Source organism: Eurosta solidaginis, chromosome 2 (assembly GCF_040869045.1).
Source record: "Eurosta solidaginis isolate ZX-2024a chromosome 2, ASM4086904v1, whole genome shotgun sequence".
Lineage (NCBI taxonomy): Eukaryota > Metazoa > Arthropoda > Insecta > Diptera > Tephritidae > Eurosta > Eurosta solidaginis.
Genome location: NC_090320.1, coordinates 7,772,391 through 7,894,286, shown reverse-complemented (window position 1 = coordinate 7,894,286; position 121,896 = coordinate 7,772,391). Strand labels below are relative to the sequence as shown.

Below are 121,896 nucleotides of genomic sequence, written 5' to 3'. Positions count from 1 at the left end.
TGAAAGACGACAATTGTAAGCCGATCATTGCTCGTTTTTAACGATTGTAATCACTATACGATGTTTATTGGACTGTGGGTACTCCATGGATTACTCTGATGTAATGCGGAGCTGGAGTATATGGTCCAGTCCTAGGACATCGCAATTTTAATTGGACCATATTTTTCGTATGAATTGTGGTTAATTTTGGAGCACTCGGATGACCGATTTTTGCCGGGTAAGCCATCATCCAGTGAATTTACTAGCTCCGTGTAACGCTCAATTCTCACGGAAACGCTCTGGATAATTAAGAGACTTGAGAAGGAGAGGTCGTGAGGTTTTTGTATTTATGAGTTGTGATGGCCAGATGTCGCTTTGTGTTTCATTTAAAGGCCAAGCAGCGACATCTATGTTTGAAAAAGGTAGGTTTATTAGAGGCAGCGTTGCCAAGCTAAAGACAAGAAATTAACAAATTTTCTGGCTCACAAATTGAACACGCATTTTATTTATCTGTCTCAGGATCTTTTACCATAATCTTTGCGATGGTATTATGGCTGTTGAGAATAATGCGCCAATTAATGGTGACTTATAACCATAAAACCATAACCAGATGAAACAGCTGATCAAACCTACCTTATGGAAATCAATGTAATCGATTAATGGTGCCATACCATAACGCTAACGCCAAAACCATACCATAGCCAACCAATTGGTTTTTGGTTTCTCGCCATATTCATAACCTAAAAATATTTGAGTTGGTGAATGTAACAACTTTTTGTAGATTTTATTCATTGGTTTGGATACATTATGACTAAGAGACTTATTGTTTGTGGAATATTTTTGTAATTTTTTGCGTTTTCTCCATTTTTATGAAATTTTCACGATTTTTAGGTTAAGGCACCATTAATCGATCAAATTGGAGATGGTTATGGATATGGGTATGGTTACGACTATGGCGTTAGGGTTAAGTAAGTTTAATTAGCCCTTAATCCCAGAAACCATGATAAAAACACCTACAAGGTATAACCGCATCTGGCATTACTGGCTTTTGCCTCCTTTTGACAATCGTTAGTCCAGTGATCAGCTGATGAGATGAGCCAACCATATACATAGTTGAGCCCCATAGACTAGATTCAGTAAATATGAATTTTGAAATTTACATTTTTCTTTCTATAAATTATACGAAGAAAAAGTGTATATCTTAAAACTCTCTGTTATTGAATCTACTCCCAGAAAAGAGATGGTTATACCTCGTAAGTGTTTTTATCATTCCAGCGCCATGCAACCCTGTGTGTGTGAAAATCAAATCGATTTTTTGGTTAATTTTTTCAACCTGTATTTACTACATTTTGCAGAAATTAATATACGCGTTCTTTAATATTTTTTTGGTCTATTAAAGTGTGGTTTAGCAAAAAAAACTCAAATCAAAGTGTGCAAGTTTATAAAGAAAGTGAAATATGTAATTGCATAGTATAAATAATCGTGAGCAATTCTAATGCAGAATAGTAAATTTTGTTTTCCACATACATACAGGAAAAAAATTCTTGTTGCAGTGCTTATATGTATCTACTTACAAAATACATACCATTAAGATTTATTATCTAAAATTGAAAAAATAATAGAAAATTTGGTATAAAAAAACGCCTATGTGTGCAATAAAATACCTCCTCTTGTTTGAGATACCCATCCATGGTCTCCATTAATTATTGTGACGGAGGTGTGTTTGCAGCAGCAAAGTGAACCCAAACAGTGTAGGTCGTGGAGGTTGACATTAGCGCTATACGATTAGAACGGCGAAATGTTCTCATCGCAGCATCATACCTCCTGTATAAGCAGCTGCGATGATGATGGCTATGATTTTACAAAAAGCAATAACGCAGGGCGCTGGAAAGGATTATTTATACCGTCCTTGAAAAAGGTATGTCTATTTATACTTATTTAATGCAAATACTTTCATACATATGTTTATTAGAAATAATACAATTAAATTATTTTTGTTTAATGTTGCAAAGGTGCTGGAGCAAGTACACCCACGTTTATCGGCCAAAGAAGATGCGCTTTTGTTTGTGGAAACACTTTGCTTACGCATTTTAGCGATGCTTTGCGCTAAACCCCTACCGCACACTGTCCAGGTAATATTAGTAAAAAAGAAACAAATTGGCAAGTTTTCTATTTTTTACATTGCGTTATTGCTTATGTTATTGGGATACGGGGCAGTACTGAACGAGATAACTGATCATGCTGTGAATACCCGCAACGCCTAGATCATATAGAAGGCTTTTGGAGTTGCTGTGATAAGAGATGAGCAAATGAGCTCTTTGTAACATATTCATATCGAGTAGGTTTAAGTGTTGTTATAAAGAACAATAATAGCAGGACAAAAAAACGTAAGAAAGGGGGACTTTCGACATACTCATATCGCGATTTGCCCCTATTAACATTAAACAGCTATATATACAGATAACACTCAAACTAACCTGAAATGCCTTAACTGAGGATGCCAGTACCTGAACATTATTGGTTTATACAGCAAAGGCAGAACGCCCGTATTCAAGGGGTTTATAATCCCAATACAAAGCTTTATAGCTTCACAATTCCCGGAACCCAATTGTCTACCGCGCCCACAACCTTTGGAGAATGTCTTTATACCTACAAGAAGAAGTCGTAGGCTGTCAACGCTCCCAACAATTTTATTTGTTGTTGTTACTGTAGTAATTCAAGTTGCTTAAACCCTCATTTGTCCTGGAGATGTGAAAAAAGTTGAATATAAATGATAATGTGTAAGCGGATAGTCAAGCAAGCAAATCAGAAAGATACAGTTCGAAGTTCTGCTACAGTTGTTCGGATTTCTATGAGCAGGATCCGTACCTTCTTTGCGCTAGGTTGAGAGTCAAACGCGGCATTCAGCGCAAGGTGGAAAGTAATTTAGACGCTAACTGTGAAATGCGGCAGGTATCTGTAACACCTTCAAAACGGTCATCGTACTGATCTAGCAAATTAACAAGTCGCATCAGTTATAAATGCTTCACAAATTCTTTCATGCTTATTGTACTTCTGATAGCTTTAAAGACACTCCCCGAAGGTTTTTGGGAGAATTATAAATGATAATGGCAGGCACCTTGTTGTTGGTGTTAGAGCTCAGCCGAACTCCATAGCGCTCAACTATGGCGTCGAGCTTTAGGCCGGGCGGCGTGATTTCGGTGACCCAGAACTGCCAGGCTGCTATGCGAACCGTGCCTTTTGAATGATTTGCAGCTAGAGGCTATTTTCGGATGACGGTGGCGGAGCGGTCTACTAGCCCGGACAAAGAACTATCGTGAGAATGGGAACAACTAGACAGGGAGCTTTAGATATCTAGCAGCGCTTGGTCCAGTGACTGACCAACCAACGATGAGAGAGATCGCTTGGCATGGGCCCGTGAGTCGATGGAAGAATGTCGAAGACAATTTACTGACGGAATCTTTGCTGCGAGCAATGCTCAACTTTGCAACCGCATCGAAAGGGAAGAAGCCCCGAGAGCCAAGAGGCAGCGATTGGCTGAACCTGACAAGCCTGCTTTTAAGAGGTAGAAGGAGGAAGGCAAACACCCTAGTCCCAGAACCAGGAGACAAACCAGCCGGAATGACGGCCCAAACCTCAAGATCTGTAAATCGGATCGAAAGGGGAAATATAAGTACTGAAAAGCCATGTACCTCAAAAGCTGTAATACAGGAAGAGGAAAGAAGCTAACGCTGAGACTCCGGTTTTCACCGAAAAAAGAATGAATGGAGTTTCGAAGCAGTCCCGAATGTGGTACTACTAGACTGCAGCTTCCCAGATGTCAACTGAAAGGTGGATATGCGTAGAGTGGGAGCTGATTAGTACCATGATCAAAATGGCATATGCCTAACAACTATCAGCTCTCTGGTGGATGAGGCACTTCGAAATGTACATGCCTGGGCATCTGGAGTCGGGTTCACCAACGCGGAGAAAACCGAACCAATACTATTAACAAGAAAATATAAGGTCCCCAATTGGACAAAGCCCAAGCTTGGAAGGGTAACCCTACAAGAAAAAAAATAACATAATAAAAGTATCTAGGAGTTATACTAGATAGTGTTGTCTTGAAAACTCGGTAGGGAAGAGAGAGCGAAGAAAGCCTTCGCGGCACTGTGTGCATGCAAGAGGATGTCAGGATGCACGTGGTGTCTATCACCCAAACTCTCTCATTGGGTATTTAATGCAATTGTGAAACCCATACTTTACTATGGGGTCCTTGTTTGGTGCACAGTCACACAACAAAGTACGTATACCAAAAACCTTGAGGGCATATGCAGAGTATCAATGACTAACATATTTACTTACTTAATTGGCGCTTAACCGTTTAATCGGTTATGGCCGTCCAACAAGGCGCTCCAATCGCTTCTTCGCTCTGCCAACTGGCGCAAATTGGACACACCACGGGAGTTTAAATCGTTTTCCACCTGGTCCTTCAAGCGGAGTGGGGACCGTTTTCCTCTGCTTCCATAGTCGGGTTCCGATAAAACAACTTAGTCGGAGCGTTATCTTTTAATCGCAGCCAGCGTAGCCGCTGCGCATTAATTCGCTGGACTATGTTGATGTCTGCGTACAGCTCTTACAGCTAATATTTAAATCTTCTTCGGTACTCGCCATCGCCAACGCTTAGAGGTCCATAAATCATTCGAAGAACTTCTCTCTCGAACACTCCCAGAGCAGGGATGATAAATGGATTTTTTTCATTTTGTACCAAACGAGGGAAAAAAATGTACCAAATCATCCAAAAATGTACCAAAATTCTTCGGATGTGAATTTGAACCATACTAGAGCGATATTCTCCTTCTTTATCCAAAAAATGTTTTTAGTCAGGAAACTTTCTGACACAAATTAAAGGTAGTATAACAGGGAAATATGATTTATAAAGAAATACCTTTCCAGCAGAAATAATAAAAGAAATTTATCGATTGAAGCGTACAATTATGTACATATTTAATTTCTTGTATTCCGGCCTTTTAGTTAATATATTCAAAGTATGTTTGAGGTCTAGGCCAATATATACATATGTTTATTAAAATACAGAAAATGTGTTTAAACAATGTATATTTATTTGTCGAATGGTTTGGATTTGCCAATATTTCGACTTCAATCTGAAGTCATCTTCAGGTCTGAAAAAACGAAAAACATTTATAGAGACATTGGTACATACATACATAATTATACAATTGTCGCAAGTGCCAACTTACACTTATGACTGCACCTGGTCGACTAACTTTATATTTTATATTTTAACAAACAAGGATAAAAGAAGACATTAAAAAATATAAACAATAAAATACAGTAATCGTAAACAAATTTTTATACAAACAACAATACATTAATTCTCCAACCGTAAGCGGCGCTCACATCAGCAGCAGGTGAACAATTGTGCAAACGAAGTCACACTCTTATTATAAGCCTTTTTTGTTGTTGTTGATAAGTTCTCTATAGGCGTAGGCGCAATGGTCTGTCTGATTTGAAATTTATGCGTTTGTCACTTGGTGTATTTATTATGTGTAAAATTTCAAGTATATAGCGTTTATTGCTGTTTCTCTCATGCTGCATTATTGTTACATTTTCCAAGTCGGGAGAGTGTCCAGTGGTTCTGAGTGCTGAGTTAAAGCTGTTGTTGTTGCAGTTGTAGCGATAAGGTTGCTCCCCGAAGGCTTTGGGGAGTGATCGATGTGATGGTCCTTTGCCGGATAAAGATCCGGTACGCTCCGGTACCACAGCACCATAAAGGTGCTAGCCCGACCATCTCGGGAACGATTTATGTGGCCACATTAAACCTTCAGGCCATTCCCCCTCCCCACCTCCAAGTTCCATGAGGAGCTTGTAGTCGCCAGAGCCTCGTCTGTTAGTGAAACAGGATTCGCCGCGGATAGGTGAGGTTGACAACTGGGTTCGGAGAAGCTATATATTGCGCTAGCAACCTGAAGGGTTGCACTACACAGCCCCGTGAATCTGGTATTTTAGTCGACTCTTACGACAGGCATACCTACCGCGGGTATATTCTGATCCCCTAACCCGCTGGGGCAGAAAGTTAAAGCTGTCTTATTGTCATTAGGGTTGTCACGATTTTTGATATTTGATTTATGTCCGGAATATATTATGTACATATATAAAAACATTTCTTTATTGAGTACCAGTAAGGAACATAAAATTAATATTGAAAAAAATAACAGCTGCATTCAATACAAAAACTTTTCATAAAAACATTTTAGGTACAAAAGATTTAGATTCAGGTATAAAAGTTGACAAATTGTCGCCCATATATATACTAATAACTCATGTTTCAATCACTACATTTACAGTTCTTCTTCTTTGAGTTCTTTAAATACCTCAGTTGACAAAAAGCTTTTTTTCGTATCTGTATTATGACAACAACTGTTAGCTGATTTCATCAAGTCTTTAGTTTTTATTAAGTTCGAAACTGTGTTTATTTGAAGTATATTTCTACACTTAGTTTTAATTAAATTTTGTATAGAAAATATCCTTTCTTTTTAAGGCTCTCATGCTCTGCTAAAGCTCTAAATTCAGAATTAATTTTCTCTATTTTATCAAATACAGATTTCGGAAACAAGTCCATAACTAAAGGCTCAATACAATTTGTTTCACCGCTTAAAATACTTTCTGGTGGAAGCTTTGCAGCCCACAACAAAGTTTTATCATTCAAATTTATTTTCTTTAATAAAGTACTTCAAAATTGTATATAAAATTGTTTAGCACAGCTCTTAAATACTTAAGTGTACGTCATCTTTTTCGAAAAGGTTGTTTGATAGAATAATATCCACATTAATACCACAGTAAACTTCATCTGGGGTTAAGTGATTTTCGTCTGAATCAATATTTAATATAGAAATAGAACTGGAGTCTAAATAAGATTTTTTTATAAAATTTTTAATTTGGTAATAAGTAAATGTATGCGAATATCTTCAGACTGCATGTCTATTATATTCACATTATTTATTTCATTTAAAATATAAGAAAGAAATGTAAAATATACTTTATAAATAGGACTTTGAAAATTTTCAGATATAAGATTAACATTGTGACGAATATGAGTGACACTAAGTGATACTCACATCCCTAGCCTGATGCTAAGTAAATAAAGTCACAACAACAATAAAGTAGACAGTCACTTGTATCTACATAAACGAGTCAATTTTATGTAAATTTATAAAAGGCAACCACGGTAGAGGCGCTGCAATCAGTTTTGATTAAGCACGCAATCTGTCGGGCAATAGTAGAGTTAGTTTGAGTAAAGCAAGTTATCAGTAAGCGTTGCAAATAAGAGGATTTGCAAGTAAATTCGTTACAATATTTTGATTACTGATTTTATTTCCAAATTCGTCAAGATTAAAATAATACTTGAGGGCATCCCATTCCTCAAGAATTCTATCTATGACTGCTTGTCTAGAAAGCCACCTTGTACCGAAATGTTCTTGAAAACTCTGAAAGTCTGCCCACCTAAGGGGGCTGTTACAAATATGATAGTTTACGTCTTTTACAAATTTATCAATTTTGTTGGGAAATACCTCACAAGCGGCCATTGAAGCTAATTTAAAATGTGACAAATACATCCAGTAACATGCAGATTTGGAACAACTTGCTTCAGCCTTGCTTGCACTCCGCTTTTTGCTCCCATCATAAACGAGCAATTGTCGGCAGTGAAACCAATAATTTTTCAAGTGGTATTGAATGGTCTTTCAAAGATTTAATAATGCCATTAAAAATACCCTACGTGCTACTATCGGTCAAAGGTATCAAATCTAAAAGTCTATCAATGCACTTTTTATCAAAAATTCGAATCGAAACTGCCAAATTTTTTGATATACATATATCAGTCGTTTCAACTATTATTAGAGAGTAATAATGACAAAATGCTATTATGGATTTATAATTTTCTGGCCCTGTGTTTTGAGTTATTATTTTCTGTGCTTTAGTTCCATTGATGCAAAATTTGTTCACAATTTTAGAATCAGTTATGCTATTTTTCATTAGCATATTTAAATGAACCATAATTGCAAATGGTAAATTGTGTTCGGCTACAAAACAACTTAATTATATATTTTCTACGAAAAATTTAAAACGGTTTTGTACATTCAGAGCTGCTTTGCAAATGACAAAAATGTATCAAAATGTTGTCAACCTCGCCTATCCGTGGCGAATCCTGTTTCACTAACAGCTGAGTCTCTGGCGACCCCAAGCTCCTCATGTTGTTGTTGTTGTTGTAGCAATGCTTCGCCCCACCTAACAGCCGCGACCGATCACACATTGTCATCAATATCCTCTAACGGGAGTCCAAGGAAACTTGCCGTTTCAACAGGGGTGGACCATAAGGAAAGGGGTGTTAGAGGCGTTGGTTCCACATTACAATTAAAGAGATGGTTCGTGTCATGTGGGGACACATTGCAAGCGGGGCATACATTTTGTATGTCGGGGTTGATTTTGGATAGGTAAGAGTTTAACCTGTTACAGTATCCAGAACGAAGTTGAGCAAGAGTGACACGCGTTTCCCTGGGGAGTATGCGTTCCTCTTTCGCGAGTTTTGGATACTTTTCTTTAAGAACTGGATTCACCGGGCAATTCCCGGCATAAAGGTCCGACGCCTGTTTTTGGAGTTCACCAAGGACCTGCTTGTGTTTTTTCGCTTCATACGTCTGGGTTCTCAGGTGCCGTATTTCCTCAAAATGCTTACGGAGATGACTCCATAAGCCCCTAGGCGGTGCTCAGGTTTCTGGGTATTCAACAGGAACTGTTTGGTCAGCATCTCATTTCTCTCGCTGATGGGGAGTATTCTCGCCTCATTATGCAGATGGTGTTCTGGGGACATAAGAAGACAGCCCGTGGCAATTCTGAGAGCAGTATTGTGGCAGGCCTGTAGCTTCTTCCAGTGGGTAGTTTTTAGGCTTGGCGACCATATGGGTGACGCGTAGCACGTAATCGGCTGGCTAATTGCTTTGTATGTAGTCATGAGCGTTTCTTTATCTTTTACCCAGGTACTGCCAGCAAGGGATTTGAGGATTTTGTTACGGCTCTGAATTCTCGGAACAATTTCGGCTGCGTGCTCACCAAAATGTAGATCCGGATCAAACGTCACACCTAAGATTTTGGGGTGTATGACAGTCGGTAGCGTAGTGCCATCGACGTGGATGTTCAAAATGGTCGACACTTGGGACGTCCATGTTGTAAATAAGGTCGCGGAAGATTTAGTCGGTGATAAAGCCAGGTTTCGCGAGGCGAAAAACTGGAGAGATCAGGGAGGTACCCGTTTATTTTATTGCATAGCTCATCGATCTTTGAGCCTGGGCCTGTGGCCATTATTATGCAGTCATCGGCGTAGGAAACGATTGTGACTCCTTCCGGTGGTGAAGGTAGCTTAGATATGTAGAAATTAAACAAAAGTGGGGATAGGACACCACCCTGTGGCACCCCTTGTTTAATTCTAGTTGGTTTTGATATTTCGTTTCTAAATTGCACCGATGCCTGCCGACCACCCAGATAATTTGCGGTCCACCTTTTAAGACATGTGGGAAGGGTAGACCCTTCCAGGTCTTGCAGTAACGAGCCATGGTTGACCGTATCAAAAGCTTTTTAATAGGTCTAGCGCTACGATTACTGTTCTATGGTGGGGGTATTGATTTAAACCGCAATTTATCTGGGTGCTAATGGCATTTAGCGCGGTGGTAGTGCTATGGAGTTTCTGAAGCCATGCTGATGAGAGGCTAGCTGCAAATTTGCTTGGAAATATGGGAGCAAAATGGCTTCAAGCGTCTTTGCTACTGGCGATAGGAGAGATATCGGACGATACGACTCTCCTATGTTAGCTGGTGTCCCAGGGGTACCCGGATGATTTGGGTTTGCGACCTGGCAACATGGCGCGATGAAACCCGTCGGGGGGTTGCCGTCGCGGAGACCAGAACATCTAGGAAAGTGGCACCACCCAAGGCAGGAGCTGCATTGGGCGGATGTCGCAAACATATATATTCTGTTCTGGCAAACGATGCAAACGGAGGTAGGGACTAAGAGTCTGTTTCCCTGACCTACACGATTGCTGTCGGAAAAGAGGGGGGGGGGGGGGGAAGACGGGGCAGGGGCTGATGCTCAGCATTGCTACCGGCTCTACTACGAAGGTAGTAGTTATGAGTGGTAGCAGCTGTTTGAGTTGTTGGCGCCGTGGGGCGCGAGCAGCAGCGGGTACTTGTTGTGGCTTGCTGAGCAGTGGGGCTGCTGGAGGGTAGCAGGGGGGCGCTTCGGCGTGAACAGCAAGGAGCCACAAAAGATTTATGAAAGTTACGTGGACGTCGGGTTTTGGAATCAAGCCCAGAACAACCTGTCCGATGCAACCACCCCCTACACGAGACACACTGAACAGCAAAACCATTTCTCAGGACCGGGGTCAGGAGACGGACCCGGATTAGATTCGATGCCTTCCCGGAGTAAGAGAATATGGAGCAGTCCTGCTGCAAGGAGCTGCAGGGAGGATGACAATTTGTGGGAGGGACGCAACAAATTAAATGGGGTCACACTGAAATGACAGTCCATGGTCGGGAAAAATCCCGAGTCGCTCCGGTACATAGAACCGACTGCCTTGGGAAGCGCCAAGCTCCTCATGGAACTTGGGGGTGGGGAGGGAGGGAACTTTGTAAGTAGGAATTGACAACTAATGTAACCGCGTTTATTTATTTATTTAAGCCAATTAAAAAGGAATCTTATAGGCTAATTATAATATATTATTCAATAAGCAACGATTTATAAGTCGGGATAGGATCCGAGAAGCGCAGACTGCGTAATGCAAAGTTTACGAATACTTTTTGGGAATCGTTCAATTCTTGGAGCATGGCAGGAATAATACGGAGACCAGATGAAACACGCGTACTCAATTTTGGATCGCACAAACGCCGAATATAAAAGCTTTAGCGTATACGGGTCACTGATATCCAAGCTATGAGGCTATGACAAAAGCTAGCATGGCATACGACTTAGCAATGCAAACATTAATATGACTTGAAAAAGTCACCCCAGCGGGTTAGGGGATCAGAATATACCCGCGGTAGGTATGCCTGTCGTAAGAGGCGACTAAAATACCAGATTGAAGGGGCTGTGTAGCGCAACCCTTCAGGTTGCCAGCGCAATATATAGCTTCTCCAAACCCAATTTTCAACCTCACCTATCCGCGGCGAATCCTGTTTCACTAACAGACGAGGCTCTGGCGACCCCAAGCTCCTCATGGAACTTGGGTGTGGGGAGGGAGGGAATGGCATGAAGGTTTAATGTGGCCACATAAATCGTTCCCGAGATGGTCGGGCTAGCACCTTAATGGTGCTATGGTACCGGAGCGTACCGGATCTGTATCCGGAAAAGGACCATCACATCGATAACACTCCCCAAAGCCTTCGGGGAGCAACCTTATCGCTACAACAACAACAACAACAACAACTTGAAAAAGAAAATTTACTCCCCAAATATTACTCCCAATTCCTTAATTTCACTAACCCGCAACAGGGGGACTTTGATATTTGATACACGGTATCAATCAAGTTGGCACGCTTTGAAAAAGTTATCTGGAAGCACTTTTTTAGGTTAAGTGATAACCGATTATTATTACACTAGTTACTAAGTTTATCCAAAGCTTCTTGCAACAATACCGCATCATGAAGGCTATGAATAGGGAAGTACATCTTAAGGCAATCTGCATACAGCAAGAATTTTACTTTAGAGAAGCAAGAGCGAATATCATTAATAAACATGAGAAAAAACAGTGGACCCAGGATACTACCTTGTGGAACAGCGTAGGAAACACCGAATGGATGTGACCTAACACCATCAACTACAACCATGCAACGACGATTAAATAAGTAGGATTCAATCCAACTCAAAAATACTGAGTGAAAGCCCAAACAGGCTAACTGTTTTATCAAAATAACATGGGAGATCCGATCAAATGCCTTGGAAAAGTCAGTATACACAGCGTCAAACTGATATCCTGTCTGAAAAGCTGCGAAGCAGTCATCCGAGAAAATAGTCAAATTAGACACAGTTGAACGTCCTGGAAAAAATCCATGCTACTCTAAACACACAAGATTCTTAACACATAAACGTAATTTATCTAGGATGATACATTCAAAGAGCTTTGCAATGGTGGAAAACTTTGAAATAGGCTTATAATTAGTAATATCATTTTTATTGCCGCTCTTCAAAATAGGTGTAATGAACGCTAATTTCCACGCATCAATAAAAGTACCTGCAGATAACGAATTATTAAAAATTAACAACAGTGGATAGACTAGAGAATCACATTGTTTAAACAAAATTGCAGACAAACCATCGATATCGGTACTCGTCGACTTCTTAAGCCGAATAAGCCCATTAAGAACATCTTCCTTAGACAGTACTACATTATAGCGTGTTAAAGTCAAACTGATTCATTCTTCCTCAGCTTGTGCTGCTTTTATACTCTCTGTTACCCTCACTAGGGTAGGCACCTTGTCGTTGGTGTGAGGGCTTAGTCGCGGCGGGATGTCGGGGACCAAGAACTGCCAACCCCCTTATCCAGGGTGTTATGCGGACCGTGCCTATTGGACGATTTGCAGCCAGGGGATAAATTCGGCTGTATTAGAACGGAGTCTTCCCGATACCGGGCCACCTCGGTAAGTATTTATGGCCTCACCACAGTAAGCGGCGCTGCTGTGCCGGACGGTTCTTTCCCCGTATATAATACTGTACCGCTGAGCCCACCTTGTCGGGCAGGTGGTCGTACGACCAAGATGAACGACTTATTATCTGATTGTAATAAGACGATGTATAGAGGAGGACTGAGTCGCAATCCAAGGACGACAAATACGAATTAAGCGATGCGTCGGACTCGGGGAGCGAGAGTAGTGCTGATTCAATGAACTCCTTGTTGGAGAAGCACACAAATGAAAACGGAGTAGAAGAGTGGAGAAGGGTAGGGATTCAAGGGGTTGTGTAGCGCAATATATAGCTTCTCCAACCCAATTGTCAACCTCACCTTCGAGCGGCGAATCCCGTTTCACTAACAGACGAGGCTCTGGCGACCCCACGCTCCTCATGGAACTTGGGGGTGGGGAGGGAGGGATGGCCTGAAGGTTTAATGTGGCCATATAAATCGTTCCCGAGATGGTCGGGCCAGCACCTTAATGGTGCTGTGTTACCGGAGCGTATCGGATCTGTATCCGACAAAGGACCATCACATCGATAACAATCCCCAAAGCCTTCGGGGAGTAACCTAATCGCTACAACAACAACAACAGTGGAGAAGGGTACGGAGCAGAGGAAGTAAAAGAGCTCTCTCGCAGTACCGTGCAGCACTAAGAATTGTACAACGCTTGGGAGCAGTGGTCGACCCAACAGAAGTGGAGATCGAGCGCTTGGAATGGGCCAATGAAGCGGTAGAAGTAGGTCGAAGGCAGTTCAAATGGTTTGCTGCGAGAAACCCTCGGTTCTGCAACCGGTACGAGGAAGCGTCGAATGGCAGAATGAAGAGGCAACGTTCGGCGGAAGGCGACAAGCCTGGTTTCAAGAGGCAGAAAGGACCCAGTCCTAGAGCCGCGAGGCAGAGAAGTCGCATAGACAAGACAAGTAGGCCCAAAGCTGTAAGACAGATGGGATCCAATAGCGAGGTTGCAAGTACCTCGAAAGCTGCGAGTCAGAGGGAAGTTCCAACTACGGAAGATAAGCCAAAGGGAGATAACGCTAAGACCCCGGCTTTCTCGGAGGTGCTAAAGGGAGTTAAGGCTAAGACTCCGGCATTTTCGGAGGTGCCAAAGGGAGATAGCACTAAGACTCCGGCTTTTCCCGAGAAGATGAGTGATGTGGCAAAGCAGTCACTGGCTGTGGCGCTGGTTAAGGTATGAATACCATGCGTGATGAAGTCGGAGGATACACTGCGACTTCTGCAGAATCAGAATCGTAACATACCGACACAGGATTTGGAGGTACTTACTGTATCTCGGCCTACCGAGGATGGTCAGTTCTACATCTTCCAAATAAACAAGCAGGCGGAGGATATTTTGTACACGCAGCTGGCAAAATGTCCTTTGGCACTGTCAAAATTTACATGCGACTCAGGAAAAGAATTCCCGAGGATAAAAACCCTAACACGCTAGAGGTGGGCGAAGTAGAAAAGGACCTCAAAAGCCTAAGGGAAAAAGACAGGTGGAGGTCCCCGACGTCACCACGAAGGTGTTAGAAGAGGACCAACCGCCAAATGGTGCTGTGACTGGCACAGAGGAACACCCGGCACAACAGTCACGAGAGGCTGAAGGGGGCCTCGAATACTCTAAACCAAAAGGGCAAGGGGAGAAGCACGACGTCAAGACGAAGACAGCCCAATGGTGCTGCGAGTCCTACAGATAAAACTCCAACACAGTAAAGTGGCGTCGAGCTAACTCCTCCTAACCCTTGAGGAGGGTTCGTTTGACGTGGCGCTGATCCAGGAGCCGTGGCTCTCATTGGGAGGAAAGGTTTCTGGACTTAGCGTGCGCGTGTTTGGCGTTTACTACGCACAAACCGAAGGACGGGTGCGAGCTGTAGTAATGGTAAGGAAACAGCTGCATTCATATATGCTGCCTAATTACACCACTGAGGACCTCTTAGCGGTGGCCGTTGAGCAAAAGAGTAAGCAGGCATTTATCCTGGCGTCCTGCTACATGGCCCATGTTGCGGAGGTTCCACCGATGGAGTGCAAAAGGCTAGTACAGGAGGAAGGGCGCAGAGGGCGGTTGGTCATAGGCGCAGATGCAAATGCGCACCACAATGCGTGGGGAGGAGCAGATACGACCGAGAGAGTCGAATCTCTATTTTGTTATTTGCAGATAGCCAACAGGGAAAGTGTCCCTACATACATTGGTCCACACATCCTGCAATGTTCTGAACATTACATTGAGCTCCGAGCGTGATATATCAAGGTATGGTTGGATGGTTCTTGATAGACCATCCTTCTCCGACCATGCGTATATCAGCTTCAGCATCCCCCTAAAGAGGGTAGAGAATGGAGCAACCTTTAGAAACCCTAGGTCAACGAACTGGACTAAATTCCAGAAGCATGTAGAAACAAAACTGGGACAACCCAAAGAGGTTGCCAATGTAGAGGATCTGGAGTAGTCGAATGAATTCCTAACAAGGACGCTTATGACTGCGTATAACAAAGCTTGCCCTCTAAGAAGATTCAGAGGAAAAGCAAATGGTGGAGAAATGAGCTGAGTCTTCTAAGAAGACAGGTAAAAGAAATGTTTAAGCTCGCAAAGACCGCGGAAAGCGAAGCGTGTCGGGACGAGTACAGGGATCTACTAAGGATCTACAGGCGTGAAATTACCAGGGCGAAGAGAAACTCATGGAAAAGCCTCTGTACGGACATAGAGAGCTCCAGCGAAACAGCCCGGTTGAAAAAAGTCCTAGCAAAGGGAAACATAGTCCAGGGACTAATAAAGAAAGAGAACGGGGAATGGTCACGTAATAGTGAGGAATCCCTTGAGGTGCTTCTCGACACACATTTCCCATCGGGAGACGGTTTAGACAGAACCTGTAACCTCATCGTACCACGCCATAAATATCTCTCATAATCAAGGACGTTCTTTGTTAGTACTATCAAAGTATGGAACTCTTTACCTAATTTTATTAAAAATGAGCCCAATGCATCGCGCTTTAAATTGGCTTTGTCTGAATTTTTTGATATACGAAAAACACTATTCTAGCTATTTTCTCGAATCTACATTGTCTATTTCTGTTATTTCTTTTATATTAATATAAATATTGTTATACTCACATTATTATATTGTACACATATCCAAATATCGATGTACTTTAAGAGACAATAGTCTCACTTGTACAAATGTGTTAAATAAATTGAATTGAATTGAGTTGAAGAGCCAGCAGACATCACTAACACTTCGATCACGGAGCTAGTAGTGCCGGGCTTGGTGACCGATACCAAGATAGAATGGGCAGTGAAAACGTTTTCTAAGTTTAAATCGCCGGGCCCAGACGGTATATTCCCGGCCATGCTACAAGTTTCAAGTATGGCGGTCGTGGAATGACTTAAAATAATATTCGATGAATGCATACGGCTGAATCATGTACTGCACTCTTGGAGAACTGCTCGTGTAGCTTTCCTACCAAAGGCGGGGAAGATCGGTCACGTGTATCCCAAAGACTATAGACCCATTAGCTTAACATCATTCCTGCTCAAAACATTTGAGAGGCTGATAGATGTGTACATAAAGTCCAACGTGGATGAAAAGCTGCTCTCCACAACACAGCATGCGTACACCAAAGGCACGTCGGTAGACTCCGCATTGCATAGGGTGGTAATAAGCATAGAGAAATCCCTGGAATATAAGGAGTATGCTCTAGGAGTCTTCTTGGACATTGGCGGGGCTTTCAATAATGTTGCAAATGCGATTATGGATGGTCTTAATTACATAAAAGTACATCCTGCCTTAATAAGATGGATCGGCTGCATGTTAAATTGCAGAAAGATTACGTCACAATGGGGATTGTACGAGACCACGAAATTAGTGGACAGGGGCACACCGCATGGAGGGGTGTTATCACCTCTGCTGTGGACGCTGGTCATCAACCAACTGCTCAGGCGATTCGATGAGGGACCCGTAAAACTTATAGCTTACGCAGATGACGTTGCAATTGTCATAAGTGGAAAGTGCCTTCCAACAATTAGTTCTTTGATGGATCGGGCGCTTCGGGATATTCATTGGGCATCTAATGTCGGGTTGAAAGTCAATGCGGAGGAGACGGATATGGTCTTGTTTACAAAGAGGTACAAGGTCCCAAATTGGAACAGGCCTAAGTTAGGAGGGGTGACCTTAAAGCAGGCATGCTTAACCAACGAACCGATATCATTTCGTTACAATAATTAACGAAATGATTTTGTTTCGTTTTCTGCCATATCAAAACGAAGTCAAATCGTTTATGTTGATTATTAATTTCAAACTATGCTGACAAAGCTGATTGATGGCGGAGTCGTTAAAGGTGAAAGCATTAGCCAAGCTGATTGCAACTTTCCTCATGAATTTTGACAGTACAAACATTTCTCAGAGTATTTTTGACATTACCACCAACGAATGACACAAACAAATTACATGGAGTTTGTGTGTATGTCCGCTCGCTGTTACCACCTTACGACTTCACCGTGGCTATAGCATTGCCAGCACAATTCAAACATAAAGTATCACGTTTTTGTTAACGTTTTTAACGTTAACGAAAGCTTTTCGTTTCGGTTAAAAACGAGATACAATTTATCTTGATAATTTCTTTATCGATAATATTTCGAAGTGTTTCAACGGAAACGGTTGACAGTTTTTGATAAACGATTAGCTTAACGTTAAGGTGCATCCCTGCCTTAAAGGAGAAACCTTGCACAAAATATCTAGGAATCATCCTAGACAGTAGGCTGTCATGGAAGCTCAACGTGGAGGAGAGGGTCAAGAAGGCTTCAACGGCACTCTATGCATGTAAAAGAATGCTGGGGTGTACGTGTGGCTTATCGCCCTCTCTTTCTCATTGGGTTTTTACAGCGATTGTAAGCCCTATTCTATACTATGGAGTTCTTGTTTGGTGGAAATCCACACAAAAAACAACCTACCGCAAAAAATTACAGGGGTATGCAGACTATCAATGCTTAGCATTACGGGAGCCCTGAAAACAACCCCGACGGCTGCACTGTATGCCATTCTGCACATTCCACCTGTAGACCTGGTAGCAAAGCACAAAGCATTAACAACCGCAACCAGGCTCGGTGCCTCGGGGCAGCTTGAGCGCCGACCATATGGCCATAGTAGTATAGCGTCATCAATCACAAGACGAACAGACTACCTGATTCCCTATCTGCGCTTCGAGGGAGATCTTAAGGCCACAATAGAGGTGGACGGTTGGCGCAAGGATGCGCAAATGGCGGACGAGGCGATACACAGATGGTTCCAAAGTAGTGGAAGGAGTAGGGTCTGCGGTATACTGTGCTGATCCGGAAATAAGTAGATCCTACAGGCTGCCGGATTACTGTAGCGTTTTCCAAGCGGAAATATTAGCCGTAACCATTGCAGTAGAAACCCTGGAAGAGAATAGCTTAAGCTGCAACCGTGTTAACTTTTATATTGACAGTCAAGCAGCAATTAAGGCAATAATCTCGCATAGCGCAGTATCTAAATGAGTGTTAGAGTGTAAGCAGTATCTGGAGAGAATCGGGACAGGGAGAAGCATACATCTATATTGGGTCCCAGGGCATATGGGAAAGGGCGCATCCCTTGAAGCTTGCTCCGTAGACGTCCCAATTAGACTGGGCGAGATTAAGCGAAGTCGAGAGGTGCACATGATCGACCAAGCTGGAAAGGCGTGGGTTCAAGCGCGGGGCTGTGAAGTGTCGAAGATTATGTGTAGGTCTTACAACCTTAGACTAACAAAGATGCTTCTATCATTAAAAAGAGAGGACTGTAGACCCATGATGGGTATTCTGACTGGACACTGCCTTCTGGCGTCACATGCCTTTAAATTAGGCTTGGTCAGTGATAGCAGATGTAGGAAGTGTGGGTTGGAAGAGGAAACGATCGAGCACGTTCTGTGCTCGTGCCCTGCACCTGCCAGGCTTAGACTCCAGCTATTAGGAGTGATACAGCTATGAGATCTAGAAGCAGCACGTGGCTTAAGTCCTAGGAAGCTTCTAGTATTTGCCAAGAGGACGGAGTTATTTTATAACATACGTCCTGGTTTTTGATAGTTTTTTTCAGTTTGGTCGTTAAAACAAACTTCTGGTAACACTACGGACTCAATCAGTCTATGTGAGGCCCTCATGGACCTCAACCTAACCTAACCTACCTAGTTCGCCTATTTATGTGTGAGTAATAACTTCTGCGCTTTTATATGTAGTTTACATGTATGTGTAATAATGTCTCAGCTCTTATGCCCTCTCCCTGTTACCTTCTATGCATATGTGTCCATATGACTGAGTTTGGCTAGGTTGAACTGGCCGGTCAATGAGGATCTCACATAGACTGAACGAGTCCGCAGTGTTAACCGAAGTTTGTTTAATGACCGAACTGAAAAACCCAGGACCTATGTTATAAAATAACTCCGTCCTGTTGGCAAATACTAAACACTTTTTCTCTCTCTCTGCCACTTGCTGCTTCTAGATCTGATAGCTGTATCACTCCTAATAGCTGGAGTCTTAGCCTGGCAAGCGTAGGGCACGGCCACAAACGTCTTCGATCGTTTCTCCTTCAAACCGCACTTCCTACATCTACTATTACTGACCAAGCCTAATTTAAAGGCAGTATCACGTCTGAATACCCGTCAGTGACTCTACTGTACTCTCTTTTTAATGATAGGGGCAACTTTGTTAGTCTAAGGTTGTAAGACCTACGTATAATCTTCGAAACGTTAAAGCCCCGTGCTTGTACCCCTTTCCCGCTTCGTCGATCATGTGCACCTCTCGACCAATCTAATTGGGACGTCTGTGGAGCAAGCTTGAAGGGATGCGCACTTTTTAGCTAGTTCAGTTTATAAATCTTTTAGAAATAAGCCGGTGATCCTTGCCAAAACGGTTTCGGTTTTATGCCATCTTCAGTCCAGTTTTTCGTACTCATATTGCCGCTTTTCCTTCACCAATCGTAAGTTTTCTGCAATATAAAAGGTGTTAATACACATTGTGATAAAATAGGAAATGTAGGCAAATATATGATTTTAAAAAGTATTTCTAATAATTATTCTTTACCTTTCAGGATGTGGAAGAAAAAGTGAATAAATCATTTCCATCACCAATAGATCAATGGGCTTTAAATGAAGCTAAGGAAACGGTATCCTCCAAAAAGAAAAAGTGTGTGCTGCCAACGGATAGAGTTCACAGCATGTTACAGAAGGTATTTATTCACGTACAACTTAGGTTTTTGATACTTACACGAGTTGGTAACGAGCTGAGCCGTGGTCGAATAGTACATTATTGCTGTTTAGATATAAGACTAGACTTTGTTTAAAAAAGCAAAATATTTAGGACGATTTGAATTACATTCCAGATAAAAAAAATTGAGAAGAGGCGAGGGAGCCATAAGGGGACATAACTATGTTAAAAAACGGGCTGTAAACCGGTTTTAACCAAACCTGTTTATAAACCCAACAGTTTTACTATAAAATACAAAAAACATTAGCAAAAACCGTCCAGTAAAGGGATTCTTACTTACTTACTTAATTGGCGCTTAACCGTCTAAACGGTTATGGCCGTCCAACAAGGCGCGCCAGTCGCTCCTTCGCTCCACCAACCGGCGCCAATTGGTCACACCAAGGGAGTTTAAATCGTTTTCCACCTGGTCCTTCCAATGGAGTGGGGGCCGCCCTCTACCTCTGCTTCCATAGGCGGGTTCCGATAGAAACACTTTCTTGGCCGGAGCATCATCTTTCATTCGCATAACATGGCCTAGCCAGCGCAGCCGCTGCGCTTTAATTCGCTGGACTATGTTGATGTCTGCGTATAGCTCGTACAGCTCATCATTAAATCTTCTTCGGTACTCGCCATCGCCAACGCGTAGAGGTCCATAAATCTTTCGAAGAACTTTTCTCTCGAACACTCCCAAAGCCGCTTCATCTGCTGTTGTCATGGTCCATGCTTCTGCCCCATATAGCAGGACGGGTACGATAAGTGACTTGTAGAGTACGATTTTCGTTCGCCGAGAGAGGACTTTACTTTTCAATTTCCTACCTAGTCCAAAGTAGCATTTATTGGCAAGATTTATTCTTCGCTGGATTTCAGTGCTGATGTTGTTGCTAGTGTTGATGCTGGTTCCCAAATAAACGAAGTCTTTTACTATTTCGAAATTATGGCTGCCAACAGTAGCGTGGTTGCCAAGGCGCATATGCGCTGACTCTTTGCTCGATGACGGCAGGTACTTCGTTTTGTCCTCATTCACCATCAAACCCATCTTTACCGTAAAGGGATTCAGCTCAGTTTAAAATATTGTGACGAATATTAGCATCACTAAGCTGATACTAAGTAAATAAAGGCACAACAACAATAAAGCAAGCTGCCACTCTAAACAAATCAATCATCATTTACACATATACATACAAGGCAACGAAGAGATACTCACAAACACATGTAATCATCAGCCGAAGTAGTACTCACATATGCACACGCATATGGCTACAAACTACGAATATACATGTATATGGCTGGTAACCAAGCATGAAGTTCGCGAAATTACTAAACCTTATGAGAAATGGGTGAACGAGGAAACCGAGAGTATAAAAGAAGCGCAAGCTAAGGCATGACTAGTAAGTTTGATTTAAACACGCTATCATTTCCCAATCCCAACGTAGTCTAATAAGGACCATTTTGCTATACAGAATATTGGAGTGATTTATTCAACAGTTTAGCGATTCGAACGTTAGCAGAAGGTTTGGAATAAGAGGAATTTCCCTAAATTCGTTACAATATTATTTCACTTCATTTTTATTTATAAAGTGAAATATTCAACCTCTTACAATTTTCAAGATTTTTTGTAACTATATACATAAACGGCGTGTTTAAAAAAAATAGCGCAATAATAGGATCAATATACTTTATAACCATACATGAATTTAACCTTAAAAACATTCATTTATTCGTAGGCACCAACTAACATTAATCTCATTGGTAATTTCTCGTGCTGTTGGTACCAGTTCATATTAAAAGGTTGAAACACTCAAATCGAACCAGTTCTGGGGTAAGCAGGAACCGGTTGATGAGCCCGTACAACTTTTGCTAAAGTGGTTCCAAAATCGAAGCGGTTCCGTTCAGGTTTTCGATGGTTTACATGACCCAGCGGGCTGGGTGCTTAGAATATACCCGCGGCAGGGATTCTTCCTTGACTAGCTCATTATTTAAGAAACTTCTTTCCGGGAAATGGACCGGTATCCAAGCTATTTTAATCATATATATTATTTCTAATTGCTGTTGTTATGTGCGGGTCCCTTTTTCGCTCTTATTTGGAATCTAAATCTATAAATAAAGTTTTGGTTGTAAAGATGAGGATTCGGGCTATTAGCGAGCTTTGGGCAATTTTGGTCGTAATGCTTTTGTTTAGCTATATTTTATTAAAGTAATTTGTTAAAAATAACGGTCGTGAGCACACAAAGAAATCTATTTGTACTATGGCACTATTGTGAATATTTGCACTGCAAATTGTACGCTAGATGGCAGCGCAATAATTGATGGACGGCAATTGCTATTATACGCTAGATGGCAGCGGAAGCTGTAAGTTAATAGAACAGCTGATTTCTGTTGATATTTGATAAGAGACTTTTATATTGGTTGCGCAAGATGCGCACGGGTCAGGCTCGTAAATCTTATTTATGGTGCGATTTGCTTCAAATTTACTATAGTTAGCCTATAAATTCATAACTAAAGTCGTATGAATCAATTTTAAAAATTATAGATTCCTTTTTCTTGTTGTAGCAGTGATTCGCCTCATCCAATAGGTAGCAGCACTCACAAATTTTCATCAATATCCTCTAACAAAGGAAACTTGCATCTTCAATTGCATCAGAGAGAGGAGTGTTAGAGGCGTTTTTTCCACATTGCAATTGAAAAGATGGTTCGTGACATGTTTGGGCACGCTGCAAGCAGGACATACATTATGTATGTAGGCGTTGATTCTGGATAGGTAAGAGTTTCACCTGTTACAGTTTCCAGATCGAAGTTGAGCCGGAGTGACGCGCATCTCCTTAGGTAGATTGCCTTTCTCTTTTGCGAGTTCGAGGCATAGAGGTTCGACGCTTTTTTGTGTACATCACTGACGACCTCTTTGTGCTTATTTTGTACATATGGCTGTATTCTAAGGTGCCGTGTTTCCTCATAATGCTTGCGGAGATGACTTCTTAAGCCCCTGGATGTGGGGCCTATTCAAACAGATGTCTGTTGGGATGCTCAGGATTTGTGTATTCAACAGAAACTGTTTATACACAGAATCTTGTAGGGACGTTACGGTAGACCATAGCGGATATGTTAATGACGGTTTTAACAAGGGGCGGTGGTTAAGAAGAATATGAGGAAAAGAAAAATTTATACGAAAAGCCATAGAAAGAAAAAGAGACAAAGGAAAATATGATATAGGTGTGATGTTTGGAGAGGTGGAGGAGAAAGATTGAGAAAGGGTGAAGGAGAGGAAAAAAATGGGATTAGGACATGGAGGTAAATATAGAGAGCGTTTACGGAAAGATAGAAGGGAGAGAAAGCAAGAGAAAGGAAGAAGATGAAGAAAAATTGAGGAATTTTAAGGCAAAGGAAAGTGAAAGAGGGAAGATGCGGAGGAGTGAAAGGAATCAAGCATGGATAGGAGAAGGAGGAGGCAAGAAGATACAATACAGCACAGGAAGTGGGAGTGGTAGTTGGGATGAGACAGAAAGGGGGCTGGTGGAATAAGGGGTGATCGAGAATAAGAAGAAAAATGGCTTAAAAATAAGTGGCTTATTTTGTTTTGTTGATTTTCCGATAAGGTGGATAAATGATGTATATTGGACCGATTTTTCGTCATCCCTTGCCAAATTTGATTTCGAGACAACCCGGTTTCAGCGTTGTGCGATCGTCAGTGTCGATTTTCGTTCTGATCTGTTGTTGTCGTTTGTCCTGTATTTATAGTTCGTAGCTACATGAACAGGTATTGTCAGAATTGATGCTTGTGTATTTTTAGTTATGTGGATGTGCTGTGTGCTCATTCAGAACCGAGGGTGGGTTTCACTGATCGATTCGTGCGGCTGACTGAGGCAGGTCCTGTTGGTCCTATGTAACTATGTTGGCATCCGCAGGTAAGCTTGTATACGCCGTGGCTTCTAAACGGATCCTCTGAGTAAGTGTTAGTTCTTAGTTTCCGCCGTAGATTGTTCGATGTTTTGAACGCTGTATTAATGTATTTTTAAAGAAGTTTGCCAATTTATATGTTGCTTTTCCAGTATATGTCATAGTCGTCCAGGTGTTACTATTTTCCTTTTCATTATTTCTTTTTGGTTCACCATGCGTCCTTCTGAGCTTATCTAATAGTGCTTTTTAATATCCGTTGTTTGCAGCATGTTATATATGACTTCAAGCTCTCTCTTGTATGCCTCTTGTGTAAGAGGTGTTCTTTCAAGTCTGTGTACCAAATACCTTAATGCTGCATTTTTATGCTGTTGGGTATGATTTGAGGTATTATGTATTATTGTGTCGGTGGCCGTTGGCTTTCTCTATATGTCATAGTTAAATCTTTTGGCAACTTTATCAATATTTATCGTGAGGTCTAGATGGTTGATTTCTCCGTTTTTTTCGGTTTCCATTGTAAATTTTATATTGCCGTGCTGCTTGTTGATGTACTCCATTACAAGCTCTTCGTTATTAGTAGTTAAAACGCAAATAATGTCATCCACGTATCTAACATAAAATGACACGCCTAATTTAGACTCCAGCTCTTGTATGTACTTTTCTTCCCGATTTTGCATGAACACTTCTATAAGAATGGCTGATGTGGGGCTTCCCATTCCAAGACCGTATGTTATATATTTTATTGTTGAATTGAAAATAGTTTTGACGTAAAGTGGTTTTTACCATATTTGTGATTTGCATACTTTTCACTTTGTTTTTTGTATTATGAACTATTGTCGAGCTAACTATGTCCAAAGTCTCCGATAGTGGTATTGATGGGTATAAATCTTTTATGTCAAAAGATAGCAATTTGCTGTTCTTTGTTAGTTCTACGGTCTCAAGTTTCTCTATTAGTTCTGTTGTGTTAGCTATTGCATATTCGTTCTTTAGCTCCAGAGTATCTTTCAATATCGTTTTTAAATATTTGGACTGTTTGTAACATGGTGCCGATTTAAAATTAATGATGGGCCTGATTGGCGTGTCCGGCTTGTGAATTTTTGGTAGCGCAATCAGTGGAGGAGCCGAAGGGTTTATAACAACTTTGATTTGTTTTTGGTATTCATCCGTGGGATCCTCTCCTATTCTACGACATTTCTTTTCCTCTATGAGTTCTTCGGTTTTCGGTTTTAAAAATAAGTATTTTTACGAATATTAGCAAAACTAAGGGGTGCTGCTATCTCTAAGCCGATGCTTAACAGTGATATCATGCACATCCATAGATCAATCATTATGTATCTACATAAACGAAACAATAATTGCGTCTACACATGTGTATGTACCATGTACGTATACGAGCAGCGGAGAATCAATGCACAAACACATGCATATAGCTGAGATACTCCTGAAAGTATGCAATGAGAAGATGCGAACGTTGAAATCAGAGAGTATAAAACGCAGCAAATGTAGAGGCGCTGGAATTCAGTTTGATTTGAGCTATCAAGCAGTTATTGATTAAGCACGCAATCTGTCGGGCAATAGTAGAGTTTCATTTGAGCTATCAATCAGTTTGGTTGTTAAGCAAGCTAGTTGCAAAGTATAAGTGTTATTGTGAAGTATTTTAATAAAGGCCATTTTTCCATTATTCAGTATTGGAGTTATTTATTCAACAGTTTAGTGATTCGAACTCAGCAGAAGGGCAAATAAGAGGATTTGCAAGTAGATTCGTTACAATTGGTGTCAGAAGAGGAATTGTTGAATAAATTCCAGAGGACAACAAGGACATGGCAAAGTTCAGTGAATTGAAGATCCAGCAACTAAAGAAGGAGTTGGAGAGCCGTGGTTTGAATACAAGCGGCGTTAAACTCGAACTACAGGCACGGCTACGAGAAGCAATGGAAGCAGAAGGAATTGATGTGGACGAGTATGTCTTTTATCCTGATGGGGACGAGACAACAACAAAAATTGAAGAGAAAAACGAAACATCGCAAACAGTTACGAGCACAGACTTGAACATGATTTTGGCTGCAATATCTGCTCAAACATCGACAATGTCATCTCAACTAAAAGAACAGAAAACGTATATGTCATCTCAACTAGAAGAACAGAAAACGTATATATGTCATCACAGATGGAATCCCAAGAGACACGAATAACATCGAAGATTGAAGCACAAGAAACGCGTATGTCAGAAATGTCGACACAGATTACATCCAAGATGGAAACTCAACTGGAAGCACAGAAGACATATATGGCATCCCAACTGGAACTGGAATCGCAGGAGACACGCATAACATCCAAGATGGAAGAACAAGAGGAGCGTTTATCATTGCAGGTGGCTCAAATGTCTTCACAGTTAGAAGCACAGGAAGCAAGGGTAACATCAAAGCTGGAAGCGCAGGATGCAAAAATCGCTCAATTTCAGGCAGAAGTCGATGATTTGAAGAGTCGTATGAAGCAGTTACAACTAAATCGCCCAGCTGTGCCAGCGAGCAATCCGAAGGTAAAAACACCATCTTTTGACGGCTCTGTTCCTTTCCAGGTGTTTAAGATTCAGTTTGAGAAGACCGCAGCAGTGAACAACTGGAATGCTGAAGATAAAGTAGCTGCACTCTTCGTAGCATTGAAAGGACCAGCTGCCGAAATCTTACAGACTATTCCAGTGTACGAACGGAACAGCTATGAAGAATTGATGGCCGCTGTCGAGAGACGTTATGGAAGCGAGCATAGAAAACAGATATTCCAAATTGAGTTGCAAAACCGTCACCAAAGAGCGAATGAGACTTTGCAGGAGTTTGCCTCGGATGTTGAAAGGTTGGCACATTTGGCAAATGCGGACGCACCCGTGGAGTACACCGAGAGGGTAAAAATCCAGAGTTTTATGAATGGCATACGGGACGTAGAAACGAAGCGAGCGACATATGCAAACCCAAAACCCACATTCGCAGAAACGGTATCCCATACACTGACTCAAGAAACAGCATTGCTTCTGTGTAAGCCAGTTTTCAAAGCACGCCGTGTGGAGGTAGAAAGGCCAGAGTGGGTAGACGTAATATTGGAGGCGCTGAAAGGATCGCAAAAGCGGAGTGAAAAAGTTATCAAATGTTTCAAATTCGGGAAGCCCGGTCACATTGCACGTCATTGCGATCTTGGTCCTGGTAGTTCCAACTTGGGTGGCCGTAAACGCAAAGCTGGAGGAGATGAGCAAGAGCGTGCCAAATGGAAAAATCGAGAGCTAGCTCCAGCTATTGAATGTCCTGTGATATCTATGTCGCAAATTTGAAGGAAATCAAGCAGTCTTACCGTCAGAGGGAATGTGGATGGCAAGGAGCGTGTACTGGCTGTAGATACGGGCGCATCTCATTCCTTGATTCGATCTGATTTAGTCAACACGAGAGTAAAACCGTTACCTGGAGCAAGGTTGCGTACGGTCAATGGCGAGTATAACCAAGTCCAGGGAGAAGTGATATGTGAAGTCTTGATTGGAAAGGTCACAGTTCTACACAAATTCGTTGTGGCGAAGGTCGTTGAAGAAGTCGTATTGGGAGTGGACTTCTTGGTTGACCACGACATCAAGATCGATATGCAGAGAAGGGTGATGCGTTATGAGAACCAGGATATACCACTTAACTTCAAGTTGGAGAAAGGGTTCAGTAGTAATCGAGTAATGGTGGAGAAGACTCGACAAAGGCCACGAAAGTCAAAAGAAAAGGTTGATGGATCGAATGGACCAAATAAAGCGAAATTAAAAGTACCTGCGAGAAAAAGACCGGCATCGACAAACCCTAATGGGCGCACTAAAATGACTGAAATAATTTTTCAGAAAGAATGCAAGGGTGGTTTCAAGCCAGCGCGCACTACTGTTGTGAAACGTCCAGACGATAATGATGATGCAAAGTCAATCCGTCAAGTGCAAGCTCTGCGAATAAGTTCATTGGCCAAACAACAGAGTGCGAGGGAACGATCACCCCCAGCGGGTTAGGGGATCAGAATATACCCGCGGTAGGTATGCCTGTCGTAAGAGGCGACTAAAATACCAGATTGAAGGGGTTGTGTAGCGCAACCCTTCAGGTTGCCAGCGCAATATATAGCTTCTCCAAACCCAATTGTCAACCTCACCTATCCGCGGCGAATCCTGTTTCACTAACAAACGAGGCTCTGGCGACCCCAAGCTCCTCATGGAACTTGGGGGTGGGAGGGATGGAATGGCATGAAGGTTTAAAGTGGCCACATAAATCGTTCCCGAGTTGGTCGGGCTAGCACCTTAATGGTGCTATGGTACCGGAGCGTACCGGATCTGTATCCGGAAAAAGGACCATCACATCGATAACACTCCCCAAAGCCTTCAGGGAGCAACCTTATCGCTACAACAACAACAAGAGGGAACGATCAAGACTAATGAGTAGTAAAATGAAACGCAGGTACAATGAGAACAAAAATTCGGAAGGTTTCTTGGAGGGAGATTTGGTACTGTTAAACAACCCTCACCGGGAAAGATGATCCAGCCGAATTTCGGTGTAGTTGGGAAGGCCCGTACAAAGTTGTGAAGAAGATCAGTGATACCATCTACCGCATACAAACCACTGGGAAACCACGGATTAGAAGAGTGGTACATTTGGAGATGCTAGCGGCGTTTAGATCGGGAGATTTGTCTAATCGGGACGATCAGACTTAGGTGGAGGGCAGTGTTACGAATATTAGTAAAACTAAGGGGTGCTGCTATCTCTAAGCCGATGCTAAACAGTGATATCATGCACATCCATAGATCAATCATTATGTATCTACATAAACGAAACAATAATTGCGTCTACACATATGTACCATGTACGTATACGAGCAGCGGAGAATCAATGCACATGCATATATCTGAGATACTCTTGAAAGTATGCAATGAGAGAAGCTATAAAATCGTGCAATTGTAGTTACAGCTGAGAAATTTGAGAGCTGATGGCAACTATTAGATTCTGGAAATGGAAGCGCCTAGAAGATGCGAACGTTGAAATCAGAGAGTATAAAAGGCAGCAAATGTAGAGGCGCTGGAATTCAGTCTGATTTGAGCTATCAAGCAGTTATTGATTAAGCTCGCAATCTGTCGGGCAATAGTAGAGTTTCATTTGAGCTATCAATCAGTTTAGTTGTTAAGCAAGCTAGTTGCCAAGTATAAGTGTTATTGTGAAGTACTTTAATTAAGGCCATTTTTCCATTATTCAATATTGGAGTTATTAATTCAACAGTTTAGTGATTCGAACTTAGCAGAAGGGCAAATAAGAGGATTTGCAAGTGAAATCGTTACAGTATTAATATTATTAGTTTTTTTTTTAATATAATAATTCAGTAGTATTTTAATTTCTAGGCTTAAAAAGCCGTAATAATAAATTAATATCACAACATATAAATTAAAAACAAAATCTTTTAGTCGTTTACATTATGTTTTTATTCAATACATATGTTTCGACACGCGCGTGGTGTCATTATCAGTTGTAGTTTTCAACTAAACATTGTCATAGGAGATAATCGTAAAGAACCTAACAAAAACGAAGTCAAACATTAAGAAGTTAATATAATGCAAACACAATGGAATTACAATTCAAATACAATTGAATAAGAAATACAGAAAAATAGTAATCAATAAATGATAAAGTATACCAACAATAAACAGAAACAAACGAAGTTTACTGAACAGCTGAGAACAAACTTGAATACAGTGGGCCAATATCGCGATATACGCAAACATTTTTATTTGCGTAGATGTGAAGGGATTCTAAAATGTTTAATCTGTTCACATTGGATTCGGATTTGGCACTTCACTTTTCTGGTTTGGCTTTCACTTATCGAGTGTTCATTCGATAGGGCATGTTCGTCAATTCCACTTCTAGGATCGATATTTTCAATATATTTTATGTGTTCCTTTAACCTGATGCCTACAGAGCGGGTCGTTTGACCAATGTACTTTGCGCCACATTCTTCTCCGTCCTTGTTTTTTTTGTGAACAGGTGATGGAGTATACCCCTGGTTTTTCTAGGCGTTCGCATTTGTCCTTTGTGGATTTTAAGAGGGATTTCAATTTATTTCCTCGAAGTTTTTGGAGCCAATCTTATATTTCCATGCTTGAACAGTTTTTTCAAGTCGTTGAAATAACGAGGATCGTACGTCATGCTACACCAGGTTTTAGTGTCTTCCACGCCCACCGTGTCAAAGAAAGAGCTACTCTCCCTTCGCTCTTTTTGTTCTGGTGTTTTTTTTCAGCTGATTGATAATGCTACAGCAGTACCCATTATTTTCTGCGATGTTCATTATTTGTAATTTTGTAATTTGTAATTTATTAACATGGTTATCCTGGCACAACAATTTAACAAAAAATTATTTTACAGTGTCAGTCGCTTATAAAATAAATACGTTTCCTTAGATTTATAAGTAGTTAATATAGTATTAGCAAGGAAAGAGAAGGGAAAGAGAAACAGATGAATGTAACAATGGGAAGAGGGAGTGGGAGTACAAGGGAGAGTTGAGTACAGTATTTAATAATAATAATAACAACAATATGAGAACACGATTACATAAGTCGTGGCAGGTTCGAGAAAAGTATATATAGCTAGGAGAGCTGTGATGCTTAACGAGTATGAAAAAGACTAGTCACCTTATTTTTAAATTGCAGTGTACTAGAGAGAAGTCTTAAACTAACTGGGAGTGAGTTCCAAAGACGTACCGCATTAATAAAGAATTGACGTTCAGATGTCCAAGTTCTGTGCCTAGTGTAAACAAGCTGAGCTGACCTTGATGATTGTAGGAACTGAAGCCTCTGGTATAAACAGTTAGGTTCCTTTGTATGAATAACTTTGTGTATAAGCAACAGTGTTCGGACTTTTAACAAATTATCGAAAGAAATATTTAGCAACTTTCCAGCAAACGCAGACACATGGTCAAGTCTTTTTAGCCCAGATACATATCTGGCAATGTTGTTATAAACAACAATAAGCTTGTTTTTACATACAGAGTCACAATTAGCATAAATCTCACAGCCATACAGTAGCGTAGGTATTAAGTACGCCTTTATCTTTTCTTTTTCTTACGTGGCTCTGCTTAGAGGAACATTCACTAGGCGATGAGCCATATAATTAAAGGCGGCTAATTTATGGGAATGATGATGGTTCGACTCAATCGGGGTAAATCTCTCAGTCGATGTCGGCTTTCGATAAATTCGAAAACTCCGTCATCATTATGCTTGAGTTTAAGATCCAAAAAGGGTAACTCGTTGCTGATTTCATTTTCGCATGTGAACTGAATACTATCGTTATATGAATTGAAAAAAATTCAGCGTTTTTGCAATTTTGTCTCTCTCAATAATAACAATGCAGTCATCAACGTATCGACAGTAGAAACGTGGGAAAAGCGAACTTTGAGTTAACTGGGTTTCGATTGTATTCATGAACAGATTACAGAGAAAAGGGCTTATACCTAAACCCAGTGGCAAACGATCAGTTTGTTCGTAGAAATCGCCTCTAAACTGAAAAAAAGGATTGATTTACACATAAAAAGGTTAAATCAAATAGAGCAGTGGCGATACACGGATTGATATTTTGTTTATCTAGCCAGATGCGTAGCGAATCTAAAGCACCATTTCTCGGTACATTTGAAAAATACGAAGTTATATCAAACGACGCAAAACAATCATTGGGATTTAACTTAACATTTTTAAACTTGTCAATTAATTCAAGGGAATTTTTGACTGAAAATTTTTCGAAACTTTTAAGTTCCCTGAGTTTGCAATGTGCGAAGTATATCCGGCGATAATAGGGCGGAATTTATTGTCCGGATTATGAGTTTTGTATAATCCATACAAACAAGGTACCCGTACAAAAGATTTATGCATTTTTATTGCCCAACGGCGCCCGAACAAGTCAGTGTACTTTTTCCGATATTCAGCTACTTGTCTTTTTAACTTTGGGAGAGGATTTTTCACTTTAGTGTAATTTCCCTCGTCAATTAGAGAATTCATACCGTTGTTGTAGTCTTCTTCATTTAATACAACTACACAGTTTCCCTTATCAGATTTCGTTATGTACAAATTTTTCTCATTTAGAGATTTTATCGAGCGATACAAACCGGTTGAATTATTAACCTTTTTTGAATTATATTTCGAAGTTAACACTTTTTTACATCATACCGCACATTTTCGGCTACTTCGGAATCCATTTTTCTAGGGCTAACTCCGAATCGACGATAATATCCTGCATTGGTGAGCATTTTTTTGGTAACGCGAAGTTCAGGCCTTTATTTAGAAGATATATTTCATTCTCTGCTAAAATTACATCGGATTTATTAATAATTAAATCAGGGATAAATTTACTCTTTAAGATCTTTGTACTTTTCTCAACCTTCTCAATTTTATTCTCTTTTTTGGATTAGCTGTCCATATAAACGGTAAAGTTTTGAATTTAGTTTTATCATGAAATGGTCCCAAACAACGGAAGAAAGTCCGTTGGCCAACGTTTTATGTAATTTATACACCAGTAACTCACAAGAAGATAAGTGAGCATGTTTTTGTTTTAGGGCGTGACTTAACCAATACACTTTTGCTTTATTTACCAACGCTTTTGCTACTGGACACTTGCTTTTTAGTTTAAAGGAAGAATTTATGAAATTTGGTATTATTTTTTGGGTTTTGCAACTTGATAACAACCACACGTCTGACTGTAACGAACACATTTTCTCCTTGGTTTTTTGAAACTGGAGTAAATAAAGCATTCCGGCTACTCTAGTATTGTATAAAATTACATGTTTTATAAATATCTTAATTATCACTTAACTTATATATGTCACATTATTATACATTTAACAGGATGTTCTTCAATATAAAATTGATAGTAATGTCTCAGTGTTCCTTGTTGCAATATTAGAGTATATATCAGCAGATATACTAAACTTGGCTGGTAACTATGTGCTGAAAATAAAACATTTGGAAATAACGAAAGAGGATATTGAAGTTGCTATGTGCGCTGATAAAGTACTAATGGATATGTTCTCACAAAACGATATGAAATCGAGTACCTTAGCAAATACGCTTCCTACTTTACCAGCACAACGTGCCAGTACCACATATGAGGAGGTGGTAAAAGATCTCATTAACGATGAAAAGCAGTATCAACGCGATTTACATATGATAATACGTGTATTTCGTGAAGAATTAGCAAAAATTGTACGCGATCCAAAAGATTTGGATCCAATATTTTCAAATATAATGGATATATATGAAGTAACAGTAACATTACTCGGTTCACTAGAAGATGTTATAGAGATGGCACAGGAGCAAAGTACTCCATGTGTGGGTAGTTGCTTTGAAGAATTAGCCGAGGGTGAGGAGTTGCATGTATATTCGAAATATGCTAATGAAGTAACTTCACAAAGATCGAAAGATGCGCTACAAACCCTGCTAACTAAACCGGATGTAAGTTTTTTTCTTAATAAAATAACACTTTAATTATATTAGAGTTTCTGATATTTGTCAATATTTTTTCGGTTGCACACAGGCAATGTCCTTAATGTCAGCTGGTCATGGTTTTCGTGATGCTGTAAAGTATTATCTTCCCAAATTGCTGTTAGTGCCGGTATCGCATGCTTTTGTTTACTTCGATTACATAAATGTATTACGAGAACTCAGTCGTTCAGAGGATGATATTGAAAGCTTCAAACAAGTTCAGGGTTTATTGTATCCTTTGCAAAGTGAGCTGGAAAACATATTAGGAAGTCTACCCAAGTAAGTGTGAAAGTATTTTTTTGTTACTTTTGTAAGCACGAAAAAAGCTACAAAGAGTTAAAGGTGTAAAGCGGCACATAAATAGGTACACCAGCACTGAATAGAAATATTTAAGGGTTTGACAATAGTAATACAAAGCTTAATAGCTTCACAGCTTCCAGAATCTCAACCTCGCCTACCCGAGGAGAATCCTGTTACAAATATGAATGCATCATACACATATAAAGTAGGCGAAGCTAGGGCGATCCCAAGTTCCTCATGGTACTAGGGGGCTGAATGGCCTAGAAGGTTCAATGTGGTCATATAAAATCGCTCCCTTAATGGTGCTTATTATCGGAGCATAGCGGCTCTTTACCTATCCGGCAAAGGAGCAGCATCATCATCGATAACTCTCCCCAAAACCTGCGGATAGTTTTGGTATCGCTACAACAACAACAATATCCCTTTGGAAAGAAGAAAAAACCTCTCGGGGCATTTACAGAGCAACCAATCTTGAGTCAAACCTTCTATGAAAAGTTTCCCTACTCAAAGGTATGTGGTTTGTGTACGCAAAATATCATATAGCAGTTTTAAATGAAAGTGGCTTTGCTAACTCTGAACTTAGTCGTGGATGGGACTTCCATGCCAATGGCAATAACAGAAAAAAAATATATGTCCATCCCTAGGAAATAACACAATAATACTTTCCGTACAATAAAAACACCCTGCACTTCATCTATCTTCCACCAAGTCTTAAACAATTTATACAATCGAAATTCGCTTTGTTTAGAAAATTAAGTTTAATGTTTTTTTTTTACTTTTCCAGAGAGACGCATGTGCCATTAAGTAGCCGTGCTCGTCGCCAACTGGCTATTGAACGCACGAGGGAGCTACAAAATAGTGTTGAGCATTGGGATAAAGATGTGGGACAAAATTGCAATGAATTTATAAGAGGTATGTTAAATGTTTATGCATTTAAAAAGTACTAATAATATAATTTCAAATCCCTTTAGATGATTGCCTTGGCAAGCTAGGCTCTGGCAAACGTATCGCTGAACGTAAAGTTTATCTATTCGATGGACTTATGGTTTTATGCAAAGCCAATACGAAACGTCAAGTAGCATCTAATGGTGCGCCTTCATTTGATTATCGTGTAAAGGAGAAATTTTTTATGCGCCGCGTTGAAATCAATGATCGCGCAGATACAGATGAATTGAAACATTCATTTGAAATAGCACCACGCGTACAACCACCAGTTATACTCACTGCACGTAATGCCCTACACAAAAATGATTGGATGGCTGACCTAATTATGGTTAATACAAAATCTATGTTAGATCGTATACTTGATAGTATATTGTTGGATATTGAAAAGAAGCATCCTTTACGTATGCCTAGTCCGGATATATATAAATTTGCTGAACCCGATAGTCCAAATAATATTGTGTTAGAGGAGCGTGAAAGTGCCGGTGTGCCACAAATAAAGGTATGTGAAGATCATTCTAATTTTTATGTTTTACTTTTCCCATTCAAAAGTATTCAAATTTCTTTTTTATTGTATCTTCTAGGGCGCCACATTGTACAAATTGATCGAAAGATTAACCTATCACATATATGCCGATCCAATGTTCGTGCGCACATTCCTCACAACATATCGCTATTTTTGCACACCTCAAAATTTGTTAACTTTGTTAATAGAACGTTTTAACATACCTGATCCGAGTTTGGTTTATCAGGATAGTGTACAGGGTACTGATAAAGATACATTGAGTTGTGATACTGATAAGTTGCATAAAAATTCGCAACGTGAGGATTGGAAGCGTTATCGCAAAGAGTATGTTCAGCCCGTGCAATTTCGTGTACTAAATGTGCTACGACATTGGGTAGATCATCACTTTTATGATTTTGAGAAGGATCCAACGTTACTGGAAGAATTGGAAACATTTTTGGGTCTTGTTAATGGAAAATCAATGCGCAAATGGGTGGATTCAGTTTTGAAAATCGTTCAACGGAAGGTAAGATTATGAAATAATATTTTGCAACAATGCAACAAACAAGAATGATAGACTTATACATAGCAAATACATAGATAAATCTTTTTATGTTCCTAGTTTCATTATTATAGTGATGTTTAATTCGATTTTTTTTATTATGGGGTGCTTAGAATAAATCGGCAGCAACCTCGAACGTCAATAATTAGATAATTAGGGTCAATAAAGTAATTACAGCGCTGACAAAATGTCCAGGAAATGCACTTTTAAGTTTATATCCTGAAGGAAAATTTAGTATTGTAAGGACCAAAGAGTACTTACGGGGGTGCCAAAAATTGCCATATCTCATTAACCAGTTCGGGTAATGCCTTATTTTATCAAGCGGTTAAAGAACGCAGTACTTAGTTGGGTTCTAGAACGCTTTTCCCTACCTCAGATAGAAAGATCTTTAATTTCAGATAAAGCGATGTAATAGTTTAAATAAGTAAGTGAACAATCTTTCTGTGTTCAAATAGAATTTATTCTTTATTCATAAAACACTGTCTTTTATACAAAATATTTCTACACTACTAATACATATATACACTAATACTTACAAACTAGATGTACATAAATTCATAGTACACAAATGCTAGTCAGGGTATTGTAATAACCCATTTATGTCCATATGTATAGGGTTCGACAGTCAATATGACTAATGGGCACATACGTCGGTCAGTGTGACTAATCGACATATGTGACGGATTGACAAATGTAAACAAACTCATGCTGAGTTCAAGTAATTATTTTTGGCCAGTAAAATTTGACTACTTGTGTGGTCTACATGGGTGTGTATATATTGTATCATTAAATGCTTTAAAAGTGAAACGCATTCCAAGTAACGCTACAGCGATGTTTAAACAAATTGAGAACATGCGAAAGATCACGCTCAGAAGTTTAGATGTCCTTTATTCTCTTTTCAAGCAATTACTTCAAATACTTGAGCCCATTTTGTATAGTGTATGTAGTAATTTACATCGAGCTCCATAAAGGCCAGTTCATTTAAGAACGAGATCGTTACAAAATCTTTAGCAATCCAACATAAGATTTGTATAATTTAAAGCTCAAGATTTCGACCGTACCGCTAATATTGTGTTCGGTATGATGGTTTACTCTTTCGTCTAGAGTATTTGCTATCCTTTCCGCATTGTTTCTAGCGAATATTGTCAGGACTTTTACGGAAATATGGTGGCCACCGTTGTGTGATGGTAGCGTGCTTCGCCTACCACACCGAAGATCCTGGGTTCACGCCCCGGCAAAAGCAACGTCAAAATTTTAGAAACAAGTTTTTTCAATTAGAAGAAAATTTTTCTAAACGGGGTCGCCCTCGCCAGTGTTTGGCAACCACTCAGAATGTATTTCTGCCATGAAAAGCTCGCAGCGAAAACTCATCTGCTTGTAGATGCCGTTCGGAATCGGCATAAAACAAGTAGGTCTAGTCCCGCCAATTTGTAGGAAAAATTAAAAAAGCAGTACTACGCAAATTGGAAGAGAAGTTCGGTCTAAAATCTCTTCGGAGGTTATCGCACCTTACATATATTTATTTTTTTTTTTTACGGAAATATATAGTGATCATTAGCGACTATATTGTGCCGAATTTTAGCATCACTAAGCTGTTACTAAATAAAGGCACAACAACAATAAAGCAAGCTGCCACTCTTGTGTACATGTATACATGAATTTAATCCATTTCAGTCGGAGTAGTTGCTCACACATACACACGCATATATGTAGCTCAATTACCAAGCAGGGGATACAGCAGTTCTGAAGGCGAAACGTCTAGACTTTAGTAGAAATATGCGAATGAAGCAACGAAGATTATAAAAGCAGCGCAAGCCGAGTAGTCAGCAAACAGTTTGTCTTAAACACGCTATTAGTTGCGAAGTGAAGTATAATTTTACTACTCTCAAAGTAGTCTAATAAAGACCATTTTGCAATACAGAATATTGGAGTGATTTATTCAACAGTTTAGCGATTCGAACGATAGCAGAAGGTTGCAAATAAGCAGAATTTCCCTAAATTCGTTACAATATCGCCGGCTTATATTCAATACACTTTATCAAAAAACCCAGTTTTTCAGGAGAGCAAAACAACTGTTTTGACGGCTCTATTGTAAATTGCTAATAATATGGTGAAAACCCCCAAACTTAGTTTTTTGTTCTAAACGTAACTAAATTGAGTGTAAAAGTCAGATGGAGCTTTTTGCTATTCGAATGACAATATTTTTTTATAAAAAATGAAAATTTTTTAATGTAGTGTTTATGTTGAACAAACGTTTTGAGAACACCTTTCAATTGCAAAAATGAACAAGGTTAAAAAGAGGGATTTAGATAAGTTATTTGTCGACAAAGTAAAAAGGACAAAAGTGAAGATAAAGACAATGTTCATGATAACAGTACTTTAAACGTGTTTTCGAAATTATACTTGAAAAAATCCAGATGTCAGCAAGGCTAAGGCCAAAGCTCGTAATGCGACCTCCCCAAGTATTGCATGTGGACACTAAAAATGCTTCATTTGCTGATTTCATGGATGCCGCTAGATTTTCTTTTAGCAGAGTTTGGAAGTTGGGAACTGGTGGTTTAATGGAAACCAACAACTAAATATTAAAGGCCGTTTCCAGTCTAAACAAATTGAGAATGTACGTCACCGTTATATAAAAGGGTATGTAACTTGTCACACCTGCCGTTCTATTGAAACTTTATAACAAAAGGACACCCGATTGTTCTTCGTTAAATCTGAATCTTGTAGATCTAGATGTTCTGTAGTAAGCATAAATCTCGAAAACTGCTAAAGTTCTGGATAAAAGACAGGTATTATCCAAAACGTTAGCCATCGACAGACGAACAAACAGCCCTGGCCAAATCAAAACATTTTTGGCACTGATAATCAGCCCAATTCTAAAAAAAATCATTGTGCGTCTTTTCACTTCTTCCTTTCCTCTTATTCTGAACAATGTTCGAAAAAGGGAAAACCGGTGAGTGGTATTATGAATGTGATTGAAAGGGAGATTTCTCTGCCATCTTTTAGCAGTTTTTTCACATGTTGAATTAAAGGTAATCCATGAAAATAGTTTAAGTTTACTGTTTCTTATACGAAAAATCACTAATATGTACAAATTTGTGCTCCAATACATTAACATTCTACCACAAAGCTTCTTGTTACAGTCCAAAATTATATAAATACGCAACGGAAGAGTTCTTAGCAAATTTGATGCAGTCCTCCAGAAATTGCGCAAGAAGGCTGCAATCGACTTTGATATATACGAAAGAGGAATTCAACTCGGCTTGATCGCCAGAATATTGTTTTGTTGAATGGAAGCAGTAAACTCCAGCGAATTCGTATACTCTTCTGTTGGTGTTGATATGACACCAATTCGTTACTCATATCAATCAGTACCATATTCTAACGAATTTAGGGAATTCCTGCTTATTTGCAACCTGCTGCTAACGTTCGTATCGCTAAGCTGTTGAATAAAACACTCCAATATTCAGTAATGCAAAATGGTCTTTATTATATTACTTTGGGAGTAGTACAATTATACTTCACAAATTATACTACTCATCTTGCTCTGTTTTTATGCTCTCGGTTTCCTCGTTCATCCATTTCTCCTAAGGTCTAGTAATTTCTCGAACTTCATGCTTGGTTACCACCCATTACATGTATACTTGTAGTTTGTAATCATATGCGTGTACTATTTCGGCTGATGACTACATGTGTTTGTGTGTATCTCTCCGTTGCCTTGCATGTATGTGAGTAAATGATGATTGATTTGATGTACACCCAAGTGTGCAGCTTACTTTATTGTTGTTGTGCCTTTATTTAATAACCTTAGTGATGTAGGTGTGACGAATATGAGTGACACCAGGTGATACTCACATCCCTAGTCTGATGCTAAGTAAATGAAGTCACAACAACAATAAAGCAGACAGTCACTTGTATCTACATAAACGAATAAAACATTATGTCTATACATATGTACGTACACGCAGCAGAGAGGAGATGCTCCCAAAAGTATGCAATTGTAATTGTAGAAGTGTCGCTCACAAATACACGCATATGAGAAGCTATATACGTGCATCTGTGGTTATAATTATATGGCGGCAACTAAGTAAATTCTGGAAGCGCCTAGAAGATGCCACGAGGAAATCAAAGAGTATAAAAGCACCAGCGGTAGAGGCGCTATAATCAGTTTCGATTAAGACGATATCTAGCGAGCAATAGCAGTATTATTTTGAAGTCAGTTTCATTTAAGCTATCAGTTTGGTTGTTAAGCCAGCTAATTGCAAAGTATAAGTGTTATTGTGAAGTACTTTAATAAAGGCCATTTTTCCATTATTCAATATTGGAGTTATTTATTCAACAGTTTAGTGATACGAACTTAGCAAAAAGGCAAATAAGAGGATTTGCAAGCAAATTCGTTACAATTGATGTCAGAAGAGGAATTGTTGAATAAATTCCAGAGGACAACAAGGACATGGCAAAGTTCAGTGAATTGAAGATCCAGCAACTAAAGAAGGAGTTGGAGAGCCGTGGTTTGAATACAAGCGGCGTTAAACTCGAACTACAGGCACGGCTACGAGAGGCAATGGAAGCAGAAGGAATTGATGTGGACGAGTATGTCTTTTATCCTGATGGGGACGAGACAACAACAAAAATTTAAGAGAAAAACGAAACATCGCAGACAGTTACGAGCACAGACTTGAACATGATTTTGGCTGCAATATCTGCTCAAACATCTACAATGTCATCTCAACTAGAGGAACAGAAAACGTATATGTCATCTCAACTAGAAGAACAGAAAACGTATATGTCATCACAATTGGAATCGCAGGAGACACGTATAACATCCAAGATGGAAGCACAGGAGTCGCGTATATCCGAAATGTCGTCGCAAATGTCATCTCAGCTGGAATCGCAGGAGACACGCTTAACATCCAAGATGGAAGCACAGGAGGCACGTATTTCAGAAATGTCATCGCAAATATCATCTCAACTGGAAGAGCAGAAGACATATATGGCATCCCAGCTGGAATCACATGAGACCCGTATTTCAGAAATGTCGACACAGATTACATCAAAGATGGAAACACAACTGAAAGAGCAAGAGGCACGTATATAATCAAAACTCGAAGCGCGTATGGACGAGAAAATAACGCAGTTTGAAGAAAAATTCGAGGCAGAGGTGGATGCTTTGAGAGGTCGTATACAGGAATTGCAACTAATTCGCCCAGTTGTTTCAGCAAGCAATACGAAGGTAAAAACTCCATCTTTTGACGGCTCTGTTCCTTTCCAGGTGTTTAAGATTCAGTTTGAGAAGACCGCAGCAGTGAACAACTGGAGGGCGGAAGATAAAGTTGCTGCACTATTCGTGGCATTGAAAGGATCTGCTGCTGAAATCCTACAGACTATTCCCGAGGGAGAGCGGAACAACTACGAAACATTGATGAGCGCTCTAGAGAGGCGATACGGAAGCGAACACAGGAAGCAGATACACCAAATAGAGTTGCAAAACCGCTACCAAAAAGCTAATGAGACTTTGCAGGAGTGTGGAAGTGGAAAGACCAGATTGGGTAGACACAATTTTGTAAGCACTGAAGGGATCACAACAGAAAAATGCCGGAGTTATTAAATGTTTCAAGTGCGGCAACCCAGGTCATATTGCACGACATTGCAACACCAACCCTAACAGTTCCAACAATGTGGGTGGTCGTAAACGCAACGCTGAAGGAGATGAGCAAATCTCCAAGTCCACTCAATCGTTAAACTAAAGAGAGTTAGCCGCAAGGGGCGACAGCTGGCTCCCTCAATTTAATGCCCCATAATCTCTATCTCGCAAATTGGAAGAAGGTCAAGCAATCTTACTGTCGGAGGACATGTGGATGGAAAGGAACGGTTACTGACTGTAGATACGGGTGCATCCCATTCCATCATTCGATCAGATTTAGTCAACAAAAAGATAAGACCATTGCTTGTAGCAAGATTACGTACAGCCACGGGAGAGGACACCCAGGTAATTAGAGAAGTAGAATGTAAAGTAGCAATTGGGAACGTCACGGTACTACACAATTTTATAGTGGCAGGTATTGTTGATGAAATCATAATTGGAGTGGACTTCTTAATCAACCAAGGCATCAGAATCGATATGCAAAGCAAGACGATGCGATATAAGAACATCGATGTGCCACTTAATTTCGGCTACGAGAGAGGCTACAGCAGTAAACGAGTGCTGGTGGAAGAGAGTCAGCAAATACCACCAAAATCAGAAGCAGTCATCTGGGCAAAGGTTGATGGAGATTGTGGGACAAAGAAATTGTGGGTTGTCGAAGCAGCAAATAAATCAGCACTGAACATACTTGTAGGAAAAACCCTGGCTATGACAAAACAAGATGGACGTATTCCGGTAAGAGTACTCAATGAGTTCAAGTCACCACTCAAACTGACCAAAGGAGCTATTTTGGGAAGATGCCAAGAGGCTGAAGTAATTATTAACTGTGAACAGCTCCAGGAACACGTTTCATCTAGTAACACTGATCTTTCAAATGACATCACGGAATGGACGGAGGGGCTAGAGGAAGATTATCAGAGTAAAGCAAAGCAACTGCTCCTAAAGTACGCAAACATATTTGACCAGGATGGTTCCAAACCAGGCCGCACCAATGTTGTGAAACATCAAATTGACACTGGAGACGCGAGGCCGATACGTCAAGCTCCACGTAGTGTTCCACTGGCGAAGCGGGAAGTGGTGAGCCAAATTATACAAGAAATGAGCGACAGCGGCGTCATCGAACCATCAGCTAGTCCCTGGAGCTCACCGGTAGTACTTGTAACGAAGAAGGATGGAAAAATGAGGTTTTGCATGGACTACCGGAAGTTGAGTGACGTTACGAAAAAGGATAGCTACCCATTGCCAAGAATTGACGAAACTCTGGACTCGCTCTCTGGTACGAAATGGTTTTCCACACTGGACTTGAAAAGCGGCTACTGGCAAGTGGAGGTGAAGGAGGAAGATAAAGAGAAAACAGCCTTCAGCGTCGGAGATGGTCTTTGGCAATTTACAGTAATGCCCTTTGGACTATGTAATAAACCAGCTACTTTCGAGAGACTCATGGATCAGGTATTGAAAGGACTACATTGGAAAACATGCTTGGTGTACCTGGACGACATCATCGTATTGGGCAAGAACTTTGATGAACATCTTAAAAACTTAGATGAAGTTTTCCAGAGAATAGCTGGCGCTGGTCTGAAGTTAAGTCCCAAAAAGTGTGCGCTGTTTAAAAAGGAAGTAAATTATTTGGGTCACAAGGTAACGACAGATGGTATCCGTACAGCGAATGAAAAGATAGAGGCAGTAAAGGATTGGCCAAGACCACAGAATCTGCATGAATTGAGAAGTTTCCTTGGGCTGTGCACATATTACCGCCGATTTGTACCAAATTTTGCCAGCGTAGCCCATAGTCTCCACGAGCTAACAAGAAAAAATAAAGCTTTGAATGGAAGAAGGAGCAAGAAGTAGCTTTCCAAACATTGAAAGAGCGTTTGTGCACTGCCCCAATGTTGGCATATCCAATTCCAGGTGCAACGTTTATTCTAGATACAGATGCGAGCGGATATGCTATAGGAGGCGTTTTATCACAACTGGTCGATGGACAGGAGAAGGTAGTTGCATATTACAGCCGTTCGATTGCAAAACCAGAGAGGAACTACTGCGTTACGCGGAGAGAGCTGTTGGCATTGGTAGAGTGCATTAAACATTTTCACAAATACCTCTACGGCCAGCGAATCCGTGTCAGGACAGATCACCCAGCTTTAATATGGCTTCTGCAGTTCCGTAATCCGGAAGGACAATTGGCACGGTGGATCGAGCGACTACAAAGCTATGACTTTTCCATTGAGCATCGAAAAGGTAGTACCCATGGAAATGCCGATGCAATGTCACGAAGACCATGTAGTTTGGAATGCAAGCACTGTTCAAAAGCCGAGGCTAAAGAAGACGTTATAGATGTCCGGCTAATGATTATAACATGTGCAGATGAATGGGACAAGGAACAGCTAAGAAAGTGTCAGCTAGAAGATACAGATCGGCCACGTGTTATGCAAGGGCTCGAACGAAACGAAAGACCAAACAGAGAAGAGATGTCAGCAGAGAGTCCCATTGCGAAGTCATATTGGGCACAGTGGAACAGTTTAGAATTGATATCCGGTTGCCTTCATCGAGTATGGGAGAGTGAGGATGGTAAATGCAAGAAGAACTGATAGTTGTTCCCAGAAAGAGGATTCCTGACGTGCTCAGCGAGCTGCATAATGGTCCAAGCGGAGGTCATCTTGGAATCACGAAGACGCTCGAGAAGATTAAACAGAGATTCTATTGGGTTGGTTGCCGTCAGTCGGCCCAGAACCGAAGTCATGGCCAGATGAAGCAATATAACCCAGGTGCGCCATTTGAAAGGATCGCTATGGATGTCGCCGGTGCATTTCCTACTAGCAACGGCGGAAACAAATATGTACTGGTAGTTATGGATTATTTCAGCAAATGGCCAGAGGTATACCCAATCCCAAATCAAGAAGCGGAAACGGTAGAAGAAGTGTTTATAAACAATTGGGTTGCAAGGTATGGTGTACCAATGGAGTTACATTCTGATCAAGGCAGGAATTTTGAATCAGATGTATTCCAGGAAATGTGTAAATCATTAGGCATTCGAAAAACACGGACAAATGCATTGCATCCTCAATCCGATGGTATGGTAGAACGATTCAATAGAACATTGGAGGAGCACTTAAGGAAAGTAGTAGACAAGTACCATAAAGAGTGGGATACCCGCATACCATTATTCTTGATGGCTTACCGATCAGCCGTGCATGAGACAACGGGCCAAACCCCTGCAAAAGTAATTTTTGGCAATGACCTTAGACTGCCAGCTGATTTGAAGTTTGGGATAGATGCTAATGCGGAGAGAAATGTTAAGAAATCCTGATTTGGAAGAAGAGCTGAGAGAGATACACGATCTTGTAAGGCAACGATCAAAAATTATGAGTGACAAGATGAAAGCGAGGTACGATAAAGCAATTAATTCGGAAGGGTTTCAGGAAGGAGATTTAGTGCTGTTATACAACCACAACGAATAAAAGGTTAGTCCCCGAAATTGCAGTGTAATTGGGAAGGCCCATACAAAGTTGTAAAACGGATCAACGATGTAGTGTACCGCATACAAACCATTGGCAAACCTCGAACCAAAATGAAAGTGGTTCATTTGGAAAGGCTGGCAGCGTTTAGATCGAGAGATTTATCTGATCGGGACGATCAGACTTAGGTGGAGGGCAGTGTGACGAATATGAGTGACACCAGGTGATACTCACATCCCTAGTCTGATGCTAAGTAAATGAAGTCACAACAACAATAAAGCAGACAGTCACTTGTATCTACATAAACGAATAAAAAATTATGTCTACACATATGTACGTACACGCAGCAGAGAAGAGATGCTCCCAAAAGTATGCAATTGTAATTGTTGAAGTGTCGCTCACAAATACACGCATATGAGAAGCTATATACGTGCATCTGTAGTTATAATTATATATGGCGGCATCTAAGTAAATTCTGGAAGCGCCTAGAAGATGCCACGAGGAAATCAAAGAGCATAAAAGCACCAGCGGTAGAGGCGCTATAATCAGTTTCGATTAAGACGATATCTAGCGAGCAATAACAGTATTATTTTGAAGTCAGTTTCATTTAAGCTATCAGTTTGGTTATTAAGCCAGCTAATTGCAAAGTATAAGTGTTATTGTGAAGTACTTTAATAAAGGCCATTTTTCCATTATTCAATATTGTAGTTATTTATTCAACAGTTTAGTGATGCCAACTTAGCAAAAAGGCAAATAAGAGGATTTGCAAGCAAATTCGTTACATAAGTATCACTTAGTGATGATAATATTCGTCACAATATGAAATGCAATACTGTGCTTTGTTTATATTTTATTTCTCAATTTTAAACAAATTCGCAACAATAACTAAACTTTTCAATTTGTTAAACAAAAATAGAAATACGCAACAAAATTTCGAAATTCCTATTCCCCAATTATTGTTCTCTCTAGGAGAAAAGAAATTGAGAAATTTTTCCGCAGGAATAAAAAAATCCACGAGAACAAAATTCCAAGGGAATGAATATTGATATCCAGAAGCTTAGGTCTATCTCGACCCTTTTACACCAGTCCAAGCCATTTTTATCCGATTAAAGCTATAACAGCTATTTTTAAGTATACCTACCTGGGTACAAAAAATGTATGCTGTTGAAGGGTTTTGCTTTTGAAAAGTGGTTTTATTGATAGAGAAATTTCAAAATGTAATATGAATATCTGAATATTTCAGTATTGTTTTCGCAGGAATACAAGTGTAGCTTTAATATTTGATAAGTTTTTCTGCGAGGAGTAGAAATTATTCTGATATTTATATTAAAGTCAACAGATACGCAAAGCGGTCGACTACTGGATACAAGATACAGTACAAATAATAAGAAAAAAAAAACAAGTGTAAAACAAAATTTAAAATAAAAACAAAAATTATAAACAATAAAATTAATTAAGTTAAATTTTAATTTTAATCAATATCTAAATCAAAGTTAATATTGAAATAAAAATTGACATCTTTTTAAAAGTCTTAGAAAAATATCATGCCAGACGTGAGAGGATTTCCTTACGGATAGCAGCAACCGAATACTCAAAACTAATAAAGTTGTACAGTTCATTATAGCGCGAGCACAAATTGCGAAGAGGGCTATATTTGGCAAAATTACGCCGGAGAATGGGTAAATGAAAGAGTACATAGTGTCTTGTAGTTCTCTCAGGAACAGAAAAATTCAGTCTGCTTATAAGGTCAGTGGAGTCTATCTCTCCGATAATCAGTTTATGAAGGAACATTACCCCAAGTAATGTTCTTCTATTCTCTAAAGTTGGTAAACTAATGAGAAGAAGTATATTTCTATAAGGCGGGAGATGAGAATTTGATTCCCAGTTAAGACCACGTAATGCGAAAATTAGAAACTGCTTCTGTACCGATTCAATTCGATATATATGATTTTTATATCCCGGAGACCATATACAGGAACAATACTCTAGTATTGGGCGTACCAAACATCGTCAAATTCTTTAGCCCATCTTTTAAAAAATCCAAGTACATCCGATGCTTTGTTTATGATAGATGAGATATGCATGTTAAAGCTCAGTTTCGCATTAAAAAGAACACCTAGGTCACATACTACAAATATACGCTCCAAGGGACTTTATATATTTATATAGGACTTTAAAACTGGGCGAACTCTATGAAATGGCATTAGTTTACATTTGCAACTGTTCAAAACTAGTAGATTTACTGTACACCATAATTTAAATGAGTCTAAATCGGCCTGAAATAGATCCAAACGAGAAGATTTGGAAGGCAAGTATGTATAGCATAGTTTTACATCATCTGCATACATTTGATCTCGGGAATACGAAATAACCTTAGGGAGGTCATATATGAACAGTGTAAAAAGCAATGGACCCAAATGGCTACCCTGAGACATACCAGAAGTTACTTCTATCAACTCATAGAGACTGTTTTTGAACATAACTCGCTGAGTTCTATTTACAAGATAGTTGCGAAGCCAAAGTAATAAATTCTTCTGAAAACCCAGTAAGTCAAGTTTATGAGTTAAAAGCTCATGATTAACAGAGTCAAATGCTTTGCTGAAGTGGGTATAAATAACATCGGTTTGCTTATTGGATAAGAATCCATAGCTAGAGAAGTGAACTCAAACAAGTTGGATGTGGTTGATCTTCTACGCACAAAACAATGTTGGCTGGGTGATAATAAAGAACTACATATATGTTGAATTTGGCAGGTGATGATCTTTTCAAACACTTTTGGTATAGCCGAAAGTTTAGCTATGCCCCTGTTGTTCTCAATCTTGGACCTACTACCTTTCTTATGTAAGGGAATAATAAATGATTGCTTCCAAATTGAAGATAATAGAGAAGATTCCAGAGATAGTGTAAATAACTTAAGGATCAGCTTGGATAAATTGACAGCGCAGAACTTTAGCATACAACTAGGAACACCATCTGGACCCGGAGAAAAATTCGGTTTCAACTCAAAAAGACTCTTGAGAACAATATCTATATCTATGACAGGATCAAGAATACAATAAGAACTGTCTAGGGTGTACTGATAGAGATCTGATTGAAAAAGTTCAGATGAATAGTTCGACTTAAAAAATTCTGCAAATAAGATGGCGACATCATCATCAGAGCTTGCATCCTTACATCCATAGGCAAAAGCAGATGGATATCCTGAAGTTTTTCTCTTCGATTTGACAAAACTATAGAATTTTTTTCTGGTTTTTAAAAAATTTAAGCTTACACCGGTTTAAATAACATTTATAGCACTGTTGATTAAGACGATGAAAGTTTGACCTAGCAACTAAATATTTGGAAAAATCGGAGCATGATCCTGATATTTTAAATCGTTTGTATAGTCTAGAACTAATATTATATAATCTCACAAGATATGAAAAATTATGTTCCGTAGTAGGCCTTAACAACTAACTTACAAAAATCTTTTTTATATCCCAACAAAGAATGATCAAGAACAGAGTCACAAACCGATTACATTTGCATATGGACATAGCCCCCCACCAATTGAATATCATCTAAATGTTCCTGATTCAGAAATTAATTTATTAACGCTACATCCTTTAGAGTTGGCACGACAATTGACATTATTGGAATTTGAATTGTACAAAAATGTAAAACCATCGGAACTAGTTGGCTCCCCATGGACCAAAAAAGATAAAGATGTTAAAAGTCCAAATTTACTAAAAATTATGAAACACACAACTAATGTAACAAGATGGATTGAAAAATCTATAACAGAGGCGGAAAATTTTGAAGAACGTGTAGCGATAGTTGCGCGTGCCATTGAGGTGATGATGGTTATGCTTGAGTTAAATAATTTTAATGGAATACTTTCGATTAGCGCTGCCATGGGTAGTGCCTCTGTATATCGATTAAAGTTAACATTTCAAGGCTTACCAGCGCGCTACGAGAAATTTTTGGAAGAATGTTGGGAACCAAACGATGGGCGTTTGAAAAAGTATCAGGAACGTTTACGCTCAATAAATCCACCATGTGTGCCATTTTTCGGTCGTTATCTCACGAATATTTTACATTTAGAAGAAGGCAATCCTGACTTTTTGCCAAATACAGAGCTTATAAATTTTTCAAAACGGCGGAAAGTATCCGAAATAATTGGCGAGATTTTGCTCTATCAAAATCAACCATATTGTTTATCCGTCGATACAAAAATAAGAGTAAGTATATTGACAAATTTAAAAGTGTACTAAATAGGGCTGGGACCATCCGCATATTCGAATATCCGGATATCCGTCGACACGGATAAAATCCGGACGGCATGGATATCCGGGTAATATTCGTTTCTTAAACTATATGGATATCCGGATTTGTGAAGATCCAGTTAAAAACCGTATTTTTGGATATCCAGTGAAAGCAACAAATTGATGTATCATATATGTTTATTTAACATTAATAACAATAAATGCGTGGGTCATTTAAATCAATTAACAGCGTTTTTTTTCACAATATAAACATATGGCACTGTTCTTATTTTCACTTGTTTGTAAAATTGTAGCTTTTTAATTTTGACGTTAATTTTATATCTACAAACATATTTTGTGAATAATTTTTCGACGTTTGCTTCCTTCAATTCTGATATGCAGCTATTCAACTTTTATATTCCAGTATCCGGACATATGGATATCCGGATTTCCCAGTTATGAATCCGGATATCCGTATAGCCGGATTTTTTGCCTAGTTATTCGAATATCCGGTTTATCCGGATAGTTAAAAAATCCGGTTGCAGTTCACAGCCCTAGTACTAAACTATATTTTTTTTTAATCAAATATTAACATTTTTTTCTTAATGAATAGAACTTTTTGGAAAATTTGGATCCCTTCAAAGGTATGACTGATACAGAAATTTCAAATTATTTATATCATGCAAGCCTACGCATTGAACCAAGGGGCTGCAAGCAGGTACCAAAATTTGTGAGTAATACACAAAACGATTTTTAACTCCAGTAGGTAAATATTGATATAATTTTTCCTCTATATTCCATAACCTTTTACACCAGCCGCGAAAATGGGCTTCAATTACCCTCAAATCACCTGGTATCAAACCACGGCGCCAAAATCAAACTAGCAATAATAATAGCATAAGCAACAGTAGTACAAGTGGCAATTCCTTATTACAAGCAACATCCATTTTTGGTTCTCGTGCAGCAAGTCACAGTAGCAATACAATCGAGTCAAGTCATACAGTTGCTGACAGCGGCAATGTTAATACGCTACTTGATCAACATAGTCCTATCAGCTGTATTTCAAATACGAGTACATGTTCCCCAAATACGAGTGTAAATACAACCGAGCGTAATGGTGAAACACAAATGTGGAGCACTAACACCTTAGGTAGAAGTGCCGGCGCTGTTGGAACTGGTCATCAGAGTACTGAAATATTAACTAAAAATGAATTTCAATATTCAAATGGAGAGGATGATGGTCAACAACAGCACTCCTCAGTTGTACCACAATTACCTAAAAAATCGCATGCATTACTAAGCTCGACATCGGCTGGACCGAATACGTGGAGTAGTCTTGGGGGTGAAAACGCTATAAGCGGTAGCGGTAGTGCATGTGCACATACGCAAAAGACATCATCAACTTCTTTTACACCATCTTTTGTTGAAACACCTCCAACACGTTTGGAAAATGTATGGAATTTAAGTGATGATATGTATGTTGGTATGCATCAATCACCACATCACCAGCAACACCAAAGGCACAATAGTACCATCACCAACAATATGGTAGTAACCGAACAAGGAAGTGGGGAAGCTCCATTACCATCGCCATTGCCAAGAGTGGTAATTAGTCCACGTAGTGATGTGAATTCCGCAACAAGTACACGTACACCATTTCAGAATACGCCGCCATCACATTCTCAGAAATTTAGCTCCAATCATTTTAGGTAAGTTCCTTTTATTCAAAAGCAAAAAGTATAAACAGTTTTCGTCTCCTTTTAAACAATATAACTATTCAGTATAAATATTTTGGGGTGAGGCTCTTTAAAAGATTTTATGTCAAGTGTTGCACAACCCCTTAATGGCCAAATAAAGTTAAAAAAGCATTTATATTTTTGCTAGCCTGCAAAATTCAAAGTTGAGCGAAATGACGTTGAGCAACACTACTAGCTCCGCAACACTACGCCCAGCGGGTTAGGGGGTTAGAATATACCGGCGGCAGATTTGTCGGTCGTAAGAGACGACTAAAATACCCAAATGATTCAAGAGGTTGTGTAGCGCAACCCTTTCAAAGGGTTTCAAGCGAAATTCATAGCTTCTCCAACCCAGTTGTCAACCTACCGTGGCGAATTCTGTTTCTTAACCGCCGAGGCGACCCCAAGTCCCTCATGGGAATAGGGGGTGGGTGCGGAATGATCTAGAAGGTTCAATGTGGTCATATTAAATTGTTCCCGAGATGGTCGGGTTTGCACCTTAATCGTTTTGTTACCGGAACATACCGGATCTATGTATGTCCGGCAAAGGACCATAAACATCGATAACACTCCTTAAAACCCTCGGGAAGTGCCTATATCGCTACAGCAATAACAAAAACAACTACCTCCGCACTACATGGTTAAGGAGCTTGAAATATTGCCGCGGTAGATTGGTCCAGGGCAGGCAGGTTAGTACTGGAACTTACGGAATTCATGCCCACATCCGTTTTTGTTGTTGTAGCAGTGACGCCCACATCCGTAAAACTTCGCGGCTCAGATAAGGCCACCTTTAATAAGAGTACCTAATTCCCCCAGCGGGTTAGGGGGTTAGAATATACCCGTGGTAGGTATGCCTGTCGTAAGAGGCGACTAAAATACCAGATTCAAGGGATTGTGTAGCGCAACCTTTTGCCAGCGCAATATATAGCTGCTCCAAACCCAACTGTCAACCTCACCTTCGAGCGGTGAATCCCGTTTCACTAACAGACGAGGCTCTGGCGACCTCAAGCTCCTTCTGGAACTTGGGGGTGGGGAAGGAGGGATGGTCTGAAGGTTTAATGTGGCCATATAAATCGTTCCCCAGACGGTCGGGCTAGCACATTAATGGAGCTGTGTTACCGGAGCGTACCGGATCTGTATCCGGCAATGGACCATCACATCGATAACACTCCCCAAAGCCTTCGGGGAGCAACCTTATCGCTACAACAACAACAACAGTACTTAATTTCCCAATTAGATATGCTGAATATATTTGTATTTGTATTTGTATTTGATATATTTAAACTTATACCCCTACCCTGCCTTCCACATTAAAATTTCTTTATAGCTTTTATATGATCCGGGAGCCTTAGGAATTGACGTACTCCAGTGTCATTAAAGTCATATTGAAAGAGTACTAAACATTTTACATATTAATATTTCATTGTTTTTTTTTAGTCCAACTACCATTGGAGCGGGCGCAGCAGCCACATATGTGGGCAGCGGAAGTCCCCAATTGCCTGATGCAGCACCAGGAAATTCACCGTTACCTGTATCGCCACATGTGAACGTCCCATCCCCGCTTAGCACCGAATATCGTTCTGTACCACCGCCATTACCTCCACGACGTAAGGAGCGTTCGGAAAGTTGTGCGGATTTAGCACAAAAAAGGCAAGCGCCTGATGCACCAACTGTAAGTATATTAATAAAATTTACAAAAGTAATGTTAAAATGTATACTAAGTTTCATTTACTGTTTTTAGTTGCCACCGCGTGACGGCGAACTTAGTCCGCCACCGATCCCGCCCAGGCTTCATTATTCCATTGGCGCATATCCTCGTAGCCAAACAAATGACATTAATAATGGCAGTGGCAATTTGTTGCTTCCACATACCAGCAGTATTATGATTCGTCGTAATTTGGCCATAGAGAAACGTTCGTCGACGGAAGCCAAATGTAGCAGTAGTAAAAGCAGCACCGGTTCCGTAACAGTGCCAGCAACAGCAGCAGAAGCAATGTCATTGAACACAACAAATGAGACTTCGTCGTTATCATCTTTACTTACGACGAATTCATCACAAGGCCCGCCATATCCACAACATATATTACCTACAATTACAGCTGCTGTTGCTGCCGCAGCTGCGAGTCATCTAAATGCTGGTGGTACGTCAATATCAATGCCAAATTGGGATGAACAAGCCATATCGCCTGCTTTAAGCTCCTCAACAACAACATCTCCAATGACACCCATGACTCCAATTTCCCCACACATTCCAAGCGCCGGTATGCAACAGCAATCAACTGATTTGCATTCAAATGCAGTTGCACCACCACCTCCACCTTATCATCGCTACAAATCAGCAGCAATATCTGGACATGTATCATCTAGTTCAATGAATCCATATGCGTCAGCAATGGCGCATTATCAGCAACAGCAACAATTTCAACATCATCATCATGATCAACGTTTTCCCCCACCATTAGTTAGTAGTAGCGCGCTACCAGCAAAATCATCTCCAAAAGAAATCTTTCCCATAACCGAAGGCACTCCCAAACTTCCACCAAAACCTAGTCTTAGTGGAAACTTTTACAACTCCTCAGGTAAACTCAATCAATTTTGAGCTCTGTACATATATATGTATATACACAAAAAATACACACCGAGTGCACAGTGATAATTACGATACTCAACTTGTTAGATAAGTAACTTACTACTTCAAAACTAAACCATTAAGGCTGTCAGCTTCGCACTTCTTAAAATTTTTAACCTCTTCGAAACTGTTGAGGCATACATACATTAAATTGGTTTTCGTACACTCTATACACTTTAATATGTATGCTGTTGCACAGTGTTATAATATCATTCAATCACATCAACAAAATTCTTATTTTGCCCTTGCAGATAAAGGTACGATGTTTCCTTACCCAAGTACAAATCAAGATTAATATTTATTGCCTGGCGATGTGATACGGACGAAATTTTTATCCATTCAGCAAAATACATTATTATTATTGTAAATATTAAACTGTATTAAATGTAGAAGATTAAAATATTAAAGTAAAATATAATAGATTATTGTTAGAATAAAACAATTTGAAATAATTTATCATTGTGAGTTATGGCAGGGCGTAAAGGGTTTACCAAAAATTATTACATTTTACTGTCCTTTACTACACCTCTAACTGTCGCAGGGAGGATTCGGCACACGTACGTGAGGTGGCAAATGAGTTTGCATCCTGTCATGCTCTTGGCGCCGTGCCTCTTTCAAATGACTGTTGCGTCGATGGGGGTGCTCAGGGCTAGCACCCAGCATACGTCGACCCCGAAATTAATAAATAATATTTGTGGCCCCTGCTGCTCTCGCTCAAAGGTGTCCGCACCTCCGCCACCGCCATCAAGTAACGGCACTTCACATGGTTGCATTCCATCAATACTATCTCCATAGCATGGATAGAAGTAATACAGAACACCAACCCCTGCCCCAAGCACCAGCATACATGTATGACTGTGCAAAAAAACGAGCGATATACATATATCATAAACGGTTAAGGCGCTACGTGGGTTATCGATTTGTCTCGCGTAGCGCTTAGACGGTTAAAGATAGGACCTTGGATCAAACTGTGAATTAATCTACAAATAGATGGCTATATAATGTAAAAGAAGAGTTTCGAAAAAATTGCTTGGTTCACGAGGTATAGGGCAATTTAGATGCTGGGCCATTATTGTACCAATAAACTCGCATTTTTGACTTGAAGGGTTAAAGTTGGAACTTTATATCAAATTATGGACTAATCTAGAGGTAGGTAGCTATATATTACAAAAACAAAAACTTTGTCATTTTGCTTGGTTTAACAAATATACACAAATATACAGTAGTCATCTGAGTCATTGCACTTGGAACATATAACATCGGCCTAAAAGTATGCAATGAGTTTAGAGTTAGAGGAAGCAACAAAATTTTACACACACACACCCACACGTATAAGTGAAAATTGTCTGCTTTTATAGTTCTGCGAGCCTGGTAATTCATCAATATTCGAAAAAAGTGAATGGAAAAAATTAGCCGCCACATATGATGGATGACTGACGTTTCTGTTCTGTGTGGAGTAATTTTGGCAAATACAGATAGTTATTTCTGATATCGCTGTGGAATAATAAATAGTTCGCAAAGGTGCTTAGCAAAGATTCCGAGTTCAGTAGGGAGGGTCGCCTTCCATAAAGGTCCTATCGTTAACGGTTAAGGCGTTAGGTGGGTTTATCACTTTTTCTATAACTACTGCCCATTTATGTATATATCTTGAACCAAAGCCAATGGCAACGTTCTTGTTTCTGCAATATAAAGATACTCACCTGTAGATTAACGTACATATTTACTTAACATTCTATCATTAACCTTTCAGAGCAAAATGGGAACTTATCGGCACACAAATTACCCAGGGCCTAAATTGCCCTATATCTCTTGAACCAAGCAAGTTTTTTTAGTTTCGTTTTTTGTATTATGTAGCTACCTATTTTAAGATTGATCCACAGTTTGACATATTTACCCTTCAAGACAAAAATGGGAGTTTATTGGTACAAAAATAGCCCAGCACCTAAATTGCACTATATCTCTTGAACCAAGCTAGATTTTCTGAATTCTTGTTTTGCATCATATAACCACTTACTTGTAGATTTATCCATAATTTTACTCAAGGTCCTATCATTAACCGTTCAATTTATACGTGCGATTTATCGGTTGGTCGAACAGAGCTGACTACTTCTGATTTTTGTGTATATTTCTTGAACCAAGCAAAACTTCAAAATTTCTTTGTTGTGTTATGTAGGTACCTGGTTGTCGATTAAGGCACAACTTGATTCAAGGTCCTGCCGTTAACGGTTAAGGCGCTAAGTGCATTAATCGCTTTTTCGATTATTACTGTCCTTCTCTTGAACCAGAGCAAATGGTAAAGTTTTTGTTTTTGCAATATATAGATTCTCACCTGTAGACTAACCCACAATTTGATATACATTTCTATTTTCAACCCTTTAGAGTGTACCGATAACTCCCGATTTCTCCCTAAAGGGCTAATAATAGAACTTTATTTCAAATTTGGACTAAGCCACAAGAGGAGGCCTACATGTTGCAAAAACAAAAACTTTACCATTTGCTTTGGTTCAAGAGATGGACACAATTAATCGAAAAACCGATTAATGCATTTTGAGCCTTAACCGTTAGTGATAGAAACTTGAATCAAATAGTGGATCAGTCAGAATTAGGCGCTGATATGGATACAAAAGAAAAAAGTTGAAATTTTGCTTTGTTCATGAGATATACACAAAAATCAGTACGTAGTTAGCACTGATCGACCAAGCGATAAATCGCTCGTAGAAATCGAACCGTTAACAATACAACATTGAATCTAAATGTGGAGTAATCCCCATGAAGGTGACTACATAATACAATAAAATAGTTTAAAAAATGTAGTTTGGTTCAAGAGATATGACGCAATTTATGTGCTGGGCCATTTATGTAACAATATATTTAATTTTTTGCCTTGAAGGGTTAATGATGGAACTTTATAGCAAGTTGTGGATTAATCTAAATGTGGAGGCCTAAATATTGCAGAGAAAAAAATGTTGTTGTGTGGCTTGGTTGAAGAGTTATGGGGAAATTTAAGTGTTGGGTCATTTGTGTGCCGATAACTCCCAATTTCGCCTTGAAGGGTTAATGATAGAACTTTGTATCAAATTGTGAAATAATAAATAAGTAGAGAGCTATACATTGCAAAAACAAAAACTTTATCATTTCGCTTGGTTCAAGAGATATACACAAAGCCACCGTAGTTATCGAAAAACCGATTAAATTGGCCTATATCTCTTGAACCAAGCAAACTGGCAAAGTTTTTGTTTTTGCAACATGTAGGCCTCCTCTTGTAGATTACTCCACACATTGTTATAAAGTTCCATCATTCACCCTTCAAGGCGAAATTGGGAGATATCAGTACAAAAATGCTACATCGCTTAAATTGCCCTATATCTCTTGAACCAAGCAAGATATTAGATTTTTTTTCTTGCATTATATAGCTACCTAACTGAAGCTTAGGACACAATTTCGTTTGACGTTCTACCTCTCACGGTTCAAACCCTACGTAAGATTTCCGATGCACGACATCTACTGTCGACAAAACCGATTGTTGTGTATATCTCTTGAACCAAGCAAAATTTCAAAACAATTTTCTTTTCATCACTTAGGTACCTACTTGTAATTATTTCACAATTTGATTTAAGGTTCCATCATTAACGGTTAAGGCGCTAAATGCATTAATCGGTTTTTCGATTAATTGCGTCCATCTCTTGAACCAAAGCAAATGGCAAAGTTTTTGTTTTTGCAACATGTAGGCCTCCTCTTGTGGCTTAGTCCACAATTTGAAATAAAGTTGCATTATTAGCCCTTTAAGGAGAAATCGGGAGTTATCGGTACACCCTGAAGGGTTAATAATAGAAGTGTATGTCAAATTGTGGGTTAGTCTACAGGTGATTATCTATATATTGCAAAAACAAAAACTTTACCATTTGCTTTGGTTCAAGAGATGGACACAATTAATCGAAAACCCGATTAATGCATTTAGCGCCTTAACCGTTAACGGTAGGACCTTGAATCAAGTTGTGCCTTAATCTACAAGTAGGTACCTACATAACACATCAAAAAAATTTTTAAATTTTGCCTAGTTCAAGAGATATCCACAATAATCGGTTTAGTCGTCAGCAGTTCTAGATAAACCGATATCTCACTTAACGCTTGAACCGTAAATGATAGAACATTGGATCAAATTCTGTATTAATCTACAAAAAGGTGGCTATATAATGCAAAGCAAGAGTTTCGAAAATCTTGCTTGGTTCAAGAGATATAGGGCAATTTAGGTGCTGGGCTATTTTTGTACCAATAAACTCCCATTTTTGGCTTGAAGGGTTAATGATGGAATTTTATGTCAAACTGTGGATCAATCTTAAAATAGGTAGCTACATAATACAAAAAACGAAACTACAAAAACTTGCTTGGTTCAAGAGATATAGGACAATTTAAGCCCTAGGTAATTTGTGTGCCCATCTTGCTCTGAAAGGTTAATGAAAGAATGTTAAGTCAATTTGTACGTTAATCTACAGTTAATCTACCTTTATATTGCAGGAACAAGAACGTTTCCCTTGGCTTTGGTTCAAGATATATATACAAATGGACAGTAGTTATAGAAAAATTTATAAACCCACTTAACGCCTTAACCGTTAACGATAGGACCTTTATGGAAGACGACCCTCCCTACTGAACTCGGAATCTTTGCTAAGTATCTTTGAGAACTATTCCACAGCGGTATCAGAAATAACTATCTGTATTTGCCAAAATTACTCCACACAGAACAGAAACGCGTGGCGGCGGCGGCTAATTTTTTCCATTCGCGTTTTTCAAATCTGCATTGATCACATTGATGAATTACCAGGCTCGCAGAACTTTAAAAGCAGACAATTTTCACTAATACGTGTGGGTGTGTGTGTGTAAAATTTTGTTGCTTCCTCTAACTCAAAACGACCATTGCATACTTTTAGGCCGATGTTATATGTTCCAAGTGCAATGACTCAGATGACTACTGTATATTTGTGCATATCTCTTGAACCAAGCCAAATGGAACCCTAAGTCAAATTGTGTCTTCATCTGCAAATATGTACCAATATAATGAACAAAAAAAGTTTAAAAAATCTAGCTGGATTCAAAAGATATAGGGCGGTTTAGGTGCTGGGCCATTGTGTACGGACGAAGGGTTTATGATAGAAGATTATATCGAATTGTGGATTAATCTACAATACCTATATATTGCAAAAACAAAAACTTTGCAATATGCTTTGTCTCAAGAGATATACACAAAGGAACAGAAGTTATTGAAAAACTGATTAATCCACTTGGCGCCTGCACCGTTAACGATAAAATATTGAATCAAATCGTGCTTTAAATCTACAGGTAGATAGCTATATAATGCAACAACAAAAAAATTGAAATTTTGCTTGGTTCTAGAGATATATACAGTAATCGGTTTAGTCGTCAGTAGTGGGTGATAAACCGGATATCTTACGTAGGGCTTGAACCGTTAATGATAGAACCTTGGATAAAATTGGGGATTAATCTAAAAGCAGGTAGCTATATGAATGCAAAATAATAATTCCGGAAATCATGCCTGGTTCAAGAGATAGAGGGCAATTTAAGTGCTGGGACATTTGTTTATCGAAAAATTCCCATTTTTGCCTTGAAGGGTTAATGAGGGAACTTTATATCAAATTGTGGATTAATCTACAAGTAGACACCTGTATGGTGCAAAAACAAAAACTTCGTCGTTTGGCTTTGTTAAAGAGATATACAAATTGACAGTAGTTATCCATAAACCGATTAACCCATGTAGCGCCTTAACCGTTACGGCGTTTAAATTGCGAAACTCAACGGCTGTGAGAGCCCTAAAGCGGTTTTCATCAACTTCGGTTACGGTAACTTTATTTAACAGACATTTTTCGATGATCTCTCAGGTAGAGTGTGAGTTAGTGTTTTCCGGATTTTTCTTCGTTTTAATTTGTATTCTCCTACGCTTCGCTTATTAGGAGGACGGATGTATGCGGAATACGAACACGTAAGATACATATTTTCCGGTAGATGCAGGTCTTATATGTTATTGGACAGGTGTTGCGTTCAAACCTGTCTGGCTTGTTGAACGCCTAAAAATTTAAATAAGAGTAACGTGTACATTTTAAAGATATGGTAACGCTGTTTTGAAAGGGAGTGCCAACACTCAATTTATGTCAAATGGCGGATAAGAAAAAGTGGAACTAAATATATGTATTTGTATCATGCGCATAACTATGTATTGAGAATATATAAAGTCATAATGAGAAATATAATTTAGTATTGAGAAAATACAAATTGATAATGAGACATGTAATTTCATAATGAGAATTTATAAATTGATAATGAGAAATATAAATTGATATTGAGAAGATACAAATTGATAATGAGAATATACAAATTAATAATGAGGTTACGTTAGGTTAGGTTGAACTGGCCGGCCAATAAAGACCTCACATAAACTGAATGTGTCCATAGTGTTACCAGAATTTGTTTGACGACCAAACGGAAGAACCCCAATCAGGTGCCAGGACATATGTGAATAACTCCGTCCTCTTGGCAAATACTACATAGCAGTTTTCTAGGACCCAGCTTAATTGCTGCCTCCAGATCTGGCAAATCTGCCGCCCCTAATAGCTGGATCCTTGACCCGGCGAGCGCAGGACAGGAACACAGAACGTGCTTAACCATTTTTTCCTGCAGCTCACACTGCCTACACTCGATGTTACTGACGAGGCCTAACATATAAGCATGTTACGGCAGAAGGCAGTGTCCAGTCAGTATGCCCATCGTGAACCTTAATCTTCTCTCTTTAGAGATATGAGACACATTATCTTAAAAAAATTCCAGCTCCGCGTTTTTGTACACGCCGTTCCTGCTTGATGGATCATATGCAACTCCTGTCTCCGTTTGATCTCTCCCAAACGGATTGGGAAGCCTATCGTCGACTCAGCATCTGTTGCACCCTTCTTTGCCAACTCATCGGCCTTTTCGTTACGTTCTATCCCTTTATGACCGGGAACCCAGTAAAGATGTATTGTCCGGCCTTAGAGAAGTTTTTCCAATGCTTCTTTGCATTCCAGAACATATTTTCCGGACTCACTACAGTCCTAGCTGCAATCCTGGGGCCCTATTCGCTAACTGTGAGTTTTAAAGTGTACACAAGAAATTGTGTAAACTTTGAAATTCTGATTCTGTAAAGCAAAACTGTGAACAAAAAAACTCACTGATAAAAACTTCGTGAGTTTTCTTGGCAGCCAGTGTACACTTTTATGACATTCAAAACTCATACGCACTGTTGCAGAATGTCATTTTTGTTTTCATGGCGTTTGATGAATATTTTCTCACTGACATACGGCTTTTACATTCAGCACTCATTCAGCAAAACAATGTGCACAATAATTTTCACAATCGCATGAAAATTTAAAGTGTAAATTGTGTATGCAAATGAGTTTTCAATGAGTGTACATTTTTCAGTTTTTCACAGTTAGGGAATTGACCCCCTGGCTCGCAGACCACATTACTTATGGCACATCACGAATAAAATTTTGTACATATGTATGTTCTCACTACCAATTTATGTTTTCTCATTATCAATTTATATATTCTCAATATGAAATTTTGTTTCTCAATATCAATTTGAATTTTCTCAATATGAACTTTTATTTCTCATTATCAACTAATATACTCTGAATATGAAGTTCTGTTTCTCATTATCAATTCGTATTTTCTCAATATAAAGATACATTTCTCAATATAAACTTATATTTTCTTATTATAAACTTGAAAAGGTGTAGCATAGTATCAACCAAACTACCTGGTCCAAAATTAACATACATTTTTGTAAGAAAACATTCCATGTAATGTTTTAAGCAATTTCTTGACCCCCCAAACCTTTAGCCTGTAGATTTTAGACGCCTCTTTTAAGATGCTTTAGGTTTGGTTTTTTAAAGTTGACTAGAGTTTAGCCCTGCCACTTCTGACGCTTAAGCTGCGATGAGCAATAAAATTGTATGTCATCGAACAAAGTGGCAAAGTTAAATTCTAATCAACTTTAACTTCTTTCTTCAAGTTTTGGCAATTCCTCCACCGATATAACATAGCACTGAAAATTAGACTAATAGCAATTTTAAATATATATTGTACTTCATGCTTATACAGATTAATACAACTTACAATGGGCTATATATTACTAAATATATGAAGAACTACATATAACATATACAAATATATATATTACAACAACAAAGTTAAATTTGATTCATTATTGTTTCACTTATAAATTACATCCCAGTGCTTCAATCTCGTCCAAAAAATACTTCATGTCATCTTCAGTAAGGTCTGAACTTTGTAAAACTAGTCTAAAAAAATTTGGTATCTTACGTAGCGGTTGATATGTAATCATCATTGATCCCTTCTTTATCATACCTTCCTTAATTTTTGGTGCGATCGCATTCAATTTGGCCTTAAACAACTCATTGCGTTCTATATGTCGTATGCTTGGCGGTACATACCAAAAACTCACATTTGTACATTCAGGCTGTTCCAATAACAATTCGAAACCAGGTTTTTCTTTGATTAATTGAGTGATGTACTCAGCCATTTTGAATGCTTGGTTAATATGCTCTTCAAGACCATTTGTACCTTTTGCTTTCCACATGAACCAAAATTTGAATACATCAGCACGACGACCACATTGAATATGCTTATCACCGGTATCATACGATGTATCATAGAATTTATCCTTTTGGAATAGATATGTTGCATTTGTGGAATGACATTTGCTCAGTAGGTCCTTGTGTCGTGTGAGGAAGGTGGAGCACTGTTGAGAAGCTGTTAATAGCTTATGTGGATTCCATGTAACAGAGTCCGAACTAAATAAATTGAAATGAAAAAAAATTAATTACATATTTGTAAGAGTGTTTTTCCGAAGCGCGGTTTTATGGTGACCATGCTTACTACACAAACTTATAGCCAAACCCTCTAAGGCCCGGTCTTTCAGTGCAGTTCTGTAGTTTTTCAGTCTACTTTAACTGAAGTTTAAGCTAAGCTTAAGCGGCCGATCTGCCAGGGTTAAACTCTAGTTAACCTATCAGTTATTTGCGTTCGTACGAAATGGCGTCGAATATACCCAACAAGCATTTAGGCTTGAGTATCATTAGAGCTCATGTTGATAACTAGGCATTTTTCTAAAATCTCAAGAGTTGTTTCGAAACAGTGGCTCAACTCGAGAATCATAGCGTACTCAGCGAAAAGGGGAATTTTTTATAAAGCAAAATATGTTACTACTACTTAAGTTGAAAAAATGTAATTAACAACTTGCGGTTCTCTAACTGGACTCAAATATATGATTCAATGATATTGATGTAGGATCTTCGGTGTGGAAGGCCGAGCACGCTACCATCACACCACCGCGGCCGCCTATATAATTTATTCTTGATTACGCTTCATTATTTCTCACAATAAACAGCTGTTGGTTTTGGTGGTACCACATTGGAGTTTTTTTTTCAACTCCACCTCAACTCGATATATGTGACCCGGTCTATGAAAAGGTGGCTTATGACTATAAAAAAACAGCTGTTTCTCACAAAAAAAAAAATATCCGCATACACCAACGCTACAAGGCTGCATCATTTTGTACTTATGACCTAATCACCATTTGGGAATATTCTTAACGTTGAAGTGTAAATTAACAAGTAAAGGTGTCTAAGTTAGGGTGTAACCGAACATTATATACTCAGCGTGAGAATCAATTGTACATTTCATTTCAGATAAATTACTTTTCTGCATAACACGTGGGACCGCCCTTTAAAAAAAAAATGTCTCCCCATTTCCTCTTACAATAAAACTTTATAAGTGAAATATCATTGATTAAAAACTATTTTTTGCTAAGTTATAGCTTATTATTCTAGTCTACGACCCTTTTAAAAATCTTTTATATAAAAGTGGGCGTGGTCCTTAACCGGTTTCGTTATTTTTTCTTCAAAATTCCTTATAGTAATCCTCTATAGCAACCTCTGTGCCGAATTTTGTTACGATAGGTTTAACGATTTTTGATTTATGATTAATAACATTTGTAAAATTGATGCTTTCACAAGTGGGCGGTGCCACGCCCATTTAAATTTTTTTTTTCAAATTTTTATCAAGAGTCAATATCAGTCCACATTTCAACTTTCAACATTCTAGGTGTATTATTTACTAAATAATCACTGGGGCAATTCACGTTCTATGAAGTGATGATATAAAAAAAATTTTCAAACAAAAATTCGTTTAAATGTTTGAAAAACTCATTTTCATTTTATCACTTCACAGAACATGAATTGGCCCCCAGGTTTTTTTTTTTTTGTGTTTTCCAAAATGTTATATGGTTGATGAAGATATCTCAATATTTACTAAAGTTATCGTGTTAACGGACAGGCTCAATCAAATTTTTTTTCGATACTTATGATTTTGATATATGCAAGCCTATATCTATCTCGATTCCCTTATACCTGTACAACCAACCGTTATACAATCAAAATTAATATACTCTGTGTGCAAATCACGCTGAGTATAAAAAGATTTGACCATATAAGTGCAGATAGCTTTTACAAGTTGGCTTTAACTATCAAGAAAGGGCGCATCTTGTTCTTAAGACGGGCAGTCTCCGTTATCCTTACAATCACTTCATCATCTCAGCATCTTAACACCCAGCCTTTCTGTATGTATTTTTCAAAAGCCTTTGGAGAAAATACGGACCCCTAATGTGAAAATTACCGCTGTGCATTTAACCCATTTTTCCGTGAATATAATGGCGATATAGGACGCCTAGAGCCAAGCGCTCCGCCATGATTTACCATCACATTAAATTCGTGCTTAGAAAACACCAATGAACTGCAGTGATCCCGAAAAAACAGCTGGTTCGATGAGAAACATCGCACCGGTGAGAGGAAGCGTTGTCTAAAGGAACAGTTTGCGTACAGACACAAGGGAAAGTGAGCATCAGTTTAGAATGGGAAAATGCTGATATCAGTACGGACCAATAATTTCACTAGAAAATTTATCGAGTGACAAAATGCGTTAAGACTGCTGAAAGCTCCTGTAGAAACAATAATAGTCATCTGGTAACTGAAGACATCAAGATATTCCAGCGAATCAAAACACAGCGGATACGCTGGCTAGGCCATGTTATGCTCATAAAGAAGGTAATCTTATTTACAGCCGCCTATGGAAGAGGAGGAAGCGATCAGCCACCACGCCGAATAAAGGACCAGGTGGAAATAAATTAGAGTACATATTTTATTTTGATTTAATATTACCAATTGGCGCGGCCCTCACTAGGGTAAGCACCATGTCGTTGGTGTGAGGCGGAGCTGTTTAGGACTGACATCTATGCCGTTTCGCCTCATAGGATGACGGCGGGATGTCGGTGACCAAGAACTGCCAAACCCCTAATCCAGGGTGTTATGCGGACCTTGCCTTTTGGACGATTTACAGCCCGAGTATGAATTCGGCTGTATTCGAACGGAGCCTTCCCGATACCGGGCCACCTCGGGAAGTATTGATGGCCTTACCACAGTAAGGCGCGCTGCTGTGGCGGACGGTTCTTCCCCGTATTTAATACTGGACCCCTGAGCCCGCCTTGTCGGGCAGGTGGTCGTACGACCAAGATGAACGACTCATTACCTGATTGTAATAAGGACGATGATAAGAGGCTAGCACAGCGAAGAAGTGCCTAGTGGGATCTGTTGGACGACCAAAATCGTTTAGAAGGTTAGGCACAAATCAAGTGATTAAGTAAGAGTGCCTACCGAGTGTACTAAAGCTATGGAAAGAACACTTTTTTTAACGTTAAATAGCAGCGAAGAATGTCTAAAATATTTTGCTGTTATTTTTTGTTCGGGGACCCTTGGTTATGTAGACCAAAACACAGCTCTAAAATACAGCGGACGATTACTTTACATTACTACAATAAAAACAAAAACTCTTCGTTTCAATAGCCAACTACGACAAAAATGCCGACAAAAAATATACGGGCTTAAAAACCACATAGTACAGCGGAGATACGGAATACCCGATAAGTTTATTATCGTTCCTATTTCTCGATACCCAAATCTTGCAGGCCTCCTTAGCGAAATAATCGATACCCATCGTCTCTTTTTTGCACTTGGCAAGATAGCGATTAACGTAGTGGAGTATAAATCAATGACGTAAGCAAACACACATGTAGAGCCTTTCACCTATCATTATCAATATTTTGCTTTATCCTTACGTTTGGTATCAAACTCCAAACATCTATGCATTTGGAAAGCAAATAAACAAGGTGAGATGATCACGAGTGTCTCAAGCTAGTATCTAAATGTACTTTTTTCATATTAGGGTTAGGGTTCTACTGCTTGACGCTTATGGTTGGGTGGAAGGATCTAGACAAGATTCTATAGCATCTGCATCGGTTGATTATAACTGCTAATGTAAAAGTTATTTATCTCAGGCTGGGTAGCAGTCGAATCAGTTTTGCGGTAATACTTTTCTATGTACTATTGAGCCCCCGCTGTGAATGCTCCAGCTGGTGGGCAATTAACACAATGGAACTAGAGCTTTGTTCCCCAAAAATTTACCGCTGGCGCCCGTGATATTATTTTGAAAAAAAAATAATTACCGTTCAATTCCGTCTAATAAATGACGATATTTTTTGGAGACTAAAGCTCCACCACCCCAAGCTGCGTCTACGTGAAACCACATATCGTATTTCAGGCAAATATCAGCAATGCTATTCAAATCATCAAATGCACCCAATACTGTTGTGCCGGCTGTAGCCGAGACCATCAGAGGTCGACCACCTTCACTTAAATATCGCTTAACTTGCATCTCCAAATCACCAACGTCCATTTTGCCCAACTCATTTGTCGCAATTTTGCAAACATTATCACTGCCGAATCCCATGAACATAGCCAACTTATCCACGGAATAATGTGCATCCTCTGACGTGAAAATGATTAGTTGTTTTCCACCAAACAGTCCACGTTTCTGGAAAGAAAAGATGAAACAATTATTGTATTTACTACATATTGTATTTACGAACATAGTTTGTTTGTTTAGCATTGGAACCTGTTCGGTCGTTTGCTCCTGGTACACATATGGAAAAATAAAACCCGAATAAAGCATTATTTTTATTTAATTTTAAGCATGCCTTTTTATCTGAGGCCAAACGGAACTGATAGCTGTAAGATCCCGACTTGGACTAAGCCTAAGCTAAGAGAGGTGTGGCCCTGCAGGAGAAGCCTTGCACAAAATATCTGGGAGTCATTATAGACAATAAGTTGTCGTGAAAGCTCAACGATGGAGATGAAAAGGCGGATGAACTAGCTAAACAAAGCGCCTCTTCCCTCGAAGCTTGCACCGTATACGTCCCAATCAGATTGAATGAGAATAAAAGAAGGAAGAAGCTGCACATAATCGATCAAGTAGGAATGGCGTGAAACCAAGTGCGGAACTGATATAAATATGAATATTAAAACTTGATCGAATTAGAAGAGAGGTTCAAAATTCAAGATATGATGATGATGCGAAGATCGGCAAATAATAGCCCCTTTTCCACAACCTTTTATGTCCAGCTTTTAAATTTTATTGAACAATTTTTCAGCTTAACTACCATTATAGCTGAATGAGGCTGATATTTTTGCACTACCGCACAACTGTGAGTGAATGTGGGGCATTAATGCACTACCCTCACCTTGGTATGTATGTACATATTGTGGCGAATGTTGACATCACTAGGCTAGTTAATAATCACGCAACAACACAAAAACATGAAGCACCATCTTATGTACATGTACACATTAAAGCTATCCACACTTATGTACAAGGCAACGAAGAGATACCTCACACACACAGATGTAGTCATCAGCCGAAGTTGTTGCTCACACATACACACGCATATATGTAGCTCAATTGCCAAGTAGGAGATACAGCAGTTCTAGAAGGTGAAATGTCTAGACTTTAGTAGAAATATGCGAATGAAGCAGCGGAGAATATAAAAGCAGCGCAAGCTGAGTAGTACGTAATCAGTTTGACTTAAGCACGCTATCAGTTGCAAAGTGAAGTATAATTGTGAAGTATAGTTGTACTACTCCCAAAGTAGTCTAATAAAGACCATTTTGCAATACAGAATATTGGAGTGATTTATTCAACAGTTTAGCGATTCGAACGTTAGCAGAAGGTTTCAAATAAGCGGAATTTCCCAAAAATCTTTACAACATATATAATAATATGTATAATATAATGTTACGTATACGCACCGGCAACCGTGTTTTCATGAGGTACGGAATTGTTTGGGGGTAATTGATTGGTTTTTAATAAAACAACTTGCTATTAAGCTAACTTACTTAGGGATTCGTTTCCAGTTTTTCGTTTAGTTAATCAATATGGTATAGTTTTTTAAATTTATTCTGGATTTGGTTTTGATTCTGGTGCTCTTCTTTAATGATTTCGGTTCCATCCCAAATTCAGCTTCGGTTTAGAGAAGCCGTTCGACATTGGTATTGGTTTGATTATGTAGCCTTGCAGATGTTTTCTTTCACCAAAATTAAAGGATGGCATCTTTAAATAAAAGCCTACTTCTTTCAAATGGCTTTGAGTTTGCTCAAATATCATGTCTTTTTTTCGCTGAGATATCGCATTTTGAAATTTTCATGTTTCTAATTTTTCCTACACCTGAAAATCGATTAAGATAACATAGATGTTGTAACGAATTTTAGGGAACTCCGCTTATTGTATACCCTCTGCTAACGTTCGTATCGCTAAACTGTTGAATAAATAACTCTAATATTCAATAATGCAAAATGGCCTTTATTAAAGTACTTCACAATAACACTGATACTTCACAACCAATAGCTTGCTTAAATCAAACTGATTTTCGTGCATCAACTGTTGCTGCTTTTATACTGTTTGGTTTCCTCGTTTGCATATTTCTAGGCGGTTCTATTTCTAGAATTTACTAGTTAGTTACCAGCTATAAAATTACCAGCTATAACTACGTTTATAGCTTCTCATATGCGCGTGTATATGTGAGTGATACTTGCACAAATTATAGCCTACTTACATGTGGTTGTGCGTTGCTCTCCGCTGCTTGTATGGACATATGTGTTATATTTTTTTGAGTGAAGTGCTTTCATAATTGTATGTGCGTTTTTGTCGTTCTTTTGGCCAATTCCCTACTGTGGCCACCAAGTTTTGTTAAAACGGATTCCTGCACGAATATAATTGACATTTTCTGAATTTTATGGATGCTAATTTCATTGCACTGGCCTAAAATACTTTATGAAGATTTATTTATTCTTTCCGCAAGGATTGTTTACGTTTTCGCTTCACCTTCCTCTACTCCGGCAGCTTGCTTTGGCATATAACTGGACCCAACTAACAGACACAAATTATAGCTGTCTATTGTAATGGAATCAATAGCCGCGGCATTATTTGTGGAGTTGGAAAGCAACGCATACGAAAATGGCCAGGCGAGAATGGAAAGGCAAATATTTTTGTGTAATCTATTTGAGATGAGTGACGAATTGTAAGAAATTGAACTTAAAAGTGGTAAAGTTTAATGATTTTCTTATTTAGGTTCAAAAAAAGTTTCGGCTTTCAAGTATGTGTTAGATACTTTTGAGGGGCAAATACGTCCAAGGACTTCGACATCGACATGTTGATTTTGACCTGGAAACTTATAAAAAACAATCATCATCAAGCCTTCTACGTTTCTTAACAAGTTTTACTTACTTTTTTGTTAAAGTTCTGTTATAAATTAACAAAAAAAAAAGAAAATATTTTTCCGCCAACTAATTTGCAACTTAGAAAAACGGAACTACGATCGAAATGCAGAATACATAAAATCGAACGATTCGAAGTTGGATCGAAAGAGATTGGAACACAGAATACCAAATTTGCCAAATCGAAAAAATTACAATCCAAGTCGAAATGCAGAATAGGGGTGAATGATTAATTTGGTTATGTGCATACAAGTCACTGCTCAGTATCGGCTTAGAGATGATAGTATCCCTTAGTGTTGCTAATATTCGTCACACTGCCCTCCAGCTAAGTCTGATCGCCCCGATCACACAAATCTCTCGATCTAAGCGCTGCCAGCATCTTCAAATGAACCACTCTTCTATTTCGTGGTTTCACAATTGTTTGTATGCGGTAGATGACATCACTGATCCTCTTCACAACTCTGCACGGGCCTTCCCAACTGCATCAAAATTTGGATGGAACACCTTTCCGAGAGTGAGGGTTGTATAACAGTACCAAATCTTCCTCCAAGAAACCTTCCGAATTGTTCTCATCGTACATCGTTTCATCTTACTAATTATCCTGGATCGTTCCCTCGCACTCTGTTGTTTGGCCAATGATTTACTTTGTAGAGCTTGCTCTTGACGGATTGGCTTCACATAATCAGTATCGTTCCGACGTTTCCCAATAGTAGTGCGCCCTAGCTTGAAACCACCCTTGCATTCTTTCTGGGAAATTCTTTCGTTCGTTTTAGTGCGTCCATTAGGGTTTTTCAATGCCAGTGTTTCTCTCGCAGGTACCTTCGGTTTTGATTTGTTTGGCCCATCCGTTCCATCAACCTTTGCCCGATCTACTTTCCTTGACTTTTGTGGTCTCTGTCGAATCTCCTCCACCAGCACTCGCTTACTGCTGAACCCTTTCTCCAAACTGAAGTTAAGTGGCTCATCCTTGTTTTTATAGCGCATAATCTTTCTCCGTATATCGATCCTGATGTCATGGTCAACTAAAAAGTCCACTCCAAATATGACTTCATCTACGATCTCCGCCACAACGAATTTGTATAGAACCATGACCTTCCCAATTAAGACTTCACAGATCACTTCTCCCAGGACTTGGTTATACTCGCCATTGACCGTACGCAACCTTGCTCCAGGTAATGGCTTTACTCTCCTGTTGACCAAATCAGATCGAATAAAGGAATGGGATGTACCCGTATCTACAGTCAGTACACGTTCTTTGCCATCCACATTCCCTCTGACGGTAAGACTGCTTGATTTCCTTCCAATTTGCGACACAGATATAACAGGACATTCAATAGCTGGAGATAGCTCTCGATCTCTACATCTTACTCGCTCTTGCTCATCCCCTCCAGCTTTGTTATTAAGACCACCCATGCTGTTGCAATCACTAGGATCAAGATCGCAATGACGTGCAATGTGACCGGGCTTCCCGCATTTGAAGCATTTGATAACTCTTTCACTCCGCTTTTGCGATCCTTTTCAGCGCCTCCAATATTGTGTTCACCCAGTCTGGTCTTTCCACCTCCACACGGCGTGCTTTGAACGCTGGCTTACACAAAACGATGTTGTTTCCATATGATGAATTTCATATTAAAACCTATAAAAAAAGACCCGACCCCCTCGAATTTTGATGAAATTTTGCATAGAGTTACACTTTACTTATACAAACATTACCTCGTTTTTAGAAATTGCATTTTTGAAAAATTGTGGGCGTGGCAAGGTGTCAAAGTTGTGGAAAATGAGTGAAAAATGAAGATAATAGATACTTTTGAGCTGTGATAACTACGGAATGGCTCAACCGATTTCAAAGATCCATTGGAAAGGTATTCAGATCGGCTTTCAAAAACATACACTGTAAAAATTTTTTAATACACTGAAAACATTTTTTTTCTAATTTAAAATTTTAAGCTTGAAAAAAACTTCAAAGGCCAAAAGTATTTTAAAATAAAATATATTTTTTTAGAAAAGTTTATTTAATATACATATATAACATATCCAAAAACTAAATTGGCGTATTTTTTCTTTTTTTTAATTTTAAGTAAAAGCATTTCCTTATATTTTGATATCATGGTAATTTTGAGCTGTGATAACTACGGAATGGCTCAACCGACTTCAAAGATCTTGATATCATTGGAAAGGTATTCGAATCGGCTTTCGAAAATATACACTGTACAAAATTTTATTACACTGAAAATTTGTTTCAAAAATAAAATTTTAAACTTGAAAAAAATTTCAAAGGACAAGTGTTTTAAAATAAAATATATTTTTATTAGAAAGGTCTATCCAAAAACTAAAATGGATTTTTTTTATAAAAATTTTTAAGTACATTCATCTCTCTATTTTGATATCATAGTACTTTTGAGCTGTGATAAGTACAGAATGGCTGAAACGATTTTAAAGATCTTGATACCATTACAAATAGGCTTTCGAAAAGGTATACTGTAAGAATTTCGCTGAAAAACCATTTTTTAAGTTTTTTAAAAACTAAACTTGGAAAAAATTACAAAGATAAAGTATTTAAAAACAAACAAAAAATGCTTTTCAGTGTAATAAAAATTTTCTCGGTACACGATTTCGATAGCCGATTAGAATACCTTTCCAATGGTACCTCTTGGAAATCCGCTGAGCCATTCCGTAGTTATCACAGCTCAAAAGTACCTATTACCGTCATTTTTCACGCATTTTTCACAACTTTGACACCGTGAAATTTCTAAAAATTTGATTAGGGTTCAGTTGGTCTTATATATGACTATCAATAGAAATTTATGCGTCCAACGCTTTTATTTAATTGTCTGATCTACGCCCTAGATTGATGAGGAGTGTGATGACTAGTACCTAGGACCTACCTAATTATTTTCTAGCTTTTAGTATTATTATTAGTTCATGTAAGTATTGTTTTCAATAAAACCATTTCACTAAAATTTTTTTTTAATTGTTGTATTTTCAAGTTTTTAGTCTTTATTTAATTATTTGTCAATATATTTAGTTCATTTAGTGACTCATTACTGCAAGGACTTTCCTGACAATTTGTTACAATCTAATTCCTCAATGCATAATCCTTCCAAAGACTTTACTCGACTCTGCCCCACGTATGCTTGTCCCTCCTCCAACTCCAAGATATTTTGATGTCATTTCTACCGGACTGTATGTAATATTTGTTCCAAATATGAGCCAAATCGGACATCATAGGTCGCTTTCTATTCATGTATGTATTATGTGTTCTAAATATGAGCCAAATCGGCCAACAAATACGATTTTTGTGAATATCTCGATCCTTGCGCCACCTAGCGGCAATTTTTTTCTTATTATTGCTTTGTCATCGGGTTCTGCACTATATTCCAAGTTTCAAGCTTGTAGCTTATCGGGAAGTTACTTAAATTTCAATTACAAAATTCGTGCCAGCCATCCAACCAGCCTGCCTGTCAAGTCAACCTAAATAAATCCATTTAAAATGTCGAAAGTGTCTCATAATGTTGGTATGGGCTGTGCCCCGCCTGAAGTCTGACTGGAATTACTCACAATCGCATGTCATTAAGGCGCACTTTTGTTTATACATTTGTATTTAATATAAATATTTCCTTCATATGCCACATTAGAAAGGCGTTTTAAATAGTTACATATGTAGTATGTATATATGTATGTAATTACAGCTTAAATTAAAATTTGATTGTTTTCTATTTTCTCAAAAAGCTTATATGCAAACATACATACATGCATATGTGTATATGTATGTACGTATGTAGGTAATAGCAAACGCTAATAAAATGCAAATCCATTCAAATTTCGCTCTTGAACCACTAATCGGAATGGCCTTGACTTAACGACGTTATTGTATTCGTCATGAAATTAGTTGAACAAATGCACTGTAATTATGTATATACATACATACATTGATTTGTTAATTAAATAAATTAAGTATAGGGTGTTTTAATATAAGAATAAATGTGTAAAACTTCACATACATATTTGCATGTGTATCAAACAAAATAATTTCGACTCAAACATTTTTTATCACATCTATAATACGTAACTTAAATGAACATATTGCATCGCTCTGTTATGGCCTCCACTAAAAAGTGAGGTATAAATGGCTTTGTTAAAAATGGATAGAAATTGCATTGGTGCTTATGGGGCGGCAATCAGTTTTTTGCGTTTTCTGAACATTGCGATTTTATGAGTTGATCGCTGTTTTGATCTATATATGGGTCATTATTTTAAAAATCGAACAACTTTTGAGATTTCATAATTCTGATTTTTAAGTTGCTCGCACGAAACAAGCAAATACCTGTAGCAGGATTTCCTTTTTTTCAGAGATCTGCATGTGCTCAGATTCGATGGGTAAGCAAACTTGCCCACATTCAAAATGCTATATCTTTGGTTCCACTCGTCGTATCTTATTAATTTTTGTTTTATTTTGAAGGTAACAATATTTACTGTATAACTGCGTTAAAAAAATAATTTATTTTATAAAATTAAAATAATGAATAAAAAATGAATTTTTTAAATAATTATTACATACTGTTTTCCCCCACGGATATGTTCGAAAAAATATATATAATATGTGATACACTTTCATCTAAAAAACCCTTTTTATTTTAAGTTGGACGATTTTGTGGTTCAAAAGATATTAACTCATTTCTGACCTGACCTCGAGCAACTTATTACATTTACTTGCAGCAGGTACGTGCTACAATTGTATACATCCAACGCCTGCCTGTGTATGCGTGCACGATCAACTTAACTACACCATACATATGTATATGTGCTTGTAAACAAACCTACTAATCACTTAGCAAAAACTGTAAATTCGAAACAATTTTTTTAAGTAAAAAATTGATTTTGGATTAACAAATCCAACATTTATTACGTTTAAAAAATATTTTATATTCTTTATACAAGTCTTTGACAGAAGTAGCTGCAGGTAAATATTTCTGCAGTGCGTCAACAAAGCAATCAAGCAACAGCAAAGTTAGTAGCGCCGATAGAGGTGTCAAAAGACGCGTTATGAATCCAGGACCACGAATTCGAAAGCGGAAATTAAAAATTTTATTTCTGTCAAAAGATATGTATTTCCAAAAAACCGAAAAATGGTCCCGGAGCGCTCCGAAACAGGGGGTGGGATCCATAGTATATTCTGCATTGGCGGTCTTCGGCTGCGTTTACAAAAAATTACTCTGGTACCAAAATTATATCCGCGCAAAACACTTTTACCCACAGTTTTTTTTTTTTTTGTGGGTGCAACAAAATCATCAAAATTACACAACCACATGCAAATTTTCAATTTTGTTTGCAAATATCTACGGAAAGAAATAAAAATCCGCGTTCGGATTCGTGATCCTGGGTCCAAAGCGCATATTTTGGCACCTCTCCCGATATTTTTGGACGAGTTTTAGCAGTTGTGAGCTAAAGTAAAGAGTTACCTTCATTTATAGCTGAGAAAATTTCAATTGAAGATCAGAAACTTTCAACGAAAAGTGACTTATACGCCCTGCCCTATATGCTTGGTGGAAAATTCTACGAAAAAAAACTAATAAAATTAAATTCAATTCATCTGATAAAATAATGTATAATAACAAATATAATAATTAATCGTCTTTATAATAGGTAATTGAAATCAATATTGTGCAAAAAATTCGTGTCAAAAAATTCATACATTTTGAAGAATTAATAGCCTTATATTTATATTTTTTATTTCTCTTGGAATTTTCCTACAAGCAAGCGTATATGTAGATATGGGAAATGGGTAAATACCCAAACGGTAAATACCCGGTAAATTGGGTATATATGGTAAAAATGGGTAAATACCCAAATATTTACCCAAAAGAAGGGTAAAAAAAATCCTTTGGAAAATATGGGAAACAAACACACAAATTCAATCCAAAATATACCCAAATTGTCCTATATTGGTGGGTAGTTAGCCATTACGCTATCGGTTGAATTAGTTTTAATCTGTAATCCAGCGTTTTTCAAAAATATTTAGCCAATAATACATCCGTTGCAAAAATTTAAGTTTACCCAGTAAACATTTTAAGTCAAATAAGAGTCGGAAAAATATCTAAATTGGAACGTTTACAGTCGGTATGTGCTCATTTGGAATGCCGTAACCAATGTATTTCCTATAAGTCATAAGTATGTCTTAAAGGCGTTTAAACAGATCATATCTTACTCTACTGGAACTCTCCGACGTCATTTTTAACTGTAAAAAACTCTGATTATCTGATACCTATATCGCCTATTAGGCATCGTCAGTGTTTATTGGGCTCATATATAGTTCGACACAAGAGCGTGGCAGCTTTGCGGTCACATTAAAGATGTCGAGAAGCGTCCATGAGCGGAAAACGTCGATGCTTATAAAAAAAAATAATAGCAAGGGTAACTATAATGTACAAATGTAATTCATTTTGTATTAAAATGAAAAATTGTCGTAACAAAGTGTTAAAATTTGTTCCAAACTCGCTGTGACGAACATAAATAGTTAATAAATGATAATTTTTGATTCCTACATTGCGCACTTATTTTGGACTCGTTTCGGATTCTTAAATTATGAGAGCGCCGTGAGCATGTTTGAGGGGTAGCTTTGTTTGCGTAAATATGTGTACCCTATAAACATTCTCCTACAGTTCTGGAGTTCAATATGGGTCCGAAAAATATCAGCTTAAAAAATGCTATCACCTTAGAGCCTTTTTTGACTCCAATTTGATGAAATTATGAACAAACGAAAAATATTAAAATCAGTAAACTAGGCAGCTCCGGAATAAAAACTCAGAAATTTTTCTGCGACAATTTATTCTAAATAAATAAATAATTCAACTAATACTTATTTCATTTCTATCTTATCCTCATGGGAGTTTTATCACAACAATTTTCTCCCGTCATATATAATATCCGAAGAAGACCTATATAAGACTGTTTACTGTTTGCTGGGTTGTTTGTTTAAAATCAAAACGAAATTTTTTTAATTTCAAATGCCGTATAAATTTAATTGCTGAATTGTAATTCCAAGCAGCCTCGATTCAAATGATTTTCAAATACCCAAAAAAAGATACAAAAAAGGAATATTCCGGGTATTTACCCATAAAAATGGTAAATACCCGGTAGAATCCCAACTCTACGTATATGGCATTAGAGTAACTTTTCATTGAAAATTTCTGAACTTCAATTGAAATTTTCTGAACTTCAAATGAAGCTTTCTGAACAAAAAATGTAAATTCTGAGCTTCAATTTTAATTTTCGGAACTTCAGTAGTAATTTTCTGAGTTTAGATTGAAAATTCTAAACTTCAGTTATAACTTTCTGCACTTCAATTGCAGCTTTCTGAACTAAAACTAAAAAAAGTGTGTGAATACACTACTCTTTTTCATTGAACATTTTTTAGGTTAGGTTGAACTGGCCTGTCAATAAAGACCTCACATAGACTGAATGTGTCCATAGTGTTACCAGAATTTTTTTAACGACCAAACATTAAAAATCCCAACTAAGTACGCTCGTAGTGGCTGGAGCCTGTTGTTGTTGTTGTAGCGATAAAAACACTCCACGAAGGGTTTTGGGGAGTTTTATCGAAGTTGATAGCCCTTTGCCTGATATAGATCCGGTACGTTCTGGTAACAAGCACTATCAAGGTACAAGCCCCAAATCTCGAGAATGATGTAATATGACCACATTGAAACTTCTAGGCCAACCGCTTCCCAGCTCCTACTTCCATAAGCAACTTGGGGTCGCCAGAGCTTCGGCTGCCAAAGAAACAGGATTCGCAATGGGTAGGTGAGGTTGAAAATTGGGTTTGAGAAGCTGCCGCGGTTATATTCTAAACCCTCTAACACGCCGGGTAAGTAGATCCGGACACGAACACAGAACATGCTCAGCCGTTTCTTCCTGCAGCTCGCATTTCCCTCTGCTGTTACTGACGATGCCTAACTTAAACGCATGTGCCGCCACAAGGCAGTGTCAAGTTAATATACCCATCGTGAGCCTTAAATATTTTCTCTTTACAAATATTAGCAACTTTGTCGATCTAACGTTGTAGGATTGGATGGTCTCAGAAATTTTGCAGCTTTGCGCTTCTGTCCACAACTTTCCTGTTTGATATATCATATGCATATGCATCTTTTTTAAACTTTTTAATATACATACGTTTGTACTACATAAGAATATGTGTAAGTTTGTATGTAAATAAGATTTCGTTTATATGGATGCATTCGGTAGCCTATGGCGGCAGCCGTGGTGTTGTGGTAGCGCGCTCCGCCTATCACATTGAGTGTATTTCTACCATGAAAAGTTTGTCAGTGAAAATTCATCTGCCTTGCAGATGCCGTTCGGAGCCGGTATAAAACATGTAGGTCCCGTCCCGCCAGTTCGTAGGAAAAATTAAAATGAGCACGACGCGAATTGGAAGAGAAGCTCGGCCTAAAATCTCTTCAGAGGTTATCGCGCCTTACATTTACTTTTTATTTTTATTCATTAGGTAGACTCTTCCAACGATAAGAAATGCATAAACAAATAAAAGTGATCAGTTTATATAAATCTACTGGATGATTGATAAATGTACTACGTGGCGTATGAGTAACATTTACTTCGTCTGTGAGAAACGGTTAAATTCAGTGATGGACGGTGATATTTTTAGAAAATCACTGCTGCCCAAAAATAAAAATACCCTCTTTTTCGCAGAGAAATTTTCTCGAATTTATATTCAGATATTTCTAGCAACAATAGAAGAAAACTGGAAAACTAATTGCCATAAAAAAAACAAGGCTAGTGACTTAGTTATGTTGAAAAGTTGTGAAAATTAACCTTTATAAAATGAAGAGAGTGAGGTCATTGGACATGTTTTTGTATGGTATCTGCCAAAGTCACAATGACTTAAGTTTTATAGTTGTTACCGGTGTTTTATCGTCGCGGTATAGACTAATTATCGATTTGTTATCGAAGTGTTATAAATGGATATCGACTTATCGACTTTTTGTAGGCGTGTTATTGCTCTATTACCGAAATTTTATCGCTTTGTTATCTAAAAGTTATCGACTGTTTCCTGAAAAGTTATCGATATTTTATCAATAAGCTATTGTTTTGCTATTGAAAGGTTATCGATTTGCTATCGTATTGTTGCCATTTGTTATTGGCGTATTATCGATTTATTATAGAAAATATATCGATTTCTTAGCAAAAACTATTAATTTGTTATCATGAAGTTATCGATTTTCTATCGGACTGTAACCTATTAGTTATCGGCGTGTTATAGACTTGCTATTGACGACTCATCGGATTGTTATAAAAAAAGACACCGATAAAAGTTCAATAAAAAATTGATGGCCCATCCATAGGCTTATATGTAAACCACGCCAAAAGTTTAAGGTTTATACGTCCGATAAAAAAACATTTTTGAAAAACAAATAAATTTTAAAGTTCAGATGAGAAAACGACCCTCAGTTTTTACGACGTACACCTGTACGTTTACGCATCTAACTTCACAAGTACTTGGTACTCACACTTTTTTTCCCCCACCTACCTTAACCATGTTGAGCTTGTTCCTCCATTTTAATTTTGAACATGATTGAGGAATAGGTACTTCCGAAAACCCATAAAATTGAAGAGTGGCCACATTTTTAAATGCCTTTCCCAGTGCCTTTTCTAAATGCACATCTTGGGTATGTATTGGCATATATTTTAGGCGGAAAAAGTTTTGAACATCTTTACTTATGTCCTTTTGTTCCATGAAAAAGAGGTTTACTATTTAAAGGTACAAACCTTTTCGTGCCCGAACTTGAAATGCCGGATTTTTGTTATGGTCAGTGTTAAGTACAAATATTTTAGGGGACCCTCGCTACGAATTTAAAACTTGAAAATATCTTTGCTTGTGTTATGACACACTTAAACTCGCACTGATGTTGCTGGAGCTCCGCTATTAAAAATAATCTTGAGCAAACTAGTGAATACAGAGTCATGGAATCATCCTGAGAAATTACATGAACTAGTGTGATGCCGAAGCAATGGTAAACATTATAAAAACTGTATAAAACGACGTCGTTGAAGCCAACTAACGAAGGGCAAACTAATTTTCAATATACTGTGACGAATATTCACATCACTAAGTGATATTAGCATCCCTAATCCGATACTAAGCAGCCACTTGTATGTACGTAAACAAATCAATCATCATTTACACATGTACATACAAGACAGCAGAGAGATACTCACCATCAGCCGAAGTAGTACTCACTTATCCACACGCATATGGCAATGCGAGAGACTATAAACTACAAATATACATGTACATATATGGCTGGTAACCAAGCAAGAAGTTCGAGAAGTTACTAAACCTTAGGAGAAATGGGTGGACGTGGCAACAGAGAGTATAAAAGCAGCGAAAGCTGAGTAGTCAGTAAGCAGTTTTGATTTAAACACGCTATTGGTTGTGAAGATAATTGTGAAGTACTACTCTTGAAGTAATCTAAATAAAGACCAGTTTGCAATACTAAATAGTAGAGTGATTTATTCAAAAGTTTAGCGATTCGAATGTTAGCAGAAGGTTTCAAATAAGCGGAACATCCCCAAAAATCGTTACAATACATTTCCTTCTCTAGGGACCGTAAACCGGCCGCCGTAGTGTGGTGGTTGCATGCTCGCCTACCGCACCGAAACACCTGGGTACAACATTTAGAAACAAAATTTTCTAAGCAAGGTTGCGCCTTGGCATTTGTTTGGCAAACACACCGTGTATTTCTGCCTTAAATAACTTTTCTGTGAAAATTCTTCTGCTTGCACCTGCCATTTGGAGTCGACGTAAAACATGTTGGTCGGGACCCGCCAATTTGTACGAAACATTAAAAGCGGGCACGACGCAAACGGAACAGAAGTTCGGCCTAATCTCTTTGAAGGTAAATCGGCCAAGCCTTAACTAGTTTTTCTCTATATCTATTTTTTTTTTTTTAGCTGATACTAATTCTAAATTCTTAGAATATAAGGAAATACAACACAAACACAGTTTGGGGTAGTGCACTAAATTTTGATTGCCTTACACTTACTTACATTATCCGACTAAAAAATTGATTGCAGTCATTTTTTTTTCACTACCAAGAGGAATCCATTTAAGGTGAACACAGTGAATTCAAACCAGTTCGCCGAGTAGAAGAATGTGAAGTCAAAAGAAAATTATCACTGATTTCGATTCACTGACATATTGTTGTACCAAGGCGGTATATGGAAAACATCAATAAAAAGCAATCAGATGATGGGATAACAACACCTGGTGCTGAATTCGCTTTGCACTCAGCTTATTGAGGAAAAATATTGGAAATCTCTATGCTCCACTCAAGGTTGAACTGAATAGACTGAATGAGTTCCGCAGTGATATGCTCCACTCAAATCAGTGAAGAAAAATTTTGGTGCACTAAGCTAAATCTGGGTCTATATCGTGTTATACGATCACGTATCAAAAATAACGCGCCCTAAAAATATTTTCACTACAATCTCTAAAATTTCAGCGAAAAACTTTTCAGCTTCACTACCACTATAGCTGAATGAGGCTGCAATTTTTTGCATTACCACTCAATTGTGAGTGAAGGCTGGTGCATTAATGAACTACCCCCACTATCATCGCAACAAAAACAAGATTGCTCACTTACCTTAGTTTCAGGTGCATATTTATAACGAGCACAACTTATGCCATAACCATTCGCTATTGAACCGCCTGGACAGAAAATACCATCACCGAAGCCATCATTTGGAAAACCAACAATACGACGCATTTCCGCTAAAACTGTTTCTTCCATAAGTGTAAACACCGGTGCCACTTCGTAAGTATAAACACTGGGATTAAGAGCATCTGTCAACCACTGACCAATTAAAGCATACACATCAACACCCGAATAAAGTTGATTTATGAAATAAGGATGACCGGTTTTAACTGAATATTGTATTGTTGATTTAAGTAATTCAATTAATTTCGTATGCGTTTCCGGCTCCGGTTTTAAGTCAAAGTCGAATAATTGTTTAAGTTCACACGGTTCATGCCATTCAACAACTTTACTGGAACGATTTGTACCAGCTAAAACAGCTGATTTAATAATTTCATCAACACATAGACGTATGAAATTTTCAAATTTGGCATCTGGATGACCAGGAATAAAATTTGGATGCTGTAATTTGTTATTGTTGTGATTATTATTCACAAAAATATCATTTATTGTTGCGTCTTTTGTTGATTGTGTTGTTGTTGAAATGTCGTTGTCGGTTGCCATTATACCATTATTGGAATTAGTTTTCATTACAGACACTTTACAGCCTTCACATGCGCCATTCACCACAGCACTACACTTGTTGGCAGCAGTAACAACAATACTAGGAGGACTGCTTGACGCCGTGCCACTACCACCCATATTCACGATGTCCGTTTTATTAGTTGTTGCTGTGACATTTGCAACGATGCCCGCCAGTTCTTTTTCGACGTTGTTGTTCAAATGATTTTTAAATATAGCTTCATTGTAATGTGTGGGTAAACACTTGCTGGCCAACATTTTTAGTTTTTAGTTTTTAATTTTGTTTTACTTTTACTTTTTATTTTTTTTTATTTTGTATGTGCTGTTAATTCGTACCCTTCAACTATTCATTCAATGCACGACCTATGTATGTTTAGTTTATAGTTTATAGGGCATCTATGCATGCGCTATCCAAATGCATTAACCCTTAACTCGGAAGAGTAAAAAACTTGAAGAAAACCTAAGGAAAATAGTTTGTGTACGTGCGAAACTATTTAAATGTTAATAATCCTATCAGTATCTTAAATTTTTGTGTACGTTTCTTCTTTTTATTTTCAACAAAACAGATGTTTTATATTAGTGCTACCAGCTCTCATAAAGTTGATCCAGATCGTTCCAATGAGATTTGATCGTGAGCCAGAGCTCGATAAGTCAATGGAACGCTCGTACTGTTAACTTATGACGCTGTCAAAGCATCATAGAGAAGCATCGCGACAAAGCGTTCTATCTAAATACGACCTTGTGATTAAACCGCAAGTAATAAATGTATATTTAAAATGGGTCTCCAAAAATTAGAAGTGATTGCCCTTTCCCATACCCGCAATTGTGCTATGGAATGCAATGTACATCTGTAGGTCCCGTCCAACCAATTTACAATAGCTCGGCTTAAATCTCTTCGGACGTAAATCGCGTATTTATTTATATTTTTTGGTGAAGGTTGTAGCGCAATGTGTAGAGCTCTAAATTCGCATATGGAGCGAAATTCTTTGAAACCGAAAAGTGGTATAAATGTTATCATAAAAGCTGTTTACATTGATCGATTTCACAATTGATTTCTTATTGATTTTGGAATTTGCATTCAATAATGGCTTGCAATGTGAATTCATACAAGTGGCAAATATTTGAAAAAAACGTTTACAATAACAATCAGCCTGGATCATCTGTTAAATTTTTGTTTGATTACTTGAATCCTTTGCTCAATAGTTTTATTCAAACATTTTTGTAAATAACTTTTATATAGCATTATTTGCATACCGCAAATTGTTTGCTAACCTGACTGCTCATATTTTCGCTATTAATTAGATTTTCAATTAATATTTATAGGGAATCTGATTTTCTATAGAGTAATTTTAAAGAAAAGTTGGTCTGAAACACAAATGGGCAATTCAATTTATTTACCACGAGCAAACAAACAAATCTCTCTTCAAATCTCTGTTCATTGCGAACAGCCATTCTCCCTGTCAGCTTATTTGACAGATAGGTATGAAATAGAAAAATTCTTCACTTGTTGAGTATTTTCGATCCATTCAACGGTTGGGACTTTGTTATTAAACCAAATAATAAAATATTTATCTTTTAAAATTTTTATAATATTATTTTTATTGATTTGAAATTATCATAAATTAATAATCAAAAATTTTCATTTTGAAGTTATTCAAAAATTTTCAAGTTAAAAAGAAAACTTAATTAAAAATTATTTTTAAAAATTAAAGTACAAAGTAGTTAACACTATATTTACTCCAAATGTATTCATCCATAAAATGTATACAATAATAAAAAATTCAATCTATTTTTAAAAATTATTTTATTTATTTTTAAATTTAAAAAATATTAGAAATAATTAATTTTCATTTTTGAAGTAATCAAAAATTTTAATTTTCAAAAGCAAACTATTAAAAAATGATTTAAAAATTAAAGTATAAATTACAAAGTATAATATCTATATATATAAAAAGAAGTGTACATTTTGATTGCCACTCCATAACTCGAGAACGGCTCGACAGATTGCCATGAAATTTTTAGGAAAGATACAGGAAAGAGAGATGATGGTTAGTTGATTTTGAAATCACAGATCGGTTTAGCCATATATATATAAAAATCAAATTCTGTGTGTGTGTGTGTTCGCTATGGAAACGTATTTCCCACACATCAATCATCACCAAATTTTGGGTTCCTTCGATCAACGGGAAGGTTTTAGGCTAAAAATAATTTCGATATATAAAAGGGGCGTGGCACCTCCCATACAAATGGAATCTTTAGTACTGCATACCTTTGAAGGTATACATGCCAGAACATTGAAATTAAATGGGGAGTTATATGAGGTCAATCCCTAACACCACCAAGAAAATGCGGAATTTGGAGAAAGGGGGCGTGGCACCTCCCATACAAATGGAATCTTTAGTAAGGCATAACTTTGAAGGTATACATGCCAGAACATTGAAATTCAGTAAGAAGTTATATGAGGTCAATCCCTAACACCACCAAGAAAAGGCGGAATTGGGGAAAAAGGGGGCGTGGAACCTCCCATTCAAATGGAATCTTTGGTACTGCATAACTTTGAAGGTATACATGCCAGAACATTGAAATTCAGTAAGGAGTTATATGAGGTCAATCCCTAACACCACCAAGAAAATGCGAAATTGGGAAAAAGGGGGCGTGGAACCTTCCATTCAAATGGAATCTTTGGTACCGCATAACTTTGAAGGTATACATGCCGGAACATTGAAATTCAGTAAGGAGTTATATGAGGTCAATCCCTAACACCACCAAGAAAATGAGAATTGGGAAAAAAGGGGGCGTGGCACCTCCCATACAAATGGAATATATTATACTGCATATATCTGGATGTCGTAATGGTAGGATAATTAAAATTGGTAAGGATCTATGTGACGTTAAGTCCTAAAACCTCCAGTAAAATGTGGAATGGGGAAAAACATGGCTGCCGTACAAACTTAAGTTATTTTAACACCTAAAGTTTGACTGCATTGTTGAGTTTAGCTGTTATGCCTTTTGGACGTTTAGTAATCTGCCGCTGTTAAAAAAATTGTTTAGCTTCAGTCTATCTACATCTTCTATAAAAATCAAATTCTGTGTGTGTGTTCCCTATGAAAACGTGTTTGCTATACTTCGATCATCACCAAATTTTGGCTGGAGGTTCCTTCGATCAAGACGAAAGTTTTTCATATTTCAGAATTAAGAATTTTAAATTTAAATGTTTTTGTTTTTTGGCTATGCGAAAGAACTATCTTAGCTCCCAAAAATGATCATGTTAACAAAATCAATGATCGCTTTCAAAATCAATTTCCTGGTGAAGTGACGAAATATATATAAATCGATCGACACAGTTACAGATGAAGATAAAATTGTGAATTGTCCAAATGAATTTCTATACTCCTTAGAACCAAAAGGAATGCCTGCGCATATATCAACTTTGAAAATTGGCTCACCAGTCATGCTTCTTCGGAATGTAATCAAAGCAACAATCATCAGCGGTAAAAGCAATACAATAATATAAAATAAGATACAATAAGATACAAGAATAAAATGTTTTAACAGAAAATTTCACCAAATATGCGTACAAAATTCAATTCAATTTACAGAACAATAAATTAAATTATCAACAAACAAAACAGAAAAAATAACGCAACATCCATTCGATCTCGGGCGTTACAACGTGCGCCTGGTAAAGCTAGTTTTGTTATAATAATTAACACTATATTTACTCTTTTTTTTTCGCTACACTCGCCCAACGTGTTTTTTCGGCTATTGGAAATTTCTTTGGCATTTTCATGAATATAATTTCTTCTTTTATTATTATAGTGAAGTGTGAAAAATAATTTAAGAGGCTCTTTTCTTAAAATTTAAGAATAATTATTTCATTTGGCTAAATTCAACAAACAGAACAAATTTTCTATCAACTAAGGCAAACTGTTTGCAACGTATCAACAAAAATAGCGTTCGCTGAAAGCTCCCAATGATTGCCTGCATCAAAGTTGGTAGACAGTCAACTTTTGGATATATTAAAATTTTTTTTATGTTACGTTGTCGTTTATATTTGCACACTCATAGAAAATATTTATGTCAATTACTACCACCTTTATATAAATATTTACAAAAATTTATTCAAAATTTATAAGTGAAAATTTATCAACATTTTATTTTTTTTATTCTATACGCAATAGAAAATGTTATCGCTTTTCTTCCTTTTTTTGGCAAATTTGTATTTAAAAAATTATAAAAAAAATATTTAGTGAATTGGCCATTTAAGGGTTAATGTTGCCGTCTTTGGGATGCCACTGTGCTTACTATATTTGATGAGTTGCACGTTGCTGCTTAATATAGCTTATTCAAATAATTTAGTTTTCATCCACTTGTTGCACAAAAATCACAATCACAAAAAAGAATATAAATGTAGTATATATGTAAATTAAAAAATGCAATTTTACTTCATATTTTTTTTATAGTTATTTAAATTACAATTCTATTTTTTCAATTAAATTCAGGTACCACGCACCAGATATTTTTATACGCAAAAATGCTACATATAAACAAACGAAATCTGAGTGCCAAAAAATGTATTTCTTCCGATTTGAAGGAAAACTTGCTTAAAAAGCATTCCACAACGATCTTAACCATAAATCGCGTCTTACCAATCTGATTGACCGTCAACAATTGCTGCTGCTTTTATAAATGCTCTCACTTGCAAAAGTTTAAAATTTGCTTATTAACTTGTATGTACGTATGTAAATATGTTTTTTAGCCGAACAGCTTTGCATTCGTTAATAAATTTATTCTATTCTAAATTTGTTTTTGTTTTTTCTTTTACTTTTTGTGTTCGCAAGGGAATTCAAAATACCGCTTGAAAATCAAGTCTGTAGTAATTAAAGTTGTGTATGTATTGTGGTTGACAAACAAGGGGATCGTTCCACATGCACGGTAGAATGGCACTTGCATATATGTATTTGTACACCACCTATGTATGTGTGTATCGTTAGTTCAATTCAAAAAGGCCCCAACCAACAGATTTTTGAAACTGCGTTTTTGGAAGATTTTGGTTGATATATTAAAATATATCACCATTAAAAATTCGGAAGTTGTAGAGCCAATAACTACGGAGTTATGCCACTTTGAAAGTCTCATATGTATCTGCTTGTAATAAATGTTAAAATAAAATTTTGTTCGCCTCTCCTGTAAAATTTTAATTTTGTAGGTTAGGGCCTTGGTGAACTGAGCTAGCGATGTGTATACTATATTTGGTTTGTAAAAACTATATGGGTAATTCTCCGCGGTCTTACAATTTTGAGTCTTTTCGAAATTTGAAATATAATAAAGCATTTTCTATGAATTAAATTATGTAATTGAGTTAAAATTATGTTTATTTTGAAGTTTTATGTTCAATTTTATTGACTTATCATCAGTTTTATGAAGTTATAGTTCATAATACCCCACTGACGTCACAACCGTGGCATGTCCACAACCACATTTTTCATAATATTTTAGGTGGTAACTTGTTTAATCTTTAATTACACGAGTAATAAACTGTCATTATATTAAATACTTGACTTAATCTGCAATATTAAATGTTGTTTTAATGATAACATTTCTGTTTTCGCTTTGTAATTTAATTTTGAAAAGTGTCCATGAGTTTTGGAGTAAAAAATGTTATTCAAATCGTCAGGTTGGTACTGCTTTATTGCACACTGGTTTGTGACATGTGAGTGTGAATTTTGATCAGCAAGTGCCTCCGCATATTTCCATGTTAATGTTTGCAGTCTTTAAATAACTAATATCCATTTTTAAACACTGAAGAACTGGAAAAACGGTACGTATCAAAAAATCGTGTCACAACCGTGGCACTTGTACCTTTGTAGTTTTAAGTTAAGTACCGTCTATTGCACCATTTTTCTTTAACTTTTGCTGACATAACCTTAAAATTTTACGGAAAATCTTGCGAGTCATACTAGGTTCTTTTGAATGAGCAATTTATTGTCAAAATGTCACAACCATGTCAGGTTTCACAACAAGAGGAAAAACGTAATAAAATTTGAGGTTATTGTGCATAAATGATAACGATAATGTAATTTAATGTTATTTCACGAATCAACAGAGAGAAAAATAAGTCCGTATAGTCCGTTGTCATCTTACACATTACTTAAACTTGAAGAATCATCGACACTGTGACAAAGTTCATCAATATACATGGTCGAGACATCATCCCACGACGATTTTATTCAACTCCTTGAGTTGTTCTGAATGCGCTATTGGTACGCAGTGCAAGCATTATTTCATGGGAAATCCATCTTTTGGTACAGAACTGAAAACTAAAGGGAAAAACTTCCTGAATTTGAAGAATAAGCCACTGAGAAAAGCTCACGACAATTCTCATTCACAGCAAGTGATAAATAATCCACAATAATTTTGTATGAAATATTGTTTGTTTGTCTCAGAATTCAAGAACGTCATAAGCAAGGACTAGCAGCAGTGAATATACAGAATTCATCATAAAAGAGGTCACCATATAAAAATTTTTAGTGTTTAATTTCGATAAATAATTTAATTTCTTTTCATTAATTTCAAAATACATTTACGTTTAAAATATATGTATCAGTTCTATAATCATTAAATATTATGTTTAAAATGGAAACTTGATGTTGTACCTCAATAAAGTACTTTGAAACAGTGAAAAATAATATATTGAGTATCAAGAACAGAAATTAATAGCTGTAGCTCGTCCAGTTTGGGAACGTGTTTTAGCTATAAAAATTCATAGAAAAATTATAGAAAATATTTGAAAATCGAATGTTTTTTTCAAAATGTTGGGTTAGTAAAGCTGAGAGCTCGTGGAGAATCGCCCATATATCAACGCTTGAACTGGCGAAAATCGAAATCGTAGTAAGTGATTTATGGAAAGTTACAATATTGGATTTTCGGAAAGATATATCTCTGATTGAGGTAACTTTTTTTAAAGCATATTAAATGAGCACTAAATTCTCGTGCCCGTATCGTGTTTTATGATCACGGTTCGAAAACCATTTTCACTCAAATGATTTTTTGAAAATGACAGTCTTAAATGGATATTATGGGTACGAATTGTCCCCATCTCAAATACGTTATTACTCCGGATGATTAGATGAGCCAACCATATAATTGAGCCAAGCACTACACTGCAGCGTAATGTGGGAGCAAGGTACGTGGCAGAGCTGAAATGAGCGGAATCACACAGCAACTCAAGGCAAACATTACACCTACATATATCTTAAAGTATCTGAGCGTATATAAAATTTTTGTGCGTGCAAGTGCAAGAAATGCATACACTGCTCCTTCGTTGGAAATAAGGAGCCAGAACAATATGAGTAAATTAGTGATTTGTATTATTGATATAAAAAAGTTTTTACAAAAACAAGCATATGGTTGGGCATTCAGGTTTAAGTTTAAATTAGTTTCTTTTTAGGGTTTTGATGGTTGTAACATGTTTGTGCGGTGACGTGTAATAGTGTGAATGGAACTAACGTCAATTAACATTAATTCTCTCTCATGTTTGAATCAACGTCATTGACATTAATTATCTTTACAAAAGCGAATTAATGTCAGAACTTCCATAACATCACCGAATTTAGGAATAAAAATCCACACAAATTTTAATTTCAAATATTAGTCGTCTATTATGATACGCTTTTATGTCTCAATAGCATTAATAAATAAAAACAAGTAAGGAAGACTAAGTTCGGGTGTAACCTAACATTACATACTCAGCTGGCAAATTACAGCTTGCAAAACTTTTATAGTACCTTCTTTTAAAAGTGGGCGGTGCCATGCCCACTGTTCAAAATTTTACTAAATTTCTATTTTGCGTCATGAGGTCAACCCATCTACCAAGTTTCCAGCTTTATCCGTTTTTGGTAATGAATTATCGCACTTTTTCGGTTTTTCGAAATTTTCAATATCGAAAGTGTGTGTGGTTATAGTCCGATTTCGTTCATTTTAAATAGCGATCTGAGATGAGTGCCCAGGAACTTGCATTCCAAATTTCATTAAGATACCTCAAAATTTACTCAAGTTATCGTGTTTACGGACAAAGGAACGGGCATAGCTAAATGAATTTCTTTTTTCGCCCAGATCATTTTGATATATTGAAGTCTATATCTACCTCGATTAGTTTATGCCGTTACGGGGTGCCATTATGCGAACAAAATTACTATACTCTGTGAGCTCTCCTCAGCTGAGTATAAAGAAGACCACGGGTGGAATTTTGGATTAAAAACTTTCATTCGTATTATAATAAGATATTTTTTCTTAAATTGAAAAAAGCGCCGCAGCCGAAAATTTGGAATAAAAAATCAAGCGATTTTTAATTCCAAATTTTCTGACGCGATTTTTTCAAAATTTTCTTTTTTCCAATCTTTGCTAATTAATTCGAAAACGTATCTTATTGTCCTATCATAATATAATAGAAAATTTGGAATAAAGTCGCGCGAATGATGGGGCTTGCTGAGCAATATTTTTAGTAGTAGATGATGGAGGTATAATTGTTTGATAAAAGCGGGTAACTCATCGATAACCTTTGTAATCAATAGCAAGTTACACATCAATAAGTCAACTATACCTCGCCGATTACACATCAACAACAAACCGATAACTCGTCGATAAGGAATGGATAACACGATGTTATCCTGTCGATAATAAACCTTTCTTTTCGTTCCCCTCTTCTCTCTTTCTTTTTTCGTTTCCTTTTCCTTCTGTTCTTTTCCTGACCTTTCCTTTCTTTGCTTTTTCTTGCCTTGCCTTGCCTTGGCTTTACAATCGTGACTATAACCATAAGTGATGTTATTTTCATTCACATCATTATAGACATTGTTGTTTTCCTAATTTCCTTTTGTTTCATCTTCTTTACATTTGCTTCTTTTCCTTTGTCATTTTACTCTCTCCTTCATATATCATTGATTTGTTTGTTTTTGAGGGCTAATGGTAAAAACAAAAAAATAAACCTAAATTTTTCCCACATTACGCTACTACTACACTAACGCTTAGTTCCACACACCACGCCGACATTTACACTTTATATTCCCCCATATAGCAAAGCACTTCCGAACACTTCTGTATTCACCCATACAGTGAGCTAGGATGTTTACACATCAAAACCCCGATATTCTTTCGATCAACACAACTTGAAATATCGAATTTTGAATAGAACGACATTCAGAAAATGCAATACAATAGTTTAACTGTAGTTTCTCAAAAAGGAAATTTTCCTACAAAATCAAAATAAATAATCACGCAACAATAAAAAACATGAATCAGACACTCGTATATACATGAACACATCAATCATCATTTACACACATATATAAAAGGCAACGAAGAGATAACTCACACACAGATGTAGTCATCAGCCGAAGTTGTTACTCACACATACACACGCATATATGTATGTAGCTCAATTACCAAGCGGGAGATATAGCAGAAATGTGTGAATGAGCCAACGGAGAGTATAAAAGCAGCGCAGGCTGAGTAGTCAGCAATCAGTTTTGATTTAAACACGCTATTGGTTGTGAAGTATAATTGTGAATTACTAGTCCCAAAGTAATATAAATAAAGACCAGTTTGCAATACTGAATATTGGAGTGATTTATTCAACAGTTTAGCGATTCGAACGTAGAAGGTTTCAAATAAGCGGAATTTCCCGAAATTCGATACAATATGTTATACTTATGGAGTATTACTCATATGGGTTAAAGTAATTTTTTACGTGAAAATTGTGATTTTTCTACGTGGAGAGAGGACTTGTCTTTTCAATTGCCCATATTCATTCACCCATATACATATATTTAATTTCATTTATTTGCCACGATATTAGCACAATAAGAGCTACGATCTTTTATAGTACAACAAAGGTATTATTCTCTCAATTGCCACTCGCCTTGTAGTTCTGCCCAGGGTATTATGTAAAGGACTGAAACTGATCTTATAACTGCGGCTTTAGACCTAGAAAACGTTGGGCAACACCATCAACTCCGTATGGTCGCCAAGCCTAAAGGTTACTCACTGGAAGAAAATATAGGCCTGCCAAAATACTGCTCTCGGAACTGCTACGTGATGTCTTCTTATGTCCCCAGAACACCACATACACAATGAGGCGAGAGTACTCCCCATTAGGGAGATAAATGAAATGCTGAACAAACAATTTCTGTTGAATACCCAGAAACCTGGGCATCCCAACAGATATCCATTTGAAAAGGCTGCACCTCCCAGGGGCATAAGGTGTCATCTCCGTAAGCATTATGTGGAAATGCGGCACCTGAGAGCACAGCCGTATGAAGCAAAAAAGCACAGGTCGTTCCTCAGTAATATCCACAAACAGGCGTCTATGTCAGGAATTGCCCGGCGAGTCCAGTTCTTAAAACAAAAATACCTAGAACTCGCAGAAGAGGAACGCACTCTACCTAGGGAAACGCGCGTCACTCTAGCTCAACTTCATTCTGGATACTGTAAGAAGTTAAACTCTTACCTATCCATAATCAAATCCGACAGACAAAATGTATGTCCTGCTTGCAATGTGTCCCCACATGACACCCACCATCTCTTCAATTGTAATGTGGAACGAACGCCTCTAAAACCCCTCTCACTATGGTCCACCCCTGTTGAAACTGCAAGTTTCCTTGGACTCCCCTTAGAGGACATTGATGACAGTTTGTGATTGGTCGCACCTATTGGACGGGGCGAAGCACTGCTACAACTACAACAACAACAACAACATCAACTCCGTATAGGTATTCCAACCGGTCAAGATCATGGACAACTCCTTTACTTTCAAACATTGTTTTTAAATATCTGTTAGCACTCATAAAATTGAATATTAATTAAGAGGGTCATTGTCATTCGAAAAATGACCGCAAATATGTCTGTAGTAACATATGTACAATACTGTAACGCGTTACCAACACCAGACTTGTTATACGGACAAGACAACTTATTATTTTTATACTTAAAATCTGCAATATTAATGGGCGTGGCATTAAAGCGTGTGCTGTGTATATAAGTGGAAGTGATTAAAACAATATTTGTAGTCATGTGAAAATGTATAGGATTATACATTAGGGTGGGACGATTTGTATGGACGAAAGTTAACCGATATCGCGCCATCAATTTTTCGATAGGATATAAAAAAATATTTTTTTTCTTTCAAAAAACTGTTATCGACAACGTTTTTAGCGGACATTTTTGGGTTGGACAGGGTATACATATGAAAATTTTTTAGTAGGTCATGAAAAAACCTTAAAAATCAAAGTCGAAAAAAAGTCAAAAAAATTAAATTTCGCAGGCTCGAAAATTATTTTTTTGGTTATGCGTAGTGGAACTGTTTTTCCTGAGATGTCCGCTAAAAACGTTGTCGATAACAGTAAAAAACTGTTATCTACAACGTTTTTAGCGGCAATTTTTGGGTCGGACAGGGATAACATGAAAATTTTACAATCAAATGAAAATTTTTTAGTAGTTAGGCCATGAAAAAAACCTTAAAAATCAAAGTCGAAAAAAAGTCAAAAAAAATTAAATTTCGCAGGCTCGAAAATTATTTTTTTGGGTATACGTAGTGGAACTTTTTTCCCTGAGCCCAAATCCTATCGAAAAATCGATGGCGCGATATCGGTTAATAAACCGACCCAGTCTATTATACATACATATTTTATGTATGTATGTATATATGAACCCAATTGGAAATTTTAATGCGTATTTTGGAACATATTGTAACGAATTTAGTGCAGTTCCGCTATTTCCAACCTTCTACTAACGTTCGAATCACTAAACTGTTGAATAAATAACTCCATTATTCAATAATGCAAAATGGCCTTTATTAAAGTACTTCACAATAACACTTATACTTCGCAACTGATAGCTTGCTTAAATCAAACTGATTGTCGTCCCTCAACTGTTGCAGCTTTTTATACTGTTTGGTTTCCTCGTAGACATATTTCTAGGCGGTACTATTCTAGAATTTACTAGTTAGTTAGCAGCTATAAAATTACCAACTATAACTACGTTTATAGCTTCTCATATGCGCGTGTATACATATGTGAGTGTTACTTGCCTACTTTTGAGCGCATCTCAGATAACATATATGCATATGTTTGTGCGTTTTCTCTCCGCTGCGTATACGTACATATGTGTAGACATAATTGTTGATTCGTTTATGTAGATACAAGTGACTGCCTGCTTTATTGTTGTGGCTTCATTTACTTAGCATCAGACTAGTGATGTGAGTATCAGTTAGTGTCACTAATATTCCTCAAAATATGAATAATAAGCGATTTCCTTTCATATATCAATTTGATGCGATTCAATTCTGAAGTTTCAGAAGGCAAGTAACCCTGAAATATCGTAATTCTTTGCCGCGTTAGTTCGCTTTGACAACGCCATAAAAAAAATCCAAGACGCGATATATGTAACTCCGAAGGATTTAGGTCGAATATCTCTTCCAATTTGATTCGTGATACTTTTAATTCATCGTCTCCGAACAGATATACACTCGAAATGTTTGGCAAACCGCTGCCACTGAGCAACCCAGCATAGAAAAATTTCTAATTGAAAATACTTTTTTCTGAAGATTTTGATGTTGCCCTTCGGGCCTTGAACCCAGTACCTATTGTGACGAATATTAGCATAACTAAGTGATAATAGCATCACTAAGCAGATACTAACCAGCCACTCGTATGTACGTAAACAAATCAATCATCATTCACACGTAAATACAAGGCAATGGAGAGTTACTCACCATCAGCCGAAGTAGTACTCACATATACACACGCATATGACTACAAACCACAAATATACATGTATATGGCTGGTAACCAAGCATGAAGTTCGCGAATTTGCTAGACCTTAGGAGAAATGGATGAACGCGAAAACTGAGAGTATAAAACCGGCGCAAGCTGAGGAATCAGTATTCAGTTTTGATTTAAGCACGCTATTGGTTGTAAAGTATAAGTGTTATTGTGAAGTACTTTGAAAGTAGTCTAATAAAGACCATTTTGCATTATTGAATATTGGAGTTATTTATTCAACAGTTAAGCGACTCGAACGTTAGCAGAAGGTTTGGAATAAGCGGAACTTCCCTAAATTCGTTACACTATGATAATTATATCTCTTCCTTTTACTTCGCTTTATATTCCACATTTTTTATTTTTAATTTGATGATTTGCAGCTCACCATTATAATAAATAATAAAAAATAATATCGACAATAGTCAAATAATGGGGGTATTCTCTGTCTAGAATCCATAGAAAATGTCGAAAGTTGAAACATTTTCTACGTTTTCTACATTTTCTATCTCAAACCCATGTACATATATTAGAATAGAAAATTTTTAAATCTGACAAAAATGTTGAAACTGAATTTTTAGTTAAAAAATACAACAAATTTCTGTGCGCGGCATTTTTAAGATGCATAAAATATACATTTTGTATTTAACTTTTAGCGCTAGATGCAGCCCGCGCTTTTGTCCGCGCCTTTCCCGATTATTCACATAAATATTTTAAAATAATCAGTTTTTTAATTTTCGCCTTCACATTTTAATTACGTTTACTGGAGTGGCCATGCACGTAAACGCAGTTTCGACGTCGATCGTGGTGGAAAAGAGACTTTGTTGCAAAGTATTGACGTTTACGCCTGCGGAAGAACTCCCGCCGCTGTCCGAACAAAAGCAAAATTTTTAAATATATCATTCATCTGCGCCAATGCACTGACAAAGAAGAAAAACGATGAGGTGAAAGACGCTTTCTGTGAACGCTTAGAACGCACATACTATTGCTGCCTCACCATGATATAAAAGTCATGCTTGGCAACTGTAATGCCAGTTAAGTTTAGCCTACACAATGAAACCGCTGCTAATCGACTGAAGCTGATCGACTTAGCCGGAGCTCGAAACATGGTCATATCCAGCACAAGGTATATGCACAAAAATAAACATCAAGCTACACGGCTATTGAGGGACCTCTTGGGGCTTTTTATTCCACATCACGAAGGGATTAAGAGTCAGTCCACCTAGATGAGAGAGTCTGCTCAAGCAGCCTGCTTGGCCAGGTAGTCTGTCTGTTAATTTTCTTCATATCCCTGGAACCCTTCCTAACAAAGCCTTGTTTTTATCATTTTGGGCCCCAATGCACTTATCCACGAAGGAGTCATTGCATCACGCTGTTGCAATATGGGCTTTGCTATGGTTTTCTAAGCTCGATCGACTCTCGTCAATGGTTCGGCAAACACCCTGTGTGTATTTCTTTAATGGAAAGCTTCTAAGTAGAGCTTAGATTTCTTCTCGAACATAAGCGAGATTTTCGAGACCCGAGAAATCGAAAACTCGACTTCTCGAAGAACTCGTAAATCTCGCGAGCTTCTCGACATAAATTTAATTGCTGTATGGACAGTATTTATACACTTGGTTTTTTTTAATTGTGATTTTTTTTTATTATATTGCTTTTCAATGAAATTTAACTCAAAACATATTTATTATACATATAATCATGGCGGAACGATACAAGGTGGCAGCATGGGACAGCTGATTATAAACTTTTTTTATTTGATTTGATACATGAACTTCCGGCGCAGTACGATTTTAACATTTGTCCATCGAATTTACAAAAACTAAGTGCATGTAATTTTTATTTATGTTTGTAGGTATGTCACCATGCTGCCACCTTGTATCGTTCCGCCATGCATATAATTTTGTTCACAATATTTTATTTTTTTAACGAGACATCGAGAACACGGCTTCTCGCGAGATTCTCGAATATGGAAATACTCGCGAGCTTCTCGACTTTCAATTGAGTCGCTGCATTGGCAGTATTCTATACATTTCGGTGTTGTTTAGTTGTGGTTTTGTGGAAATTTTCACTTGTGCTCGTAAGCTCTATATAAAACAACCAATGAATCGATTAAATTGAATGTCGAGAAGCTCGCGAGTATTTCGAGATTCGAGAATCTCACGAGAATTGAAAGTCGAGAAGCTCGCGAGCCTTATGAGTAATTCGAGATTCGAACAAGTTCGAGAAATCGTGCGCTCTACTTCTAAGCGAATATTTAAATATCTTGCAGAAAAATTAAAAACAAAAAATCAAGGAAAAACTCGGTCTGAGCCTCCTCGAAGCTGCAGTGCGTTAGATATTTTTTTTATTCATATCTGACTATTAGAGTGGTCCTTAAAAAGCAAATAAACGATATTTTACAGTATTACTGCCTCAAACGGTGATACCTCAATCAAAGGTATAAAATGTACATTTTGGTCCCAATACTTAATGGTTAAGGAGTGGCGCACACGGGCCAAAATACAGATTTTGCTATTGGGACTGAAAAAAATTAAATTTATTTTTTATCTTATGTCCAAAATCGATAATATTATAGTTGAAGATTGTAGGCATATAGCACATGTTGAATCGAATCCCAGTCCCCGAGAAGGATCCGATGAAGAGACAGCGGGTCCCGAAACATGTATGTAATACACGCATTGCTTCTAAACGTTTCAAGGAAAAAGTTTATTTATTAATTTTTCAAGGAAAAATTTTAGATACCCACATTGTTTATAAGGAGGCAGACTGTAGTCCAAGGTTTCATACGTAAATTTGGATCGAATCGGAAAGGTTAAAGTGTGTCTTCACATAAATGTCGGTACATTGTCTACTGTGCGACTCGCCTTGATTGTTCTCAATCGGAACAAAAATTCAAGTTTGTAAACTTTAACTGTGGTTGTGAATAGTGGGTGAAACTGTTCATTTGAATTTTTAAGGGCCACCCTACTTTAAATGCATATACAAATATATATATGTATATTAGGGAGGGTCAAATTGTATGGGGAAAAAAACTTCAGGTGCACATCCAGTTTCTGAATCTATGGGTCATACTGAGTAATATTACCCATGGGACCATAGGTCTGAAATGAATTTCGAGCCTCCCTAATTTTGCTAGAAAATTTTATATCCGAATCCGAATTTGACATGATGGCGACATTAAAGAGCCGTCAGAAATATTCCAAACTTGAAAGCAAGAAAGACCTTCAAAAATAACGCCATCTCATTTCTTTTTTATTACAACATTTAATTGAATTATTATTTTGATATAAAATTTTCTAACAAAATTCGGGAGGCTCGAAATTTATTTCAGACCTATGGTCCCATGGTCCCATGGACAAGTATGATCCATAGATTCAGAAACTGGATGTGCTTTTTCAACAATAAATTTTACCCACCCTAATGTATATATACATGTGGGTACTTATTTGAAACACATTAAAAAAATGTATGCACGAATACTCGTACATATATATGTATATTAAAATTGAAACTGGCTTTAATTATTTGTTAACCAAACTGTTCTTATCTTCTTATGGTGTCATTAATTAATAAATTGACGCTGACGGAAACAATTACATTAACTTAATTTCAATAATTGTCGTTTCAAACGAGGTAAATTGCCTCAAAGTGTTCTAAATAGAGACCCAATTTAATTACTATTTTTAATGTACAAATTGAAATTCAAAAATTTATCAAAAACTTTTGCTTTGTAATAATTTGTAAACGAAAATACAAATATTTTTTTGAATAATAACACTGTGCAACAGCCGGCTGGGTATTGGACCAAACCCACTTTTTTGTAGAGATTGAGGCTTAAGTAGACAAAGTACTATCTCCGTTTTTCGAAGTAAGCCTCCAAAAAATAGATATCGACTTTCGAAGTTCTAAGTTCTACAGCAAATTAAAAAGTAAAAATGTGCTCGTGGTCCACCTTTTTCTTTTATTTGAATTGCTGAATTCTTTTTTTGAAAATTTACAATACGAGCAATTCCAGTGGAGAGTATGTGCAAGCATGAAAGTAGTAGCCACTATTGGACTATCTGACTTTTCACCTCGTATAACAGCTGTTATACTAAATTTCTGAAAAAAAGAATTCAGCCCTTCAAATAAGGGAAAAGAGCGGACGACGACTACTTTTTTACTATTTTAATTTGTTGAACGCGTTAACAAAATAAAAAAATAAAATTTCGAAATGTAGAAATTCGAACTTCGAACTTCGAAAGCCCATATCTATTTTTTGGAGGTTCAAAAAACGCAGTAGTACTTTGTCTACTTAAGCCTCAATCTCTACAAAAAGTCGGTTTAGTCCAATACCCAGAAAAAAAGTTGATTTTGTTGCATAGTGTAATTATAAGTCAATGTTTATTTTTCACGTACAACATTATTTTCGTTGGCAACAGGAAAATAATTAGAGTTTTTATTTTGTTCAAGATTTCAATATTTTGCAAAATGTCAGCAACAAATATAACTAGGGCTGTAAACTATGTAAACTTTTCCAGGCTGGGATGTTACGGTAGTCGGTTCACCGGTACCGTAATTAAATCGAATTTTTCAATTCTATTTATCATAACCGAAATCGAAATACGGAACAGGTTATTTGGCAACGCTAATATTATGGATTTATTTTTACATTTCGAATCATACATGAACAGATAAGCGGCAGTTTTTATGACGTTTACTTTTACGTTGCTCTTTTTAAATACAAACACACAAATATACAGGAATTCCTGTTTAAATACCCTGTCGGAAAAATCAGGTGGTTCCTAAAAACAATATTTTAGAACGATTTTCCGTCATCCCTTGTCACTTTTGTTTTGAAAACATACTGGTTTTCGGTCGTTCCAAAATTATTCTAACACTTCCGAAATTAGTTCTAAAACACTTCACACTTGTCCGACAGGGTACAAATTAACAACAAAGGACAGTCAGAAAGACACCTATGAGCTTCCGAATTTTTCCAATGGCCAAACCGATTCTCGAATTATTCAACAAAGCAATAAATATTGTCCTTATATATTTATTTTTTACATTCCAGGGAGACGAAAATGTAGTCAACATTTCTAAAATTCTTCTGTATTTGGTGACAGACTTATGGGAAACCTAGTTATTTAATTACAAATTAGGAATTAATAAAATAAATGCCAAGCGCGATAACCTCCGAAGAGATTTTAGGCCGAGCTTCTCTTCCAATTTGCGTCGTGCTTCTTTTAATTTTTCCTACAAATTGGTGGAACGGGACCTACATGTTTTATGCTGACTTAGAACGGCATCTGCAAGGCAGATGAATTTTCACTGAGAAGCTTTTCATGGCAGAAATACACTCGGAGTGTTTGCCAAATCACTGACGAGGGCGATCCCGCTTAGAAAAACATTTTTCTAACTGAAGCAACTTTTTGCTAAATTTACGATGTTACTTTAAACGGGAATTGAGCCCACGATCTTCGGTGTGATAGGCGAAGCACGCTACAATCACATCACGGCAGTCGCTAAGATTAAGAATTAAATACAAAATAAATAAATAAAGTAAAGTCCTCTTTCGGCAAACAAAGTTCATGGTCTACAAGCCACTCATCGTACCCGTCTTGCTATACGACTATTCGAAAGATGTATGGACCCCTAAGCGTCGACGCTAGCGAATAACGAAGAACAATGAGATGTACGAGCTCAATGTAGGCCCCAACATAGTCCACCGAATAAGACAAAGTTATACGAACGAAAGAACCCGTCTATGGAAGCAGAGGAAAACCCCGGTCCCACTCAGCTGAAACTACCAAGTGGAAAACGATTTAAATTTCCTTTTGGTGTGATCAATTGGCGCCAGTTGGCCCAACGGAAAGCGACTTGCGCGCCTTGTTGAACGGACTTAACTGTTTAAACGATTAAACGCCTACTAACTAGGTAGGTTGAACTGGCCGGTCCATGAGGACCTCACATAGACTGATTGAGTCCGTAGTGTTACCAGAAGTTTGTTTTAACGACCAAACTGAAAAACCCTATCAAAAACCAGGACCTATGTTATAAAATAACTCCGTCCTCTTGGCAAATACTAGAAGCTTCCTAGGACTTAAGCCACTTGCTGCTTCTAGATCTGACAGCTGTATCACTCCTAATAGCTGGAGTCTTAGCCTGGCAAGTGCAGGGTACGAGCACAGAACGTGCTCGATCGTTTCCTCCTCCAACCCGCACTTCCTACACCTGCTATCACTGACCAAGCCTAATTTAAAGGCATGTGACGCCAGAAGGCAGTGTCCAGTCAGAATACCCGTCATGAGTCTACAGTCCTCTCTTTTTAATGATAGAAGCAACTGTGTTAGTCTAAGGTTGTAAGACCTACACATAATCTTCGACACTTTACAGCCCCGCGCTTGAACCCACGCCTTTTCTGCTTGGTCGATCATGTGCACCTCTCGCCTTCGCTTAATCTCGCCCAATCTAATTGGGACGTCTACGGAGCAAGCTTCGAGGGATGCGCAATTTTTAGCTAATTCGTCCGCTTTTTCATTCCCATCTATTCCCATATGCCCTGGGACCCAATATAGATGTATGCTTCTCCCTGTCCCGATTCTCTCCACAGACTGCTTACACTCTAACACGCATTTAGATGCTGTGCTATGCGAGATTATTGCCTTAATTGCTGCTTGACTGTCAATATAAAAGTTAACACGGTTGCAGCTTAAGCTATTCTCTTCCAGGGTTTCTACTGCTTTGGTTACGGCTAATATTTCCGCTTGGAAAACGCTACAGTAATCCGGCAGCCTGTAGGATCTGCTTAATTCCGGATCAGCGCAGTATACCGCAGACCCTACTCCTTCCACTATTTTGGAACCATCGGTGTACACATGTATCGCCTCGTCCGCCATTTGCGCACCCTTGCGCCAACCGTCCACCTCTATTGTGGCCTTAAGATCTCCCTCAAAGTGCAGGTAGGGAATCATGTAGTATGTTCGTCTTATGACTGAGGACGCTATACTACTATGGCCATATGGTCGGCGCTCAAGCTGCCCCGAAGCACCGAGCCTGGTTGCGGTCGTTAATGCTTTGTTCTTTGCTACCAGGTCTACAGGTGGAATGTGCAGAATGGCATACAGTGCAGCCGTCGGGGTTGTTTTCAGGGCTCCCGTAATGCAAAGCATCGATAGTCTGCATACCCCCTCTAATTTTTTGAGGTATGTTGTTTTTTGTGTGGCTTTCCACCAAACAAGAACTCCATAGTATAGAATAGGGCTTACAATCGCTGTAAAAACCCAATGAGAAAGAGAGGGCGATAGGCCCCACGTACACCCCAGCATTCTTTTACATGCATAGAGTGCCGTTGAGGCCTTCTTGACCCTCTCCTCCACGTTGAGCTTCCATGACAGCTTACTGTCTAGGATGATTCCTAGATATTTTGTGCAAGGTTTCTCCTGTAAGGTCACCGCTCCTAACTTAGGCCTGGTCCAATTTGGGACCTTGTACCTCTTTGTAAACAAGACCATATCCGTCTTCTCCGCATTGACTTTCAGCCCGACATTAGATGCCCAGGTATGAATATCCCGAAGCGCCCGATCCATCAAAGAACTAATCGTTGGAAGGCATTTTCCACTTATGACAATTGCAACGTCATATGCGTAAGCCGTAAGTTTTACGGGTCCCTCATCGAATTGCCTGAGCAGTTGGTTGATGACCAGTGTCCACAGCAGAGGTGATAGCACCCCTCCCTGCGGCGTGCCCCTGTCCACTGATTTCGTGGCCTCGTACAATCCCCATTGTGATGTAATCTTTCTGCAATTTAACATGCAGCCGATCCATCTGATTAAGGCAGGATGTACTTTAATGTAATTAAGACCATCCATAATCGCCCATTTTGCAACATTATTGAAAGCCCCGGCAATGTCCAAGAATACTCCTAGAGCATACTCCTTATATTCCAGGGATTTCTCTATGCTTATTACCACCCTATGCAATGCGGTGTCTACCGACTTGCCTTTGGTGTACGCATGCTGTGTTGTGGAGAGCAGCTTTCCATCCACGTTGGACTTTATGTACACATCTATCAGCCTCTCAAAGGTTTTGAGCAGAAATGATGTTAAGCTAATGGGTCTATAGTCTTTGGGATACACGTGACCGATCTTCCCCGCCTTTGGTAGAAAAGCTACACGGGCAGTTCTCCAAGAGTGCGGAACATGATTCAGTCTTATGCACCCATCGAATATTATTTAAGCCATTCCACGACCGCCCTGCTTGAGAATTGTAGCATGGCCGGGAATATACCATCTGGGCCCGGCGATTTAAACTTAGAAAACGTCTTCACTGCCCACTCGATCTTGGTATCGGTCACCAAGCCCGGCACCACTAGCTCCGTGATCGAAGTGTGAGTGATGTCTGCTGGTTCTTCTAAACCGTCTCCCGATGGGAAATGTGTATCGAGAAGCACCTCAAGGGATTCCTCACTATCACGTGACCATTCCCCGTTCTCTTTCTTTATTAGTCCCTGGACTATGTTTCCCTTTGCTAGGACTTTTTTCAACCGTGCTGTTTCACTGGAGCACTCTATGTCCGTACAGAAACTTGTCCATGAGTTTCTCTTCGCCCTGGTAATTTCACGCTTGTAGATCCTCAGTAGATCCCTGTACTCGTCCCGACACGCTTCGCTTTCCGCGGTCTTTGCGAGTTTAAACATTTCTTTTACCTGTCTTCTTAGAAGACTCAGCTCATTGCTCCACCATGGCGGCTTTGCTTTTCCTCTGAATCTTCTTAGAGGGCAAGCTTTGTTATACGCAGTCATAAGCGTCCTTGTTAGGAATTCATTCGACTCCTCCAGTTCCTCTACATTAGCAACCTCTTTGGGTTGTCCCAGTTTCGTTTCTACATGTTTCTGGAATTTAGTCCAATTCGTTGCCCTAGGGTTTCTAAAGGTTCCTCCTTCTCTACCCTCTTTAGTGGGATGCTGAAGCTTATATACGCATGGTCGGAGAAGGATGGTCTATCGAGAACTATCCAATCATACCTTGATATATCACGCTCGGAGCTCAATGTAATATCCAGAACATTGCTGGATGTTGGACCAATGTATGTAGGAACATTTCCCCTGTTGGCTATCTGCAAATTGGTTTGCAGGATGTAACAAAATAGAGATTCGCCTCTCTCGTTCGTATCTGCTCCTCCCCACGCATTGTGGTGCGCATTTGCATCTGCGCCTATGACCAACCGCCCTTTGCGCCCTTCCTCCTGTACTAGCCTTTTGCACTCCATCGGTGGAACCTCCGCAGCATGGGCCATGTAGCAGGACGCCAGGATAAATGCCTGCTTATTCTTTTGCTCAACGGCCACCGCTACGAGATCCTCGGTGGTGTAATTAGGCAGCATATATGAATGCAGCTGTTTCCTTGCCATTACTACAGCTCGCACCCGTCCTTCCGTTTGTGCGTAGTAAACGCCAAACCCGCGCGCGCTAAGTCCAGAAACCTTTCCTCCCGATGAGAGCCACGGCTCCTGGATCAGCGCCACGTCAAACGAACCCTCCTCAAGGGTTAGGAGGAGTTCGCTCGACGCCACTTTACTGTGTTGGAGGTTTATCTGTAGGACTCGCAGCACCATTGGGCTGTTTGTCCCCCTCCAGCACCTTCGTCTTGACGTCGTCGTCCTCCTCTTGCCCTTTTGGTTTAGAGTATTCGAGGCCCCCTTCAGCCCCTCGTGAATGTTGTGCCGTGTGTTCCTCTGTGCGAGTCACAGCACCATTTAGCGGTTGGTCCTCTTCTAGCACGTTCGTGGTGACGTCGGGGACCTCCACCTGTCTTTTTTCCCTTAGGCTTCTGAGGTCCTTTTCGACTTCGCCCACTTCCAGCGTGTTAGGATTTTTATCCTCGGGACTTCTTTTCCTGAGTCGCATGTAAATTTTGCCAGTGCCAAAGGACATTTTGCCAAGCTGCGTGTACAAAATATCCTCCGCCTGCTTGTTTATTTGGAAGATGTAGAACTGACCATCCTCGGTAGGCCGAGATACAGTAAGTACCTTCCAATCCTGTGTCGGTATGTTCGGATTCTGATTCTGCAGAAGTCGCAGTGTATCCTCCGACTTCATCACGCATGGTATCCATACCTTAACTTTTGGTACCGTGGGGATTTGCGCTTTATCCACCACCTCAAACCGCGCGTTCGTGCCTTGCCTTTGGAGGTTTGGAACGACTTCCTCCAGCCACCGCAAGCTCGCGATGTTGTCGCACGCTATCATCTTCACACCATTATACCATCCCCCCGAATCAAAGGTTGGAAGGGGCTTACTTGGTTGTTCCCGCATCATCTTAAGCATTAAGCTAATAAGCTCCCTTTCCACAGATCTCCACCTTTCAGTAGTCATTTGTCCGAACGGACTGCTACGATCAACCAGCGCCACAGTCAGTGACTGCTTTGCCACATCACTCATCTTCTCGGGAAAAGCAGGAGTCTTAGTGTTATCTCCCTTTAGAACCTCCGAGAACACCGGAGTCTTCGCGTTAACTCCCTTTAGCGCCTCCGAGAAAGCCGGAGTCTTAGCGTTATCTCCCTTTGGCTTATCTCCTACTTCCGTAGTTGGAACTTCCCTCTGACTGGCAGCTTTCGAGGTAGTTGCTACCTCGCTATTGGAACCCATCTGTCTTACAGCTTTGGGCCTACTTGTCTTGTCTATGCGACTGCCCTGCCTCGCGGCTCTAGGACTGGGTCCTTTCTGCCTCTTGAAAGCAGGCTTGTCGCCTTCTGCCGAACGTTGCCTCTTCATTCTGCCATTCGACGCTTCTTCCTCCTCGTACCGGTTGCAGAACCGAGGGTTTCTCGCAGCAAACCTTTTGAACTGCCTTCGACCTACTTCTACCGCTTCATGGGCCCATTCCAAGCGCTCGATCTCCACTTCTGTTGGGTCGACCACTGCTCCCAAGCGTTGTACAATTCTTAGTGCTGCACGGTACTGCGAGAGAGCTCTTTTACTTCCTCTGCTCCGTACCCTTCTCCACTCTTCTACTCCGTTTTCATTTGTGTGCTTCTCCAACACGGAGTTCATTGAATCAGCACTACTCTCGCTCCCCGAGTCCGACGCATCGCTTAATTCGTATTTGTCGTCCTTGGATTGCGACTCAGTCCTCCTCTTTACATCCTCCTTATTACATTCAGGTAATGAGTTGTTCATCTTGGTCGTAAGACCACCTGCCCGACAAGGCGGGCTCAGCGGTCCTACTAACTAAGTAAGTTTAACTTTTATGTAAACGACCATAATGACAGGGTTATATTGAGATTAGCTTTAACAACAGCTTAAATTCGAACTGAAAACCAGAGAGAAAACGAATATTCCGCTAGGTCTTAAAAATGATCTCTTACGCCTTTCTGCATGAAAAAAAACGTATTTAACTGTTATATTTTAGAGTGATTTATTGAAATTAAAAAAGGCGTAGCTGGACAAGTTATAGCATCTTTTAAGCGGAATCGACAGCCATAAAGGAGCCATCTAAATTGGAAACCTTTCAATCTACTTGTTTTTTTTTTTTTAATTTTTTTAGATGTAAAATCTTAAAAATTGTTTTTGAACAAAACCTAAAAGCTTAGAAAGTTTAAAAACATAAACTTGTATACTGTTCTGGTTTTAAAACAAAACTAAAAAGTTTAAAAAATCTTAAGTTAGAAAGATGCAGACACTTCTCGTTCTAAAACAAAACCAAAAAGTTTGGTGGAGCGCACGATTCTGATCCAGTAATCGAAACCTGCCATTGGGATATAAAATTTTCTAACAAAATTAGGGAGGCTCGAAATTCATTTCAGACCTGTGGTCCTATGATAATATTGCTCAGTATGACTTATAGATTCAGAAACTGGATGTGCACTTGAAGTTTTTCCCACCTTTTTTCCCCATACTTTTTGTTCTATCCCATTTATTCAAAAAAATATAGAAAAGTTTTATAAAGCTTTTATAAAATGACTACTTTTTACCGTAAATGTTGTCAAATTGAAAATACTGTAAAATTTTTACAGGATGTTCAATATGGCGACGCACACGGTCGGCAATCTTCAGCGGGTGATAGAAAGAGATACGGGATGAGATCACGATAGTAACTTTTAAAATCAGGTGATCCGTTCTATTTGAAATTTTGACGTCTATGCAGAACATATCACACTTGTCTTATCCACAATGTCGTATAGAAATGGAATTTCAAAAAGCTTTATAAAACATTTTTATTTGTTATGAATACAGGGGTATGAATACAATAAGTGGGAGTGGAAGTGAGATTTAAAGTGGAAGTTGGAAAGGAATTTATAGTAAGAGAAGTAGTGGGAGTGGGAGTGAGAGTTGAAGTAGTGAAAGTGAAAATTCAAGTGGGAGTGATAGAGAGGGTGAAGTGAGAGTGATAGAGAGGGGGAAGGCGGAAGTGAGAGTGAAAGCGAGAGTGAGAGTTGGAGTGGAAGTGGGAGTGGGAGGGGTATAAATGAAATACGGGATGGACAGGAATAAGAAAAATAGAGGATACTTAAAGTAGATGAGAACGACATAGAGAGAGGACGGGAAGCGGGGCTCACTTTTTGATTGTAGACAAACCAATTTTCAGGCAGTACAAAGTCTGCCGATTTAAACGATTTAAACGATTTAAACTCCCTTGGTGTGACCAATTGGCGCCGGTTGGCGGAGCGAAGGAGCGACTGGCGCGCCTTGTTGGACGGCCATAACCGTTTAGACGGTTAAGCGCCAATTAAGTAAGTAAGTAAGTAAAGTCTGCCGGGTACACTAGCTTATTATAAAAATATTTAGGCTGCTCATTGGTCCTTCTAATTTGGTCGGTTGAATTTACCGATGGTTGAAGGTTTGACAGTTTATGACGGTAAATTTTTTATTTTTTGTTTGGAAGTCACAGTGCCATTAAAAAGCAAAAAAGGAAATAACTAATTATAAAATGTTGAAATATAAAGTGATCCTAACAGAGTTATTTGGTAATCTGGTAAATTTAAACATTTTTAATATAAAAACAGACTGTGAGTACTCAAATTATTTATGAACTCTAAAATCGTTATTTTTCACAAAAAACACCTACGAGGCCCTTCTGGTAGGCTATGACTTTCTTTAAGTTTATACGCGATATAATATTTAAAAAGCAATCTCTGAACAAAAGAAAATCGAAAAAAAAAACCAAAGTAAAAAAATTAAATTTGTTCAGACTCCTTGAAGAAGATGCGACAGCATCGAAATGCGTAGGAGGGAACAGGAAGAAAACAAATTTTTAAAAGAAATTTTTTTTGCCTTAAATTCATCGGCCGTAAAGCTCCAAATCAGCACAAATTTGTTTTTGTTTGAGAAAAAAGTATATAGGTACATATGGATGTGTGCAACTGAGAAATTTGAGATTTTTTTCATTACCGAGAAACGCCAATGGTTATATCTTGTAGGTGTTTTTATAATGCAAAAAACAATTTCGTTTATTGTTTCTGTTTGAAAAAAATTCTTTATGTCAGAAATAAATACGGGGGGTTTACGACTGATTCTTTTTAGGCCGGGTTTTTCAGTGCCAGTTTAAACTCCAATTCGGCCGCTTAAGCTGAGATGAACAGCAAAATTTTGTTATCTAACAAAGTGTCAAAGTTAAGTTAGTTAGTCAACTTTAACCAGATTTAAAATCGCACTGAAAAACCAAGCATTAGACTCGAAAGTGACATTATCCTAATTTTTAATATGACACTTCATAAGCGGTGATATAATCAGAAGTGAAAAAATTAGTGATGTAACTTGGGATTATGTCATGACAGACACCCTTTATACTGACCACATATAAAAAATTTCCTCAACGCACCAAAATTTATTTAAAAATGTTGGAACGTGTGGGGCTTACAACAAAAAAAATTATTAGTTATAGATCATAGTGCAACAGCTCTACATATGTACATCCATATGCACATATGCGTAACGCACTAACGCCGCATACACAGGGCCAAATTAACCCGCAACGGGGCACTAGGCAACCAAATTTTTGGGGCCCTTTTTTCACGCCCGTTCCCTTCTTTTTTCGATTAAAAAATACAAACTTATATCTTTCATAAAAATTTTGTTGTCACAATGTAATAATATCAATAAAATTACTATCTACATTTTAAACATGTCGTTTTCTACATTTGTTTTCGGCAAATTCATCAATTATATCAATCAAATGAGGCATATTCTAACTTTGAACGTACTAAGGAATTATACAAAATCTTTCTGGTATACGGGTCTTTGAAATCCTTCGCATATCGTCGTAAGAAAGCTAAGTTGGTATACGCTTTTGGTATAAGAAAGTTAACATGATTAGCAAAGGTAAAAGACAGATCAAAAATTACGCCAAGATCACGAAACTCATCAACTGAGGCAAGCGTTACGTTTGTGATCGAATACACGGACGAAAGGATATTCATTGACTTAGTAAACGTTATGTGACAGCATTTACTAATGTTGAGTAGCAGATTATTTTGTGAAGCCCAATCGTTAATAGCATTCAGATCTTCCTGCAGACGCAAAGCATCAGAAATACTGGTGATCTTACGGAAGAGTTTTAAATCGTCTGCATAAAGTAAATAATTAGAATATTTTAGGCAAGAGCCAACATCATTAATAAACATTATGAATAAAATAGGACCAAGGATGCTACCTTGTGGTACACCCGAAGTTGATAAGAATTTGTAAGACTTAGTTTTCTCGATTTCAACAAAATATATCCCATTTTCTAGGTAAGACTTCAGCCACAACAGAAAACTTGAATGAAAGCCCATATTTTCAAGTTTCCACAAAAGTAATTTATGCGAAACTGTGTCAAAAGCCTTGGAAAAATCTGTATATATGGTGTCAACTTGACATCCATCCTTGTGACAGTCGAACGCCCTGCAATAAAACCATGCTGACACGGATCGATTATTTTATTGATAGCGAACGATAACTTGTCCTTAACTACCTTTTCAAAAAGTTTTGAACAGGTCGACAATTTAGATATTGGCCTATAATTCTTTACATCATTTTTATTGCCTGACTTGAAGATTGGGGTGATGGACGCCAGCTTCCAGCGATCAATAAAAACTCCGGTCGAAAGCGAAGTATTTAAAATATGGCGCAATGGAACACAAAGAGAAGTACTACACTTTTTAAATAAAGAACAGGACAAACCATCTATATCGTTTTTCAGTGAGGACTGTAAGGAGGAGATACCCTTAATAATGTCCATTTCAGATACAGACAGGGACCCGAAGTTTAAAGGCTTTGGTGTATCAAAGGAATACCTGTTGTTAATATCATCCGCGTCAACAACAAATGTAGGTTTGAAAAAATCAGCAAAAAGGTGTACTGAAACAGCCAGGCTCTCTGAACTGGTATCGTTAAATTTCACACAGGGTGGGATGTTAGTACAACCTTTCTTAGACCGAACATAGTTCCAAAAAGATTTAGGATTTGCTTTTAACTCATCCTCAAATCTGGAAATGTATTTACTGTATAAGAACTTATCAAGAACATTGAACTGAGTCATATAATAGGTATACTGATCTTTAAAAGAAATGTCGAAAAACGCTTTATATAATTTATGGTACTTATTTCTTTGATTTTTCAGTTTTTTTAACCTAGTAGTGTACCAGGGTAATTTGTGAACTTTAACCGGTAGTAAAGCGAGATTCGTACTGAAGATGTTTGACAACACAAGCAGGAAGGCATCGAAACCTTCAGCATGGTTTTTAGCAAAGAAAATAGAGTTCCAATCAGTTTCAGATATGAGTGAGTTAAGAGTATCATAATTTGCATCCTTGAAATTATAGGAGCGGACAGTATTATTAATGTAGTTATTCAGCACCAGGTCGAAGAATTCTATAGCTAACGATAATGGTACATGATGCATATCAGACTTATAAATAGGAAACGTACATTCGGTCAAGTGAGTAATTAGATTCTCATCAACAAAAATAAGGTCCAGGATATTATTTAACTGGTTAACGAAGTGGTTAATCTGAATTAAATTAGCCCCAAAAAGGGTGTCTAAGAAATTGATCTCATGAGGATGATGGATATTAGTAGGCGTTAGGACATTATCATTAATAATTTTGGACCATACAACCTTACTTAGATTGAAATCACCCAAAACGCAGAAATGACTATCAACATTGTTTTCGTAAAGGTCAAATATGTTATTGACATGAGCACAGTACAGCGAATCTGTGCTGCAAGGCGGAAATAGATCGGCTAATTGATCTTCCATTAGAATCTTATACAAATGACTATGAGTTTTTTGTGCATCAGTGTATCTGGAGTTCAAGTAACTTTGGAATTGTTTCATTTGAATGAAAAATTCTTCCAAATCTCTAGAATAAAAACGAACTAAGTTATTTATAGCTTCGTGGAGGTCTCCATCACTTAGAGAAAAGTTGATGAGAAATGCAAATCTCTCTGAAATTTCCATATACATACACTTTCGCACGTCGTTTGATTTCACTGTGAAGATTGTCGATGATTTCGAGGAAACCTTTTGTCCTAAAATCATCGCGAGACGAAAATTCTACTTCTGGACTTCGGGAGCATTTCCGTCATTAGGTTGGTTTTTTCTACGACGAGTACGTTTTACGATTTCTGTATAACCTACACCAGGTAATAATTGTTTTTTCCTCGAAATCATTGAACTTTTCACGGAATGAAACTAAACTCTCTTCTAACAATCCGTACAAAAAACCACACGATTGCAAATCTGCTTTTGCACTTTGCAATGACTTACTCACTGAATGCATAGCAGTCAAAATAGAGTTCCATAAAATCAACATGTAACCACAGTCGAATTTTTGCATTTTATTCGCGATACACGTCGCCTCATAACGAGTATCAGTATTTTGTGATTCATCATCAGCAATGATTTCTAGAGCTTCTAATATGATATCAAATCAATCGCAAACTGTATTCGTCGCATTCGCATGTGCTTCCCAGCGTGTAGTTAACAATGTCTTCAAATGTCTTCTTTTCTCATTGTTTATTTTATTTTTTAATACGCCCCAACGATAGGTGGAAGCGGAAAAAAAGTATATGTCTGCATAATGGCGAAAAAATCGACTGCATAAAAACAGCACTTCACAGCATGCTCTGCAACCAAATTAAGGGAATGCGAGGAACAGAGAACATAGATCGCATTCTCATTCAAACTCAATATTCTTGCTTGCACAATTTTATACCTCCCGGACATGTTTAATGCGTTGTCATATTATTGTCCTCTACAATTTTGAATATCTAAACCACAGTCTTCAGTAAGAAACTTTAAAGTTTGATTCGCCAGTATGACCTTCCAACTGAAGAAAAGTTATAAACCTTTTCTATTATTATTCAATATACTCTCCTTTCACTTAGATGCACTTCTTCGCACGCTAATACAATTTATCAAATGAGTCGGAAATGTCCTTTTTAGGAACCTTGTCTAGTTTGTCGGTCGCCGCCTATTGAATGCGGTCAAATTAAGTTTTATTTATTGGAGTAAAATTTAATTTCAGTTCTGATTATATTTTTTCTTTCACTCTCCAGAATTTTATGTTTGTAAGAAAATTTTAGAAGTCTTTTTCACTTTTCGAGAGCCCCCTAAAATCGGGGGCCCCAGGCAACTGCCTATTCTGCTTACGTGTTAATGCGGCCCTGCGCATACATATGTATGTATGTATGTGTTATGATATGGTAGTGCTGTTAGCTAACTATATGCTACAGTTAATTTAGCATAATCTACGGAAGTATTAACGACTTTAAATTGCATATTAAACACTGGTGAACAATAATAAAAACAGTTGGTGAATCGAAATTCAAGCGTGATCTTAATAAGTCACATGGGCCCAACAAACAAAGTAAACGTAGTGTAAGTAAATAAACACTAAACTTGCAAAACGTTAATTTTTTGTTTACAAATAGTTTAGAAGTGCAAAATAATCGAAACAACTGGTTGCTTTTAAGCTTGTAAATGTAAATTTATAACAAATTTCAAAAAGGAAGCTATAATTGATTCGAAAAAGCTTTTTTTAAACGAAATATATTAATCATTTGAATAATGGTAATATGTACATAATATATGTATATATATATTTATGTATATAAAAATTCTTAATTTCATGCCATGATTCCATCACTAAAGGTTTGCTCGGCAGACAAATTTTTTGACAATTGCAGCCATTTTGCTCCCAAATTAAATTGACATCCGTTAACTGTGTTGTTTCTTTGCGATTTTTCGAAAAATATTAGTAGTAGAATTAGGAAGCAAACATTTTACAAATACCCGATAAGTACTGAACTGCATAATTCCTTAGAACATTTATTTTAATTTTATGATGAATTTATTAACTATGCCATGATCTATTAGTGTGGCTGAACATAAGTAGGTAATTTTATGAAAAGTGAGGACACCAAGGAATCGTGCACTTTCGTAAACCTATGAACGAAACCTAAACCAATTTAAAATTCATCATTCACCGTCAAAAACTCGACAAGTGAATCGATTCACGTAAAAATGTAATTAGTAAATAATGGAGATGCCATAACGAAATGTACTCATTGAGCATGTTAACTTTTTCATTCCGTATGTTCGGAACAGTCTCCATTTAAGAGCTTGGGGAATCGGTTTATATTTTTTTATCCGGAACACTTCCATGAATACTTAACGTAAAAGAGCTTTCCGAAATTTCAGAATAAAAAGGTGAATAATCCCTGTGTACCAGGACCGCGCAAAAGCTTAACTCTTCTGTCAAAGTCAAGGCCAGAATATAAAGTTTTAAGAAAATAAGCAATTTTCTTTTATATTATTATTTATTATTTTGTGTCAGTTCATTGCAGCTGCTGAGTAGATCATCACCCCATGGCGGCTGCCTGTTCAAAATCGTCCTATCTCAAAATATTTTTCAAAAAATTTTCAATTCAGGAATTGTCACAAAAAAGCCCTATATTATAATTAGATAGAAGAACGCCTTATTTCAGAATGCTTTTCATTAACTCCCTCTTATGTCAAAATGCATTGAACTTATACTCATATAGGGAGTTTTTGAAACAAATTTTGAGAGTGATTTTTTGCTTCAAACAAATTCTGAAAGAATGACCATACCAACATATGTACCTCTTTATCAATTCACGAAATATTTAGTAGAAAATGGATTATTTGCTCCAAAACCTGTTGGCATTTACAAATTTATTATCACTACTAATATAGTACTAAAGGTACTTTTCTACTACAATATTCGCTAAAGGGGTTTTAATTATTACCCGATTCCTTACTTCGTAAAAGCAACCCGTCCAGATTTTTCAATTTGGGAGTGTCAAAGCTCTGTCATCGTTGAAGAACAAACCTCTAGTAATTGAATCATGATATCATGCATACATTAAAAGACGAATGGTTGTAATACCAAAGAGTTCTTGGAGAAATCAAGAAGCGAATTCTATTCAGCCATCATGAACAAACGTTTATGAAAACAATTTGAAGTGTTCGTGTTTTTTTGTAAGCAATCACAATTAACTTTCACATTTAAATTAGATATCAACACGCTTATAAAATGTTTTCTGAAAAAAAAACAGGTAAGGACGGTACTGTCTTCGGATATGCCGAAGACTTCATACCTTTCATGAATGGGGCTGAACAATATCTTATCCCATTCGTAATCTCCAAATAATCGGCTGTATAAGATAAGAAATATATAGTTAACAGATGTACATGCCTAAAAGATTTTTAAGATAAATATGAAATAAAAAATAGGTAGGTACTTTGTGTGAGGATGCAAAGTTTCATGTGTTTATATGACGTAAATGTAAGTATTTGATGAAATTTGATGAAATTTGACGCTTCTAGCTCTTAAAATGGGACAGTAATTACGGAAAGTTTCTTATTTGAACAATCGGTTGTGGGGGATATATACTATATATACGACCGATCTCATCCATTTTTACAGACAACAATATGTGCAATATACGAAAGCATATGGTGAAGTTTGAAGCTTCAATCTGATAAATGGAGGAAGGTATGACAAAAATCCTCTTTTTCTGAAAAATCGGTTGTATGGAGGATCCGGCCGGTTCCGACAAATGTCTAATCGGACACCTAAATACAACCGCTCACCAAATTTTATCAAGATATCTCAAAAATTGAGGGACTAGTTTGCATACAAACAGACGGACAGACGGACAGACCGACAGACGGACATGGCTAAATCAACTCACCTCTTTATCCTGATTATTTCGGTATACTTAATGGTGGGTCTATCTATTTTCCTTTAAGGACTTACAATTTTGAGATTCGTGCCAAAGTTAATATACCATTTCATTTTCATGAAAGGTATAAAAATATATATTTAATGCAGAAAACGCTCATATATCGTTTAACACGGCAGTTTTACCTTAACAACTTTCCTGTCCCCATACAAAGCGCTTTGAGAATGCCCCACGCCCATTATTTTTTTGTATTGCTTAATTGAATAATATGAATATATATTACAAAATATTATTTTTATAAATGATTTGACATATATTTACCTTATTTTGGCTATTTTATTTTGTGAGTCAAATGTGATTCCTGAACGTAGCAAAAACAATTTTTTTACCACGTTCAATGAGTCACATGTGAACATATAGGACCATAAGAAATAATTTAAGTTTTCGAATCACAATAACGGTAAATTGATATATAAATGTCAAAAGCGTGTATTAGTGTGCTTTTTTGTTTAATTGAAGTTAGAAGTATATACAACAAGTAAGGAAGGCTAAGTTCGGATGTAACCGAACATTACATACTCAGTTGAGAGCTATGGAGACAAAATAAGGGAAAATCACCATGAAGGAAAATGAACCTAGGGTAACCCCGGAATGTGTTTGTATGACATGTGTATCAAATGGAAGGTATTAAAGAGTATTTTAAGAGGGAGTGGGCCATAGTTCTATAGGTGGACGCCATTTAAGGATATCGCCATAAAGGTGGACCAGGGCTGACACTAGAATTTATTTGTACGATATGGATATCAAATGAAAGGCGTTTAAGAGTATTTTAAAAGGGCGTGGGCTTAGTTCTATACGTGGACGCCTTATCTAGATATCTCCAAAAAGGTGGACCAGGGGTGACTCTAGAATGCGTTTGTTAGTTCTATAGGTGGACGCCTTTTCGAGATATCGCCATAAAGGTGGACCAGGGGTGACTCTAGAATTTGTTTGTACGACATGGATATCAAATGAAAGGTGTTAATGAGTATTTTAAAAGGCGTGGACCTTAGTTCTATAGGCGGACGCCTTTTCGAGATATCGCAATAAAGGTGGACCAGGGGTGACTCTAGAATTTTTTTGTACGATATGAGTATCAAATGAAAGGTGTTAATGAGTATTTTAAAAGGGCGTGGGCCTTAGTTCTATAGGTGGACGCCTTTTCGAGATATCGCCATAAAGGTGGACCAGGGGTGACTCTAGAATTTGTTTGTACGATATGGGTATCAAATGAAAGGTGTTAATGAGTATTTTAAAAGGGAGTGGGCCTTAGTTATATATATAGGTGGACGCCTTTTCGAGATATCGCCATAAAGGTGGACCAGGGGTGACTCTAGAATGCGTTTGTACAATATGGGTATCAAACGAAAGGTGTTAATGAGTATTTTAAAAGGGAGTGGGCCTTAGTTCTATAGGTGGACGCGTTTTCGAGATATCGCCATAAAGGTGGACCAGGGGCGACTCTAGAATTTTTTTGTACGATATGGGTTTTGATACCCAGGGATGACTCTAGAATGCGTTTGTACAATATGAGTATCAAACGAAAGGTGTTAATTTATTAGTTATTTTATTTATTACAGTCTTTAGACTTAGATTAAATCTATGAGATCACATTTATACATTATACAGTCTTTGGATTTTGCATAATTAATTTTGAGTTATAAAATGTATTTCTTTTTTACCTAATAGGTACTCCTTTACAATATTCGTATAATAGCCTCTTGAACTCTTTCATATTTTTACAATATTTTAAGTTCCTAGGAAGTTCATTGTATTCTCTTAATCCCTCAAAATATATACTCTTTTTATCAAATTCGGATTTTACAATTGGCAAGTGGAAATTATTTTTGTTTCTTGTGTTATAGTTATGGACATCGTTGTTGTATTTTACACGATCATTTAGATAATTTGGTAGGTTTCCTAATTTCATGTTGTGTATGAATTTCAAAGTATAATATAACGCAAGCTGTTTTACACTAAGCCAGTTCAAGCTGTTTAGTAGCTCTTGTATGGGAGTATCAAAACGCTTCTTTAAAATAAATCGCATCACCGTATTTTGTTTTTTCTGGGCAATATATAAAATGCGGTTCAACGATAGACTTATAAACCATTGTTTTATAGTATAGGCTTATGTGCTTGCACATCCGTATCATAAAACTTATCTTCTTTGAAACTTTCCCCTCTACATATTTAAGATGCTCATCAAACTTTAATCTTTCATCTATTATAACTCCTAAGTATTTTATTTTGTTTATTCTTTCTAATGGGATATTTGCTATTTTTAGGGTTACATTGTCAACTCCTGAGTGTATTTTACTCATAACCATCCATTTTGTTTTCTCAATATTAATTTTGAGCTTGTTTTGACATAGCCATTTGTATACAGAGTCTATATCCGCTTGTATTTTTGATATGGCCTCAGTTACGGATGGACAGCTTATCGTCAACAATGCATCATCTGCGAATAGTCTTATTTTACAGTGACTCAAACAAGTTTAAATATCATTTATGTATATTATGAACAGAATCGCGGCTAGTACTGATCCCTGTGGTAAACCTATTTCAACTTCTATTTCAGGAGATGTCACGTTCCTAATTAAAGTTCTCTGTTTTCTTCCTGTAAGGTAGCTTCTGAACCACTTTAAAGCTGTATTTTGGACGCCGATGTTATATAATTTCCTGAACATCATATCTCTATCAATAGTTTCAAAAGCTCTTTTAAGGTCAAGAAAAACTGTGACTGTTACTAGTTTGCAAGACATTCCTTCTTTCCACTCTGCTATCGCCATGGTCAGTGCGGTTTCACAGGAGTGTTTTGATCTAAACCCTGATTGCTCGCTAATAATAATTTCATATTTATTTACATATTCTAGCAGCTGTTCTTTTACAATTTTCTCTATTATTTTTTCATCGCTAGGTAACGTATTTATTGGCCGTATTTCTTCTGGTTTTACTGTTCCTTTAACTTTTTCAACTGGTATAATTGTCGACGTTTTCCAGCATGCTGGAAAAACACCACTATTAAAGCTTTCATTAACTATGCTAGTATAATAGTATCCTAAGTATAACATACTATCTTTAATGACACCTTCTGTTAATAGTTTTCTTCCACCATATTTATTTTGTAATGTCGCCGCTGTACGAAAGAACTGATCAACACTTACATTTTTAAGTTCAAATAAATTTCTATTTATGTCTACCTCAGCTTCAACTGGCATAATGGTTTCGATACTACTACGTATTATTCTTATACTTTCAATAAAAAACTGATTTAATTGTCTTGCAATTTCATAATCTTCCTCAACATAAGTGTTGTTTATAAAAACTCGTTTTATTTGAGAATTATCGTTGTTCATATTTACAGCATCTTTTAGACATTTCCACATCACCCTTTGGTTGTTACTGTTGATTGTGATTTTATTCTCCATGTATTTCTTCTTTTTAAACTTGATTACTCTTTTGTAGTGTCGTTTTATATCGTTGTAATTCTCCCATGAGTTTGATATCTTTGCCAACTTGTAAAGTTCACATTTTTGCTTGTTCAGTTCTGTAAGTTCACGATCGTACCACTTATTCATTATTTTGGTTTGAACTTGCTTTTCAAATATTATCGCATCCATTACGCCTTCCAAAATGTTATTTATGACTATGACTTTTTCATCGATGTCACAGTTTGTAAGTTCGGCCAGATCATAATTCCTAAGATGATTTAATAAATTTTTCCCCGTATAGTTGTCCCAGCATAAGCGGTTATCATACACTCTCATTTTGTAGTTTTCTTGTACAGGCAGTTTGATACAAATTGTTTCATGATCTGATATTCTCTGATTCTCTAAGTTTTGTATTTCGATATCACCGCTATTGCTATAGAGAAGGTCTATTCTGGCTTGTGATGATTCGGTTATTCTTGTATTAAATTTGATTAACTGTCTCATTGACATTGATGTGAATGTTTGGTTTAGCTGGTTTGAGTAAGTTGACCTTACATTCATGTTTATATTGAAATCACCAATGACATTGTTTCCATTTTCATTAAAATATTCGTCCAGCATTTCACCCATGTATCTAATGAACTCAGCATCGCTTGTATTCGGTGAATGGTATACTACACCAATTTGCCACTTAATTGTGCTTCTCGTTGTTTTCAGCACAACACACCACATATTATTGTTTATATTACTGTTGTATATTACTTTGAAGCTAATCAATTTATGAATATATATCAATACACCACCTGTGTGTCGGCTGTGTGGATCACACCTTGCATGGTTATAACCAACAATATTAAGCTCTGAATCACTGATATTCTCTGTGGTATGGTATTTGGAGCTTCTTCTTCTATCATTCTTTCAACTTCTTCCTTATTGGCTGTGATACTGTTTATATTAAGGTATATGCACTTTATTTTATTTTTCAACTTTCGCTGCCTAATGTTATCTTTTAGATTGATGGCCTCATAATTTTTTGATTGCTAATACCCGAGCTTACTTTTTATACCTTTCATGAAAATGAAATGGTATATTAATTTCGTCACGAAACCGAAAATTGTAAGTCCTTAAAGGAAAATAGATAGACCCACCATTAAGTATACCGAAATAATCAGGTTGAAGAGCTGAGTTGATTTAGCCATGTCCGTCTGTCCGTCTGTCCGTCTGTCCGTCTGTCTGTTTGTATGCAAACTAGTCCCTCAATTTTTGAGATATCTTGATAAAATTTGGTGAGCAGGTGTATTTGGGTGTCCGATTAGACATTTGTCGGAACCGACCGGATCGAACCACTATAGCATATATCCTCCATACAACCGATTTTTCAGAAAAAGAGGATTTTTGTAATATCTTACCCAATTTAACAGATTGAAGCTTCAAACTTCACCATATACTTTCGTATATTGCACATATTGTTGCCTGAAAAAATTTATGAGATCGGTCGTATATATAGTATATATTCCCCACAACCGATTGTTCAGATAAGGAACTTTTCGTAATTACTGCCCTATTTTAAGAGTTAGAGGCTTCAGATTTCAGCGAATGCTTACGTATATAGCATATATTGTTGTCTGAAAAAATCATAAAGATCGGTGGTATATATAGTATATATATGGTGGTATATATAGTATATATATATAGTATACATATATATATTTTCGCAAATTTTAGCCCCATTTTAACAGCTAGAAGCTTCAAATTTCACCGAATATTTACTTATATAGCATATATTGTTGTCTGAAAAAATCATAGAGATCGGTTGTATATATAGTATATATCTCATACAACCGATTGTTCAGATAAGAAACTTTTCGCAATTTCTACCCCATTTTAACAGCTATAAGCTTCAAATTTCACCGATTGGTTACGTATATAGCATATATTGTTGTCTGAAAAAATCATAGAGATCGGTTGTATATATAGTATATATCTCATACAACCGATTGTTCAGATAAGAAACTTTTCGCAATTTCTACCCCATTTTAACAGCTATAAGCTTCAAATTTCACTGATTGCTTACGTATATAGCATATATTGTTGTCTGAAAAAATCATAGAGATCGGTTGTATATATAGTATATATCTCATACAACCGATTGTTCAGATAAGAAACTTTTCGCAATTTCTACCCCATTTTAACAGCTAGAAGCTTCAAATTTCATCAACTGCTTACGTGTATAGCATATATTGATGTCTGAAAAAATCATTGAGATCGGTGGTATACATAGTATATATCTCATACAACCGATTGTTCAGATAAGAAACTTTGCGCAATTTCTGCCCCGTTTTAACAGTTAGAAGCTTCAAATTTCACATAATGCTTTCGTATATAGCATATATTGTTGTCTGAAAAAATCATAGAGATCGGTGGTTTATATATTATATACTTCATATAAACTGTCATATTGACCCCTTTTTTACGGCTAGAAGCTTCAAGATTCATCAAATTTCATCAAATAGTTACGTTTACGTCATATATTTTTGAAAAACGTGATTCGTAGCCATAGTTTTTACATGCAGACCACAAAAAACGTGAAGCTTTGCATCCTCACACAGATTACCTACCTATTTTTTATTTTATATTTATCTTAAAAATCGTTTAGATATGTTCAAATTTCACCAAATGCTTACGTATATAGTATGTATTGTTGTGTCAAAAACTCATAGAGATCGGTGATATATATAATATATATATGATGGTATATATAGTATATATATATAATATATATATATAGTATATATATATTTTTTTACGATTTCGGCCCCATTTTAACAGCTAGAAGCTTCACATTTCACCAACTGCTTACGTGTATAGCATATATTGATGTCTGAAAAAATCATTGAGATCGGTGGTACACATAGTATATATCTCATACAACCGATTGTTCAGATAAGAAACTTTGCGCAATTTCTGCCCCGTTTTAACAGTTAGAAGCTTCAAATTTCACCGATTGGTTACGTATATAGCATATATTGTTGTCTGAAAAAATCATAGAGATCGGTCGTATATATATTATATACTTCATAAGAACTGTCTTTTTGACCCCTTTTTTACGGCTAGAATCTTCAAAATTCATCAAATTTCATCAAATAGTTACGTTTTCGTCATATATTTTTGAAATACGTGATTCGTAGTCATAGTTTTTACACGCAGACCACAAAAAACCTGAAACTTTGCATCCTCACACGAAGTACCTACCTGTTTTTTATTTTATATTTATCTTAAAAATCGTTAAGGTATGTAGATCTGTTCACTATATATTTCTTATCTTATACATCCGATTATTCGGAGATTACAAACGGGATAAGATTATTGTTCAGCCCCATTCATGAAAGGTATGAAGTCTTCGGCACAGCCGAAGACAGTCCCGTTCTTACTTGTTCTTTTCTGCAATTTGTTCACATAGCAAGGACATTCTTTGTCAAATGTATCATGATTTATGTCTAATGGCAGGTTTAACTTTTCCTTTGCTTTAATACAATTTAAACATTTATTTATGGGAATTTCATTACACGTTGTTGAATTATGGCTGGCATGGCATTTGTGACAGGCTTCCTCATTTTTGCATTCCACAGATTTGTGGTTAAAGCCTTTACATTTATAACACCTAAGCACACTATTGCATCGTACACTTTACATCTTTCCCAACCGATATTAATTCGTTCTGCAGCAAGTATCTTTGAAAAGTCCTCTTTATCAGCTTGTATTATAACGTCAAAAACTATTGTATTGCCTCGTTTTCTTTCTATTTTCTTCACAACTTTTAATGCACTTTCGCTTGTGTGAGCGTTTTGTTTTTTTATTCTCTCAATCAACTCAGCATTATCAACTTGAATATTTACACCTTTCACAATTAAGCTTGGGCGAATCATGTTTGGCACCTTAATTTCGTAATCTTTTCCAATATTATTTTCAATCACTGTTTTTATTCTTTCACGTTCATTATTATTTTCACTGTGAATTACCATTACACCGTTGCTTTTTGATGCGATATTCGGGATTTTTAAATTTTTAGGATCTACTTTGCTGTTT

At 37.7% G+C, this 121,896-nt stretch overlaps 3 protein-coding genes and 1 pseudogene across 13 annotated transcripts; 2 read left to right on the top strand and 2 right to left on the bottom strand.

Annotated features, from left to right (window-relative positions):
* Positions 1 to 1,287: 1,287 nt before the first annotated feature.
* Sos (Son of sevenless) lies at positions 1,288 to 53,779 on the top strand. The gene is made up of 15 exons (XM_067764270.1): positions 1,288 to 1,408; positions 1,513 to 1,897; positions 1,992 to 2,111; positions 19,767 to 19,904; positions 32,685 to 33,290; positions 33,373 to 33,599; positions 34,405 to 34,532; positions 34,592 to 35,064; positions 35,147 to 35,593; positions 48,217 to 48,948; positions 49,586 to 49,702; positions 49,789 to 50,681; positions 52,146 to 52,380; positions 52,450 to 53,287; positions 53,589 to 53,779. Exons 2-15 carry the CDS (start codon positions 1,778 to 1,780, stop codon positions 53,630 to 53,632), a joined length of 5,118 nt encoding a protein of 1,705 aa, XP_067620371.1. The 5' UTR covers positions 1,288 to 1,408; positions 1,513 to 1,777; the 3' UTR covers positions 53,633 to 53,779.
* LOC137239048 (eukaryotic translation initiation factor 2 subunit 2-like) lies at positions 36,267 to 38,399 on the top strand (annotated as a pseudogene).
* A 7,657-nt stretch (positions 53,780 to 61,436) lies between the features above and the next one.
* Positions 61,437 to 86,013, bottom strand: b (glutamate decarboxylase-like protein black). Of its 11 annotated transcripts, none has more exons than XM_067764256.1 (4): positions 85,661 to 86,013; positions 80,723 to 81,815; positions 65,963 to 66,330; positions 61,437 to 62,198 (listed from the first exon to the last, which is right to left on the bottom strand). In XM_067764256.1, exons 2-4 carry the CDS (start codon positions 81,611 to 81,613, stop codon positions 61,601 to 61,603), a joined length of 1,857 nt encoding a protein of 618 aa, XP_067620357.1. In that variant the 5' UTR covers positions 81,614 to 81,815; positions 85,661 to 86,013; the 3' UTR covers positions 61,437 to 61,600. The 11 variants fall into 11 exon arrangements, with proteins under 11 accessions (XP_067620357.1, XP_067620359.1, XP_067620358.1 ...); XM_067764258.1 differs by having other exon boundaries at positions 80,723 to 81,786; XM_067764257.1 differs by having other exon boundaries at positions 80,723 to 81,718.
* Positions 86,014 to 108,419: 22,406 nt separating this feature from the next.
* On the bottom strand, positions 108,420 to 121,494 carry LOC137241461 (uncharacterized). The gene is made up of 5 exons (XM_067769076.1): positions 121,377 to 121,494; positions 117,206 to 118,876; positions 110,252 to 110,433; positions 108,493 to 108,713; positions 108,420 to 108,434 (listed from the first exon to the last, which is right to left on the bottom strand). Exons 2-5 carry the CDS (start codon positions 118,540 to 118,542, stop codon positions 108,420 to 108,422), a joined length of 1,755 nt encoding a protein of 584 aa, XP_067625177.1. The 5' UTR covers positions 118,543 to 118,876; positions 121,377 to 121,494.
* Positions 121,495 to 121,896: the final 402 nt, after the last annotated feature.

What these genes read in the sequence shown, in the direction of transcription:
- b (XM_067764256.1), bottom strand. Translation starts at nt 81,613, where the DNA reads ATGTTGGCCAGCAAGTGTTTACCCACACATTACAATGAAGCTATATTT. An exon ending in AATATGCACCTGAAACTAAG is followed by an intron (nt 66,331 to 80,722) that starts GTAAGTGAGCAA and finishes TTTTCTTTCCAG; the next exon opens with AAACGTGGACTGTTTGGTGG. An exon ending in TTATTAGACGGAATTGAACG is followed by an intron (nt 62,199 to 65,962) that starts GTAATTATTTTT and finishes CAATTTATTTAG; the next exon opens with TTCGGACTCTGTTACATGGA.
- LOC137241461 (XM_067769076.1), bottom strand. Translation starts at nt 118,542, where the DNA reads ATGTGGTGTGTTGTGCTGAAAACAACGAGAAGCACAATTAAGTGGCAA. An exon ending in ATTATTAGCGAGCAATCAGG is followed by an intron (nt 110,434 to 117,205) that starts GTTTAGATCAAA and finishes CTTGAACTCCAG; the next exon opens with ATACACTGATGCACAAAAAA. An exon ending in TTTGGGTGATTTCAATCTAA is followed by an intron (nt 108,714 to 110,251) that starts GTAAGGTTGTAT and finishes TACTTTATGCAG; the next exon opens with ACGATTTAAAACTCTTCCGT.
- Sos (XM_067764270.1), top strand. Translation starts at nt 1,778, where the DNA reads ATGTTCTCATCGCAGCATCATACCTCCTGTATAAGCAGCTGCGATGAT. An exon ending in CCCTACCGCACACTGTCCAG is followed by an intron (nt 2,112 to 19,766) that starts GTAATATTAGTA and finishes TTTACCTTTCAG; the next exon opens with GATGTGGAAGAAAAAGTGAA. An exon ending in TTGCAATGAATTTATAAGAG is followed by an intron (nt 34,533 to 34,591) that starts GTATGTTAAATG and finishes AAATCCCTTTAG; the next exon opens with ATGATTGCCTTGGCAAGCTA.